Here is a 121,896-nt window from a genome sequence, read left to right as displayed (position 1 = left end):
ATTCCCTCTTAGCCAGAGGAGCCAGAGCACATCGGGAGGGAATAGAGAGAGACAGGCATGTTACATTTATGTGCAATGTGTGTGTGTGTGTGTGTGATGATGATGATGTTGCCTCATGATCCCTCATCTCTATTCGACCCTTCTGCAGACCTCACGGCTCTGGCTTGGTGTTGTAGGAACACAGCCAACATTGGCACCTGGAGGCTAACTAGGGTATGACGAGGTAGAAAAACTGCTGAGGAAAGATGTTCTCCGTGGGCAGCAGAGGGCAGCATGTCTTCATGGATACAGCATCCTGGCTTTCTCCAGTGTTCTCAGAATGTCAATCAGAGAGCAGAGGACTCAGTTTGAATCCTTTAAAATTCCCCACTTAAAGTAATTCATGATCTAAACATGATTTGGACAGGTGACTGACTCTACTACAGAGCTTTGCTTTGATAAACCAACTGTTAGATCCGTGAATACTTCACGGAAGGGTTAAAGTATTCACTCGTCTAACAGTTTGTTTACATTTGAGTCATTTGGCAGACACTCTTGTCCAGAGCAACTTACAGTCATTGCACTCAGCCAAGTTAATTAAGTAGCGGAAAACAAACGGAAATCACAGTCACTGCAAGTAGATCCATCTTCGAAATAGCCGCTATCGGAATTGGTTTCAGGAAGAGAATAAGTACAATGTTTTAAAGTATTCGAACAGGGCCAGTGTGTTTGACTGTCGGATGTTTTTATTGCTCTGTCTGTTATATAATAATGGCTTCCACAAGATTGACCAAACATCAGAGAGGACAGGACAGCTCGATTTTGGCAAATAAATGTACCTTTTTATTGAATATTGTTATGGGTATTATTACCAAGGCGGCACGCCCCAGACTTCATATTAACAAAACATTTTCACTACTACAGGGTTTGACCCCAAAAAATGTTTTTCCTGAAGGGAGATCCTTTCACAGAAAGGACTATGGATACTTAGTGCAGACATACAGACACTTACTCGGTGTCAGTATGGCCGTGTATATACAGTGCATATCATAAGCATTCACCCCCACCACCCCCTTGGATTTTTTTTCACATTTTGTTGAGTTAACAAAGTGGGATTGAACTGGATATAATTGTGATTTGTTGGTACATTTTTATCACTACCCCACACACACAATTATGTGTAAGGTCTCTCAGTCGAGTAGTGTATTTCAAGCACAGATTCAAACACAAAGACAAGGGGGCTTTTCCAATGACTCACAAAGAATGACACAGATTGGTAGATGGGTAAAAAGCAGACACAGAATATCCCTTTGAGCATGGTAAAGTTATTAATTAAGCTTTAGATGGTGAACCAATACACCCAAGACACAGGTGTCCTTCCTAATAACGGAGTTGCCAGCAGAGGAAGGAAACAGCTCAGGGATTTCACCATGAGGCCATTTAAAAAAAAGTAACAACGTTTAAAGGCTGTGATGGGAGAAAACTGAAGCTAGATCAACAATATTGTAGTAACTCCACAATACTACCCTAAATGACAGAGTGAAAAGGCTCTAAACAATTCATACTGCAACAAATGTGCCAAAGGACTTTTTGCTCTGAATAAGTTTTATGTTTGGGGCAAATTCAATGCAACACATCGCCAAGTACTATGCTCCATATTTTCAAGCATGGTGGTGGCTGCATCATGTTATGGGTATTCTTGTCATTGGCAAGGATTAGGGAGTTTTTCCAGGATAAAAATAAACAGAATGGAGTTAGCCACAGGCAAAATCCTAGAGAGGAACCTGGTTCAGTCTTCTTTCCACCAGACACTGAGAGACAAATGCATCTTTCAGCAGGAAAATAACCTAAAACACAAGGCCAAATCTACACTGCAGTTACTTACCAAGATGTTCCTGAGTGGCCTAGTTACAGTTTTGACTTAAACCTGCTTGAAAAGCTAATGGCAAGACTTGAAAATGGCTGTCTAGCAATGATCAACAACCAACTTGACAGAGCTTGAAGAAGTTTGAAAGAATAATGTGAAAATATTGCACAATCCAGGTGTGCAAAGGTCTAAGAGACTTACCCAAAAAGTCTCACAGCTGCAATCGCTGCCAAAGGTGTTTCTAACATGTATTGTTAGAAGTTACATATTTATCTAATCAAGACACACTGTCCATGACATAGACTGACCAGTTGAAAGCTATGATCCCTTAGTGATGTTGCCTGGTAAACCCACATCAATCAGTGTAGATGAAGGGGAGGAGACATGTTAAAGAACGATTTGAGACAATTGAGTCATGGATTGTGAACTTGTGCAATTCAGAGGGTGAATGGGCAAGACAAAAGAGCCTTTGAATGGGGCATGGTAGTAGGTGCCAGGCGCACTGGTTTGAGTGTGTCATCATGAACTGCAACGCTGCCGAGTTTTTCACACAACAGTTTCCCATGTGTATCAAGAATGGTCCACAACCCAAAGGACATCCAGCCAACTTGACAGCACTATGGGAAGCATTGGAGTCAACATGGGCCAACATCCCTGTGGAACGCTTTTGACACCTTGTAGAGTCCATGCCCAAAAAATTGAGGCTGTTCTGAAGGGGAAAAAACAGGGTGAAACTCAATTTTAGGAAGGTGCTCTGTTTTGTACACTCAGCGTATATGTGTGTCCTATTTTCCATGAATTCAAATGTACATGAGTATTTTGTGTAGATCATTGACAACAATAAATTTTGAAGAAATCCATGGGGGCTGAATACTTATGATATGCACTGAAGCCTAAGTCACCAGAGTAGAGAGTTTATCCGAATGCAAAAGTTTTCAGGTTGTGATTCTGTTTTTATGGCTATGTACCTGGACACACACTGGGTTAATATATCACCAATAATCTACCAGAAAACGATTCATTTCAACATGTGAACAACCTTCTTTCTGTTTCTCAGATACCCAATATTAATGAGTTGGAATATAAACTGTTACAGCGTTAATTTTTGCTTTGAAATCAGACAATGATATCAAATTCATAAGTGAATTAATTATTACACATTTCTTTCCAACAATTGTTTCTTGCTGCCTTGGCCTGATCTGTGTTTCTAGGCCAAGATGCTTTGCTCTGTGGTTCTAGGCCAAGATGCCATGCTCAGTATTCTAGGCCAACGTGTCCAGCTGATGAGACCAGCTGTGAAGAGAAGTGAAAATGTCAGGTCTCTCCACTGTACCACAGCAGAGCTGCTTCTGAAACATTCTAAAGGTTCCAGAAGTGTTTTAGAGGGCTCTAGAATGTTCTAGAATAAAGATCTCTGGAGCAGCAATGGAAAAGCTCAGCTAGAATGTTGATCCACACTGACAAATTATTGCTTAACTGAGGCACACAGTAGTTTTGAATTCCAAGTACATATTGAAGTAGTAATTTTTTGTTCATTACTCTAGCGATATTAAACCATGTGAATGAGGTTTGGAATTCAACTGTACATGCCTACTGTACTATCACTACACATAAAACGAGGAGGTCACTGAAACGGTCTTCTCAATAAGGTTTACTGACTGGGGTAGAAATGCAAAAGTACTGAATGTAAAACAAATTTGGAAGACAAACGCTAGATTCAATTTACATTGAGTAGGTACGGTTCGGAGATTTAAGAGTAAGAAATCTCTATGACGATAGCGAATAAAAGAGGCAAGAGAGGGCAGTCTTGTCTGTTTCTACACTTTAACAGAAAGTAATGTATAAGAAATCTAACTTTATATTTGTGAAGTGTTGGGTTTCACACCTTGCCTCTTGGCCAATTAAACGGATTGTTATCAATGTTCTTCAGCTACTGTACGTTGAAATCACGACTATACCTGGGTAAAAAAGGGCCCAATATTGAAAATAAGTGAATTTGGTGTCACAGGGTTGTAACACTGTCACATACACTCCTCGGACAGTTCATTAGGTACATCACAGCGTCTAGGGTTTACATCCAGTCAGCGGAGGTCCTGTGGGCGAAAACAGCTCGGTGACGACGGAGGTCAAAGGAGAAAGAAGAATCGTGCAAGCTAACAGGCGGGCCACAAACAGATAAATAACAGTACAACAACAGTGGTGTGCAGACCGGCACAACGGAATGCACAACTCGTCGATCCTTGTCACGGATGAGTTGGAACGGGCTGTTTGCAGCATAAATGTACCACCATCCGATCTGCAGCAACAGGCGTGATGCCATTGCGAGGACCAACATCCCTGTGGAATGTTTCCGACACCCAAAGTATTTGGGCTCTTCTGGAGGCAAAGGGGGGGGTCTGACCCGGTATTAGATGGGTGTACCTAATAAACTCTCCGGTGAGTGTACTTTGCTTATAATACTGACACACACCAACTGCACACAAAGAATACCTTTTCAACATATACAACGAATCTCACTGTTCTAAAACACCCCATACAAAAAATATTACACTTTCTACTTCCAATCAGCTAAAATGATCAAATGAAAGAAACAAATGTAACAAGTTCCAATTTAAAATAGTTATCGAGACAAAACAAACAAAAGACAGTTTTAAGGACTAACAAAGACAGCCGAGTGAAAAAAACAATAAACTACCAACATATAGAAAGAACAAAGTGAAAATGTCAGTTTCATAGCTGGCCTAAAGCCAACCCAGCTCCATTGTGTGTGTGTGTGTGTGTGTGTGTGTGTGTGTGTGTGTGTGTGTGTGTGTGTGTGTGTGTGTGTGTGTGTGTGTGTGTGTGTGTGTGTGTGATTACATCTTACAGCTTTCCTCAGCTCTGTACACAGACAGACAGGTGAGGGCATGTAGAAACTCATCCTGCCCCAAGCATCAGACCTGGCACAGCCAATGATGTAGTCAGGAAGTCTTGAACCAGCCCATGACGTCATCTGGGCTACTTTTCACATGACAGGAACCTAACTACCACAGATTTAAATAAGTGCCACGTTTAACATAAAGCTAGGCTAGGGATGGTAGATGACATTAGGGTAATCCCCTTCATTGATTATTGGTTAATCTGCTAAAACTGTTTGAATAATGATGTTTAAACTCTGAAGTCAATGATTAAAAGTCCAATGTATTTTTATCTCAATATCAAATCATTTCTGGGTAACAGTTAAGTAGCTTACTGTTTTCAGTTAAAATGGTGAAAAATAAACAAAAATAGCTTCTTAGTGAAAAACAATAACTTTGCTAGGACTGTCTGTGAGTGTTCTGAGTGGGGAGGGGAAAACTAACTGTTATTGGCAGAGGTTTGGTACTCTTTCTTATTGGTCTGTTAACTAATTTACCGCCTGGTGATGTCACCAGGCAGGCTAAAACTCCATCACACCAAAACAGGCTAAAATATCAGGCATTCATTTCAAACAGCTTACACTAAAAGGGCATTTTTACAGTATTTCATCAGTATATCATCAGTATATCATCATAGTGTGGCAATGTATAGAAAAACACAGAACAATCATGTTTTTTTGACTGCACTGGGCCTTTAAATACCAATGTACTGCTGACCAAGAATAAAGTTACAGATGAAGAGCTTAAAATTGACCTTATGACTTAAAACTGATCTCTGTGACTCATGTGGGAGTGTTGCATTGCTTAGTGAGAAGCTGTGATTGATTGTCAAGGCATGGTTGTGGTTCAGGGCCTGCATAGGTGATGAAGGCACGTTGGGTGTATTCATAATATCAGTCTAGTCGCTACACTAGGACACAACTCTACAGGGGAACTGTTGACACATTGCACTTCCTTGTAAAGAGAGGAGCGGAGGCGCGTCACTTCTAATCTCTTGTGACAGACTAGCGCACGCTGGATTTGGTTCTGGGCTCCCAGATTATGTCACATCATACATACTTCATACTAGAGACAGAGGGATGGAAGGGAGAAACGTGAGAACAAGGACATCATTAGCGTTCCTTGTTCTAAAAATACTCTGAGACCAATCCAAATTCCCTCCTCTGGATCAACCTCTAGATTCTGAAACGATACAGAACCTGCGCATGGTGATATCATATCCTGTCATGGATTCAGGAGGCTGTATCATTTCATTGGTTGGTTGGATGCACACTAAAATAATAATCATGTGGACATGAGGGCTTGGAGCCAAGTGGCTTTTCTTTTCGTGCTTAGTGTAACTTGTCTTTGGTTCATTGCACATCTAGCTTGACTATCAATGAGAGTTCCCTTCTTTCTGTAGGGAAAGGAGAGTGGGATCTACTCTCCATGGTAGAATATTTTGATATCTTCGCTGTGTGTGTGTTTGTTTGTTTGCACTGCATTAGTAAAGTCGAAGTAGGCACACGCAAGTGTGTTAACATCAGAACGTTTGTTTTTGTTTTCTGTGCGAATTAAGTATTATTTATCTTCGCAAGCACAAGAATCAGATCCAGAAAACATCTGGAGAGAATACATGCTTTGGAAACGCAGACAGTCAGAGGTTGTTTGAATAAAAAAGTGATGGTGAGATATTTCGACATTCCCTTACTTTTCCTTTTACACTCCATTCCCAACCAGCATCGGTCCAATTAAAAGGCGCAGATAGGTTTTCTTGAAACCCAGCAAATGTTGATCCTTTTTTATTTATTGCCATTTTGGCAACACAAAAAATACCTCAAAGGGCTTTCACTGTCAGTTATTTGTCTCTGTAGTGTGTTACATATGTCATCTCAGGTGGTTACATGGTTATGTTGACTGGTGATGTCAGTCTGGTGGATGTAGGGCTTTTACAGTCCATCTGACTCTTCACAAGTCTGGTGCTGACAGGTTATGGCTGACAGGTTATGGCTGACAGGTTATGGCTGAAAGGTTAGGGCAATAGAAAGACAACCAAGTATCACCTCTCCAAAACTCCAACCCTCTTCTCTCGTCCCATTCAGTTTCCTGAGGCCCCTCCAAATCTGAGATGTGGAGGCAGGGGAGCAGGGGTCTCCTCATCCCCGTCTCCCCCTGATCAGCCATCACACCACGAACTCTGGGACCTCTTCGCTGGTCAGGTCCAGGGAAAAGTACTTGCTGGTCCTCTTGATGGGGAAGCAGTCAAGCTGGTCACCGCGGATACCAGCGCACTGCTCGGCCAGGTTGCCCTGGTAACCGCTGCTGTCGCTCAGCTCCTGGGCGCAGCCGAAGGTGTAGCTGTGGGCGGTGTCCTGGCATAGCTCCGCCCAATGGAGACAGCCCTTCTGGTAGAGACGCACGTCATCAAGGGATTGGCTGTGGCGGTCAGTTGACGTCTGAGGCTTCCTGCACATGGAGGTCTGGGGAATGGAACAGAAGCAGAACAATCAGTAAAATTATTGACTTAAATGACGTAAAAACTGCTGTTCTGTTCTGCTGTACCTTTTCCTTTATTCTTACTAGCAAAGATTATGCAGATTTTCAGTTCTGCCCACTAATTTGCTATAGGATTGAGGTCAGGGCTTTGTGATGGCCACTCCGATACCTTGAATTTGTTGTCCTTAAGCCATTTTGCCACAACTTTGGAAGTATGCTTGGGGTCATTGTCCATTTGTAAGACCCATTTGCGACCAATCTTTAACTTCCTGACTGATGTCTTGAGATGTTGCTTCAATATATCCACATAATTTTCCTACCTCATGATGCCATCTATTTTGCGAAGTGCACCAGTCCTTCCTGCAGCAACATGATGCTGCCACCCCCGTGCTTGACGGTTGGGATGGTGATCTTCGGCTTGCAAGCCTCCCCCTTTTCCCTCCAAACATAATGGTCATTATGGCCAAACAGTTCTATTTTTGTTTCATCAGACCAGAGGACATTCCTCCCAAAAGTTTGATCTTTGTCCCCATGTGCAGTTGCAAACCGTAGTCTGGCTTTTTTATGGCGGTTTTGGAGCAGTGGCTTCTTCCTTGCTGAGCAGCCTTTCAGGTTATGTCAATATAGGACTCGTTTTTACTGTGGATACAGATACTTTTGTACCTGTTTCCTCCAGCATCTTCACAAGGTTCTTTGCTGTTGTTCTGGGATTGATTTGCACTTTACTACACCAAAGTATGTTAATCTCTAGGAGACAGAACGTGTCTCCTTCCTGAGCGGTATGACAGCTGCGTGGTCCCATGGTGTTTATACTTATGTACTATTTTTTGTACAGGCGTTTGGAAATTGCTCCCAAGGATGAACCAGACTTGTGGAGGTCTACGTTTTCTTTTCTGAGGTCTTGGCTGATTTATTTTGATGTCAAGCAAAGAGGCACTGAGTTTGAAGGTAGGCCTTGGAATACATCTACAGGTACACCTCCAATTGACTCAAATTATGTAAATTAGCCTATCAGAAGCTTCTAAAGCCATGACATCGTTTTCTGGAATTTTCCAAGCTCCAGGCACAGTCAGTTTAGTTTAGTTTATGTAAACTTCTGACCCACTAGAATTGTGATACAGTGAATTACAAGTGAAATAATCTGTCTGTAAACAATTGTTGGAAAAATGACTTGTGTCATTCACAAAGTAGATGTCCTAACCGACTTGCCAAAACTATAGTTTGTTTAACAAGACATTTGTGGAGAGGTTGAAAAACAAGTTTTAATGACTCCAAGCTAAGTGTATGTAAACTTCTGACTTCAACTGTATGTTTTATGAAGGTTTTACTTGATGAATCAATGATCATGATTGTTTTATCTACTTTAGTTGAATGCACTCATTGTAAGTTGTTCTGGATAAGAGTATCTACTAAATAACTAAAACGTAAGTGCCAAACAGGAAATGCCGTCACTGTCACTGACCTGAGGGAGAGACACAATGCTCTGGCCTCTCATCTTGACCACGGTCTCAGAGGAACTGGAGGTGGATGAGCCGACGTCCTTCACTATGAGCCCTACGGTACAGACAGAGAGGATGACATTTAGTACTACTACTTCTTACTACTATTTCTTACTACTACTTTTTCTTATTACTACTACTACTACTACTTCTTACTACTACTACTTACCACTACTACTACTTCTTACTACTACTTCTTCTTACTACTACTACTACTTCTTACTACTACTACTACTACTTCTTACTACTACTACTACTTCTTACTACTACTACTACTACTACTTCTTACTACCACTACTACTTTTTACTACCAGCCAAATTACAATTCAACCAGTCTCAACGCACTGAGATAGGAGGCTAAGACAGGCGGAATGAATACAGTGAGGAAGTGATTGTATACCTGAGTATCCATTGGTCTGGTCAGGGGTCATGGTCAGCATGTCCTCAGTGATGTGGATGCACAGGTCCTGGTTCAACTCTAGGGCCAGCTCATGGAGCTCCTCATAGTCTTTAGGGTCGTCCACTAACATCTCAATCTCTGGAGAGAGAGAGAGAGAGAGAGAGAGAGAGAGAGAGAGAGAGAGAGAGAGAGAGAGAGAGAGACAGACAGACAGACAGACAGACAGACAGACAGACAGACAGACAGACAGACAGACAGACAGACACTACTATTATTCTCTGGAGGGACAGACACCTAGAGGGTCAGTGATGACCACTAGTTGAGCAGGCGAGCAGGCATGACCAACAGAAGAACAATGCCATGAACAAGAGCAGAATATACTTTTCTAAAGGGAGGAGATAGATTCAGTCTTGCTCTCAGTGTGTGTCTGCATGTGTTTGTGTTCAATGTGTAATTGTGAAATAGTTTGCCTTACCATCATCGTCCAACATGCGCTCCTTTCCCCCACTCTCCACCCCTGAGGTGTGTGAGCTCCCATGGCTAATCGTTGAGGAGCTGCAAGTCCTTAGGGCTCGGTGTGGGGTCCCTCCGGGGGCCCGGAAACTGTCTGTCTCGATGCCCGAGGTGTGTGAGCTACCGTGGCTGGCGGTAGAGTGGCGAGACAGGTGTTTGAGGTGAGACACAGTGCTGCCGGCACTGCTACCGCTGGCCCGGGAACGCTTGTCCAGCCCGTCCATATCCAGCTCCAACGCATCGCTGATGTACGACTCACGGTACTGCTTCTTCTCTGGAGAGGAGGGATAGACACACACAGAGGGTTAGATACAGCAGTACCAAAGCTGTTGTTGGTCAGAGAGACCCACACATAACACATACACCATTACAATCGGCAAAGTTGAGGTAAGCTGAAAAACACAGAGAAGCAGAGAGACAGGATATAAGAGCCAGTCTGATCTAGTATGGAAGCATGGCCACGTAGGTAGCCAGAATGCTCCAGTATGAAGGATGGCCAGGTAGGTAGGTACTAGGTACAGGTTATGCCCAGGTATGACGAGGCAGGTGAGTACCAGGTGTGTCCAGGTAGTTTACCTTCGTTTTCCTCCAGCCTGCGGACCTGTTTGAGGACAGGCTGCAGGTTCATGTAGAGGCGATGGCTGTTACTGAGCAGCTGCAGGAGGTGGCGGGAACGCAGGGGACAACCGGTGTAGTAGATCAGCTTACGGGCCGACGGAAGACCATCAGGCAGGATCTCAAACTTCTTCCCCTGAAACACAGACAGACAGACAGACAGACAGACAGACAGACAGACAGACAGACAGACAGACAGACAGACATTATAGGATATATTCATGCTTTATGTCATCCAGATGACGTTCATCCAGCCGTTTTAACTCTGCAACAAATTGATTGCTTTATTTATTGAAATCATTGATTGATTGATGTTTAACTTTATGATTATAGAATATTTTTGAGCCTGAGAAACAACCCTGTCTGATTCCAGTGTGAGTGTTGCATCTTTGTTAATTTTCATAGTCTTTGTTCATTTTCTGAATCTTTGTTCATTTGCAGAGGGGATGCATGAGAAGATTCAGACACTTTGCTAGAGTGCCAGATACTTAGCCCACACGCAAACCACACAATAGGAGGGAGAGCAATGAGAGAATGGTCTCTTCTTGAAAACTACTTCTGTTGTACTTCTTTACAACCAAAACACGCTCTGGAGAAGTATTTATAATATAGATAAGAGCGTAGTCTACTGATTGAGGGACACAAACAAAACTGCATTAACATTTCAACATTTTCTTATTTTATAACCAGAGAGCAAATTCCAAAGGCTATGTCCCAATGGCACCGTATTCCCGAAATAGTGCACTACAACATAGAGCCCTATGGGCCATGGTCAAAAGTAGTGCACTATATAGGGGACTAGGGTGCTATTTTGGCAAAACCAAAGAGTCAGAGCTTTGAGAAACCCTGACTAAAACAGTGGCCAAATAATTTCTCTAAGGACCTTGGCAGAAGTTTAACACAATAACAGCAGTCTGTAGTGTCAGCAACAGTTGTATTTTCTATACCACCATATAAAATATTTCTGCTGGGGTTTGTACTTCGAAAATACAAGAGGTGGTTTGAAGCAGTGTACGAATGCACAAGAGTTGCAGAATTTTTCAATCTAGAATTTAATTTCCATCTACACTGAGTGTACAAAACATTAGGAACACCTGCTATTTTCATGACATAGACTGACTAGGTGAATCCAGGTGAAAGCTACAATATGATCCCTTATTGATGTCACCTATTAAATCTACTTTAATCAATGTAGATGAAGGGGAGAAGGCAGGTTAAATAAGTATTTTTACTTATGAGACAATTGAGACATGGATTGTGTATGTCAGAGAGTGAATGGGCAAGACACATGTTTTAAGTGCCTTTGAACGAGGTATGGTAGTAGGTGCCAGGCACACCGCTTTGAGTGTGTCAAGAACTGCCACGCTGCTGGGTTTCTCATGCTCAACAGTTTCCCGTGTGTATCAACAATTGTCCATCACCCAAATGACATCCAGCCAACAGCAGGCCAGTGGTCGAAAACGGGTCATTGATGAAAGAGGATAAAGGAGGCTGACACAATTTGGGCAGCGCAACAAACGGGCTACAGTTAGTCAACTGACAGTCCAGTACAACATTGGTGCCCAAAGACCAATAAAAGATTGCACAACTCATCGTACTTTGACACGAATGGGGTATGGCAGCCGATAACCTTACAGAGTTCCACTTCTTTCAGCAAAAAAATAAGAAACTGCGATTGCAGTGGGCTAAGGAACGAAGACACTGGACGCTGGAGAATTGGAAAAACATTGCCTGGTCTGATGAATCCTGGTTCCTGCTGTTTCACTCTGATAGGACGACTAGGGTATGGAGAAAACCACATGAGTACATCCATCCATCATGCCTCATCTCAACATTGCAGGCTAGTGATGATGGTGTGGGGTGTGTTTTCCTTCCATACATTGCGTCTCTTGATAAAAGCGGAGTAACGTTTACCACAGGATATCTGAACATCATTGACAATCAGGTGCATACCTTCATGGCAGTGTACCTATCTGCAAATTGAGTTTTTCAGCAGGATAATGTCCCATGGCACAAGGCTAGGATTGTCCAGGGATGGTTCCACGGACATGACAGTGAATTCAGCTTACTGCAGTGGCCTACCTAGCCACCAGATCTCAATCTGATTGAGCATCTGTGGGATGAGACGGAACGACCTATTTGGAGTAGAGATCCACTACCAGCCAACTTGTCACAACTGTGAGAAGCATTGGAGTCAACATAGGCCAGCATCCTTGTTGAACGCTTTTGACACCTTGTAGAGTCCATGCCCTGACGAATTGAGGCTGTCCCGAGGGCAACAGTGGGCGCAACTCAATATTAGGAAGGTGTTCATAATGTTTTGTACACTCAGTGTATGGCGGTCTAGCTACCCATAGAGAGAAAAGGAAAAGCACAGTGGTTGCATAACCAAGCATGGAAAAGCTAAATTAGGACCTTCTGGATAGTAAACGGATGACGACGATCCCACATGAATACACTCTGGGGCTGTAAAGTCGAAGCCGGTATTTTGTGAAGTGCACCAGTCTCTCCTGCAGCTAAGTACACCCACAACATGATGCTTCCACCTCCGTGCTTCATCGTTGGGATGGTGATCTTCGGCTTGCGAGCCTCCCCCCTTTTCCAACAAACATAATGATGGTCATTATGGCTAAACAGTTCTATTTTTGTTTCATCAGACCAGAGGACATTTCTCCAAAAAGTACGATCTTTGTCCCCATGTTCAGTTGCAAACCGTAGTCTGGCTTTTTTATGGCGGTGTTGGAGCAGTGGAATCTTCCTCGCTGAGCGGCCTTTCAGGTTATGTCAATATAGGACTCGTTTTACTGTGGATATAGATACTTTTGTACCTGTTCCCTCCAGCATCTTCACAAGGTCCTTTGCTGTTGTTCTGGGATTGATTCACACTTTTTTGCACCAAAGTACGTTCATCTCTAGAAGACAGAACACGTCTCCTTCCTGAGCGGTATGACGGCTGCGTAGTCCCATGGTGTTTATACTTGCGTACTATTGTTTGTACAGATGAACGGGGTACCTTCAGGCGTTTGGAAATTGCTCCCAAGGCTGAACCAGACTTGTGGAGGTCAATATTTTTTTTCTGAGGTCTTGATTGATTTCTTTTCATTTTTCCAAGATGTCAAGCAAAGAGGCACTGAGTTTGAAGGTAGGCCTTGAAATACACACACAGGTACACCTCCAATTTACTAAAATTATGTCAATTAGCCTATCAAGAGCTTCTACAGCCATGACATCATTTTCTGGAATTTTCCAAGCTGTTTAACGGCAAAGTCAACTTTGTGTATGTAACCTTCTGACCCACTGGAATTGTGATACAGTGAATTACAAGTGTCTTTAAACAATTGTTGGAAAAAATGATTTGTGTCATTCACAAAGTAGATGTCCTAACCGACTTGCAAAAACTGTAAACTTCCGACTTCAACTGTAGGTAGTTGGATGGGCTATTTACAGATGGGCTATGTACAGCTGCAGCGATCGGTAAGCTGCTCAGATAGCTGATGCATAAAGTTAGTGAGGGAGATATAAGGCTCCAAATTCAGCGATTTTTGCAATTTGTTCCAGTAATTGGCAGCAGAGAACTGTAAGGAAAGGCAGCCAAATGAGGTGTTGGCTTTGGGGATGACCAGTGCGATATACCTACTGGAGCACGTTGTTATCGTGACCAGTGAGCTGAGATAAGGCAGAGCTTTACCTAGCATAGACTTATAGATGACATGGAGCCAGTGGGTCTGGCGACGAATATGTAGCAACGGCCAGCCAACGAGAGCATTCAGTGGTGGGTAGTATATGGGGCTTTGGTGACAAAACGGATAGCACTGTGATAGACTGCATCCAGTTTGCTTAGTAGAGTGTTGGAGGCTATTTTGTAAATGGCATCGCCGAAGTCGAGGATCGGTAGGATGGTCAGTTTTACGAGGGTATGTTTGGAAGGAGGCTTTGTTGTGAAATAGGAAGCCAAATCTAGATTTAAATTTGGATTGGAGATGCTTAATATGAGTCTGTAAGGAGAGTTTACAGTCTAGCCAGACACGTAGGTGTTTGTAGTTGTCCACATATTTTAAGTTAGAACCATCCAGAATAGTGATGCTAGTCGGGCGGGTGCGGGCAGCGATCGGTTGAAGAGCATGCATTTCGTTTTACTAGCGTTTAAGAGCAATTGGAGGCCACGTAAGGAGTGTTGTATGGCATTGAAGCTTGTTTGTAGGTTTGTCAACACAGTGTCCAAAGAAGGGCCAGATGTATACAGAACGGTGTCGTCTGCTTAGAGGTGGATCAAGGAATCACCCGCAGCATTGATACAGAGAAAAGAGTCGGCCCGAGAATTGAACCCTGTGGTACCCCCATTGATCTATCATTCTGACCAGCTCATTTGAGATAAATAACTATAACAGTTCCCTGGTCCAAACCAAAGCCACACAAAGAGTGGAGCAGTGTCAGATATCAGTTTATTAAAAGGTTAGCCTGGCACTCCTTAAGTGGCTCTCTCTCATGCTGTCCATCTGCACGATCAAGACCATTTGATCTCTCAAGAGTCTGACAGTTGTCAGAAAAAATGTCTTCCTCTCCCCTTTCTGGACCTCCCAGACTGAGCCCACACACAGTGGAGCAGGACATACCCTGCTAATGACTGTAGGGCCATACCCCCGAGGCTCTGCCCTAGCCTGAGCCTGTCCCGTCCTATTCTACTCGGACACCTTGTCCATCCAACCCTGGGATCTCCAGAGACCAGACCTGGGGCCAGGCCCAGAAACCTCCTCTCTGTCCATCAGATTCATACCCCCTGCCAATGGAACAAGCCCTGGCCCCCCTTAACCATCAAAACTCAGACCCTGCCAATAAAACAAAGCTTATCCACCCGCTAACCATGACAACATCTGGTGGTATTTATTGACACATCCCTCCACCCTTCCCTCCCTCCGCTCCCGCCCACTGCTGCGCTGGGCCGGCTGACGTGCTCAGGGTGGAGCAGCAGTGGAGTGAGAGAGAGAGTCTGTTATTCAGAAGAAGGGTGTGACTGACGGTCCCTGCTGTAAGAGGCCCCTCTAGTCCCTATACAAACCACATCCACCACTACTCCATGCTTTCGTAAGTCTTACTATATGAATAGAAAGGCTATACAGGGACATAGACAGAACAAAACAGGGTCTCTTATCGTAAGTGGCAAAGCATTGCGGCGGCATTGATGACTGTACCACTAGATAAAATGATAGGGTATAATTCATAATTACACAAAGCTTTACTAGAGGAACCAATTCACTGAGACATCCTGACATTTACAGTGTGATAGTTGTAAGAAGGGGGCTGTTACATTTTGGACACACCGCATCAACGAACAGTTCAAATATTGTTATAATAACTTGGTGGGTGCGTATATTTGTCCTATTTCACACATGTACAAGTGTGTATTGGGAATGTGTTTTTTTGCATATCCCAACTCCCCCTGAGACACCCTCAGTGGCTGCGATCAAGGCCAGGGTCTGCCATTATCAACGGCGATCCTGGAGCAATTAGGGTTAGATGCCTTGCTCAATTGCACTTTAACAAACTTTTCATCTTGTCGGCTGGGGGATTCAAACTAGCAAACTTTCGATAACAGGCCCTACGCTCTAATCGCTACGCTACTTGTCGCCACGCTAAAAGCCGCGGCGTTCGGTTGGACCTGAACGCGTGTTTGGATTTGTTTACCAAACGCCCTAACAAAAGAAGCTATTTGGACATAAATGATGGACTTTATCGAACAAATCAAACATTTATTGTCAAACTGGGATTCCTGGGAGTGCATTCTGATGAAGATCATTAAAGGTAAGTGAATATTTATAATGCTATTTCTGACTAATGTTGACTGCGCAACTTGGCGGATATTTCTTTTGGCTGTTTTGGGCTCTGAGCGCCGTACTCAGATTATGCTTTTTCTGTAAAGTTTAAAAAAAATCTGACACAGCGGTTGCATTAAGGAGAGGTTTATCTATATTTCCATGTATAACACATGTATTTTCATCAACATTTATAATGTATTTCTGTAAATTGATGTGGCTCTCTGCAAAATCACTGCATGTTTTGGAACTACTGAACATAACACACCAATGTAAAATGAGATTTTTGGATATAAATATGAACTTTACCGAACAAAACATACATGTATTGTGTAACATGAAGTCCTATGAGTGTCATCTGATGAATATCATTAAAGGTTAGTGATTCATTTTATCTCTATTTGTGCTTTTTGTGTCTCCTCTCTTTGGCTGGAAAAATGGCTGGGTTTTTCTTAACGAGAATTTTATCTTTAAAATGGTGCCTAATACTTGTATGTTTGAGAAATTTGATTTATGAGATTTCTGTTGATTTGTATTTGGCGCCCTGCAATTTCATTGGCTGTTGGTGAGGGATTCCCCGTTCCCAGACAGGTTAAGAATTAAACGGAGAAAAGAGAGAAGACTAAACGAGACAGAAAAAGGAATTGAGATAATGCTACTGATTTTGTGTGTGTGTGTTTCCTGGCCAAGGGGAGTTTTCCTAAAGCCCTAATTAGTTCCAGGGGGCCATGGTAGCATGCCGAATGGCACCCTATACCCTTTGTAGTGCACTACTTTTGACCAGGGCCCATAGGGGACGCATTCCTAGCTGTAGCTGTTGAAGGGGTAAGAAGACCCAACTGTAATACGGACAAGAGGAGATCTGCGTCACTATTTCCACAATTGTAGTCTGCGTAAGAGCTGAACTAACCACTGCCATAAGCCAGAACTGGCTCCAAGCTCCAAAGACGTCACCAACTCTGGAATCACGAGTGAAAAAACAACAGATCTTCCAGAGAGAGGGATTCCCCTGAGCCTTCTAAGTGCCAAATGACATCCAACATCCAACATCTGACATTTCTGAACAAGGGACACAGGGAATGAGAAGATGTTCTACTTATAGAAAAATTATTAAAACACTATATATCAGTGTTGTAGGACTTGAACTCGAATCTGACTCAAGTCACAATTTTCATGACTCATATATTCAATATGTATTATCTCTATGGCTCTACTCACCACAAATACCAGTTTGCCCACGTTGCTCCAGGGAAAATCATACAAGAGCTGTCTCACTGTCCCCATGTTCTAAAAGAAACACAGAAACATACAGTACGTGATATTAATCACCATCTAAACCATATACATGAACTGTGTATTCCAAGACACAAGCCATCACAACCACTTCATTCTTACTCTCGTACCTGGAATATTTGGATTCCACGCAGGGTCAGTCCTAAGGTAAGAGAAGCCTCCACTTCCTTTTTGTCCTGTGGAAGAGATAGAAGTTTACTGGTAAGTTTATCATGTGTGTGTGTGTGTGTGTGTGTGTGTGTGTGTGTGTGTGTGTGTGTGTGTGTGTTTGCGTGTGTCGAGGTTGACTGCTGACCTTATAGAGTCTGTAGTAGTGGACTGTGACATCATCCAGAAGGGAACACTCCTTGATGTATTTGAGATAAGCCTCGGAGGCGGTGAGGGCAAACTGGTCTTTATGCATGTTGGGGATGTGTCTCAGGATGTAGTCCCGGCCTCGCTTGGCTATCACCTGGAAGAGAGCGGCAGAGACAGAGGCTGAAAATAAATTCTCTCTTAAAAGCATCTCGGTGGAGTGTGATTACTGGCTAATGGCTCTAATTTCAGTTCAATGACAGAAGACAGGAAGGAAGGCTTGCCAGCGGGGTTAATGGAGGTAGATGAAGCCCCCCACCCAGGGGAGGAAAGATGTCTCACATACTGAGATGACGTCCCAAAAGGCATCATCCAGCTGGGCACGAAAGGCATCGTCCACCCTATTCCCTATATAGTGCACCACTTTTGACCCAAGCCCTATCGTCAAAATTGTGCACTATATAGAGAATGGGGTGCAATTAGGGAGGGGCCCCCAATCCCACTGGAATCTAGAAAGCGGTCAGTGTCAGGTCTGGATTTGGGGTGCTTCTCCTGAACCAGTCACTCATTCAGATCCAGTTAGAGAACATCCTAAGAGGAGGTATTTATGTACCATTCGTGATCGTACAACTATTTCCGTCCCTGTGGCTTCAAAATGGAGATTGGATGGCAACAGGCTAATCACAGGACGTGGTTGGTAAACAGAGGGGTGGACCACCGTTGTGTCTGGGAGGGGGGGGGTCAAGTCGAGCAGGGGAGTAGCCGGATCGCATTCAGATCCTTTCTCAAAAGAGTAAATCGTGCTGCGTGCCACTTCCAGGGACCAACATAAAACTAGTGTTCTAGATCCAGCTATCCCAGCATGCTCCAATGAGGGAGCATGTCAAAGTGTTGGAGCACAGTGATTAATAAAACAGGCTACAGACCTACATTTGGGCTGTGTGTTAGACTACACTCAGTTTGTCCTAATTCGCACCCTACTCCTTCCTCTCGGCCCTAACCCTTCCATGTTTGCAGATCTGTAGCAATATGTTGGATACTTCACCACTACTCTGATTATACCTATCCCGCCAAGGGGCAGGGGAAGGGGGGGAGAGTGAATTGGAACGGTCTGAATACTGCCTGGGAAACCACGTGGTACCAGTTAGGTTAGAACAGTGTTTCCAGTATAATTTATTGCGACCCCACCGCACCCCAAATCTAATGACACAACCTTAAATTCGGCACATTTCGATTTTTACATCAACAAATAACCTTCAATTCTTTGCATTTTCATCTCATCAAAATAAAAAGAAACCAATAAACACATTTGATCAATAAAATTGAATTGTTCTAATTATCTTTCATTTTATTTTGGCGACAACACCGCAGTTCCCTAAGGGTCGCGACCCCGACTACGAATACCACTGGGTTAAAAGGTTAGATCTACTCACCCATGGGGGGAAGTAGGCCTCAGGTTCAAAGTACTTCCCAAAGTGCTTGTTGCGTTTGAAGTTGCCCATATCGGCTTGGAGGGCGAAGGCTGCCAGCAGAAAGTAAGCCTCCTCTCTCTGGATACACTGAGACAGCAACACCTGCTTCCTCAGGTGCCAGTAGTAGTAGTACCTGGCTGAGCGGTCACTATGGGGGAGAGAGGAGAATAACCTTTAGACACATATAGCTATGTAGTAGTAGATCTACATAACTAACGTAGTAGTAGTACCAGGTGCCAGTAGTAGTACCTAGTAAACCTGGGACGATAAACCCAAAAATTATCGACACCGACTATACCAATCACTTATCGCAGGCATTTTGCTGATATACTAGAGAAAGGTCAAGTTTGAAACAAGGTAAATGGGCTAATATGGATGAAGGGACAATTGATGGCTACAACCATCTACAGTGCCTTGCGAAAGTATTCGGCCCCCTTGAACTTTGCGACCTTTTGCCACATTTCAAGCTTCAAACATAAAGATATAAAACTGTATTTTTTTGTGAAGAATCAACAACAAGTGGGACACAATCATGAAGTGGAACGACATTTATTGGATATTTCAAACTTTTTTAACAAATCAAAAACTGAAAAATTGGGCGTGCAAAATTCTTCAGCCCCTTTACTTTCAGTGCAGCAAACTCTCTCCAGAAGTTCAGTGAGGATCTCTGAATGATCCAATGTTGACCTAAATGACTAATGATGATAAATACAATCCACCTGTGTGTAATCAAGTCTCCGTATAAATGCACCTGCACTGTGATAGTCTCAGAGGTCCGTTAAAAGCGCAAAGAGCATCATGAAGAACAAGGAACACACCAGGCAGGTCCGAGATACTGTTGTGAAGAAGTTTAAAGCCGGATTTGGATACAAAAAGATTTCCCAAGCTTTAAACATCCCAAGGAGCACTGTGCAAGCGATAATATTGAAATGGAAGGAGTATCAGACCACTGCAAATCTACCAAGACCTGGCCGTCCCTCTAAACTTTCAGCTCATACAAGGAGAAGACTGATCAGAGATGCAGCCAAGAGGCCCATGATCACTCTGGATGAACTGCAGAGATCTACAGCTGAGGTGGGAGACTCTGTCCATAGGACAACAATCAGTCGTATATTGCACAAATCTGGCCTTTATGGAAGAGTGGCAAGAAAGCCATTTCTTAAAGATATCCATAAAAAGTGTTGTTTAAAGTTTGCCACAAGCCACCTGGGAGACACACCAAACATGTGGAAGAAGGTGCTCTGGTCAGATGAAACCAAAATTGAACTTTTTGGCAACAATGCAAGACGTTATGTTTGGCGTAAAAGCAACACAGCTGAACACACCATCCCCACTGTCAAACATGGTGGTGGCAGCATCATGGTTTGGGCCTGCTTTTCTTCAGCAGGGACAGGGAAGATGGTTAAAATTGATGGGAAGATGGATGGAGCCAAATACAGGACCATTCTGGAAGAAAACCTGGTGGAGTCTGCAAAAGACCTGAGACTGGGATGGAGATTTGTCTTCCAACAAGACAATGATCCAAAACATAAAGCAAAATCTACAATGGAATGGTTCAAAAATAAACATATCCAGGTGTTAGAATGGCCAAGTCAAAGTCCAGACCTGAATCCAATTGAGAATCTGTGGAAAGAACTGAAAACTGCTGTTCACAAATGCTCTCCATCCAACCTCACTGAGCTCGAGCTGTTTTGGAAGGAGGAATGGGAAAAAATGTCAGTCTCTCGATGTGCAAAACTGATAGAGACATACCCCAAGCGACTTACAGCTGTAATCGCAGCAAAAGGTGGCGCTACAAAGTATTAACTTAAGGGGGCTGAATAATTTTGCACGCCCAATTTTTCAGTTTTTGATTTGTTAAAAAAGTTTGAAATATCCAATAAATGTTGTTCCACTTCATGATTGTGTCCCACTTGTTGTTGATTCTTCACAAAAAAATACAGTTTTATATCTTTATGTTTGAAGCCTGAAATGTGGCAAAAGGTCGCAAAGTTCAAGGGGGCCGAATACTTTCGCAAGGCACTGCAACTAGTAGTAGTAGTTTAAAGGATCATAAAATAAAACTTTTTTTTTTAAAGTAAAGCTGTGGCGCACATTCATGTTATAAACTTATGTTCTATTTATTGTTATTGCATCAACTCAGGAAATTTATTGCAATGTGGATTTTCATCCACATTGCCCAGCTCTAGTACCTAGCAGAGGCTCTAGTACCTAGCAGAGCAGTCACTAATGGGGAGTAGAGAGAATATTATGCTACTGATCTTTATACTGTATTAAAGTAGTAGTAATACCTGGCAGAACAGTCACTGTGGGGTGCAACATAATGGACATTATATTAGTACTACTATTTATATACTACAGTAGTGGAGGTACTAGTACCTGGCTGAATGGTCACTGATAACAACCTTTAGAGACACAGTCCAGCATACTAGGGCTGGGATTCAATCCGTAGAGAGCTGTTTAAATGAGATGGCATTCACGGTGAACGCTGCAGATGTCGGCTCAATCGGAAATGACCTTTAAATGACAAGCCCTGCTACAACAGTCTTGGATTGAATCCCGGCTTAGGTCTTCACTCTATTCGTGTTACAGTCTCAGCATCTATCAGAATCAAATAGTACATTTCTATTGCTAATAGTAATTTCTAGGACCTCTGTCGGATTACTTGCCTTATTAATCTCCCATTCTCAACGTAATACTGAGCCCTGAAGTGGATAATCATGGGAGGCCCAAACTGGTCGATGCCCTGAAAAAATCAAGATACCTTGGTTATTTTCAAGCCAATCAAACCATCAAGACAGTGTATTCATTCTATCAATATAATATCAAAACTACCATCCTGACAGTGAAATCAAAAGCAGATGCTGACATCAAATTTAATTGTACTATGTATGTTGCGTTAATCTTGGAAACCTTGAAACCCTGATGAAGACAGCTTAGCTGTCGACATGTTGGTTAAATCAATTATTGCATCGAAGCCCTTAGTGTGCGGCTTTTCCTTTTCTTTTCTAAAGGGCTAATCTTGCAAGCCATATTCCACGTCTCTAGAGAGATATTACTGTTGTCTTGTACTGTAGACCAGTGCTTTACAACCTTTTTGGTTACTGTACCGCAAACTGATTTTTGCTCTGCCCGGAGTACCCCTGAAGTGTGCATTCTCAAGTACCCCCTGTGGATAGGCCAAGTATCCCCAGGGGTCCTAGTATCCCTGGTTGGGAACCACTGCTGTAGATTGACTCACCTTGCTGGCCTCTCTCTTCCACTCCTTGGGACAGTACTTGGACAGCTTCTGGCCCAGCTCCATGTAGATATGCTCATTGTCTGGAGGGGGAAACAAACAAACCAGAGTTACATACAGAAAGCAGCTGTGTTAGAGAGCATTAAATATGCGATGCATTGGTGCGTAAATTGCGACTGACTAATCTATAAAAAATAATGAGTAGTGAGTATGATGCAAGGTAATTTGTAGATCAGTCTGTTGGCAGTCGACTGTAACGTCTAACAATGGGTGCGTTCCTCTGCCCAGGTGTTGCTGACCCATGCCAGATCTTACAACACCTGGATAGATATTATACGTATCGGCAAACCACATGTGGATCAAGCCCATGGACGTTTAATGATCTACAAATCACTTGGCATCATGAATAACTACTCAATATTATTTGTAGATTAGTCAGTCACAAGCCACCCATAATACATCACGGTTTTGATGTTTTCGATCATGGCCCAAGATTAGTCTAAGTTGCTTTTGATGACACAGAGAAGGGTTAGATGGAGATATCACAGAGATAGATAAATAAGATTTACTTTATATATACAGTGGGGCAAAAAAGTATTTAGTCAGCCACCAATTGTGCAAGTTCTCCCACTTAAAAAGATGAGAGAGGTCTGTAATTTTCATCATAGGTACACTTCAACTATGACAGACAAAATGAGAGAAAAAAAATCAAGAAAATCACATTGTAGGATTTTTTATGAATTTATTTGCAAATTAGGGTGGAAAATAAGTATTTGGTCACCTACAAACAAGCAAGATTTCTGGCTCTCACAGACCTGTAACTTCTTCTTTAAGAGGCTCCTCTGTCCTCCACTCTTTACCTGTATTAATGGCACCTGTTTGAACTTGTTATCAGTATAAAAGACACCTGTCCACAACCTCAAACAGTCACACTCCAAACTCCACTATGGCCAAGACCAAAGAGCTGTCAAAGGACACCAGAAACAAAGACCTGCACCAGGCTGGGAAGACTGAATCTGCAATAGGTAAGCAGCCTGGTTTGAAGAAATCAACTGTGGGAGCAATTATTAGGAAATGGAAGACATACAAGACCACTGATAATCTCCCTCGATCTGGGGCTCCACGCAAGATCTCACCCCGTGGGGTCAAAATGATCACAAGAACGGTGAGCAAAAATCCCAGAACAACACAGGGGGACCTAGTGAATGACCTGCAGAGATCTGGGACCAAAGTAACAAAGCCTACCATCAGTAACACACTGCAGTGCCAGATGTGTCCCCCTGCTAAGCCAGTACATGTCCAGGCCCGTCTGAAGTTAGCTAGAGAGCATTTGGATGATCCAGAAGAAGATTGGGAGAATGTCATATGGTCAGATGAAACCAAAATATAACTTTTTGGTAAAAACTCAACTCGTCGTGTTTGGAGAACAAAGAATGCTGAGTTGCATCCAAAGAACACCATACCTACTGTGAAGCATGGGGGTGGAAACATCATGCTTTGGGGCTGTTTTTCTGCAAAGGGACCAGGACGACTGATCCGTGTAAAGGAAAGAATGAATGGGGCCATGTATCGTGATATTTTGAGTGAAAACCTCCTTCTATCAGCAAGGGCATTGAAGATGAAACGTGGCTGGGTCTTTCAGCATGACAATGATCCCAAACACACTGCTCAGGCAACAAAGGAGTGGAGGGAGTTGAAAGTCCGTGTTGCCCAGCAACAGCCCCAAAACATCACTGCTCTAGAGGAGATCTGCATGGAAGAATGGGCCAAAATACCAGCAACAGTGTGTGAAAACCTTGTGAAGACTTACAGAAAACGTTTGACCTCTGTCATTGCCAACAAAGGGTATATAACAAAGTATTGAGATAAACTTTTGTTATTGACTAAATACTTATTTTCCACCATATTTTGCAAATAAATTCATTAAAAATCTTACAATGTGATTTTCTGGATTTATTTTCTAATTTTGTCTGTCATAGTTGAAGTGTACCTATGATGAAAATTACAGGCCTCTCTCATCTTTTTAAGTGGAACAACTTGCACAATTGGTGGCTGACTAAATACTTTTTTGCCAAACTGTATGTCCCATTAAGGTGTATGTGAGTGCACAGGCAGCGCCACTGAGACAATCTCCATTTTGATGTAGTCAATTTTCTTCTTCTACTACTTTGATGAGTTGGAAAACAAACTGAAAGGGTGCATACTGTCACCTAGTGTTTGCTCACAAATATAATTAATTGGCTGATCCCTCCTGATGACCCAGATGGAATCACGTGATCCTTATTTAACCCATAGGATGTCCCACCGAGTTGACTACTTTAAAATGTTGTAAGCCCTCAATGGCAATGTCCATGCCAAAATGGGTTTACTCCATCTAGAGTCCTCTATATAACTCTATGGGGTTAATGATTTTATGATGACAGAGTGGTCGTCGTTGATGAGATGGTCACCATTTAGTTACAATATTGTAACCAGTTAATGTGAAAGTCTTACGTAAAGAAGGTGTTTGGAGTCATTATTTCATGTTATGGAACCAACTTCATATCTTGATTAACAGGAAATGTATTTAACTGCTTTTAATACAATTGAACAAATGGGTTGTGTATATATATTTATTTGTTTGTATTTATGTTACTTATTAGGTTTAATCAAAGGGGAAAAGTAAGTTGACTGTTGAAAGAAGTCAGCTGCAACTTGAAATATAGGGTTGTTCATAATAACCAAATATAACAGCTGGCATTGAATCATGTATTTGTTTTCAACAAATGTAGTTTATTTTTTTCAATTAAGAAAACTTAACTTATTTACTTGTAACAATGCAATTGTTTTAGGTTGATCCAAAGAGTAATATTTTTATAGTGTGGAAACAACTACAAAGGAAAGCACATCGCAGCAGTGCCAGTCAGACAGATGGCCACCAGATGAGATGAGCCACCAGATGACATGAGCCAATGTTAAGTCTACAGGACAGGTCTCTGAGCCAATGGCATGCCTGCATGTCTTCAGTATGAGCCAATCACGTGCCCTGCAGGACAAGTCTATTGACCAGTCTAGTGGGGCTGATTTAGGGACATTCCTGAGCTGCTTGTCTGAACAGCATGAAATCACAAGGCAAACAGTGACTATCCATCCCCACTCTAACCCATACCCCGACCCCGACCCCCAGCCCTACCAACCACCCCCAGCCCCAGCTCCAACCCCCTCAGCCTCTGTGTCCCTCGCACTGACCAATCATCACTCCGTCCCCATGCCTCTGTCACCCCACTCCAACTCTCTCCAGCACAACTAGGGAGCAGACCAGTCAGTTAGCTAAGCTCTGATTTACCAGTCATCATCATTCCTTTTTCTCCCTCCCTCTCTCTCTCTCTAGTCAGTCTGCCTGGTGAAATGTGCAGTTAATCATCTGTCATCTGTACTGCGGGGCTTAGAGTCAGTAGAGTCTCTATACTGGCAGACTCGCCTGTCAGACCTTTTCCTCCTTTCTTTTCTGATCCTTGACTTTTCCACTCCAATGGCTTTTAAAGAAGAGCCAAACCTGTTGGTTCAGCAGGGAAATGCTCAGCTCATAACACGTACGACTAACAGAGAAGATTAAGATGACAGAGAGAGAGAGAGAGAGAGTGAGAGAGTGATAAAGAGAAAAAGAAAGAGACAGAGAGAGGCGCGCACCAGAGGGACTGGTTCAGCCCAGTCAGTAGAATGTCTGACATAATGATTGCTCAAAGGCTGCCTCAGAGAGTCTAACTCTCTGTTCTAATTATTCATCCTTCTGTCCCAAGTGTGCACTTGTTCACTTGCCTTAATTGATTTATAAGGAAAGGACTGGTATGAGACAGACGGAAACCACAGGAGGCTGCTGGGGGGAGGACGGCTCATAATAATGGCTGGAATGGAGAGAATGGCATCAAACCCCTGGAAACCGTGGGTTTGATGTGATTCGATACCATTCCATTTATTCTGCTCCAGCTATTACTAAGAGCCCGTCTTCCCTAATTAAGGTGCCACCGGCGCCTGTGGTGGAAACTCCCACTAGCCCATGTATACACACCAATCCAATGCTTTTAAATGTGTGGGGTGAAGTACACAAGTGCATAACTCCGGAGAATTGAGGCGTAACTCATTGGGACCTTACTGTACAGAGGAAGGCTCATGCCTTTGATATGACACACACTAAGCTATGCGGCTACTTTAACCACATAGACAAATGGGCTGATCTGGGCGAGATATGTCACATAGCCATGGACGATGGACACGTGAAAACACACACACAGACAGACATGCACACAGCGACAACGGTAAACCATTCTTACTCTGAATGACACTGAGTCCAAACAGGTGACAGTCCTTCAGTCGGAGCAGGTCACACACCTGGATGAGCAGCTCCTGGCACAAAGTCTTCACCTGAGCAGAGAGAGAGAACACATAGCAAGAGGTTTAATGTCAGGATGTGCAGGGGGAGATCAGAGGTATTTAGACTAGGTCTGACCCCGGTTATTCAACTGGTCAATTGTTTGGTCGTTAGGCTGTTGGCCGACCTAAATGGTTTTAGTCCATTTACGTCTTCACTGTTGACGTTGAGACTGGTGTTTTGCGTGTACTATTTAATGAAGCTGCAAGTTGAGGACTTTGTCTGTTTCTCAAACTAGATATTCTATGTCCTCTTGCTCAGTTGTGCACCGGGGCCTCCCACTTCTCTTTCTATTCTGGTTAGGGCCAGTTTGCGCTGTTCTGTGAAGGGAGTAGTACACAGCGTTGTACGAGATCTTCAGTTTCTTGGCAATTTTCCGTATGGAATAGCCTTCATTTCTCAGAACAGGAATAGACTGACGAGTTTCAGAAGAAAGGTATTTGTTTCTGGTCATTTTGAGCCTGTAATCAAACCCACAAATTGCTGATGCTCCAGATACTCAACTAGTCTAAAGAAGGACAGTTTTATTGCTTCTTTAATCAGAACAACAGTTTTCAGCTGTGCAAACATAATTGCAAAATGGTTTTCTAATGATTAATTAGCCTTTTAAAATTATAAACTTGGATTGGCTAACACAAAGTGCCATTGGAACACAAGAGTGATGGTTGCTGATAATGGGCCTCTGTACTCCTATGTAGATATTCCATTCAAAATCAGCCATTTCCAGCTACAATAGTCATTTAAAACATTAACAATGTCTACACTGTATTTCTGATCACCATGCGCCTCCCAAATGTTTTAACAATGCGGAGGGCTCTGTATAGCTGTATAGCTGATCGTTGACGGTAGTTGGGGGCAGTGCATCCTGTATAAACACAAATTCACTTCCTTGACAACAGCTCTACACTGCTCTGTGAAGTATGAATGTCCTGACTTCTGAGGGCATATAAATGTAAATTCTGCATGGCCAATGCAGCGGTCGGATTGACCATTCACCCAGATGCACAATGCACTTTCTCCCGCCAATTCGTGCACATTCATTGTTTCTTAACTTCATTGTGTGAATTGTTTGCGTTTGATTGTTAGTATATCAATCCCAATTACATATATCACCAGTACTACATTTACTGTTAATTCCTATAATGTCTCATCTACAATGTTTGTTCCTTTGGTTATGGTAATTATTTTAATGCATTCAATATTATTATTCCAGTCGTTCCGTTGTCATTGTCTTGTCACGACTTCCGCCGAAGTCGGCTCCTCTCCTTGTTCGGTGGTCGACGTCGCCGGCATTCTAGCCATCGCTGCTCCATTTTTTCATCCCTGCACACCTAGTTCACATTCCCTAATCACACTGCATGCATTTATTCCTCTGTCCCCCCCCCCCCCCCCCCCCCCCCCCATGTCTTTGAGTGGAATTGTTTTTGTTACGTGTTTCATGTTACGCAGCAGGTTTTTCCCCTGTATTCCCCTGTAATTCCGTGGTATTTCACGAGGGATGTTTAATTGTTAAACATTTGCTTATTTTTGTGGCTGTTTCGCGCCTTGCACTTTTTACCTTTGGCTGGAGGTTTTGACGCAGTGGCGTCTGTCTGTTTTAATGCCTCTTCATAAATAAAGTGTGCGCCTATTTACAACTCTCTGCTCTCCTGCACCTGACTTCTCCACCAGTAGCGCACAACCCTGACATGTCTGAGTGGACACATTGTTTGCAGAGTGCACAACCTATGCTACACTTGTGACAAACACATTTGGGTTAATTTCATTCCTTTTACAAGTTGTAAATGTAGTTATTGTCTTTTGTTTGGAGCGCTCCAGTCAATGTTGAGTAAGGATGCACACACACAGAAGTAGGCCTATAGGCTACCTGAAAAAATCTTCCATCTCTCTCCCTTTCTATAACCACTCAGTGTGAAAGCAAAAAATGTCATGCTTTGATCCAGTGGAAACGCCATAAAATAGGCCTGATTACTGCTTATTACTGCTGACTTGGACGGAAATAGGTTCCAGTACTCATTTTTGGGTGGTGGTACTGTTTATATTTAGGTGCAGGAGCTCCACAATACTTTTGAGCTAATATTCTATAAGAAGAACAGGAGCTCAAGCAGTAGAACATTTGAGGTGCAGGTACTTCGCTCCAGTGAGCTCCTGCCCAAGTCATACACTGCTTCTTTTTCCTTTGCGCAAATAGCCCACAGCTGTGTCTGTCCCGAGCTCACTGGCTAAACTCTGAGGGCCTAGAATATTTTCGCTAGCACTAACTTTGGGGCTGGACCCAACTTAATAGTTGATATAATGTTTTAAATTCGTTGCAGACAGGCCATGTGTAGCCAATGGGATTTTTTTTTATCAGGATATTTTCGACTTCCTGGCTGCAATGTTTTTATTTGTTAGCTTTATGTAGGATATTTGTACATAGTTGGCAATGGCAATAGAAGTTCATTTTTAGGTTTGTATAATTTTCATCTAGATTTGGATAGAATATTTTGATTATAACCACATGACAATGATTTTGAGATACAAATACGTTATTATAAATGAAATTAAACTGTTTCACGAAAATATGCAAATGAAACCCATAACTGGCACGCAGATCGGTATAAATGTTAAGATAAATTGGCATTCGACATGAGAAAGGTTGCTGACTCCTCGTGTAGCCTATTGTCAGCAACTTCAGGAGAGTAATGGCAGAATCTGCGAAAGCCAGCGAGAGCGGGAGGAGGATGGCCGGGTCAGGTAAAAAAAAAATGCTCTGGTTATCTTGATCTCTGGCGCTCTCGTGAGGCATTTGTCTTATTTCCTCAAAGCTTTAAGCATCAGACAAGCGCAATGCATACAGTTTATTTTATTAAAACACATAGGGTGTGTCTATATACAGAAAGATACACGCTTAATATTTATGAGCAATCGATTTGTCGAAAGAACAGATGACTTTCGGTCAGCGACAGCCCTAAATAAGATACACTGTGATACAAGGATGAATGGAATTGCCAGTTTGAAAGTAAAATACAACAATTACTGCAATTCCTGACCCTTGCTTTTCGATAATACACTTTGTCTTAATCACAAATATAATCCCAATTTAGTGAGAACAGTTCCACTACACTCTTGATACCAGTAGTCTCACCTTATATACACCTGAATAGTACTGAGATCCTATATACATGTATATTTATATTATAATCAATCATCTGATGCTCTTATCCAGAGCAACTTACAGTTAGAGCATTCATTTTAAGGTAGCTAGGTGAGACGCAGTACTCACATTGACGATGACGTTAAGCGTGTCGTCGTTGGGGAGAAAGACACAGACACAGCGGCGGTCCTGCATAGCTTTGTTATTGTGGAAGCCGGTCAGTTTGTTCATCTTCGTGTGGCTGGGAGGTCGACAGGGCTCCTCCAGGCCCCCGGGTTGGGACACCCACCACCACCAGTACAAGTAGCGGTACCAGTACCAGCAGCAGTAGTACCAGCAGCAGCCCTGGTTCAGCTATTGCCCAGGCCCAGTGAGGAGACACGAGGCTTAGCAGGCCAGGACATGGGAGGCACCAGAACACAGTGCGGGGCCACACACTGTAGAGGACAGACAGAGGAAGGGACATCACATTAGCACTGTTGCATGGACACACTGTAGAGGACAGATAGACAGAGGAGGGGACATAATATTAGAGCTGCTGCATGGAAATACTGTAGACAACAGACTGGAGTGATCTTCGTTGGCTATACCCAGCCTCGTCTCAGGGTAGTACATTGGTGGTGTGTTGATATAGTAGTGGTGTGGGGGCTGTGCTTTGGCAAAGTGGGTGGGGTTATATCCTCCCTGTTTGGCCCAGTCCGGGGGCATCGTCGGACGGGGCCACAGTGTCCCCCCGTCTCAGTCTTCAGTATCTATGCTGCAATAGTCTATGTGCCTGGGGGCTAGGGTCAGTTTGTCCTATCTGGTGTAATACTTCTGTCTTCTCTGGTGTCCTGTGTGGTCCCCCCCCCCCCCCCCCCCACTGTTCTGCCTGTGGCTATGGAACCCTGACCTGTTCACACGATGTCCTACCTTTTCCCATATCTGCTGTTTGACCTGCTCTCTCTCTCACTCTCATCCGCACCTGCTGTCTCGACCTCTGAATGCTCAGCTATAAAAAGACAACTGACATTTACTCCTGAGGTACTGAGCTGTTGCACCCTCGACCACCACTGTGATTATTTTTTGATCCTGCTGGTCATCTGTGAATGTTTGAACATCTTGAAGAACGATCTGGCCTTAATGGCCATGTACTCTCTACCCGGCACAGCCAGAAGAGGACTAGCCAGCCCTCAGAGCCTGGTCGCTCTCTAGGTTTCTTCCTAGATTCCTGCCTTTCTAGGGAGTTTTTCCTAGCCACTGTGCTTCTACACCTGAATTGCTTGCTGTTTGGGCTTTTAGGCTGGGTTTCTGTATAAGCACTTTGTGACATCTTCTGATGTAAAAGGGCTTTATAAATACATTTGATTGATTGAACTGAAGGCAACTGAAGACAGACTTAAAAATATGTGATCTCACGTCAGGAGAATGTCATCATGTTGCCATAGTAGTCCCTGGATGATTTCTGGGTAACATCTGAACATCTGTTTGCCTGTTTCTGTCTGGAGAGGTACTGAAGGAATGTGGTGGTGTTGATTGTGTGACTGGGAGGGAGTGAGATGGGGATGGGCGTGTAACTAACTAACTGATTCCCCTTCTCAGCGCAACGATGCAGCGATAACACAACTGTGCTTGGTGATCTATTTCATGTGCATGCACGCACACCTAACACCTAACACCACACACCTAACAGCTCTCTGCTGTATCAGGCTCTCATCACAACAAGATGGGAAAGCAAGATTAGAATCACACAAAACAAAGTTGGATGATTGATAACATTTTACAATGAGGGAGGAAACTCCTGAGAGCGAGTGCGCGAGAGAGTGAATAACAACAGTGTTAAAACATAAGATTGATTATCCATCATGTCTTTCCTCTTCTCTTCCTACTCTTATGATTAAGATTATGCCTCTATAGCACGACATAATTAAATTAACTCAAATCAATGGCTTATGTAATCAAAAAAAAATGTTGGTGCCCAACTGTGTATATAAATGTATCTGTATCATTAGAAATTATCTTAGCTCTTAAGATGTTTCTCTGTTTTGTTCTCTATTGAAATCATATCCCATTACACTTTCAAGCAGGAATATAATCCTCACTCCCAAATTAGTAATAACACTGCTCAGCACACTTGAGCTAAATGGTGAAACAGGATGCCTGTGTTGGGCGGGGTGAGGAGGGATAGGGGAGGGGAGAGAGGGACAAGGTGAGCCATTTTTTGCATTCAGCATCACCGTGCCAAGGGAAATATAGTATTCTTTCTAACAAAGACATTTACATGTATTTCAGGATGTTTTGTATCCCTGGAAATAATCAGAATTCATGTAAAAATGACAGTTTTGAAAATATAGCTCGTCTCCCAAAAAAGTGGCATCTTGGCACAACTTGGGATAAGTGAAGCTGCCCACAAATGTTTGTACTGAATTAAATATCACTACCTTTTTAAAACCATATATATCTTTATTTTCCCAAACACAATTCAACACAATGCTGTAGCCTAGCAGTTAAGTGTTGGGGCAGTAACCAAAAGTTTGCTGGTTCGAATCCCCAAGCCCCATGGCCATTGGCTCAACTTACCCAAGGGAAAACATGTTGACTATATTAGCCTACACAGCTACAAGGATGCACTTTCATGCTAGGTTAAGGACTTCATTTTAAAGCTTAAAGAGACCCCAACTGATGGCAATTTGTCTAAATAATCTTAAAATGGTTTACTTTGGTTTAAATACAAGCATCATGAAAACTCTAACACAAATTAATTTGACTTGGTGAAAATCTTTTCTTTTTTTTACTGAACTTCCTTACCTAATTTTCCATGTGGTTTCTTCCTTCACAGACTCCATGAAATAATGACCTCTTCCTAAATATTTGGTCAAAGGATTCATTTGGTGTATGTATGGTGGCTCAACCTACTCCTTTGGTTCACCTTACCCCACCTCTCCCCTACTGTAATTTAGCAGTCAGACTGAGTGAGAGAGTAGTCATCAGATCACTAATGGTTTAGACCCTATAGTGTCATGTCTAGTGAGACATCATGACTACTATACGAGACATCAATGTTCCATAGACTATTCTAGCTCTTGACATATACCCCTCTCTTCTTCCATCTAGCCTGGGATCCACAGTGATATGCTCCTTTTTTCCATGGCTTCAACTTGGCTTCCAGGCTGGGGATCATCCATCCCCGGTATGAAGGCTTTGTGTGAGGGAGAGGCCTGGATAATAACATTACTGCTGCCTTCCATCCCCTATTCATCCACAGCCCAGTAGAATAGTGATGCAACACCAAAGCTGTGTCCACAGCAGTCCAACCGCCAGACAGAGATAGACCCACTTCCTGCCTTCAGCCCGGGATAGCGGCAGGAACGAAGAAATTCTGTCAACGTGGCAAGTTAGCCTCAGAGGCAGGCAGTCTCATGACACAGAAAAACCACCCGAAATACAAACAGAAAGAAAGACAGAAAGTGAGAGAGAGAATTCGAGAATGCCTCTGAGTCTGAACGTCTCTCTGTCTCTCCCTCCCATCTAATGTAACACCACAGGGGTGGGGTGCTCCTATGTGAACCTTTCCAGAACTAAAGACAGAGGCTGCACCAGACCAAAAACTCCCCTGGAACACGTAGAGAGAGAGAGAGATACTGGAACCAGGGGGAGGTGAGAGATGGGGGGTGGGAAAAACATTATGGGAAAGTGGGGTAAGTTGAGCCACCCCTTGTTTCGAGAAAACCATACACTAAATTAATCATTTGACAAGATATTTACGCTGTCATTTCATGGAGTCTGTGAAGGACTAACCACATGGAAACAGTGGTAAACAAATTACATCCCAAAAACTGATTTTCACCAAGTCAAAATCATTTAATGTGTTAGAGGTTTCATGATGCTTGTATCTATACCAAAGTAAATCATTTAAAGATAGTTCAATACATCAGTTGGGGTCTCTATAAGCTTCAAGATGAGGTCCTAAACCTGGCATGAAAGTGCATCCGTGAAGTTGTGTGGGCTAATATAAACTAAAAAAATAAAAAAATGTCCCTTTTTCAGGACCCTGTCTTTCAAAGATAATTCGTAAAAATCCAAATAACTTAAATTTTCATTGTAAAGGGTTTTAACGCTGTTTCCCATACTATAGTTCAATGAACCATAAACAATTAATGAACATGCACATGTGGAACGGTCGTTAAAACACTAACAGCTTACAGATGGTAGGCAATTATGGTCACAGTTATGAAAGCTTAGGACACTAAAGAGACCTTTCTACTGACTCTGAAAAACACCAAAAGAAAGATGCCCAGGGTCCCTGCTCATCTGTGTGAAAGTGCCTTCGGCATAATGCAAGGAGGCATGAGGACTGCAGATGTGGCCAGGGCAATAAATTGCAATGTCCGTACCGTGAAAAGCCTAAGACAGAACAACAGGGAGACAGGACAGACAAGCTGATCATCCTCGCAGTGGCAGACCACATGTAACAACACCTGCACAGGATCGGTACATCCGAACATCACACCTGTCGGACAGGTACAGGATGGCAACAACAACAGCCATCAATAATCCCTCCATCAGTGTTCAGACTGTCCTCAATAGGCTAAGAGATGCTGGACTGAGGGCTTGTAGGCCTGTTGTAAGGCAGGTCCTCACCAGACATCACAGGCAACAACGTCGCCTATGGGCACAAACCCAACGTCGCTGGACCAGACAGGACTGGCAAAAAGTGGTCTTCATTGACGAGTCATGATTTTGTCTCACCAGAGGTGATGGTCGGATTCACGTTTATCGTCGAAGGAATGAGCGTTACACTGAGGCCTGTACTCTGGAGTGGGATTGATTTGGAGGTGGAGGGTCCGTCATGGTCTGGGGCGGTGTGTCACAGCATCATCGGACTGAGCTTGTTGTCAGGGAAGACATCCTCCTCCCTCATGTGGTACCCTTCCTGCAGGCTCATTCTGACATGACCCTCCAGCATGACAATGCCACCAGCCATACTGCTCGTTCTGTGCGTGATTTCCTGCAAAACAGGAATGTCAGTGTTCTGCCATGACCAGCGAAGAGCCCGTATTTCAATCCCATTGAGCACGTCTGGGACCTGTTGGATCGGAGGGTGAGGGCTAGGGCCATCCGGGAACTTGCAGGTGCCTTGGTGGAAGAGTGGGGTAATATCTCACAGCAAGAACTTGCAAATCGGGTGTAGTCCATGAGGAGGAGATGCACTGCAGTACTTACTGCAGCTGGTGGCCACACCAGATACTGCCTGTTACTTTTGATTTTGACCCCCCCTTTGTTCAGGAACACATTATTACATTTATGTTAGTCACATGTCTGTGGAACTTGTTCAGTTCATGTCTCAGTTGTTGAATCTTCATACAAATATTTACACATGTTAAGTTTGCTAAAAGGTGTTTAAGATGCAAGTGATTGTGTTGAATTGTCTTTGGGAATTAAAAATAGACATGGTTTTAAAAAGGTAGTGGTAATACTTCATTCAGTACACAAATGCGTAGGCTCCTCAACTTGTACCCTGCCCCTATGAATAACTTACCCCATCTACGGGGTAAGTTGTGCCAAAAGAGCACTTTTTTTGGACAAGCTATGATTTCAAAACTGTGATGTTTATATGAATTCTGATTATATTCAGGGATACACAACATTCTGAAATATATGTAGATAATAATACTATATTTCCTTTGACGGAGTGATGCTGAATGTAAGAAATGGCCCCATTCAACCCCAATCTCCCCTAAAATATTAGAGAGAGGAAAAGGGAATGACTCACAACAGGCCAGACTGGAGAAATAGAAACATTTCAGATTAAATACATTTATAGAATGAGAATGAGATGGAGAATGAGAGAGAGAGAGTGAGAGAGCAAGAAAGCGAGGGAGCACTCAAAGCACAGCCGTTTAAAAAACTGCTGCAGTCAGGAGAATTCCACACTAACATCTGCTTCTCATTCCAACAATGGAGGCCTTTGATTCCTGGCTCACACACACACACACACACACACACACACACACACACACACACACACACACACACGGTTGGAGAGAAACGGACTACCACAAAAAATTAAGTTTAATCTGTTACGTTATCAGCAAAAAATATTGTAGTCAGAACTAGATTACTTCTAGGATTACTTTTTAATTCAGAAAGGATGTTTGTGAAAAAAAATCGGACACCTTTCTGTTTCTCAATGACATTCAGTAATGTCATCGAGGTCGCAAGTTTAAGTTTGCTCCGCCTGAGCGAGTCTGACCACAAGTCAGAGACCCCTATGATGACACATCAAATGTGTTTGATGGATCGCGGGAAAAGAGCAGGAATATGCTTTTGTAGGCTACAGTCCATGCTATGTCTTCCAATGGTGCGACTGCTGTCGGCATCCAAAGATTATCTAACTTGAATAAACGCTTGTTACAATTACCGTAAAAAGATTACAGTGATATTATTGGTACTGTAAAAATGATTACAGTAACATGCTGTATAGGCTTACTGTAAATGTACAGCATTATACTGACAGCGGTTGCCAGCACATTATTGTCGTTATATAACATAGCTGTATTGCTGTAATGATTACAGTAGGCACATTTACAGTATAATGCTTTATTGCATAATACTGCATAGTTTTACTGTAAACACTTTTACAACATCCCTGCTGTAAAGCAACATTTTTTTACATACTGTAGCTTGAAACTCTGCTGCCAGTATAATGCTGTAAATGTACAGCGAAAGGTTTTACAGTTCATCATATGAGCCATTGTGATGCAACACTTTGTAATAAGGGAACTAGGGTGGGAGAATAATGTCAAGCTTTGTCGTATCGTGATTACGTACCCATAAAACATTGATATACGACGGTATCAGTCCCTATTTGCCAATCCAAATAGGGGGCTATGGCGTGAAAATCGAATGCTACAACTGGACGAATTATAACGAAAGATAATGTTGTTGAAAGCCTGGGCAGAAGCTACAGTAAGTGAAATTTCAGCATGGAACAAGTTACTTTTGAAAAACTTTATGATTACTTCGAGGATTACTTTTAAATGCAGAAAGGATGTTTGTGTTCTCAACGACATTCAAATCAGCATTGAAAAAAGGCGCAAGTTGAAGTTTGTTCTGCCTGAGCGAGTCTGACCAAGTCAGAGACCACTATGATGACACACCAAATGCGTTTGATGGATCGCGGGAAGAAAAGCAGGAATATGCTTTTGTAGGCTACAGTCCAAGCTATGTCTTCCAATGGTGTGACTGCTGATTATCCAACATGAATAAACGCTTTGAGGTAAGGAAGACAGCAGTGGTATAGCCTACGAGCGATCCGGATATAACTTATTATTGATATCTACATAGCGCATTGATGTGAATTACACTGCTGCTCTCTCATTTAGCTATTTGCGCCTTACGGATTGTGGTTGTTGTGGATGGCTGTTCACAAATGTATATGAGTATTTTTATCAAATAATGCTTGAATTGAAGTTTAAGTTTCCTAGCAATCATTGTTTATGTGACCAGTGGATAGCCAATGAAAAATGCACTCTTGCAACAGCTGCATAGTAGTGTGGATCCCAGCCTATGGAATACAAAATCTAGACTCGTCTCTGGTATTGTGCTCCACACTGTCAAAAACAAGTTATTTTTTACGAGTTTATTTCTCAAACTAATTTGTACTGCTTAAAAAAAATATCCATAGGGCTAACAGACACATGCTCAAACTCGCCCACTTTTGATAGACTTACTGTAAACAGCTGCAAATCATCGAGATATCAGTTATCAGTGACACCAACAAAAACTTAAACAATAGGCCTATAAGAAATGCAGCATATGGCATACATTTTTCACATGCAAATAGCATTTTTTGGTAGTTCTCCAAAGCATGCCATTGCATTTATGTTTCAACCGTGTTTTGAAGCAATGAGCCCAATCAGTCCCCCATGACAACTAAATCATCATTCATGAATTCATAAACAGAGTAGGCTAATAAATCCTTAGTTTTGTGGTTATGTTCAGATTTAACAATTTGGCTAATCTATATTTCCATATTTCCGAGTCATATTCTTGCAGATCAAGGGGTATTAAATTAATTGGAATGACGGAATCTGATAGACGTTTTGGTTTTTAATTCAAAGATATAGCCTAATCTTGTCATTATCTGTAGTAGATAGCAATGGGATAGAATAAGCCTACATAACCAACCCATAATGTAAAATGCAACTTCCATTTATGGCCAGCTATGTAAACTCTAACATTGATTTATCTTGTAATAGATGTCGTTCAATTCGTAATATTCATTTTTGTCTTCTTCTAATGTCTCTTAAGGGGAAATTACCCATAAAAGTAACTGAAAGTAATCAGATTACATTACTGAGTTTGGGTAACCCAAAAATGATGTATTGATTACATTTTTGGACAGGTAACCTACACACACACACACACACACACACACACACACACACACACACACACACACACACATACACACACACACACACACACCTCCATCTCCATACCTCCAACTCCAGCACACAAAGGCTACTTGCTAGAATTCCTTACAGCTCCACGCGATAGAGAATGGTATATTAGGACTCAAACAGCAATGTTAGGGATCTAAAGGCAAACGAACACTGGGGGGGAGCTAGCTAGCGGGAAAGGCAGACCAGAATGTGCGCAATGATGGATGCACATCATGTTTCTACTATCCCTCGTCAGTGCATTCAGAAAATATTACATATTTTGTTACATTGCAGCCTTATTCTAAAATTGATTAAATTGTTTTTTTTCCCCTCATCAATCTACACACAATACCTAATTTACTGACAAAGCAAAACAGGTTTTTAGAACATTTGGCTAATTTATTAAAAATAAAAAACTTAAATATCACATTTACATAAGTATTCAGACCCTTTACTCAGTACTTTATTGAAGAATTTTGGCAGCGATTACAGCCTCTGCCTCTATTCTTCTTTGGTATGACACTGCAAGCTTGGCACATCTTAAATTTTTGGGAGTTTCTCCCATTCTTCTCTGCAAATCCTTTTAAGCTCTGTCAGGTTAGATGGGGAGCCTCGCTGCACAGCTATTTTCAGGTCTCTCCAGAGATGTTTGATGGGGTTCAAGTCCGGGCTCTGGCTGGGCCACTCGAGGACATTCAGAGACTAGTCCCGAAGCCACTCCTGCATTGTCTTGGCTGTGTGCTTCGGGTCGTTGTCCTGTCGGAAGGTGAACAGTCATCCCAGTCTGAGGTCCTGACCTCTCTGGAGGTGGTTTTCATCAAGGAGCTCTCTGTACTTTTCTCTGTTCATCTTTCCCTTGATCCTGACTAGTATCCCAGTCCCTGCCACGGAAATAAATCCCCACAGCATGATGCTGCCACCACCATGCTATCATAAAGGCCTCCACAGAGGAACTTTGGAGCTCTGTCAGAGTGACCATCGTGTTCTTGGTAACCTCCCTGACGAAGGCCCTTCTCCCCCAATTGCTCAGTTTGGCCAGGCGGCCAGCTCTAGGAAGAGTCTTGGTTGTTCCAAACTTTTTCCATCTAAGACTGATGGAGGCCACTGTGCTCTTGGGAACCTTCAATGCTGTAGACATTTTTTGGTACCCTTCCCAGATCTCTGCCTCGACACAATCCAGTCTCGAGTTTCTTTACGGACAATTTCTTCAACCTCATGGCTTGGTTTTTGCTCTGACATCAAATCAAATTTTATTGGTCACATACACATGGTTAGCAGATGTTATTGCGAGTGTAGTGAAATTCTTGTGCTTCTAGTTCAGACAGTGCAGCAACATCTAACAAGTATCATCTAACATCTAACAACATCTAACAATTCCACAACAACTACCTAATACACACAAATCTAAGTAAAGGAATGGAATAAGAATATATACATATAAATATATGGATGAGCAATGACAGAGTGGCATAGGCAAGATGCAATAGATGGTATAAAATATGGTATATACGTATGAAATGAGTAATGCAACATATGTAAACATGATTAAAGTGGCATTATTAAAGTGACTAGTGATCCATTTATTAAAGTGGGCTATAATTTCAAGTCTGTATGTAGGTAGCAGCCTCTCTGTGTTAGTGATTGCTGTTTAACAGTCTGATGGCCTTGCGATATAAAGTGTTTTTCAGTCTCTTGGTCCCAGCTTTGATGCAGGCTGAACAGGGAGTGGCTCGGGTGGTTGTTGTCCTTGATGATCTTTTTGGCCTTCCTGTGACATTGGGTGCTGTAGGTGTCCTGGAGGGCAGGTAGTTTGCCCCCGGTGATGTGTTGTACAGACCGCACCACCCTCTGGAGAGCCTTGCAGTTGTGCATCTGTAAAAGTTTGTTAGGGTTTTAGGTGACAAGCCAAATTTCTTCAGCCTCCTGAGGTTGAAGAGGCGCTGTTGCGCCTTCTTCACCATACTGTCTGTGTGGGTGGGCCATTTCAGTTTGTCCGTGATGTGTACGCAGAGGAACTTAAAACTTTCCACCTTCTCCATGCACTGTCAACTGTGGGACCTTATATTGATAGGTGTGTGCCTTTCCAAATCATGTCCAATAAATTGATTTTACCACAGGTGGACTCCAATCAAGTTGTAGAAACGTCTCAAGGATGATCAATGGAAACAGGACGCACCTCAGCTCAATTTCGTGTCTCATAGCAAAGGGTCGGAATACTTATGTAAATAATGTATCTGTTTTTTATTTTTAATACATTTGCAAAAAATTCTACAACCCTGTTTTCGCATAGATTAAAATTCAACAATTTATTTTAGAATAAGGCTGTAACATACCAAAATGTGGATTCTGAATACTTTCCGAATGCACTAAATACTGTAGGTCAATGGTAACAGAGGTTTATAGCAATACAGTACATAATGCTAACTCACAGACATCTCTGACAGGAAAAGTACGGCTGGACAGAAATCTCTAGCCTGGTCCCAGATCTGTTTAGCTTTTGCCAACTCCATTGCTGTCATCAATAGATGTGGCACAAACAGACTGGCACTCAGGTTAGAAATTGCTTCTGGACCCCCAAAACCACTTCCTACTCCTTCCTAGTTTCTATCTTAAAATATATATATATTTTTTAAAACAACTGGCAGAAGTGGAAATGATCTTTGTGTCCCAAATGGCACACTATTCCCTACATAGTGCCCTATGGACCCTGGTCAAAAACAGGGCAGGGTTACCCAACTGGCAGCCTGTAGACCGAGTTTGACCTGCTGGTGGTTGTATTTGGCACCCCATGTTTTCTGAATAAAAATAATAATAATTAACACATTTGTGGGAATTTTCATTGTTAGACATAAAAAAAAAAAGCTAAAAACACCATGAAATCAGCTCCAAGTGATTTTAATTAGGGAAATCTGTATTTCCACACATAATACAGAGAGAGACCTGTGATCATATACAAATGTAAGCAAGGTTTGAAAGTATTATGTTTTAGTCAAATATTATATCTGTTTGGGCTTCTTGCGGTCCATTTTCAGTCTACAAATGATTTGCAATTATGCCATTTGAAAAATACTTTATGACTATGCTATTTATTGACTGCTGTCTTCTAGCCCACTCTGGTTAATCAGCTGAATACAGTGTGAAGTAGGTCTGGTTGGCTGGCAGCGCTCCACTGAAACAGGGGGAGAAGGAGAGCGAGAGAGTACTTGAGAATGAGAGACAAATAGATATAACAATGAAATAGATTGTAGTATATGTGATCTGCATCTGTCTATATTAGTTACTATGCTATTAGTTCATTTGAGTTGCTTCTTCATTAATTATCCTAATTATCCTAAAAAAGGAGATTTTCAGCCCAGGCCTAATAGTTGAGAGTTGATTTGGGTTGTGCCGGCACGGGTTTATGGTTTGCGCAACATTGCAACCTATGTTTGAGAACAACCCGTGGCCGTGGCTGTGTAAGAAGCGCGCCAGTATCTCACATAACTACAATGAGATTCACTTTCTAGGATCTCTCTCCCTCTCCGCTCTGATAGACATGAGCCTGCAACTCTCATCTCTCCAGTATTGCACTTCATCATTTATTTCCTTATAGAATCATAGCCGCACGAAGGGTTCTGAAGGAAATGCAGCACCTCTGATACATTTGCCAAAGTTCTAGAATTACTGCTGTCTGTTCAGAAACAAATTAAATCATTCAGGATAGCCTACTACAACATGAGAGGGCCTATAATTTAGTCACAGGGGATCAATAGCTTCTTTTAGCAGTGGATTGTTGCCCAATAACAAGAAAGAGCCAACACTCGGGAACGTGTGGCAAATCTGTCAGTGAAAAAAAACTGCCTGCAGACAAAACAGGCCTTTCGCAATATTTCCAATACAAACCGAGGGGAAACACAGCATTGGAAAGCAAATGGCTCCTACCGAAAAGAGAAGACTATGCTGTAGGCTATCAAAATATTTGATCAACTACCAAATATTGTTTTACAAAAGAGAGAGAGAGAAAGAGATACGAAAGAGGTACGAGCGCATCGGCCATCACCAGCTGGTGAGTTGTGCATCATTGGGTGAGTCAGTGAAACTGGAGAGGATATTTAGGACCATCATTTCCTCCTCATATTGTAGCCTACACACCTAGGCCCAGGATATTGATGGACTCAAGACAAGGTCGTTTTTATTGATCTCTGATTCTCAGTTTGTCAGTGTCAAAGTATCCTGCCGTTATTAAAAAATATTCTGCCAAAAGTAGAATTGCATGAAATGCATTTATAAAAAGGCCACATTTTCCCGGACCCTAGGCTATTAAAAATGTGCAACTTCTGTAAGTGCCTCTACTCTTATGCTCTATGCCACTACTCAAATGTGATGATATGAATGAATGCTTTATTATAAAAGGGATTTTCAGAACTCTATTTTTCTCCATTTCCGCCTGACTTACGTGCCCAAAGTAAACTGCCTGTTACTTAGGCCCAGAAGCCAGGATATACATATAATTAGTAGCATTGGATAGAAAACACTTTGATGTTTGTAGAAATGTTAAAAAATAATGTATGAGACAAAAACACAATTGATATGGCAGGTGAATATCCAAAGAAAAACCAACAGGATTTTTTGTTGTTGTTGAGCTCCCTGGTTCTTATAATGGAAAGCTATGGGTTATATGTAATTCCAGCTCCCAGATTGCAATTCCTATGGCTTGCACTAGATGTCAACCGTCTTTGTTCATTGTTTCAGGCTTGTTTCTTCAAAAACAAGCAAGAATTTGGAGTCTGTTGTCACGCGAGGAAGAGAATGTGCGCTTACTCATTTAACTTTTTTATTGAACATACTTCTTTCCATATGAAATATTATAGTTTATTTACATTTTAGGATACCTGTGTATTAAATAAAAACGTAGTTTGACTTGTTTGAACAAAGTTTAGCTTTTTGGACTCCTTTGTCTGCATGTTGAACGAGTCGATTATTGAAATTGATGGCGCCAACTAAACTGACTTTTTGGGATCTAAAGAAGGATTTTATTTTAAAAAACGACCATTCCTGTTGTAGCTGGGACCCTTGGGATTGCAAACAGAGGAAGATCTTCATAAGCAAGGGATGTATTTAATTGCTATTTGTGATTTAATGAAGCCTGTGCTGGTTGAAAAATATATTGATGTGGGGTGCTGTCCTCAAACAATCGCATGGTATGCTTTCGCTGTAAAGCCTGTAAATCGGGCAATGCAGTTAGATTAACAAGAATTTGAGCTTTTAAACGATATAAGATACTGTATGTTCATAAATGTTTAATATTACGATTATTTATTTGAATTGCGCGCCCTCCAATTTCACCAGATGTTGTCGACAGGTGTCCCGCTATCGGGACGCTTAGCCGTAAGAAGTAGATTTAAAAGGAATAGTGCCAAGACAGGTGCAAAAAATATGGTAGAAGGAAACTCTCTCGCCCATGTTTACATAAATACAATGCTTTTTAACTTTAGTAGTACATGTAAGATACCCCAGCAGATAGTGATCACATACAGAGATGATAATCATGTCTTTCGCTAACTAAGTACCAATAACTGCAGATTACCCTATGCATGCTGTAATGAATACCAATAGAAAACCCAGCCTCATTTGAATGCTCATTGTGGTCTATCGCCCTCCTAAACCAAATTCCTGCTTTTTGAGTGACCTTGCAGAACTACTCACTCAGCTAAGCTCTGTATCTACTTCTATTCTTCTCATGGGGGATTTTAACATGCACATTGATTACTCCCATAGCAAAATTGCAGATTACTTTTTGTCTGTACTGGACTGTTGTGATTTTCCAACATTATCGGGTGCACATTATGGATCTAGTATGCTGTTCTGGAGTGGGAACTGGGCATCAGCAATCTGACCTCAAGGGCAAGGGCTTATCTGATCGCAAGGCCATTATCATGACTGCCTCCATCTCAATACCAGGACCTTGTAAAAACAGACTGATAACCTTCCGGAATCTGAAATCTTTCACCCCCAGAAACATTATCTGATGTGCAATTACTCAATCTCACTTTAAATGGAAGTTGAACAATATAAAACAATATAAACAATATAAAACAATAAAATAAAACAATATATTCCCTTTAAAAACCTGGGAGATCTCATTCAAACACTCTGCACCATGGTTTAACAAGTACAGTATGTACGTTCTATGAAAGCTGCTGGGCGCAAACTGGAGAGAAGATGGAGGAAAACAAACCTAAAGGTGCATGCCCAGGCCCTGGCATATCCTCAGACTGCTTACAAAGAGGCACTGAACACTGCACGTAAGGAACCCAGGATGCTATTTTCTGTTGTATCGAAATTTGTTCAACCCCCAGATAAATCCTCCTTTCCGTTGAGCAATTTAACAATTTTTCCAATCAAAAATCAAGGGCATCTACTGCACTATACAATCTAGACCTTGCTTTGGATCCGCCCCTCTGCTTTATACAGAGCCTCCCAGCTGCAGTTTCACCAAATTTTAAATTGACAACCTCAACATCTGTCAACTACCTGCCCCTTGGACTCTATTCCCTCAGGACTCATAAAATCCAGCCTCATTCTCAGGCCAACCAACTATAACCAAGATCATAAATGACTCTCTTAATTCAGGCACTGTGCCTTATTCCCTGAAAACTGCCTCCATTACACCGACCTTAATTGCCCTAAGCAATTACAGACCCATTTCCAACCTGCCCTTTCTATCAAAGGTCCTTGAACGTGTGGGCTCAACACAGCTACAGAAATTATTTGATTTACCTCTCAAACAACAATCTGCATGAACCCTTCCACTAGAGCTGGGCGATATGACGATATATATCGTGTGACGATAGAAAAACGTCTATCGTTTCATATGATGCTCTATCGTTTATTTCGTTGTGTTGCAAATCACACTCTTTACGGAAATACCTTTTGTCATTTGGACGACACTTTGCGCTCTTCATTGAATTTACAGAAAATGTGCTATATCATGATATGTATCGTTATCGGGATATGAAATTACCTATAATTGGGATATGAAATGACCTATAAATCGGGATATGAGATTTTGGCCATATCACCCAGCCCTACCTTCCACCAGTCTGACTTCTGTGCACGCTACAGAATAGAAACAGCCCTGGGCCCGGTTTCCCAAAAGCATCTTAAGGCTAAGTTCATCATTAGAACCTTCGTATGAGCATCGTTAATTCTCTGAGTCGTTTCCAAAAGCATTGTTATTAATATTGCACTTGAAAACGCTTGTATTCTAACGCCTGCCTCAGACCACTCGTAGAACAGCAAAGTGTGTTGTTAGATACTTTTTTGCCCTCCCGCATCACTTTATACACAGATCTCTGCTAAACATAAGATCACATGGTTTATCGTCTCTCTGTGAACGCTGATAACTTCAGAACAAAGTTGAAAACAAACACAATGTTTCCAATGTCTTGCCAATTGACACTAACAAGCAACGTATAAAATATGCTTCAAATTAAAGCAGAGATAAATTCATTAAAATATAAATACAGTAAGCTATAGGTCTATTTCAATCATATTGAAATACATGTTCAACAAACTGAGTTCTAGTTTGCTACTTGTAGGCGACGGTCTGTAATTTGTCTCAATATATTTTATGATGTGTGCACAATAATGTGCCAAATCTGTGATTTAGGCCATTTTTATTGGGTAAGCGTTAGAATAAGCCGCCTCAATATTTGCAGCCGTACGTGGCGATATCTCTCTAGGAGCTGATCCGTCGTCAGTATTGTAAAATAATTATAATGTAAAGGTAACATTTTATTTGCGAAAGCTGACTCGAGAGCAGCGTTGCCTTTCTTTTGACCGCATCAGGAACTGGTTTAGGGAACAGAACCAAAAATAACAAAATTATTTGAGGAACAGAAGCCGAAACTAAAGTGATCGATACTGTTCCGGAACCGTTATTTTAAAAGCATGGGAACCGGTTAATAATGTTTTATACAACGGGTGGGTTTAATCCTGAATGCTGATTGGTTAAGACCACATTGGTTAAGACCACATTCCAGCCAGTGTCTATTCCACAAGTTACCACTGGCTAAATCTGTTCCATCTGACTGTGCAATTCACAGTCAGCCCAGCCAGGCAATTTATAAACTTGATCTCCACTATAAAAATAATCTAGACATTATTTCACATTTATTTTAGACTAACATTTAGTTTTCAACAGCGGAGATTTGTATAAACCTTCCTGTCTGTCTCTCTGACATTTGCAACATTGTTTCAATGTTCTAATTCGACCTCCAGCTGTCCCATAGTAAGGAACTTGTCGGGAGTCGAGACAGACAGGCAGGCAGCGTTTCTCAGCCAGTCGAAGTCATGAATCAGCTGGCATAATTTTTATGGATATATAAAAGTGCAGCGAGTTTGCAGTCTTTCTAACTTCAATTTGAAGTGATTGTGTTCACTGTATTGTTGACTAGCTCCTCTGACCAACAGTGTCCTGGCGCGTGAGCACATTCTTTATGACAGGCGAAATCACTTCTCATTAGCTCATTGTTAAGGATGTTTCCAAATAAATCACTAGAAAACAGCTTAAACAAATAAAAATGCTTCTGTTTTGCTGTTATTCTGGTTGCACTTTTTGATTTGATTAAGTCAGCCATAGTCGGCTAGCTAGCAAGCAAGGGATAAGAATGTTGCCAGCAACTAAAAGACTGAGTGACTGGGTCACATCTCTAGCAACCGAACCGATAGAACGACCAGCCGGCTTGGATAGCAACCCTAGATATGTGTCCATCTTGTGGATGGATGAAATAGTATGAATAGTATGTTTGGAGGATATACTGGCACGGTTTGTCGCCCCTCGCCTTTGTCCCGGGGATAACAACACCGGTGGCAATATATCCTCCAAACACAGGCTTCTCTGGCATTATCACTTAATTACGTTCCGGCCATTTTTTTCTAGTCCCACAAAAATCGCAACAAAGGGTTGCTTTGCAAAGTTCTCACTGTCATTCATAAACCTATTCCATTGTCTGCATGCCAGCTGGAAATCTTCTCCAGTGGGTGTGCATGTGTGTAAGTTATCTGCACCTTCCCTCTGAAGTATAGGTTATTGTAGCCTACTGTGGTTCATAAATTAGGGAGAGCTGTTTAATTAGAGAAGAATGGATTTGTTTTTCAATGCTTGTTAAGGATACTATAGTTAACACATTTCACATTGGATTTATTCAACTACAAAAAAAGTAAGATGTTTTTAATTCTAGTGCCGCTCTGCACACACAAGCTTGTTAGTTTTCTTGTTTGCTCTGGTCCAACGTTAAACCAACTCGGAAGTTTGAAGATTCACCGTTCCTCCATAGAAGCCGCTCCTCTGTCGGTATAATTTAGATAAAGCATGTCATAAGATGCCCAGAGCTTCAAGGCAAGCTTCCTCCATCCTCTCTCACACTCTCCTCAACCGCAAAATTTCAGTTGCATCTCACGCCCTACACTGTGACTGGCAGCACAGTGTGTGTATTTGTCTTTCATTTCAAAATACAACTTGCTCTTAACGACTTTCCTGTGCAGATTAAATTGCTTACCCGCTCCATAGCAAGCTGCTCTACCCGCACTGATTGGTGAGGTCATTTAATGCTGAGCTAAACTTTTTTTTTAAAATGTGGTTTCAGAGGTTTAAAAACAAACAGTAAGGAACAATATAAACCGCTACTTTTTTGGGGTTCGAACCGGTTCAGAACTTTATTTTGTTGATCGGAACAGTGGAACGGAACAAAATAAATGGTTCTGTTCAGAACAAACGATAGGAAAATGATTTTGTTTCCAACCCCTAGCTAACGCACTCGTAAGCCTAAGTTCCATGGCTACCAGGAAACCAGGTCCAGGTAAGAGTAATAAATGACATGTTGATGGCAGCAGATGAAGGTGACACCAGCATCTTTTCACTATTAGACATGTTAGCAGCGTTTGGCACAGTGAATCATGAGACTCTCATCAGCAGACTGAAGAACTTGCATGGATTCTCTGGCAAAGTATCTCCAGTGGTTTTGCTCCTTTCTGACTGACAGACAAGAATTTGTGAAACTTGGCTATTACAAATCCAACCCTGCCACAGTCACTCAAGGGTTGCCACAGGGCTGTTTTTCCCTGGGACCACTCCTGTTTTCTATATACACGCTGCCACTTAGTATACTAACCCGAAAATTTGGACTGAACTTTCATTTTGATGCTGATGACACAGAAATATATGTGAGGACAAAGGGGAACTCAGACTGTAACAACCAAACTGACAGACTGTCTAGATGCATTCAAGAGACTGATGCAGTTGATCTTCCTTAGACTTCATTGTAACAAAACAGAGCTTGTGCTTAGATGAACACTTTCTCCCTTTCTCTGGACGATGACAGCATCAAAGCTTCCCCCACAGCCAATAACCTTGGTGTCCTTTTTTACTCTAGCTTCTCATTTGAAGCACACATCCGCAACATCAAGAAAGTGTCATTTTTCCAACTGGGTAACGTCACTCAAATCAAGTCGTTCTTGTCCCCTGGATGCTGAGAAGCTTGTGAATGCCCTGGTAACATCTCAACAAACCATCAAACAGGCAAAGCGTCAATACTGGACTGAAACAAGCATGAGAGCATCAGCTGTTCAGGACGACTGCGTGTTCACGCTCTCCGTAGCCGATGTGAGTAAGACCTTTAAACAGGTCAACATTCACAAGGCCGCAGGGCCACACGGATTACCAGGATGTGCACTCCGAGCTGCGCTGACCAACTGGCAAGTGTCTTCACTGACATTTTCAACCTCCCTCTGTCAGAGTCTGTAATACCAACATGTTTCAAGCAGACCACCATAGTCCCTGTGCCCAAGAACACTAAGGTAACCTGCCTAAAAGACGACCGACCCGTAGCACTCACGTCTGTAGCCATGAAGTGCTTTGAAAGGCGGGTCATGGCTCACATCAACACCATTATCCCAGAAACCCTAGACCCACTCCAATTTGCATACCACCCCAACTGATCCACAGATGATGCGATCTCTATTGCACTCCACACTGCCTTTTCACACCTGGACAAAAGGACACCTATGTGAGAATGCTGTTCATTTGACTACAGCTCAGCTTTCAACACCATAGTGCCTTCAAAGCTCATCACTAAGCTAAGGACACTGGGACTAAACACCTCCCTCTGCAACTGGATCCTGAACTTCCTGATGGGCCACCCCCAGGTGGCAGGTGTAGGTAACAACACATCTGCCATGCTGACCCTCAACAAGGCGCCCCTCAGGGGTGCGTACTCAGCCCCATCCTGTACTCCCTGTTCACTCATGACTGCCTGGCCAGGCACGACTCCAACAACATCATCAAGATTGCCGATGACACAACGGTGGTAGGCCTGATCACCGACAACGACGAGACAGCCTATAGGGAGGTCAGAGACCTGGCCGTGTGGTGGCAGGACAACAACCTCTCCCTCAACATGATCAAGGCAAAGGAGATGATTGTGGATTACAGGAAAAAGAGGACCGAGCACGTCTCCATTCTCATCGATGGGACTGTAGTGGAGCAGGATGAGAGCTTCAAGTTCCTTGGTTTCCACATCACCAACAAACTAACATGGTCCAAGCACACCAAGACAGTCGTGAAGAGGGCACGACAAAACCTATTCCCCCTCAGGAGACTAAAAAGATGTCATGGGTCCTCAGATCCTCAAAAGGTTTTACAGCTGCACCATCGAGAGCATCCTGACTGGTTGCATCACTGCCTGGTATGGCAACTGCTCGGCCTCCGACCGCAAGGCGAAGTGCGTACGGCGAAGTGCGTACGGCCCAGTACATCACTGGGGCCAAGCTTCCTGCCATCCAGGACCTCTATACCAGGCGGTGTCAGAGGAAGGCAAGTGGTACCGGAGCGCCAAGTCTAGGTTCAAGAGGCTTCTAAACAGCTTCTACCCCCAAGCCATAAGACTCCTGAACATCTAATCAAATGGCTACCCAGACTATTTGCATTGCCCCCCCCCCCCTCCCCTCTTTTTTACGCTGCTGCTACTCTGTTTATTATCTATGCATAGTCACTCTAATTCTCCCTACATGTACAGTGGGGCAAAAAAAGTATTTAGTCAGCCACCAATTGTGCAAGTTCTCCCACTTAAAAAGATGAGAGAGGCCTGTAATTTTCATCATTGGTACACTTCAACTATGACAGACAAAATGAGAAAAAGAAATCCAGAAAATCACATTGTAGGATTTTGTATGAATTTATTTGCAAATTATGGTGGAAAATAAATATTGACTAAATACTTTTTTACCCCACTGTACATATTACCTCAATTTTCTCGACCAACCGGTGCCCCAGCACATTGACTCTGTACCGGTACACCCTGTATATAGCGTCATTATTGTTATTTTACTGCTGCTATTAAATTATTTGTTACTTTTTTTTCTTACAACTGCATTGTTGGTTACGGGCTTGTAAGTAAACGTTTCACTTTAAGGTCTACCTGCACCTGTTGTATTCGGCGCATGTGACAAATTCAATTAGATTTTGATTTGACTTAACTATTGTAATGCACTGCTGATAAGCATAACAGTAAAGCTCGTCTGAACTTCAACTCTCACAAGATTCACACAAAACCCACATTAACCCTGTTCTATTCAACCTCCATTGGCTTCCTGTTCAATACAGGATAAAATGTAAGGTTCTGCTGCTCACCTTTAAGGCTCTCCAGGGTAATGCACCAATATAAATATTCCAACTTCTAGAGAACTGCTGGCTTGCCTCTAAAGCTAAGCACGGTCAATCCCTGGATGGGAGACCAGATGCTGCTGGAAGTGGTATTGGGGGGGGGGGGGGGGGGGGGGGGCAGTTGGAGGCATTCTTTCCTCTGGTCTAAAAAAATATCCCAATGCCCCATGTTAGTGATTGGGGAAATTGCCCTGTATAGGGTGCCATCTTTTGTTGTTGTAAATGAGAAATGTGTTCTCAGTCAACTTACCTTGTTAAATAAAATAACTACTCCCCAGGATCCACACACATGATTGTCAGACTTAAAACAGCCTGGTCACAACAGTCACAAACCTGTGCCACATGGGCGACATGACCATCTCACATGTGGCCCCTGAGCTCTGGAATACTCTACCTGCACATGTCAAGGAGGCAGCTTCAATTTCCTTGTTTAAAAAAACAAAAACATGTTCAAGCTAGCGTTTGATGGCTTAATCTGCTTACAGTCTATCTTTTGCATTAGTAGGTTGTTTTGTCGACTGTGATAGTTATGTATTGTTGCCGTTTTGTTTTGTTTTGTTTTCTACCTTGTGCGCATTAAGAGTTGGATTCAATATTATTATTATAAGAAGAAATAAGTTAGCTACCTAGATGAAAACTAAAACAGAATTGATGATGGATTTTATTTTTTGTTTATTTTGGAGTCAAAGATAGTTTCAGTATAGTTTTAGTTTTTCAAACTAATTTGTGAATTATTTTATTTCAGTTTACTGAATTGTTTTTTCATGATTAGTTTTCATTTTAGTTTCAGTTTCATTTACTATAATAACTTTCGTAGGCAGGTCATTGGGCAGGCTGTATCATACACTAATACTTTTCTGTACCTTCAACAGTAAAACACTCTAGAATGCACAGTAAACCACCTTAAATGTGTTTAACAGAATCAATGCTGTAGATTTTATGGGTAAATTATTTTATTAACTGTAATTTTGAGACTCCTGTAAAAATAACTAACATACAGTATTTCTTTACAGTAATAGCTTATGCCTACTGTAGATTAAAATGTCCAGTTTCAGGCGCCAACCATGCTGTCGGATGAGACCCGACGCTCAGACTATTTAAGTTTTAAAAAATTGTATCAAAACATCTCCCAAATAATAACTGTTGTAATGATTAGGCTTAGCTGTACCGCAGCCTCTGGGTGCCATAATGAATAAATTGAGTGCCGTTATGTTTGCACCATTACCACAGAGAAAACTAGCCCAAACAGTTCAAAAGATACACTACATGACCAAAAGTATGTGGACACCTGCTTGTCGAACATCTCATTCCAAAATCATGGGTATTAATGAGGAGTTGGTCCCACCTTTGCTGCTATAACAGCCTCCACTCTTCTGGGAAGGCTTTCCACTAGATGTTGGAACATTGTTGCGGGGATTTCCATTCAGCCACAAGAGCATTAGTGAGGTCGGGCACTGATTTTGGGCGTTTTTACTGCCAGATGGTGAAGCTTGATTCATCACTCCAGAGAATGTGTTTCCACTGCTCCAGAGTCCTATGGTGGCGAGCTTTACACCACTGCAGCCGATGTGTCGCATTGCGCATGGTGATTTTAGGCTTGTGTGCAGCTGCTCGGCCATGGAAACCCATTTCATGAAGCTCCCGACGAACCGTTCTTGTGGAACTCGGTAGTGAGTGTTGCAACCGTAGTCCTGTTCTGTGAGCTTGTGTGGCCTACAACTTCTCATCTGAGTTGTTGTTGCTTCTAGACGGTTCCACTTCACAATAACAGCACTTACAGTTGATCGGGACAGCTCAAGCAGGGCAGAGATGTGACACACTTACGTACTTGTTGAACGGTTGCATCCTATGACGGTGCCATGTTTAAAGTCACTGAGCTATACAATACAGGCCAGTATACTGCCATTGTTTGTCTATGGAGATTGCATGGCTGTGTGCTCGATTTTATACACCTGTCAGTAACAGATCCACTCATTTGAAGGAGTGTCCACATACATTTGGCAATTTAATGACCCATATTATCGGCACAGGTCTACAAAATCTTAAATTGCCATAAATTGCTATGCACTCTGGGTGATTGTAGGTATAACTGGTGAATTGAACTGTAAATGCCACTGAAAAGTTTATTTTTTTACCTTTTATTTAACTAGGCAAGTCAGTTAAGAACAAATTCTCTAACAGCCTTGTTCAGGGTCAGAATGAAAGATTTGTACCTTGTCAGCTCAGGGATTTGATCTTGCGCAACCTTTCAGTTCAACGCTCTAACCACTAGGCTACCTGCCGCCCCAGAAGTACTCTATTTCAAATGTTAATGTAATGCCACTCCACAATAGAGTACCCCCACCATATTTTGAGTGCAAGGTATTGTTTTCTCTGGTTCATTAACATAAACCTTTTTCAGGACCCTGTCTTTCATAGATAATTCGTAAAAATCCAAATAACTTCACAGATCTTCATTGTAAAGGGTTTAAACACTGTTTCCCATGCTTGTTCAATGAACTATAAACAATTAATGAACATGCACATGTGGAACGGTCGTTAAGACACGAACAGCTTACAGACGGTAGGCAATTAAGGTCACAGTTATGAAAACTTAGGACATTAAAGAGGCCTTTCTACTGACTCTGAAAAACACCAAAAGAAAGACGACCAGGGTCCCTGCTCATCTGCGTGAACGTGCCTTAGGCATGCTGCAAGGAGGCATGAGGACTGCAGATATGGCCAGGGCAATAAGTTGCCATGTTCGTGCTGTGAGACGCCTAAGACAGCGCTACAGGGAGGACAAGACGGACAGCTGATTGTCCTCGCAGTGGCAGTCCACGTGTAACAACACCTGCACAGGATCGGTAAATCCGAACATCACACCTGCGGGACAGGTACAGGATGGCAACAACTACCCGAGTTACACCAGGAACACATAATCCCTACATCAGTGCTCAGACTGTCCGCAATAGGCTGAGAGAGGCTGAACTGAGAGCTTGTAGGCCTGTTGTAAGGCAGGTCCTCACCAGACATCACCGGCAGCAACGTTGGACCAGACAGGACTGGCAAAAAGTGCTCTTCACTGATGAGCCGCAGTTTTGTCTCACCAGGGGTGATGGTCGGATTCGCGTCTATCCTCGAAGGAATGAGCGTTACACTTAGGCCTGTACTCTGGAGCGGGATCGATTTGGAGGTGGAGGGTCCGTCATGGTCTGGGGCGGTGTGTCACAGCATCATCGGACTGAGCTTGTTGTCATTGCAGGCAATCTCAATGCGGTGTGTTACATGGAAGACATCCTCCTCCCTCATGTGGTACCCTTCCTGCAGACACATTGACAATGCCACCAGCCATACTGCTCGTTCTGTGAGTGATTTCCTGCAAGACAGGAATGTAAGTGTTCTGCCATGGCCAGCGAAGAGCCCGGATCTCAATCCCATTGAGCACGTCTGGGACCTGTTGGATCGAAGGGTGAGGGCTAGGGCCATCCCCCCCAGAAATGTCTGGGAACTTGCAGGTGCCTTGAGTGGGGTAACATCTCACAGCAAGAACTGGCAAATCTGGTGCAGTCCATGAGGAGGAGATGCACTGCAGTACTTAATGCAGCTGGTGGCCACACCAGATTCTGACTGTTAGTTTTGATTTTGACCCCCCCCCCTTTGTTCAGGGACACACTATTCCATTTCTGTTAGTCACATGTCTGTGGAACTTGTTCAGTTTATGTCTCAGTTGTTGAATCTTGTTATGTTCATACAAATATTTATACATGTTAAGTTTGCTGAAAACAAACACAGCTGACAGTGAGAGGACCTTTCTTTTTTTGCTGAGTTTATTTTGAGATGTGCCTTGTAAGAGGCTACATTTGTTTCACCCGTGAATGAAAGTGTTGTACCAATTTAACTGGTATGTGGTAATAGTGCCCCAAGCATTTGTTTAGGCTTCTATATACAAATACATACTATATACACACACACTCACACTCACACTCACACACGGCATGCACTAATCCCATGCAATTACAGTACAATACAAATTCTGCCTCCCCTTAATACATGTAATAAATTAATTCATTAATTTATTACAATTACTGTAAAAAGATTACAGTAAAAGTATTAGTACCATAAAACTGATTACGTTAACATGCTGTAGGCCTACAGTAAATTTACAGCATTATCCTAGCAGCAGAGATGTCAGCAAATTACTGTAATTATATAATACTCCCGAGTGGGTCAGCGGTCTAAGGCACTGCATCTCAGTGGTAGAGGCGTCACTACAGACCTTGGCTCAATTCCAGGCTGTATCACAACCGGCCGTGATTGGGAGTCCCAATCACACAATTGGCCCAGCGTCATCCGGGTTAGGGTTTGGCCGTAACTGTAAATAAGAATTTGTTCTTAACTGACTTGCCTAGTTAAATAAAAGGTTAAATAAATAAATAAAATACAGCTGTGTTGCTGTAATGATTACAGTAGGCTCATTTAGAGTATAATACTGTATTGCAGTGGTTCCCAAACCACTGCAAACATGTACCCCTTCAAACATTCAACCTCCAGCTGCGTACTCTCAAATTTTGTTTTTTGCCATTATTGTAAGCCTGCCACACACCATATGATACATTTATTAAACATAAGAATGAGTGTGAGTTACCACAACCCGGCTCGTGGGAAGTGACAAAGAGCCCTAATCAATAATTTTGCTCTTTATTTAGCCATCTTACATATAGAATCTTATTTGTTAATCGAAAGATGTGAATAACTCACCACAGGATAATGAGAAGGATGTGCTTGAAAGGATGCACATAACTCTGCAATGTTTGGTTGTATTGGAGAGAGTCTCAGTCTTAAATCATTTTCCACACACAGTCTGAGCCTGTATTTAGTTGTCATGCTAGTGAGGGCCGAGAATCCACTCTCACATAGGTACGTGGTTGCAAAGGGCACCAGTGTCTTAACAGCGAGTTTTGCCAAGGCAGGATACTCTGAGCGCATCTCAATCCAGAAATTTGGCATTGGCTTCTGATTAAATTCAATTTTCACAGAACCGCTTGTTGCAATTTTGATGAGGTTCTCTTCAGATATCGGTAAGTGGACTGGAGGCAGGGCATGAAAGGGATACCGAATCCAGCTGTTTGCGTCATCCATTTCGGGAAAGTACCTGCATAATTGCGCACCCAACTCACTCAGGTGCTTCGCTATATCATATTTGACATTGTCCGTAAGATTGAGTTCAATTGCACCCAAAAAAAATCATACAATGATGTGTTGTCCTTCTTAATGCAGACAGAGAGGAGCTCCAACCTTTTAATCAAAGCCTCAATTTTATCCCGCACATTGATATATAGTTAGGGAGAGTCTCTGTAATCCTAGATTCTGATTATTCAGGCGAGAAAAAACATCACCTAGATCGACCAGTTGTGTGAGAAACTGAAAAATGATGGTCAGTAAAGAGAACTTTAAGCTCGTCTCTCAATTTAAAAAAACGTGTCAATACTTGTCAAAGCCACTTGATAACCAGCACACTTCTTTCTGTATGTTGTAAAAGCGTTACATGGTCGCTGCCCACGCGCATTACCACTCCCCTATGTCTCCCTGTCATGGCTTTTGCACGATCAGTACAGATACCAACACATCTTGACCACCAAAGTCCATTTGATGTCACAAAGCTGTCCAAAACTTTAAAAATATCATTTCCTGTTGTCCTGGTTTCCAGTGGTTTGCAAAAGAGGGTGTCTTCCTTAATTGACCCCCCATAAACATAACGGACATATACCAGGAGCTGTGCCAGACCCGCCACATTTGTTGACTCATCCAGCTGTAGCACATAGAATTCACTGGCTTGTATGCAAAGCAGCAATTGTTTCAAAACATCTCCTGCCATGTCACTGATGCGTCATGAAACAGTGTTGTTTGATGGAGGCATTGTCTGTATAGTTTTTTGGGCCTTTTCCCCCAGCATTGTCCCAGCCATATCCGCGGCAGACTCTTCTAGCCTCTTCTTATTAATGGTATCTGTTGCTTTGGTACGTCTTACTACTCGAAAGTAGTCTTAATCCTCGCTCAAAAAACTGCCGTGGCTTATTTTTCAAAATGGCATGTTTTGTTTCTAAATTGATCCATTTTCAAGCAAACGGAATGAGCAGCAGCTTTGTTTGGCTACATACGGACCGTTAGTGGAATTCCCGCGAGAGAGTAACGGTTAATGTTAATTATTTGACTAGGCTACCTGTATTTGACATTGTGTTGTTATTTCGCTAACCACTACATGGTTTCATTTTATTTTTGGCAGTGAAACGAGGCTACTCAGTCAAGAAAAAAGCCTCACCCAAATGTATAGCCCCGTTGGAAAATATAAATGGACTGTTTGAAAATGTGAGGAATTAAAATGTTTATTTCTTAAGATAAAATAAATGTTAAAAAAATGTGAATCACATTTTTATTTGGCGTACCCCCGACGGCATTGCACGTACCCCAGTTTGGGAATACCTGCTGTATTGTATAATACCGCACAGTTTTTCTTACCATAAAACCTCTTACAGCATCCCTGCTGTAAAGCAAAAAATAGTTTTTAGCTCTGAAACCCTGCTGCCAGTATAATGCTGTAAATGCACAGGGGAAAGTTTTTGCATGCATCAATTGATCCAACGTGATGCCACACTTTGTAACAAGGGAACTAGGGTGGGACAATTTTAACCTTTGTCCTATCGTGATTACGTATCCATAGAACATTGTGATATATGACGTTATCAGTCCCAATTGGCCAACCCAAATAGGGGGCTATGGCGCGAAATCGAATGCTACAACTGGACGAATTATGAGGAAAGATAACGTTGTTGAAAGCCTGGGTGGAGGTTAAGTGCAGGCAAATCCTTTCTAATATCCATTTCTGTTGGAAGAGCTTTAGCATGGAACAGGTTTGTGTGTGTGTGTGTGCATGATGAAGCAGTGACAGAGTTAGGTTATAGAGCATGGTCTGGATTGAAGCACTCTACCATCTTGAGAACTGGATAATAATTACTTTATTTGCGACATAAAACACTAGTAAATAAATCATTTTGTTTGTTACTTCTCTAATACAGTTGTGATTGAGAATAGCTTAGGCTATAGCTTAGGCTATAGACGTTCATTCTTATTTTTGATAGTGGCAACTTTAGGACAACCCTTTCTTAGACTAGAATTTTTGGGAAATAAGCTACTCTTCATAACTTTAACTTGTCTTAAAACATTTATGATAGGCCTAGTACGGTGATAGGTTATTGGCCATTTGGCATTCAACTTTGCATGGAGAGATTTTCCAGGCCCACAAGGATTATTTTTCTTAATAAGCTTAAACTTGATTAAACTTGTCATTTGATTTTTCTATAGGCTATTTTGTTCTCTTATTATTAGTCCTCTGGCTACTTTTTAGGCAACTTTTTGAGATGGAACTCAGTTACATTCATTGTTTGATCAGGAGAAAGCCATGCATAAAACAATGAAAGGGTAGCTTATAGCCCAAAGTCATATTCATAGCCTATTGAATGGAGAGAAATGTGCATTCCTCTCTTGCTGTAGCGAATAGGAATAGGCAAATTATTCAGAATATCACTTGTGTGCCGTCCTGCTGTGCGCTGCGAGACTCCGTCCTGTACTGCGCGGGGCCAGTCAAGTTCAAATAAGCTAAACCATCGTCTGTCACATCACAATGTCATCACCATTTGACGATGGATGTCAATCATTGTCGATAAGACTACGCCATTGTAATATCACCCAACCCTAAAGGGAACACTACATTACTCATTCCCTATGCCAGCCTGCAGGCATGGTCATGAGAGTATGCACTTCAGGTTGTCCTCTCCTCTTCTTGTCTTACTGATATTGATCTTCTACACCTCAGACAATCAAGATAGACACTGTATCTTATAAGCCTCAGACAAATAATTGTAGACATGAAAATAGTTGTTATAGGGCTCCCGAGTGGTGCAGAGGTCTATGGTACTGCATCGCAGTGCTAGAGGCGTTACTACAGACCCGGGTTCATTCCCGGGCTGTGCCACAACCAGCTGTGGCCGGGAGTCCCATAGGTCAGTGCACAATTGGCTCAGCGTTGTCCGGGGTAGGGGAGGGTTTGGCTGGTGGGGCTTTACTTGGCTCATCATGCTCTAGCGACTTCTTGTGGTGGGCCAGGTGCCTGCAGGCTGACACCGGTCGCCAGTTGAACGGTGTTTCCTCCTACACATTGGTGCGGCTGGCTTCCGGGTAAAGCTGTTAAGGAGCATGGTTTGGCGGGTAATGTTCCGGAGGAAGCATGACTCCACCTTCGCCTCTCCCGAGCCCGATGGGGAGTTGCAGCGATGAGACAAGATAAAAAATTTGAGAAAACGGAGGTAAAATACAAAAAAAAAAAAAAAAAAAAGTGTTAAAAATGTTGATAGAAAGTTAGTTGGTAATCAAATAGGGCTGACCCCAATTAGTCGACTCGTCGATAGGCTGTCGGTTGACCAAGATTTTTTTTTATATATACACACACACACACACACGAGACACCTGTCTGATCCATTGCAGAGGCCAAGACTAATCCATTGCGGATGCCTAGACTAATCCATTGCGGAGGCCGAGACTAATCCATTGCGGAGGCCGAGGCTAATCCATTGCGGAGGCCGAGACTAATCCATTGCGGAGGCCGAGACTAATCCATTGCGGAGGCCTAGACTAATCCATTGCGGAGGCCTAGACTAATCCATTGCGGAGGCCGAGACTAATCCATTGCGGAGGCCGAGACTAATCCATTGCGGAGGCCGAGACTAATCCATTGCAGAGGCCGTGGGGATGGCACAGTCCAAGAAGAAGGGGAGTGTGGATAAGATGCACATCTCTCTCCAGAATACGCTCTCTCCCAACAATTTGTGCACATTCATTGTTTCATAACTGCATTGTGTGAATTGTTTCCAGTTGATTGTTAGTGTATATCAATTCCCCAGTACATATATCACCAGTAATACATTTACCGTTAATTCCTATAATTTCTAATCTACAATGTTTGTGTGGTTATAGTCATTTCTTACCGTTTTCATTGTCGGAATGGACAAGTTGTTTGCAGAGTGCACAACATATGCTACACTTGTGAGAAAAAGTTTTGGTTTGCAATTTTGTCATTGTCTTTTGTTTGGAGCGCTCCTATCAATGTTGAGTAAGGACGTGCACCTGATTACGCCTAGAAGTAGGCCTATAGGCTATCTGGCCTGTGCACAAATGTAGGCATGTAAATGTGCTCATTTGGGGATCTGATAGCATTTCTGATTGGCTAAGCACACCACCACTAATGAGCTGAAGAGCTTCTCAAAGTAATGTCTTCTTCACCTCAAACTGCAAGCAAATGAAGTCTGTTTTTCATCCATTGGGAATGACAATGGTTCCTCAATGTATTTCAAAAATCTTTCAAACTCGATAACCACTCAGGGTGAAAGGAAAAAATGTCATGCTCTGATCCAGCAGAAACATCATAAAATAGGCCTACCTGTATAGAGCTCTTATCCCTTGTGCAAAATAGCCTACAGCTGTGTCTGTCCCGAGTTCACTGGTGCTGGAAACTCTGAGGGCCCAGAATATTTTATACAAAGTTGCAAGTTCAGACTCAAGATGATAATTGATAAAAATGATTCAAGTTCATTGCAGACAGGCCATGCGTAGCCAATGTGATTTCTAGGATATTTATTTTTAGCAGGATATTTTCTACCTGCAGGCTGCAATGTTCTTATTTGTTGACTTTATGTAGGCAATTTTTGTACATAGTTGGCAATGGTAATAAAGTTATTTTTTAGGTTTGTATCGTTTAGATTTGGATAGAAATTTGATTAAGCACAGGACAATGATGTTGAGATACGAAGACATTTTTAGAAATTAAATTAAACTGTCCCACAAAAATGAACAAATAAAAACCATAACTGGCACGCAGATTGGTAGAAATGTTAAGATAAATTGGCATTTAACATGAGAAAGGTTACCGACTCCTCGTGTAGCCTATTACCAGCAACTTCAGGAGAGTAATGGCAGAATCTGCGAAAGCCAGCGAGAGCGGGAGGAGGATGGCCGGGTCAGGTTAAGTTTTTCTTCTTCTGGTTGTCTTGATCTCTGGTCATTTGTGTATTATTTCATCAAACAGTGCACTCAAAGCATCAGACTGCATATAGCTGATTTATTAAAACACATAGGGTGTGTCTATATATGGAAAAATACACGTTTTAACATTTTAACCAATCAATTGGTCAAAAGAACAGCCGAATTTCAGTCGGTCAAGATTCTTTATCTTCAACACCTAACAATCTGCTCAATCTTCCATGATTCAGAGTGGAGGTGGAGGGGCATCTCTGCCTTTGCAAAGCATGTTTTGAATGATGTTCAATATAAAACTTTGTAACTGTACTATTACCATGTTATTACCACTTTATTTTGTGCTGTAATATAAAGTGCTAGCCTGCTGGTATAAAGACATTCAGGTCAACATAAGAGTAAAATGCCATTACATTCCACATCCCACTCCATAATATCAGCCTCCAGAAATATCCATGTTGACTGTTACATATCCTCCTCCACTTAAACTATGCTCAGACAGGAGCGAGTCAACAGTCTGTTCTGCACTGATTCAGACTGGAGAATAAAAGCCTCAGGCTGTATCCCAAATAGTCCCTATAATAGTGCACTACTTTTGACCAAGTTGCAGTCTGTTTTGGAATGGGTGGCCAACAATAAACTGGTCCTGAACATCTTTAAGAGTTGAGGAGAGACTGACTGCATCACTTTTTTTTATAAGAAACATTAATGTGATGAAAATCCCAAATTGTTTGCAAAGTCAACTTACACACAGCTCTGACACACACACACTTACCCCATCAGACATGCCACCAGGGGTCTTTTCACAGTCCCCAAATACAGAACAATTTCAATAAAGCATACAGTATTTTATATAGTCGTGGCCAAACGTTTTGAGTTCAAATAACAGACTGGAAGCTTCAAAAGGAGGGTGGTGCTTAGAATCATTGTTCTTCCTCTGTCAAACATGGTTACCTGCAAGGAAACATGTGCCGTCATCATTGCTTTGCACAAAAAGGGCTTCACAGGCAAGGATACTGCCGCCAGTAAGATTGCACCTCAATCAACCATTTATCGGATCATCAAGAACTCAAGGAGAGCGGTTCAAATGTTGTGAAGAAAGCTTCAGGGCGCCCAAGAAAGTCCAGCAAGCGCCAGGACCGTCTCCTAAAGTTGATTCAGCTGTGGGACCGGGGCACCACCAGTACAGAGCTTGCTCTGGCGGCAGGCAGGTGTGAGTGCGGCAGGCAGGTGTGAGTGCATCTGCACGCACAGTGAGGCGAATGCTTTTTTTGAGGATGGCCTGGTGTCAAGAAGGGCAGCAAAGAAGCCACTTCTCTCCAGGAAAAACATCAGGGACAGACTGATATTCTGCAAAAGGTACAGGGACTGGACTGCTGAGGACATGCCAACAGTAAAGCATCCTGAGACCATTCATGTGTGGGGTTGCTTCTCAGCCAAGGGAGTGGGCTCACTCACAATTTTGCCTAAGAACACATCCATGAATAAAGAATGGTACCAACACATCCTCTGAGAGCAACTTCGAACAGTTTGGTGAGGAACAATGCCTTTTCCAGCACGATGGAGCACCTTGCCATAAGGCAAAAGTGATAACTAAATGGCTCGGGGAACAAAACATCAATATTTTGGGTCCATGGCCAGGAAACTCCCCAGACCTTAATCCAATTGAGAACTTGTGGTCAATCCTCAAGAGGCGGGTGGACAAACAAAAACCCACAAATTCTGACAAACTCCAAGCATTGATTATGCAAGAATGGGCTGCCATCAGTCAGGATGTGGCCCAGAAGTTAATTGACAGCATGCCAGGGCGGATTGCACAGGTCTTGAAAAAGAAGGGTCAACACTGCAAATATTGACTTTTTGCATCAACTTCATGTAATTGTCAATGAAAAGCCTTTGACACTTATTAAATGCTTGTAATTATACTTCAGTATTCCATAGTAACATCTGACAAAAATATATAAAGACACTGAAGCAGCAAACTTTGTGGAAATTAATATTTGTGTCATTCTCAAAACTTTTGGCCACGACTGTACAGCCATTATTGCATGCAACTCCGTTGCTTAAACCTAAAGCAAAGCTCTGTGGTTCAGTCCCTATGAACGTTCTCTCCAAGCTGCGCAGTTCCTCCAGGACTGCCACGCAGAAGAAATGCCATGCCGCGCAGAGACGCAAGAGATTGAGACTTCACGGAGTTCGCCCCATTAGTTTGCAGTATATAGATCAACGTTTTTTCTGTGATAGAATCAACATTATATCAGCCCCTTTCCAATGCAACAAACCAAAACAAATCTAACTTTGCAAGATCGAGTCTGTGATTTTGTTGTAAGCAGAGCCAGAGCGCAATGGAGTAGAATTCTATTGGCGGTATAGCCCAGGTGGGGTCTTTCAATGACACGCAAGTGAATATGCTTTTCAGATCTGACGATCAGAGCGCAGAGAAACACACGTGTGCATATTTGTTGATATTATTTGCTAGTTAGCGAGTTATTAGCCCAGTTATAGATAAGCATAGGTCATCAATGTGAAGTTACTGCTTTCTACAACAGCACAAAATGTGTAGGATACATTTCACACTGTCTTTGAAAAGCCAGGCAGCTGAAAAGCTTAGGTCTTAATTAAAGGGGCATTTTGTATTTTGAGACAGGCATGAATATGCAAATAAGCCAATAAGGAGAGGGGTAGTCTACATAGTCTAATTCTCTATGATAATAATAATTCATTTTATGTTGTAAAGTGGTTTCTTGTATCATACAACCCAATACAATGCAATTTACAGTCATCGATTTGGCTCATGGTGTGACAGACCAAGTAAAAAATCCTTAATTCATGTTAAGCCCTTCATAATGTAAAATCTTTGTTTTTTTTAAGTCTCATGCAATGTAGGCCTGCACTGAACACCACATATAGGCTACCGTAAGATATATCATATAAACCAAAATGTTATGGGATTCGGTGCATTGGTTTTGTTGGTAGGCCTACATTATGCTCAAATAGCTACGATAGCCTATTGGCTACAGTCTAAAACTGTAACGTTACGGCTTCCGTGTTTACTGTAAACATTCGCACAATGTTCAAGTGTCCGCTTACAAGGCCAGTGCCCCCGCGAAAATGTGAGGGAACACTGGTCCCTATGCAGCATAAGCGACAGTGGGGCTCAGACAGAGCTGCTTTGTCTCCACAATACTGATCTGAGAAGATTGAAAGCGTAAACGCTTAGCTACGAGTCTTATTGGATCAAATGTCATGTCCCATTACAAAAGCTCAAGTCTGTACACGACAAAGCCACAACATCATTGCTTTAGTACGACCACATCTGCGACAACATGCACATCTGCGATAAGCAGTTGGCGGAATGGTTAAAAACAACCACTAACACTTATATTAAATGATAGGCCTAAACTAATCCAGCATAGCGTTAGCCTATAGGCAACACAAAGTTTCAAGTGTCTGACAACATCATAAGCCAACAGGTATTTTAATCTCATCTGGATATTCATGGTGGTGTCACTATGCTTGATATACTTGATAATGATGTGTGTTATTCAAATACATAGCCAGTTAAACAGGTTAAGGAAACCGGCCAGGGAATCGACAGTCAAACGTCTGTGGCAGCACCTGGGCTGTGTCCCATATGACACCCTATCCCCTATATAAATGCACAGCAAGGTTTACTTTCAGATTTTTTTTGTAAAGTACTGACTAGCGCGCACACACACAAATTACTATACACACACACCTCAAAGTACTATACACACACACCTCAAAAAACTATACACACACACCTCAAAACACACCTCAAACCGCCAGTCGCCAGACATGTTTGAACCGTCAGCAGCAGTCTCTCTCTCTCTCCTCTCGCTCCCTCCCCTTCCCCCTCGCTCCTCCCTTACTCCAGGCCCAAGGAGCTCTGCACTCAGCCCTGTGACACGCATGAGTAATCCGCTCAACTATCACTGGTAGCTCTGAGAAAAAAAACCCACAGCCACCCTGACCATTATATATGCTCAAAACAGAAGAGGATGTGGCTGCAAAGAAAATGGCTGGGAAAAACAGACTAGTGTTATTCATACACACCCAATGCCTGACGTTTTACATTTTAAATTTTAGAACACAACAGAATATGCAGAGGCATATCAATAGCAACACTAAACTGGGATACTCCCCTGGTTATAAAGATCATGTTCACAGCTACAGCGAGTTGCACGTGTGCTGGATAAAGAATAGACTAGTTACTGTTACTGTTGGTGAAAGGGGAGCCAGCCAGCAGCATCTTTCTGCAATACAACTTTACCGTGAGAGGGAGGTTGGAGTGTGTGAGTGAGCGTGTGTTGGAACCCAACACAGACAGGCGGAAGGGGAAAGATATTATTTCTACATGTCAATAACAGTAACCCCATCCTTTCTCATGGTTGCTGTGCAATATTGTCCTCAGACACTAATATGATTCCCTCAGACACTTTATACTCCAATAACACAGTTCACTGATATGATTTGTACATAAAAGGGTAAAGTAGACTCATGGGGCTGTGTTCCAAATGATACCCTATTCCCTATATAGTGCAGTGGGCCCTGATCAAAATGTGTGCACTACATAGGGAATGTACTGGCATTTGGCATGCAACTATGGTCATGGAACTGGTCCCAGATCAAAATACCTTTACATACAGTTGAAGTTGGAAGTTTACATATACTTAGGTCATTAAAGTCATTAAAACTTGTTTTTCAACCACTCCACAAATGTCTTGTTAACAAACTATAGTTTTGGCAAGTCGGTTAGAACATCTACTTTGTGCATGACACAAGTCATTTTTCCAACAATTATTAACAGACAGATCAGGGGGTCAGAAGTTTACATACACTAAGTTGACTGGGCCGTTAAACAGCTTGGAAAATTCCAGAAAATGGCTTTAGAAGTTTCTGATAGGCTAATTGACATCATTTAAGTCAATTGGAGGTGTACCTGTGGATGTATTTCAAGGCCCACCTTAAAATTCAGTGCCTCTTTGCATGACATCATGGTAAAAACAAAAGAAGTCAGCCAAGACATCAGAAAAAAAATTGTAGACCTCCACAAGTCTGTTTCATCCTTGGGAGCAATTTCCAAACACCTGAAGGTAACACGTTCATCTGTACAAACAATAGTACGCAGGTATAATCATCATGGGACCACGCAGCCATCATACCGCTTAGGAAGGAGACGCGTTCTGTCTCCTAGAGATGAACGTACTTTGGTGCGAAATATGCAAATCAATCCTAGAACAACAGCAAAGGACCTTGTGAAGATGCTGGAGTTTTATATCTTTATGTTTGAAGCCTGAAATGCGGCAAAAGGTCGCAAAGTTCAAGGGGGCTGAATACTTTCGCAAGGCACTGTATATTGACATAACCTGAAAGGCTGCTCAGCAAGGAAGAAGCCACTACTTCAAAACCGCCATTAAAAAGCCAGACTACGGTTTGCAACAGCACATGGGGATGAAGATCATACTTTTTGGAGAAATGTCATCTGATCTGATGAAACAAAAATAGAACTGTCTGGCCATAATGACCATCGTTATGTTTGGAGGAAAAAGGGGGAAGCTTGCAAGCCAATGCACTTCACAAAATAGATGGCATAATGAGGATGGAAAATTATGTGGATATATTGACATTATGTGGATAAGACATCAGTCAGGAAGTTAAAGCTTGGTCGCAAATGGGTCTTCCAAATGGACAATGACCCCAAGCATACTTCCAAAGTTGTGTCAAAATGGCTTAAGGACAACAAAGTCAAGGTATTGGAGAGGCCATTACAAGGCCCTAACCTAAATCCTATAGAAAATTAGTGGGCAGAACTTAAAAAGCCTGTGCGAGCAAGGAGGCCTACAAACCTGACTCAGTTACACCAGCTCTGTTAGGAGGAATGGGCCAAATTCACCCAACTTATTGTGGGAAGCTTGTGGAAGGCTACCCGACACGTTTGACCCAGGTTAAACAATTTAAAGGCAATGCCACCAAATATTAATTGAGTGTATGTAAACTTCTGACCCACTGGGAATGTAATGAAAGAAATAAAAGCTGAAATAAACCATTCTCTCTACTATTATTCTGACATTTCACATTCTTAAAAGTGGTGATAAAGTGGTGATCCTAACTGACCTAAGACAGGGAATTTTTACTAGGATTAAATGTCAGGAAATGTGAAAAACTGAGTTTAAATGTATTTGGCTAAGGTGTATGTAAACCTCCGACTTCAACTGTGAATATGAGATGGCAGTAATTGATAATAAGACAGTTCTGGGCCTATCTGTCGTTAAATTGTGCATCATTCAAAACCAGCTGATGCTTCGAGTCAGTCTAAATGATGACATTGTTTTATCTGAGATTACATGATTAATAAACCATTTTAAAACAGGTTATTCCTCAAGGGGGGACACTACTTGTCATTGTATAAACAAAGTGTATGAAAATGCAGTGAGTCTCTCCGCATCTATGCACTGTCTGTGTCACATGGATGGAACTAAAGATAACACCGAGTTAGAGAGATGAGGGAGAGGTACAAAACAAAAACAAAAAGACTTGAGGGGGAGGTCGAGAGATAGAGTGAAATAGAGAGAGGGGGACAGCGAGAAAGGAGAGAGAATAAAGAAGAGATAAGAGAAGACAGAGAGTGACATAGTGTGAAAGAGGAGATAAAGAGAGAGGGGACAGAGGTGTGAGGGAGAGAGAGAGAGACACTCCATAACACATTGCAAGAGTCTGTCGGTCAGGCAGCTTAGCTAGCTACAGAAGCAGCATACAGAACTATTTGTCTACGGTAATCACTGCAGAATGGATTATGACAACAGTAGTGGAAGAGAGAGGGCCCTGAGGCTATGGTCTTTGGGTGAGGCAGTAGAGGTGAGGAGGGGATCAGCGAATCAGTCAGGTTTTACACACAAAACCAAACAACAAGAGTAAGTCTGGACTGAAGATCCTCAAGAGGACATTAGAGAGAAAGCCAGAGACAAGACTTAGGAGAAGAACAAATAGAATAAAATCACAAGGCAGGTAGGTTGCTTCCTCCCACAGATCGTCACCAAACTAGGTAGGATGACATGGGCATAGGAAAAAACAAATTGTTTCTCAAGCGAAACAGCACAAACAGCTGCTCAGAGGAAAAAAAGGTCTGTCCCAGAAAGACCTACTTAATAGTTTTACCAGCTTGACTGACAGTGATGTTTTGTTTTGTTTCCTGCTCAGGCAGGGGACACTTCCTTCCTGTCCAGACAGAGACAGCACCTGCACCATTTACTTTGCTGTGTGTTTCCTGTGTGTCTGAGTCTCTACACACACTGTCTACTCCCTACACTAACTCTACTGTGCCTCTATATGTCTACTTTCTATACTCTTAGAAAAAAGGGTTCCAAAAGGGTTCTTCAGCTGTCCACATAGGAGAACCCTTTTTGGTTCCATGTAGAGCTCTCTGTGGAAAGGGTTCTACATGGAACACAAATGGGTTCTTCAAAGGGTTCTCCTATGGGGACAACCGAAGAACCCTTTTAGGTTCTAGATTGCATCTTTTTTCTAAGAGAGTGTGTCTCTACCGTGTCTCTAGTCTTACCAGAAGACATCAGTATGGAGCACGGAAGCTGCTCTATTTCCTCAATCAACTGGACAAATAAGCACAAAAACAGGCCTTGTTTTTATTCCGCTTTCTTCCGACAGCTGGAGAAGCTAGAGAGGAAAACAAGCATGTACAGTGGCTTGGAAAGTATTCACCCCCTAGGCATTTTCCTATTTTGTTGCCTTTTGGGGGGTTTGTATCATTTGATTTACACAACATGCCTACCACTTTGAAGATGCAAAATATTTTGTATTGTGAAGAAAACAAGAAATAAGACACACAAAAAACAGAACTTGAGCATGCATAACTATTCACACTTTTTCTGGCCACTTTTCCGTAAAGCCCAGCTCTGTGGAGTGTACGGCTTAAAGTGGTCCTATGGACAGATACTCCAATCTCCGCTGTGGAGCTCTGAGGCTCCTTCAATTGGTCTCTTTGTTGCCTCTCTGATTAATGCCCTCCTTTCCTGGTCCGTGAGTTTTGGTTGGCGGTCCCCCTGGTGCCATATTGTTTCCATTATTTAATAATGGATTTAATGGTGCTCCGTGGGATGTTCAAAGTTTCTGATATTTTTTTATAACCTAACCCTGATCTGTACTTCTCCCCAACTTTGTCCCTGACCTGTTTGGAGAGTTCCTTGGTCTTTATGGTTCTGCTTGCTTGGTGGTGCCCCTTGCTTAGTGGTGTTACAGACTCTGGGGCCTTTCAGTACAGATCAGATCATGTGACAGATCATGTGACACTTAGATTGCACACAGGTGGACTTTATTTAACGAATTATGTGACTTCTGAAGGTAATGGGTTGCACCAGATCTTATTTAGGGGCTTCATAGCAACGGGGCGAATACATATGCACGCACCACTTTTCCGTTTTTTTGGGGGGGGGAATCTGGACTATTTTGTGTATGTCCATTACATGAAATCTAAATAAAAATCTATTTAAATTACAGGTTGTAATGCAACAAAATAGGAAAAACGCCAAGGGAGATTAATAGTTTTGCAAGGCACTGTGGAACATCCGTTAGCAGAGGTAGCTGATTGGGTGGCCATGTATTAGGAGGGAGACTGCCTAACCACCAAGCTGCCAGATCCTTGTTATTCTGTAGCATTGCTGTTAAACAAAATAGAGCAACCAATGCAAAATAGAGAAACCAATGCAAAATCTATAGTACTCCTCAATCTGTTAGGAATAATTGTGTGGAGAAAAACAAACATTCTGTTATTGGATTAGCCTACAAAGGAAAACTTCCCATGTAATTCAACGACACATTTATTATACAGTAAGTAAGAAATATGGAAATGAGTTATGTTAAATTGAGTTATATAACATAATGACAATAATATCAGAGCGGGTAACAGGTGCATTCTCGCTTTACTTGCTGGGTGCTCTGCCAGATATGAAAATGACTTGAAATGAAATCCCACGTTCAAGAACATTGGGAAACAGCGGCACTCCAAAATGTTTTTTTTTTTTTAAAGACATCCCCTCATTTCATCTTTTTTACTTTCAGCCGGGCAGGCTAATTCAGCAATTATGCCTTCATCAGAGCATCAGGACATGTGCTAAAGCCATTGTTTTTATGCAAGGGTAGCCTAGTGGTTAGAGCGTTGGACTAGTAACCGGAAGGTTGCAAGTTCAAACCCCCAAGCTGACAAGGTACAAATCTGTCGTTCTGCCCCTGAACAGGCAGTTAACCCACTGTTCCTAGGCCGTCATTGAAAATAAGAATTTGTTCTTTAACTAGTTAAATAAAGGTAAAATAAAACAAAAAAAGTGCTTAGGTGCACAGGGCAGTGCATAGTGGTATTCAAAACATTAGTCAACCAACAATTGTTACAATATACAGTAACAGTCAAAGGTTTCGACACACCTACTCATTCAAGGGTTTTTCTTTATTTTTTACTATTTTCTACATTGTTGAATAAAAATGAAGATTATCAAAACTATGAAATAACACATATGGAATCATGAAGTAACCAAAAATAGTGTTAAACAAATCAAAATATACCCTCTGCTTTGATGACAGCTTTGCACACTCTTGCCATTCTCTCAACCAGCTTCATGAGGTAGCCACCTCGAATGCATTTCAATTAACAGGTGTGCCTTGTTATTAAAAGTTCATTTGTGGAATTTCTTTCCGTCTTAATGCGTTTGAGCCAATCAGTTGTGTTGTGACAAGGTGGTGGTACATCTGTTCTGCCAGTCACATTCTGTTAAAGTTCCCCAAAGCACACACATCCCTGGGTCACTTTCTGTGATGTATTGTTGTCTCTACCTTCTTGCCCTTTGTGCTGTTGTCTGTGCCCAAAATGTCTGTACCCTGTTTTGTGCTGCTGTCATGTTGGGTTGCTACCATGTTGCTGTCGTCATGTGTTGCCGCCATGCTGTTGTTGTCTTAGGTCTCTCTTTATGTAGTGTTGTGTTGTCTCTCTTGTCGTGATGTGTGTTATGTCCTATATTTTTATTTCATTTTTTAAAATTATTATTTAAAAAATGTAATCCCCATGTCCCCGCAGGAGGCCTTTTGCCTTTTTTTTTTTGCTCTCATGAGAACCGCCACAGGAAAGGAAGACCCAGAGTTAGAATTGCAGCCCAAATAAATGCTTCACAGAGTTCAAGTAACAGACATCTCAACATCAAAGAAACCACTACTAAAGGACACAAATAATAAGAAGAGACATGCTTGGGCCAAGAAACACGAGCAATGAACATTAGACTGGTGGAAATCTGTCCATTGGTCTGATGAGTCCAAATTTGAGATTTTTGGGTCCAGCCACTGTGTCTTTGTGAGACGCAGAGTAGGTGAACAGATGATCTCTGCATGTGTGGTTCCCAATGTGAAGCATGGAGGAGGAGGTGTTATGATGTGGGGGTGCTTTGCTAGTGACACTGTCAGGGATTTATTTAGAATTCAAGGCACACTTAACCAGCCTGGCTACAACAGCATTCTGATGCGATATACCATCCCATCTGGTTTGCGCTAAGTGGGACTATCATTTGTTTTTCAACAGGACAATGACCCAAAACACACCTCCAGGCTGTGTAAGGGCTATTTGGCCAAGAAGAAGAGTGATGTAGTACTGCATCAGATGACCTGGCCTCCACAGTCACCTGACCTCAACCCAATTGAGATGGTTTAGGATGAGTTGGACCAAAGAGTGAAAGAAAAGCAGCCAACAAGTGCTCAGTATATGTGGGAACTCCTTCAAGACTGTTGGAAAAGCATTCCAGGTGAAGCTGGTTGAGAGAATGTCAAGAGTGTGCAAAGCTGTCATCAAGGCAAAGGGTGGCTACTTTGAAGAATCTCAAATATATTTTGATTAGTTTAAAATCTTTTTTGGTTACTACATGATTGTATATGTGTTATTTCATAATTTGGATGTCTTCACTATTATTCTACAATGTAGAAAATAGTAAAAAATAAAGAAAAACCCTTGAATGAGTAGGTGTGTCCAAACTTTTGACTGGTACTGTATATGTGACCGACTGCCTTGATTCAGTCTTATGTATCATGTATCGACATTTTAAATTGTGTGTTTTACATTGGATAAAACCAGAGACACAGAGCTACAAAATGGTATATCATAAACTGCATTTGAGGAACAATAGGAAAGTTATTCTGCTTTGAAATTTGAACAACTTGTAACCTGCTGTAGAGCTCTTCTTTGTCTACACCCATTCAGCATCATTCACACCCTCCTAAGCTTTAGCCCCACCCAAACTCTGACCATTTTACTCGCCCTAGCAAAGCTGGTTAGGCTGTTTTCATGTTATCCAGAGTGTTGGTGACTACCTGTGCTGCTGGCAACAAGTTAATTGCACTTTTTTGCCGACGTTTTACTGACACCGACCATATTCAATAACTGTTGAGCGTTCGTAAATTCATCAGTTATTTTGCACTCTGGCACACTCAGATGAGAGTGCTCTGAAATCAGAGTAGATGGCCAGACTGAATTTACGAATGCACCCGAAATGGTTACTTGTAGTCTTTTGTAAAAACATATAGCTAATTATCTAAACAATTAACCATATTCCCAACTCATGACGTTACTACCCTGCATGAATCTGCAGGTAGCTAACCAACCAGGTTCAATGTTAGCTAGCCAAGCAAATGGCTCTGAGATACGAATAATAAGACCATATGCGTAATGTTAGCTAGCGATCGAGCCAGCTAATGTTAGCTAGCAAGCTAACAGTACACTTTAACTTGAAATGAAAAGACTGTCAAAATTAGAAGCGTGTAATATCTGAAAATGTAGCTAGCTAGACTATCTTACCCGTGGCCTGAAACCTGAGTAGATAGCCAGAGCGAATTTACCAGCTACATCTATCAACAGTTGTTGCAGTGACATTCTATTGAAACGGACACTTGCATAGTGGAGTCTTTTGTTAAGACATGTAGCTAGCTAGCTAGCTAAACAATTAACCATAAACCAACTCATGATGTTCCTACCCTGCATGAATCTGCAGGTAGCTAACCAACCAGGTTTAATGTTAGCTAGCTAATATTAAGCTATAACTAGCCAAGCAAAAGCCTCTGAGATACGAATAATAAGATCATACATGTAACGTTAGTGAACCAGCCAGCTAACTAACAGTACACTTTAACATTAAAAAACATTAAAAAAACAACACTTTCTGGCAAAATTAGATATGTGTAATATCTGAAAATGTAGCTAACTAGCTATCTTACCCATATACATCATGGATGGATGCGTCTTCTGTCACAGATGCCATGGTTGCCCTTAGATTGAAGATGTAATCTGGAGATATGTGTTTTCTCCATCTCCTTAACTATCATCCTTGAAATCCACTGATTTCAAAACTCGGTCCTCCAGAAAGTGGAGAACAGCACGTATATATATTTTTTAAAAGCTGCATTAGACATGATTACCTACACATACTGACCAGCTCAAATTGATAGAAGCGTGCTCTATGGCACACTAATCCAAACTCATCTCTCGGCATGTCCAACCCACTCATTATCTCAGCCAATCACGGCTAGCGGAAAGGTTGCTGGCTTTTTTTGTGGCTAAACCAACTAGGCTCGTATTTTTTTTTATTTATTCGTATCTACAGATGGCATACAAGTTTGTTATCAAGGCACATGAAAGATCACATGTTCCAGAAGGCATTTCTGCCAAAAAACACATTTTGATTTAAAAAAAGTTTACGTTAAAATGTAGTGACCCACAACATACGCCTAGTTTCCTGAAACGGGTCACATATACAAATACCCAGATCAGCAGAATAAACTCAAATAACATATCAGTTTAATATCAATTTTTTGAACGGGCCTGAACAAGAAATCATAATTTAGACCTCGAGGGTGCATGGTATTTAATCCATCAGTCCAAAGCATTTTAGAGCGGTTGCCACTTCTGATGGATGTGACCTGTTCCAGAAAGGGATTTTCCGCCAGAGGCTGGAGCATCAGCTCTGTTTGTAGAATTGGCCAGTGTTTTAGGATTTCACTTTTGATTTTGTTTGAACAATGATTGTTACAAAGCACAGTTATGACGTGCTGTCCTTTTAGGGCTTCTGAGCTAGGAGGTGGGAGCGCTGAATGACAGGTCTATAACATCCTCTGTTAGCAAACTTGTGTGTAATTTCCTTTGCCAGAGCGTCAGACTCATTCAGTGTAGAGCAGTTGCGTCTCAGGTGTAGAAACTGGCCAGTCGGGATAGTGGTTTTGAGATATCTCGGATGATAACTATTGAAGTGGAGGACAGTATTCCTCTGTTGGTTTCCAATAGATCGTAGTTTGGATTTTGTTAGCATCATCCTTGAATATTTTGAGATCTAGGAAGTTGATACTGTTGGGGCCACTTTCAACAGTGAATTGAAGGAAAGTCGTTGTGTTGATCAGATAACGGACAAAGTAATTAAGATTCTCTTTAGATGAACCCCAAAATAAAATTGTAGTCAATGTAGCGCTTGGGGAAGAAAAGGTTTAGTCTTTATTTTTAACATAAACTGCCTCCCAATTTCAAGAGCTCCAACAGAAAGTAATCAGGGGGATTTACAGTCGTCACGTGACTTTAGGAATTTGGCAATCGATTGTAGCTCTTCAGCATGGGGAATAAATGTGTACAGACTGGCCACATCTAATGTCACAAGTAGTACATCGTAATCAATTTGACAGTCATTTAAGCAGTTGAGTAGATCTTTTGTGTCTTTTAAAAATGATGGCAACTTGAAAACCAGAACTTTCAGGGGAAAAAAAATCTATGAATTTTGAAAGGGGCTCTGTGACTGATCCTGTCGCTGAAAATAGGTATGGGTGAAGGCTGAGTCAGGTTCTTATGTACTTTCAGAAGGGAATAGATAACTGGGGTGACTGGATAGGTGACATTTAGGAACTCGTATTCACGCTTGGTGATCCAGCTTTGGTGAGACGCATGTTGTAACATGCCATCAATTTCGGATTTTAAAGAAGCAATAGGGTCACTTCGCAAGGGTTGATAGGAACGAGACAGTTTCAGATGCTTTCTATTTTCAGAATTATAATAGCTCATGTCCATAACAACTATTGCTCCACCTTTGTCCTCTGGTTTTATGACCATGTCCTTAATCTCCTGGAGATGTTTTAGTGCTTGTCTTTCGGCTGGAGGAAGATCGTGATATTGGGGTCCCTGGTCATTTTTTTTATTTACAGTTTCCCATTCATTTTCAACCAGTCTGCCAAACAAGGTGACAAGTGGGCTTGTATGGGTAGGGAATACAAACGATGAGGGTTTTGAGAAAGAGCGAGGAATAGGGGAGGGACCGCTGTGTTGGGGTTCCCCTTTCTTTGTAGGGTCTTTCGATATGTTGCTTGTACTGGATCTGTTCAGAGGGGAAAATAAATATTTCAGGTGCAGTTGTTGCATGAATTTGTAGGTATCCACCTTCAATTTGAAGGCTTTCATGTTTTGATTAGTGGATAAAGACTGTCCCTTACTTAGCATAGACTCCTGCGTCAGTGTCAAGAATGTTTTGTAGAGGTTCAGGACAGGAACTTGCCTGTCCTGGGTGACCACCTTAGTGGACCCCATGCCCCATCTGCCCCTCCTGGTCTTCTTCTTCTTGGTGGTTGGTGTCTGGCTGGGTGGATAGCTCGGTCTTCCGCAAAAGGGGGTGCATGGTCTCATTGTCTGTGTCACTTGGAGTGCTCATCTGGTGATCGGTTGAGAAGAGATTGCCACCTGTCTGTCTGCATGTGTATCTTGTGTTTGTTCCCTGGCGGTTGTTGTTATTCCAGTCATAGACTTTGTTGTCTTTGTAGGCCTTTAAGTCCCTCATTTTATCCCCCAATACTGCAGTAATTGTTTTTTTAGCATCTCAATGGAGGTGGTCATTTCTCAAGCAAATTCAGCTGCGTCATCTGATTTAGGGAGTTCTTTGATTTTGCTCTATACCATTTGTATAGCTCTCGAAAGGTTTAAGCGGCATTCTGCCTTTTACATACCGTTTTCAGTAAGATGCACTTACTGCAGCAGTTTTGCATAGATCCATATAGCTATGGGTGCCTCCGTCCGACAAAACTACACTTCCCAAGTTATGCATTCACACAGGTGTTCAGAGCATGCTAGATACACTACATAACCAAAAGTGTGTGGACACCTGCTCGTCAAACATTTAATTCCAAATTCATGCGCATTAATATGGGGTTGGTCGCCCCTTTGCTGATATAACAGCCTCCACTCTTCTGGGAAGGCTTGCCAATACAACATTTCTGCAGGGACTTGCTTCCGTTCAGCCACAAAAACATTTGTGAGGTCGAGCACTATTAGGCATGGCTCGCAGTCGGCGTTCCAATTCATCCCAAAGGTGTTCGATGGAGTTGAGGTCAGGGCTCTGTGCAGGCCAGTCAAGATCTTCTACACCAATCTCGACAAACCATTTCTGTATGGACCTCGCATTGTCATGCTGAAACAGGAAAGGGCCTTCCCTAAACTGTTGCCAGGAAGTTGGAAGTACAGAATCATCTAGAATGTCATTGTATGCTGTAGCGTTAAGATTTCCCTTCACTGGAACTAAGAGGCCTAACCCGAACCATGAAAAACAGCCCCAGCCTTATTCCTCCCCCACCAAACTTTACAGTTGGCACTATGCAGTTAGGCAGGTAGCGTTCTCCTTGCATCTGCCAAACCGAGATTTGTCCATCGGACTGCCAGATGATGAATCATGACTCATCACTCCAGAAAACGCATTTCCACTGCTCCAGAGTCCAATTGCTTTACACCACTCCAGCTGATGCTTGGCATTGCGCATGGTGATCTTAGACTTTTGTGTGGCTGCTTGGCCATGGAAACCCATTTCAGGAATCTCCCGACGAACAGTTATTGTGCTGATGTTGCTTCCAGAGGCAGTTTGGAACTCGGTAGTGAGTGTTGCAACCGAGGATATACGTTTTTTTACGCACTACGCGCTTCAGCCCTCACCTGTCCCGTTCTGTGAGCTTGCGTGGCCTACCACTTCGCGGCTGACATGTTGTTGGCCCAAGACATTTCCACTTCACAATAACAGTACTTACAGTTAACCAGGGCAGCTCTTGCAGGGAAGAAATTTTACGAATGGAATTATTGGAAAGGTGGCATCCTATGACCATGGCACCTTGAGAATCACTGAGCTCTTCAGTAAGGCCATTCTGCTGCCAATGTTTGTCTATGGAGATTGCATGGCTGTGTGCTCGATTTTATACACCTGTCACCAACGTGTTTGGCTGAAATAGCCGAATCCACTAATTTGAAGGGGTGTCCACATACTTTTGTATATATAGTGTAGCTAATTAGCGCAGGTGGACGACTCGTCTTCCGTCTGTTTTCTTTAAACAAGCACTGTAACATGGAGATAAGGCTGTGTGGGAACACTAGCCCAAACAAGGTGTGTATCAATTTAACCTTCTGTTTTTGAAAATTATTTGTTGTTGATATGAAAGATAAGGTCCTTATGCTTCCAAAACAGTATCGCAAGTGACGGGCGTTGATGTTCAGATTGAGCGTCGGGGCTCTTAACAAAATCCCCCCTGTACAGAAGAAGCCTTCATCCAATGACTCTTATGTGTAATTGCTTTAATCAATAATGAGAACCTCAAGGTTAAAAGTGCACTTGTTTAGTATCTGCTCCCATCTGGTATGCCAATAATACCATCAGCATATTTTCAATGTCATCTTATGTTTCTATAGTTCAGTTTCTATAGTTCAGAATAGAACGTGCACAGATTTCACCTGTCTCTTGTCCGTGATAGAATGCTGGCCAGTCTAATAGTAAAAATACTTTTGAGCTATCTGTTCTTCACTATAAAAATTTTTTGACAACTTTTACTTCACTACATTTCTAAAGAAAATAATGTACTTTTTACTCCATACATTTTCCTGACACCCAAAAGTACATTGTGAATACTTAGAAAGACAGGAAATTGTCAAATTCACACACATCAAGAGAACATCCCTGGTCATCCCTACTGCCTCTGACCTGGAGGACTGACTAAACACATGCTTCATTTGTAAATGATATCTGAGTTTTGGAGTGTGCCCCTGGCTATCTGTAAATTTAAAACAAAAACAAGAAAATGGTGCCATCTGGTTTGCTTAATATGAAGAATTTGAAATGATTTTGATACTTAAGTATATTAAAAACGAAATACGTTTACTCCCCTAGTATTTTAGTGGGTGACTTTTACTTGAGTCATTTTCTATTAAGGTATCTTTACTTTTTCTCAAGTATGACAATTGGTTACTTTTTCCACCACTGACCATAGGGAGGAAATTGTTGGCATTCCTCAATACTGAAGCAAACATAGCAGTTTGTCCATAGTGACACAAGAGGGGGGAAAGTCCCCAACAAGCAAACACATACCCCCCCCACACACACACACACACACACACACGATTCACGGGCTATCCTCTTCCACCGCCTAGGTATACTATGCTAGTTATATCTCTCTATATTACTTCTATACAGTCTACCATCCAATAGCCTACTCCGTGCAGAGTCGTTTCATTACAGAGCAGTAATAATAGTATGCCAGATTCCATTCAATAGGAGAAGAAGACTAAAATAATTAGTCCAAAGTAAAGGAGTAAGTGACCCGTTTCAAAATGGAACAGCGATAATGTTATAGGGAAGACATTTAGTAATGCGCAACTTCATCCAAAGTTTTGCATGCCGGCTGATGTTCTTACGTTGATTTGCAAGACATCCACATACTAGGCTACTTCCAGATGCCATTTGATTTGACACGACCATACTATACCACAGGCAGACAGTGACAACATCCTACAGGACACTTGGTGTCAATCTTTTTTTTAACGAAGAGAGCACGACTATAGCCAACTATAACAACAACAATACAGTAGGTACTAGAAGGTGTATGTCATTGCTTTGAACCAAACTGGAAGGGGAGAGACGTAAAACAAAAACCATACGTCGATGTTAATAGATGAGCATTAAATGACATACGAACATATGGTTAAAGGGGTGGTCACAATGTGCAGAATAAACATCACCCATAGTGAGAAAGGAAGATCGATATATTGTCGCAACAAAATGCATCCCGCCTCAAGTATCAGGTCTATAACGCAGCCTAAAGGATAGCAGCTACATTCTGACAGCATCGCTACATTGTAGACACGATACTTATTCGGGTCCGTGTTGTTATGAACAATCAACCAACCGTTGACCAAACATTGAAATGTTTCAATAACTGTTTGAAAACATATTATAACCGTGGAACAAGTGAATACATGTTATAACACTTATGTAAAATACTTTATCAATGACAAATAACTTCGTACGTACGCGCAGAGGAGGTGGATCAATTAAAGGAATTATTAAAGGAATTAGCAGCGAGGGAAATTACAAAGAAGAGAAGATGTGAAATGTACACTTTTTTAATATAACGTACCTTTCATGTGAAAAACAAATCCTAATTCCTTTTCAAAAACAATGAATCCGATCAAGTTGCATCAAAACGCTATAGTACATCCAATTTTGTCGTCAGCAAATGCAGACTAAAGTTTTAAATTTAAACGGGGATTACACGCGTGTGTCGAGCGCCAGACTTCTATCCCTTTGGAACAGTAATAAGTAGGAATACATGTGGAAGGTGGAAGGGTGGCTTCAAACCATGGATAGGGGGGTTAGTACAGATTTGATATACTTTAGTAGTTGTTTTAATACCGATTGTTATTCCGTGAAAATATCCGTAAATGCATGTCTATTTTAATAGTCCAAGTATTCTCCTAGAGATATTTCGTTGCTCTTTTGATATCTATAAAGACTATGTAGATCGCAGGCAACTGCTCCCCCCTCAACGACTACCAGTTGGTATCGCCCACGGCTGCCTGTCATTCCATTCCTCCGGTCCCATGATTCCATACTGTAGCAGTGCAGTAGTATTTTGGAAGCCTGGTGGCACGGAGTGGGTAATACTGTATTTAGTAATCTATTCTTGAAGGGAATGTCCACTCAAAAACTATATTTTGATATTTTTTTCATTAGTACACTGTTGATAGTCCCTAAATGTTTTGTATGTCAGCAGTCAAGTTTTCAAGATGTTTGACTTTCAAGAAGCAAAGTGTCATGGGCCACATCATCACGATGATACAAAATGTATAGGTATAGAGTTTGAAACAGTCAACGTTTCTGCTTGATTTTAGATGTATAAGTCATAGGCTACTGGAATCATAATATGGATGGGGAGAAGATAATAAATACACCAGATTTTTTAAGTAAGGATCATCCAAGAATGTCATCAGAAACTACAGTCTAGACTACTACAGTAGACAATAGGATAGTAGATTATAGGCTGCACATTGCAGAACTGGTTTGGTTTTAGAGAGAAGCTGTTTGTCTGTATTTTCCCATTGTGAAGAAATTACATGTGGTGTGACCCTAAAAAGCTCCTGTTACAATGGACTCTGGAGGACCATAATATTTTATCCTGCTAGTCCAGAGCACCTCCCCTTACAACATGTCAGGAAATGCTCCGGAAAAGAGACAGTCTGCGTCCTTAACGGAACCCTATTCTCTTTATAGCTAGTCCATTATTCTTGACCAGAGCCCTATGGGCCCTGGTTACCCTATGTGTCCAGGTTAAAGTTAGTGCAGTAAATAGGGAATATTGGGTGCCATTTGGGACACAGCCAGAGTTTTGGAAACATATAGCGGGGACAACAAGGACCTAGTTTGAGAAAAGTGCTCCAAAATCCTGCTAATGCACACAGTATATGCTGTAAATAAGACAGCATTTTCTATGTGTCCTAGACTAAGTTTAGTCTTGCGGACCAGACTTTCTCCCCAAGCTCTATGCAACAGCCTCTGGACGGGGTTAGACTGAATTATATGAAAAGGAACCCTCAAGGAATACATTCAGTTTATTAGGTACATCACCCCATTCACAAAAATGGTTCGCTCCTCCAGACAGTGGGTCACGTTGCAGTAGCTTGCTATATAAAGCAGGCAGACAGGCATCGAGGCATTCAGTTGCTGTTCGATTTAATGTTATAATGGGCAAAATGAGTGACCTATGCGACTTTGAGCGTTGTATCATCGTCAGTGCCAGGTGCGCTGGTTCCAGTATCTCAGAAACGGCCGGCCTCCTAGGCTTTTCACGCATGACAGTGTCTAGGGTTTACCGAGAATGATATGACAAACAAAAAACATTGTCAGTGGCAGTCCTGTGGGCGAAAACAGCTCATTGATGAGAGGTTGAAGGAGAATGGCAAGAATCATGCAAGCTAACAGGCGGGCCACAAACAGGCAAATAACGAAGCAGTACAAACAGCAGTGAGCAGAACGGCATCTCAGAACGCACAACTTGTTGGTCCTTGTCACGGATGGGCTATTGCAGCAGATGACCACACACGGGTTCCACTCCTGTCAGCTAAAAACAAGAAGACGCAGCTCCAGTGGGCACGCCATCAACACTGGGAAATTGAGTAGTGGAAAAACATCGCCTGGTCCGACGAATCCCGGGTCCTGTTGCGATATGCTGATGACAGTCAGGATTTGGCGAAAGCAGTATGAGTCCATGACCCCATCCTGCCTCGTGTCAACGGTACAGGCTGGTGGCTGTGGTGAAGTGGTGTGTTTTCCTGGCACACATTAGGTCCCTTGATACCAATTGAGAAACATTTGCATGCCCCAAGGAATTCAGGCTGTTCTGGAGGGTGGTCTGACCTGGCACTAGATGTGTGAACCTAATAAATTGGCCACTGGGTGTATGTCAATGTATGTTTAATACTTCCATCAAAATATGTTTTATTATTTTATGAATCATCTCACAGCCCTGCAACTAGGGCTGTTGCGGTGACCATATTACCGCCACACCAGGAGTCATGAGTCATGACCGCGGTAAAATTCCACCTGACTCTGACTCTGGACATGTGTTGGTAAAACCCAACTTGCTAAATACCTGAGCTAATGGCCTGGTACTTAGTGCTCTGTTGTCCCTCTAACAACTCTGACATCAATGCAAATGCAATCAAAATTCACATCATAAAAACAGCATAAATTTTTTAAAACTCACCTCACTGTGATGATCAATTTGAAGAGATACTTAACATGTGAGACTGGCAGTTTTGACCAGCTGACAAAATGTCATGACCGCCACAGCCCTACCTGCAACACTTTCGTAAGAGAGAGAATGTCTAGTTTACAACCCTCAACCAATCACAAGGCTGGAATACTTTCCTTTGAAGTTTCCTTCCTCGTCTTGCCTTTTCCTGTATAATGTCATCATCAGTAATGGCAACATGGTCAACTTGGAGTAGGCTGCATCCCAAATGGCACCCTATTCCCTATATAGTGTACTACTTTTGACCAGGGCCCATAGTGCAGTAAATAGTGCACTACAGGGGATAGGGTGCCATTTGGAATGTACAGGTGATCTCTGATCTGCCCCTCTTTGTTGCTCTGTTGACATGTAATTAGGGCAACCATAGAAATATAATTACTAGAGAAGAAAAAGCCCCTCAGACAACAATTAATTCATACTTGAATGGGAGTGCTCATTCTAGTAATTTTATTTATATGGACCCAACCCAGTGCAGACTGCCTGCCTGTCAGTGTAGAGAAATGGAGTGGCCAACATGAAAAGGGGCATGGTCGGAAGTGTGCCTACTCAGGCCATGCTAAACCCCCTTGGCCCTGCTCCTAGTGCTTTGATGTGACTGTAGAAAAGCTGGGCCCTGTGAACTACAAAGCCACCGAGACCATTCACCCCAGGACCCATAGACCACAAATCCCCATTCCCTGTCCTGTCTGTCTCCACCGCAGAGCTACTCAGGTTACCAGGCCTACTCTGAGACATAGAAGTAGGGATCGTAGCAATCGAGGAAACACAAGCTAATTTATTAGGACAGGATCCAGTGGAAAGCTGAGTCACCTGTCATTACGGTTGTTTATACCATATTCAACAGACTATTACAACAGGTAGCCTGGCTTATTGTACACACACACACACACACACACACACACACACACACACACACACACACACTAATATACCTGGGCATCACTTATCTTGTGACCTTGTGAGTGATTAAACTCTGTTACTAAACCCATTCTATCCCTGAGCCCCCACTAATGTGATAGTCCTAATGTGTTACAGTCATCACACATCTCCCCCTAAACCACCCTACTCCAACCCACCCCTCCTGTCCGCCTCCCCCACCCTCCTGCCCGTGTCTGAAAGATTTGTCTTGATTTGATTAGTTGTTCCAAGCCGGAGGGAGAGGAGAGAGAGGTGGGCTTTTTGTTGGGGCATAATCACACTAATTGAAATGACTCCCCCCTGCGTCTCTCTCCGGTCCCTTCCCCTTGCCCCCCCCCCACCCCCCCCCCCACCTGTCTGCTTTCCCCTTCTCTACTTTTCCTCCCGCTTTACTCCTTTGTCTCTCCCAGTCTCAGGTTAGGTTGAGTAGACCAGAGGTTCCGTCATTATGGAAAGCCCTTGAAGAGAGCTCTGCCTTTCGCCTTAATGAGCAACATGCTGCTTCACATTGAAATGTGTCCCTAGCCAGTAATGAAACGTCTGTACACATGTATCATTTAGTATTTTGGAAATTATGCGGCATAAGTGTGTACGTGTCTGTTTGTTTGTTTGTGAGAGAGAGAGAGAGAGAGAGAGAGAGAGAGAGAGCGAGAGAGAGAGAGAGAGAGCGCTCATGGTTGGGTGATATGATCTGAATAATTTCACTTGTGGGAAGGCGTTGGTTATACGTCTTTTATTATCTTCCCTTGTTTTAGCTCTTCTCCAAAGATCTAAATACAAGTGCTGTCCATCGCAACACATTCAAAATTCAAAATTCTCAGTACCACAGTTATCATGTGTTCAATATCACATCCTATTCAGTCTTTCCTTTAGAATAACACCATTGTCACCAAGCTACCTGCTTGAAGTCATTCTTCTTTACGTAACACTTTGTGTCATTGCCTTGAGTGGGATGCTTTAGAGAATTCTTCTTTCCTACTTCGACAACAACGGGCATCTGTTTTTCCAAACCCTTGGAGCCTGCTTTGAAATCAGAGAAGGCAAGCAGTATAAAAATGAAAGCCGAGAGCAGATGTTCTCTAATTGCTGGTCTTTGGGGCTGAGTCTTATGTAAGAACGATGTGGATGCTACCATGATTACGGATAATCCACTATAAATTAATGTTAAATCATGTTTTGTGTCATGTTGGAGTCACTTTTATTGTTAATAAGAATAAAAAATGTTTCTAAACACTTATACATTAATGTGGATGCAAACATGATTACGGATCATTCTGAAAGAATCGTGAATAATGATGAGTGAGAAAGTTACAGAGGGTCAAAGATCATAACCCCAAGACATGTTAACCTCTCACCTTTACCAATAACAGGGGAGGTTAGCATGTCTTGGGGGTATGATATTATTGAAGATTCAATCAAGATTATCCATAATCATGGTAGCATCCACATTAATGTAAAAATGTTTAGAAACATATTCTATTCCTCTTCCTAATATTGAGTTGCACCCCCTTTTGCCCTCGAAACAGCCTCAATTCATCGGGGAATGGACTCCACAAGGTTCGAAAGCGTTCCACAAGGATGCTGGTCCATGTTGACTCAAATGCTTCCCACAGTTGTGTCAAGTTGGCTGGATGTCCTTTGGGTGGTGGACCATTCTTGATACACACTGGAAACTGCTGAGAGTGAAAAACCCAGCAGCGTTGCAGTTCTTGACACATTCAAACCGGGGCACCCGGCACCTACTACCAAACATCGTTCTTTCGTCTTGATCATTCACCATCTGATTGGCACACATACACAATCCAATAAAGGCTTAAAAATCCTTATTTGACCTGTCTCCTCCCCTTCATCTACACTGATTGAAGTGGATTTAACAGGTGACATCAATAAGGATTATAGCTTTCACCTGGACTCACCTGGTCAATCTGTCATGGAAAGAGCAGGTGTTCCTAAGGTGTTTCTAACGTTTTGTACACATTCTGTAATATGTGTTGGAATGTATTTAAAATGTATTAAATATAAATATTTTTAAATGCATTATTTTGCCAATCCTAAAATGTTTTATCAAAAAATTTATTTTACATTTTAAAAAATCCATATGGGTACCACCAGAACTTTTATGGGCCTCTTGATCTAGATCTTAAAGTAGTCTCTGAGCTCCAAAAACAAGCCCAATAAAAATTGTCCTTGTTTTGGTTGGGGTTTGCTAATTGATTTGAAAGCTATTTTTTTCTGTGTGTTCCACGACAAGGTCCCCCTGTACTCCAGCCTGCTTTCAAATGGAATGGTTTCATTTCACTTCACAATATTGTGAATGGAAACAGAACAATTATGTCTCAAATCTAAGCTACTTGTACTCACCAAGTAAGTAACGGTCCAACCATTCCAAGTATCTTCTAAAATGGCATCCCTGCATGACCCCAATATAGGATATAATATTGGGATATAATAGGATATAATACAATATAATATTGTGGCAGCAGTACCCATCTATACTCATCTCATCAGGCAAACAAGGGGCAGATGGTCGGTCAGCTGAGAATTCAATCTACCCCATCATCTTACCCCTCTGGGGAGTGATAGGAAGGGTTGAGGGGGAGATGGGGGAGAGGAGGGAGGGTGGAGGCAGAGAGGATGGAGGAAGGTAGGAGAGGTAAGAGGGGGAGGCAGGTAAGAGGGTTGAGGGGGAGGGGGAGGCAAGGAGGGGAGGGGGGAGGTGGGAGGTTAGGCAGGAGAAAGGGAGGAGGGGGAGGTTAAAGAAGGAAGAGAGGGAGACAGCAAACTAAGGGAGGAGGGAGGGGAGGAGGGAGGGGAGGATAGAAGGAGAGGATAAACAGTGTTCAGGGGTGAAAAAAGGGTCATTCAGCTGATTGAATACAACTCCACACTAACTGATCTGCTGTTATTGGGTTTCTTACATGATTATGACATGGTAATGGATTTAGCCATCTGACTGAATTGATCAAAAATGTGTTGAATGGTGGCCATAAGGTGCTTAGAGAGATATGCACTCATGGAGAAGCAGTGTCACTAAGTGATCGAAAGCAGTAGTAGGAGCAACGTAGCGACTTCAAATCTACTCACAATAGTATCTTGTTAAGTTAGCCTTTAGTTGTGTATAAAAATCCTCATCTGATGGAGATAAGAAAAGATGGTGATGATATCTGTGTGCGCAGAGGCCCCGGCGCATTGTAACAGTCTGTCTTACAGAGACACACAGAAGTGGATCCCTGCAGAAAGAAAGAAAGAATGCAGGGATGAGGAGACATTGATTTTAGTCATTGTGCCAAAGCCTTTTTCCTTCCACTGCTGTCGGCAGAATCCATATGTCATTAGTCTTCCTCCACAGCACTGATGCCATAATAATGCTGTAAGTCATTAGGCATACGTTATCTAGCCTAATGATATCTAGCCTCACAAATACAGCCTGTTTTTACTGTGGTTATATTAAATGTATATACCGGTATTTATATTATTATTTGTAAATGTGTGTGCTATTAACATTATGTATATAATACTACACTCTTTTTTGAGTAAGCCCTTTGCCTTAAAAACTGCATCATCACTGGTACAGAGTACTGAGTACAGTACTGTACAGTGCCAGGGACATTGGGCAGAAAAACCATTACATTAGTTAAGTGTAGAATAAAACATTTGAGCTGAAAGACCGATTGTTCACCAATAAAAGACTAATTCAGAAAAACAATAACTACCTTGATGGTGTTATTGTTAGGTTCAGACAATTCCCTCTGTATCGCCAAGACAAAGAGGTCAGGCATCGCTAGTGGAAGCCATGCCATACACACACACACACACACACACACACACACACACACACACACACACACACACACACACACACACACACACACACACACACACACACACACACACACACACACACACACACACACACACACACACACGCGCACACACACACACACACACACGCACACGCACACGCACACGCACACACACAGACTGTCCTCAACATCATTCTATCTCTCCTCTCTGGAGAATGGCACCACAAAGAGCCAGAAAGCCCAGCACCAGACGGTACAGCAACACTGAAGAGAGAATGGACAATGGGCACCTCTGAACCAGTCCTTTCACCACCATCAGAGCCCATGTACGAAGGCCTGAGGCTGTGTCCCAAATGGCACCATATGCCCTATAGTGTACTGCTTTTGACCAGGACCCATAGGGCACGATATAGGGGTATAGGGTGCCATTTGGAATGCACACTGAGTCAGCTCAAACCCTCTACAGTACAGAATGTAGCGTTTTATTGCATCATGAACCAGTCCTTTCTCTTCTCATCAAGCCTAGGAGCAGAGGAAGAAGGCCTGGATAGAGATGATGCCACTGTCTTGTCCTTCTTTATGTCATCCTTGCCTGTGACCATGCACGAATAGGCCTGAGTCAGCCCAGACCCACTAACAAAGAATATAGTGCTAGGCTCCTTGTCATTGCTCCTCGTTATCTGTGGCAGTGACGTCATACCTTTCATCACTTAGTCACAATTAGTCAAACAAAACATTTAGTTCATCTGTGTGTGAGACAGAGTGGCAGGACCAGGAAGGCGACCTTAAGGATAGGAACAGTCACGAATCGGACGCATTCCAGCTAGAATAAAATATAACATCCTCATAACCCGGAAACCCCAACCTCCTTTCTCCTTGAATCGTTGATATATACTTTCTAAGGCTGTCAGAGGTATGATGTGAAACACATTCTCCAAAGATTTGTCATCTACACGGAACAATAATATTAACACAACATGTAAAGTGTTGGTCCCATGTTTCAGGAGCTGAAACCAAAGATCCCAGACGTACTCGCAAAAATCTCTCAAATGTTGTGCACAAATGTATTTACATCCCTGTTAGTGAGCATTTCTCTTTTGCAAAGATAATACATTCACTTGACAGGAGTGGCATATCAAGACGCTGATTAAACAGCATTGTCATTACACAGGTGCACCTTGTGCTGGGGAAAATAAAAGGCCACTCTAAAATGTGCCGTTTTGTCACACAACACAATGCCACAGATGTCTCAAGTTTTGAAGGAGCGTGCAACTGGCATGCTGACTGCAGGAATGTCCACCAAAGCTGTTGCCAGAGAATTTAATATTCATTACTCTACCATAAGCCACCTACAACATAATTTTAGAGAATTTGGCAGTACATCCAACAGACCTCACAACCGCAGACCAGGTGTTTGGCGTTGTATGGGCAAGTGGCTTGCTGATGTCAACGTTGTGAACAGATCATGGTGGTGGTGGGGTTATGGTATGGGCAGGCATAAGCTACGGACAATGAACACAATTGCATTTTATCGATGGTAATTAGAATGCACAGAGTACTGTGACGAGATCCTGAGGCCCATTGTGAGGCCCATTTTTTTTAAAGGTATCTGTGACCAACAGATGCATATCTGTATTTCCAGTCATGTGAAATCCATAGATTAGGGCCTAATTCATTTCTTTCAGTTGACTGATTTCCTCATGTGATTTTGTTTATATTTTTGTTCTGTATATAAAGGAATGGCGAGATGGAAACAGAGTCACACTTTTGAAGACCTGAGTGAATAGGTCATCAGATACTGTAAGTCCTCCACATGAAGGTGTTCTAATGCTACTAGCCTAAAATGTGCATTTTATCAGTATTTATGTTGACTTTGTGTTCTAAAACTGGATAAAGAATCAAGTGTCAAATATGCCCCTCAAGACTCGGTTCCAGGACCTTGAATGTTCTTAACATTTTATGTTACCTTGTGTATAAAAACCCCTACAACCCTTACCCTCCAACTCTACTAGTATTACCCTCTCATGTTAATCACGCTCCCCGCCCCGTCTCCTTCCTCTCCCAGGCACAGGTCCTATCTCAGCCTGTGGAGACACAACACAAGTTGTGAGGAAGCAGGGGGGAAGCTGGGAAACACAGGGGGGTGAAGACCGTGGGAGGAACGTGAGCTTGTTTCTCTCTATGATGACACTGAGAAGACAGGAGAGATTTCCCAGCCATCCCAGCCATTGCCACACATGCCAACGTGACTATTAAGCCTAAGCACAGAGAGACAGAAAGGGGGGAGAAAAAGAGAGAGGGAGGGAAGGAGAGAATCATAGAGCCAGAGATGGAGAGAAAAAGTAAGAGAGAGAGCATCCTATCTGTCATCATCTTATCCCATCAGTAGAGATGACATCACACCTGTGGGAATCCAGGTCACAACAACACCTGCAAGAACACTTTTGTCTTGGGAATACTGACCTTGACACACACACACACACGTGCATGCACACATGCGCACAAGCACAGACGCACAAATTCACAATCACGTGTGTGCGCAGCCACTCACACACAAACACACACGTGAAGTCAAGCAGGGAGTGAAATGCAGTGCATGTTTTCGTTTGTGGTCACTGACATCGTCTATGAAATGTCTGATATAGGGAGGCCAGGCAGTGTAGTGGCAGGACAACAAACTCTCCCTCAAGCTGATCGTGGACTACAGGAAAAGGAGTTCAGAACAGGCCCCCATTAACATCAACAGGGCTGTAGTGGAGAGGGTCGAGAGTTTCAAGTTCCTTGGTGTCCACATCACCAACAAACTATCATGGTCCAAACACACCAAGACAGTCATGACGAGGGCACGACAACACCTTTTCACCCTCAGGAGACTGAAAAGATTTGGCATGGGTCCCCAGATCCTCAAAAAGTTTTACAGCTGCACCAGTGAGAGCATCACCACCTGGTATGGCAACTGCTCGGCATCGGACCGTAAGGTGTTACAGAGGGTAGTGCATACGGCCCAGTCCATCACTGTGGCCAAGCTTCCTGACATCCAGGACCTACAAACTAGGCATTGTCAGAGGAAGGCCCAAAAAATGGTCATACACTCCAGTCACCTAAGTCATATACTGTTCTCTCTGCTACCGCACAGAAAGCAGTACCGGAGCGCCAAGTCTAGGTCCAAAAGGCTCCATAATAGCTTCTACCCCATGCTATAAAACTGCTTACATTGACCCCCCCACCCCTTTGTCTTTACACTGCTGCTTCTCGCTGTTTATTGTCTATGCATAGTCGTTTTACCCCTACCTACATGTACAAATTACCTCGACTAACCTGTACCCCCGCACATTGACTCGATACCGGTACCCCCGTATATCGCCTCGTTATTGTATTGTTTTTATTTTATTTTATATTTTACGTTAGTTTATTTTGTAAATATTTTCTTAACTCTATTTCTTGAACTGCATTGTTGGTTAATGGCTTAAAAGTAAGCTATCCAAGGTAAGGTCTACTACACCTGTTGTATTCGGCTCGTGTGACAAATACAATTTGATTTGATTTGATATATCTTAGAAGAGATCAGAGAAGGGTTCGACCAGTTTCAAACCTGCTCTTTTCATTCTCGTGAGTCCCGTTTGGGCTTCCTCGAACTTTGGACTACAGATGCAGCCGAAACCCAAACACTTGTACAGCAAAAAGGCAAATATTTACTTTAACCTTCTTTTCTATTTCCTTTCTCTACATATAACAGTCACCTCTATAGCCTAAATCTATTTCAGATATAACCTTCCCTTCCCCCTGTATCCTGTCTCCTCTACTGTTAAGGTCATGTGTGTGAATTGTGTTGGTTATGTTTTTAGATTTAGTTGACAGAATCAGTGCAGTAAGCCTGTGTGTGTGTGTGTGTGTGTGTGTGTGTGTGTGTGTGTGTGTGTGTGTGTGTGTGTGTGTGTGTGTGTGTGTGTGTGTGTGTGTGTGTGTGTGTGTGTGTGTGTGTGTGTGTGTGTGTGTGTGTGTGTGCGTGCGTGCGTGCGTGCGTGCGTGCGTGCGTGCGTGCGTGCGTGCGTGCGTGCGTGCGTGCGTGCGTGTGTATTACTATCCTTGTGGGTACCGGAAATCCCCATTTACATGTAGTCGCCACATGGATAGTAAAACAAGGAACGTTTTCCCTCGCGGCGTCATGTCCAAGGTCCCCACGAGGACAAAGATTATTTTAGGGTGACATTAAGGGTTACAATTAGGGTTAGGGGCTAGGGTTAGGGTTAGGTTAAAGGGTTAAGGTTAGAGTTAGAGTTAGGGTAGGGGATGGGTTCGCTAACATGCTAAGTAGTATGCAAAGTATCTAAGAAGTAGTAAGTAGTTATCCACCCATCCATTTCAACCAACTACCCTCCTTGGTTGGTTGAGTAATGTTCTGTCTTATATAACCACACCAATCATAACATATCATACTGATCTGAGTGTCCCGGATTTGAATTTACTATGTTACATCTAGTCTATAAGAGCAGACTGGAGTGTGTGTGTGTGTCCGTGTGTCTGTCTGTGTGTGTCTAACAGTGTGTGCGTGTGCCTTGTGCTGCACACTACGTTCCCCGAGTGAAGCCCTTTCATAGTGATCACACAGCAGGACCAATGGTGCCCCTCTCTTTCAACCTTGAAGGGCTGAAAACTTTTCATCCATGCTGCTATATTTGGCATCTCCTTTGTTAGTGTGAAACGCATTAGAGGAATGCATAAGATGATGAGATTCGGGCTCTCTTTGTAGAGAGACCTAATGGGCTTTACAGAGCAAGCGGAACAGAACAGAACAGGACATACCCGGTATTACCCACAATGCCCTGCAGTGACCAGAGTTCTGACCTCCACTACTACACCAAAAGTTGCTTTCATCCATTTGAAGCAAAGACTTACAGTACAGTGAGTGAATACGTTTTTAGTATGTGTATGTGATCCCTGTGGGAACTGAAACCATGGCCTTAGAGTTGCAATCCCACACTAACAACTGAGCAACTAAGCAACACACAAAAGTCCAACTAGTACCAGTCCCCCGTGCCCTACCTTAGGGAACCGAAAACTCACACTATCTGTGTATAGTGTATAGTGAAATATGCCATGTGAGGCTTCGTTCCTTCACATCCACAGAAACCATATGCTGTGTGTATGTGAAGTGGGCAACAGAGAGTAGAGTGTTTGTGTGCGTATGTGTGTGCGTGTGCGTGTGTGTGTGTGTGTGTGTGTGTGTGTGTGTGTGTGTGTGTGTGTGTGCATGTGTGTTTCATGGAAATTGAAAGGAAGTGTAAATGAACCATCTGTTTTGGCAACAGACAGTTGAGATGTGTTGTTTTGATAACGTGTTAGCGTACAGGCTAATGTAACAACCTGGGGTCACACCATGCTGGTCTGGTGACAGCCTGACTCAGAAATGGACTGGACGATTCTGTGTGTGTGTGTGTGTGTGTGTGTGTGTCTGTGTCTGTGTCTGTGTGTCTGTGTGTCTGTGTCTGTGTGTCTGTGTGTCTGTGTGTGTGTGTGTGTGTGTGTGTGTGTGTGTGTGTGTGTGTGTGTGTGTGTGTGTGTGTGTGTGTGTGTGTGTTTATCATACCAAGTGAGATCAGACAAGATTGACTTCAGTATTCAACGTTTGTCCAAGACCCCAGGACGTCGGGAGATGCCTTCAGTACTTTCCACTAGGGGCAACTTAAGCACGTATTACCATGTAATACACTCACGGCTTGCTATGGTGTTGTGAATGGAGTTAGAGGATGAGCTTAAACCGTACGCTTTGGCTCTGGGAATTGTGGGTTCAGTCCAAGTGTTTTAACATTATCCCAAACCTTAACCAGTCGGAGTGAATGCCTAAACTTAACCGTCAAGTTTGACCTGTTTTGTCAACCTTAACTTCACCCATAGACATGTATCCCCCCTGGACAAAGGTTGAATACTGAAGTGAGACCATGAGGTCATACTTTACCTGGCTTTGTCCCCATTCCTAAGATCTAATATTAGTAATAATTTGGTGGGTGCTTATATTTGTCCTTCACATACAGTCCCAGTCAAAGGTTTGGACACACGTACTCATTCCAGGGTTTTTCATTACTTTGACTATTTTCTACAATGTAGAATAATAGTGAAGACATTAAAACTATTAAATAGCACATATGGAATCATGTAGTAACTGAAAAAGTGTTCAAGGAATCAAAATATATTTTCTATTTGAGATTCTTGAAAGTAGAATCTCAAAAAAGTTTTCCTTGAAGATAGCTTTGCACTCTCTTGGCATTCAACCAGCTTCATGAGGTAGTCACCTGGAATGCACTTCAATTGACAGGTGTGCCTTGTTAAAAGTTCATTTGTGGAATTTATTTCCTTCTTAATGTGTTTGGAGCCAATCAGTTGTGTTGTGACAAGGTAGGGGTGGTATACAGAAGATAGCCCTATATGGTAAAATACCAAATAGAGCTTGCTTGGGCCATGAAACTTGAGCAATGGACAAATTTGAGATGTTTGGTTCCAACCTCTGTATCATGACCTCTGCATGTATGGTTCTCCCCGTGAAGCATGGAGGAGGAGGTGTGATGGTGTGGGGTTGCTTTGTTGGTGACACTGACAGTGATTTATTTAGAATTCAAAGAATTCACACTTAACCTATCACAGCATTCTGATGCGATACGCCATCCCATCTAGTTTGCACTTAGTGGGACTATCATTTGATTTCAAAAGGACAAAACACACCTCCAGGATGTTTAAGGGCTATTTGACCAAGACGTAGAGTGATGGAGTGCTGAATCAGATGACCTGGCCTCCACAATCACCGAACCTCAACCCAATTGAGATTATGTGGGTTGAGTTGGACCGCAGAGTGAAGGAAAAGCAGCCAACAAGTGCTCAGCATATGTGGGAACTCCTTAAGACTGTTGGAAAATCATTCCTCATGAAGCTGGTTGAGAGAATGCCAAGAGTGTGCAAAGCTGTCATCAAAGCAAAGGGTGGCTACTTTGAGGAATAGAAAATATAAAATATACTTTTTTGGTCACTACATGATTCCATATGTGTTATTTCATAGTTTTGATGTATGCACTATTATTCTACAATGTCGAAAATAGTGATAATAATGAAAAACTTAGCTCTAAAACTTTTGACCGGTCGTGTGACTTTGCTCTGTGCTTCTACAAGCATGCACTTCATAGCCTATAGACTATAGACTATGGGTCATTTGATTGAGACCACATTAAATGGTCTATAGGAGCACTTGATATTGCGTGCCCAGCGGAGAATCAGAGATGAGAGGCGGCATCCAGCACACATTGATATATAACATAATGAGCAACTAATTCTAAAACACTGAGAAATATTGAAATGTCATCAATTTCATGACCCTCCCCTGGACTAGATGAACAAATAAACTCAGCAAAAAAAGAAATGCCCCATTTGTGCCGGCTCAGAGGTCCTGGTCTCCAGTACGCCTCCTCGGACCAGGATACCCTGCGCCGGGTCTACGCACTGTGTTTCCAGTGCGCCTTCACAGCCCAGTGCGTCCTGTACCAGCGCCCCGCACTTGTCGGGCTAAAGTGAGCATCCAGCCAGGACGGGTTGTGCCATCTCCACGCTCCAGACCTCCAGTGCGCCTCCACGGCCCAGTATATCCTGTGCCAGCTCCACGCACCCGGCCTCCAGTACGTCTCCCCAGCCTGGTACGCCCTGTGCCGGCTCCACGCACCAGGCCTCCAGTGCGCCTCCGCAGTCCGGAGCCTCCTGTGAGGGTTCCCAGTCTGAAGCCTCCAGTGATGATCCATGGCCCGAAGCCTCCAGTGATGATCCATGGCCCGAAGCATCCAGTGATGATCCATGGCCCGAAGCCTCCAGTGATGATCCATGGCAAGAAGCCTGCAGTGATGACCCAGGGACTCCGGACCGTAGATCGTCGCCGGGGACTCCGGACCGTAGATTGTCGCCGGGGACTGGGAACCCCCACTGGAGGCTCCGGAATGGGGACTGTCGCCAGACTGGAAACCGATGCTGGAGGCTCCGGACCAGAGTGATGCCTCCAACGAGGGTTCCCAGTCCGGAGCCTCCAGCGTCGGTTTCCAGTCCGGAGTCCCCGGCGACGATCCATAGTTCGATTCTTCCAGCGATAAGTCACGGTCCGGAGCTTCCGGCGACGATCTCCACACCAGAGGCGCCACCGAAGTTGGCGGAGCCATGAGCGGAGCGGCGTCTGCGCCGCGCACCGGAGCCGCCACCGAGGGTAGATGCCCACCCGGACCTCCCCTATAGGTTCAAGTTTGCGGCCGGAGTCCGCACCTTTGTCCTTTTAATTTTCTATTTTGGTTAGGTCAGGGTGAGACTAGGGTGGGCAATCTAGTTTTCCTATTTTTTTGTTTGGCCTGGTATGGTTCCCAATCAGAGGCAGCTGTCTATCGTTGTCTCTGATTGGGGATCATACTTAGTCAGCCTTTTTCCCACCTTAGTTTGTGGGATCTTGATTTTGTATAGTTGCTGTGTAGCCTGCAGAACTTTACGTTCGTTTTGCATTTTGTTGTTTTTCGGTGTTCATTTTAATAAAAGTAAGATGTTCGCCTACCACACTGCACCTTGGTCTCCTCATTCAAATGGCGAGCGTAACACTTGCTCAATGAACCATAAACAATTAAGGAACATGCACCTGTGGAACGGTCGTTAAGACACTAACAGCTTACAGACGGTAGGCAATTAAGGTCACAGTTATGAAAACTTAGGACACTAAAGAGGCCTTTCTACTGACTCTGAAAAACACCAAAAGAAAGATGCCCAGGGTCCCTGCTCATCTGCGTAAACGTGCCTTCGGCATGCTGCAAGGAGGCATGAGAACTGCAGATGTGGCCAGGTCAATAAATTGCAATGTCTGTACTGTGAGACGCCAAAGACAGCGCTACAGGGAGACAGGACGGACAACTGATCGTCCTGGGCAGTGGCAGACCCCGTGTAACAACACCTGCACAGGATCGGTACATTCGCACCTGCGGGACAGGTACAGGATGGCAACAACTGCCCGAGTTACACCAGGAACGCACAATCTCTCCATCAGTGCTCAGACTGTCCACAATAGGCTGAGAGAGGCTGGACTGAGGGCTTGTAGGCCTGTTGTAAGGCAGGTCCTCACCAGACATCACCGGCAACAACGTCGCCTATGAGTACAAACCCACCGTTGCTGGACCAGACAGGACTGGCAAAAAGTGCTCTTCACTGACTAGTCGCGTTTTTGTCTCACCAGGGGTGATGGTCGGATTCGCGTTTATCGTCGAAGGAATGAGTGTTACAACGAGGCCTGTACTCTGGAGCGGGATCGATTTGGAGGTGGAGGGTCCATCATGGTCTTGGGCAGTGTGTCACAGCATCATCGGACTGAGCTTGTTGTCATTGCAGGCAATCTCAACGCGGTGTGTTACAGGGAAGACATCCTCCTCCCTTCCTGCAGGCTCATCCTGACATGACCCTCCAGCATGACAATGCCACCAGCCATACTGCTCGTTCTGTGAGTGATTTCCTGCAAGACAGAAATACCAGTGTTCTGCCTTGGCCATCGAAGAGCCCGGATCTCAGACCCATTGAGCACGTCTGGGACCTGTTGGATCGGAGGGTGAGGGCTAGGGCCATTCCCCCCAGAAATGTCCGGGAACTTTCAGGTGCCTTGGTGGAAGAGTGGGGTAACGTCTCACAGCAAGAACTGGCAAATCTGGTGCAGTCGATGAGGAGGAGATGCACTGCAGTACTTAATGCAGCTGGTGGCCACACCAGATACTGACTGTTACTTTGGATTTTGACCCCCCCTTTGTTCAGGGACACATTATCCAATTTCTTATAGTCACATGTCTGTGGAACTTGTTCAGTTTATGTCTCAGTTGTTGAATCTTGTTATGTTCATACAAATATTTACGCATGTTAAGTGTGCTGAAAATAAATGCAGTTGACAGTGACAGGACGTTTCTTTTTTTGCTAAGTTTACTAAGCCCTCCCCTTGACTGAAATTGAAAAAGCATGACCCTCCCCCATTTCCCTCCCGGTAACCATTCTGTAACATTTCAATCCATCCCTTATAGTGTCTTGTCTACCCATGTGAGCTGGGCACTTAATAAATGAAATAAAAAAATCAATCAAATGTAACCACAAAACAACCCAAACCTGGTTCACTGGGGTGGTGCCAGCAGCATGAGTCAGAGCCAGGGTTTAAAAGGTCACACAGAGGTCAAATTGGTCCTGGCAGCTGCCTGGTGCCTGCCCTACTGTGCCTGTTGGCAGCAAGGCTGATGAGAAGGAACGGATGACAGTACAGTTGCCTGGTTAACCATTAAACGCTACATTTAATGATTATTCTCAATAGCTCCAGGCTAGGATAACAGAACAGGCGTCATTGTACCAAATTCAACCCACAACCTCACAACCCCACTATCCAATATATTCACTACTAGATAACAGTATGTCCTTTCTCTGATGAATGTACAGGCATTATAAGAGAGATTGAAAACACATAGAGACGTGTATTGATATCAGTATAACAGTTCTTTGCCAAGAAGAACAGGAACTCCTACCTCAGGTAACCTGAAGTTAACCTCACTGTCCACTAGTAATGGTCTCATTATGGGTAATGTACCTCCCTCTGAATGGCCAGGGTTGAAGGGTTGATTGTCACTCACTTCCCAGTAGCAGGTTCAGGAGCACCACAACATTCGTAAGTCCATCAGCAGGACTAAAGTGAATGGGTTTACTCTGGGTGAGACCTATGTAGCACCTATATAACTCAGTCACCAGGTTATTGTGTGTCCTGATAACATGTCACCACTAGTACAACACAGTTACTAGGTTATTGTATGTCCTGATACAGGTCACTGCTAGTTTCTCACTGAGTCATAAATCAAGAGCATTATGGAACTCTCAAAAGGGACTGTTGATGCACAAGCTCTCTGTAACTTTCATAGGAAACTGAAAACAATGTCAATGTAGCCAGATGCCACGAAGAGAAAGGCTACAGGCTGTCTGCCTTAAAACAACAAACACAAACACCCCTGTACATTTTCTCAAGTCCCCAAACAAACACACGCACATGCACATCCATACACACACATATACACACACGCACACGCAAGCATACATTTCCTCCAGCCCCCACCCGCAACCATGGAATGTGCCTGTTTGTTTCTTCTAGCCTGCATTGTTAGCCATCAACATGTGTCCATGGCTGCCTGTCCCCTGCCACCAATACCACAAAGACCAACATGCTTCTGCAAGGCTTCAAACTCTCTCAAACTCACTCCTGTACATGCATCTTTATATACTCTGAATAGTTGCTCAGTATACTGTATTCATGGAACACTGAGAAGTGAATACTAAGTAATTTGGTAGAGAAGAGGTAGAGCAGGAAGGTAGAGAAGTGGGTCTACCATTGCTCCCTCCCCCATCCCTCCTGCAGTAAAACACATTCCCAGCAGTAATGTAAGGGGGGTGAAGGAGGGAGGAAAGGAGAAGGGGATTTTAAAGAAGGCAAATCCTGATAGATAGAAGTAGGTTTCAGAGTAAATTCGAGCTTTACTTTTCCAGTAAATGGCTCAGTGAATTTTCTCTCTGCTGTGAAAAGTAAGGTAGTATTATACATCAATTCCCCGGGTTTGATCACCGGAATCCCACCCCATATGTAAACTTTCCAACCTCCAGGGAGAATGTGTGGCGACGACACACCCATTTCTAGGTAATAACCTACTCTATATCATGTATTATACTCTATATCATGAGTTACAGAGAGGTGTATCTGAATTTCAGAACAGACTTGCTTGCATAAGTTGTGCTCAATGTTATTCTAGTTTTATGTTTTATATTAGTCTGCTTAGTTTCAGTTACTGGTCAGATCAGATTTACTAGTTTTTACTTAGTTTAAGTTTTTATATTATTTAATTCAGTGGAGGCTCCTCAACATCCATCCTCCTCAAGTGAATTTAATTTTAAAAATAAAAACAGACAAACATACAAAAAGTAATCATTTTTAGATTAAACTATACTAAAAATATTCACGTCACCAAATAATTGATGAAAACACATTATTTTACAATGAAGGTCTGCATTAGCCTCAAAAGCACTCTTTAGGGTAGCACCATAGTGTAGCCGGAGGACAGCTAGCTACCATCCTCCTGACTTTAAAAAAAAACCTTGGAGGAGCATGGTTCTCAACCCCTTCCTTATACTTGCACAATAATTATGACAACTTCCGGAGGACGTCCTCCAACCTATCAGAGCTCTTGCAGCATAAACTGACATGCTGCCCACTGAATCAAAGGATCAGAGAATTAATATAGTACTGAAATAATAAACTACAGTTAGCTAGCACCCCAACTGATGTAAAGCACAATCTTAACATTATTATTGTGTTAGAGGTTTCAAGCATCATGAAACATCATGAAACCTCTAACAAATTAATTTGACATGGGGAGAAAGCAAGTGGTAACTTGCTTACCACTTTTTCCATGCGGTTTCTTCCTTCACAGACTCCATGAAATGATGACCCCATCCTAAATATTGCTAGATATTTGGTGGCATAGCTGGCTGAGGTGTTGCCAAACGTGTTGTTACGCGTGTTTGCAAAACAGAGGAGGTGAGATCAAGCCCAAGATATAGGGGAGACTGGGATTGATTTGGGAAACCATACACAAAATGAATCATTTGAACAGTTCAAATGATTAATTTTGTGTATGGTTTCCTATAAACAATCCCACTCTCCACTATGTCTTGGGCTTGATCTCACCTCCTCTGTTTTGCCAACAGAGGAGGTGCTGATTGAAAAAACAATTATTTGTAATTTGTCTCTGGTAATTACAGCTAATGGCAGTTTAAAATAATTGCATGTGTCCCAAATGGCACGCTATTTACTATATTTTTCACGACTTTCGACCAGAGCCCTGTCGACCCTGATAAAAGGTAGTGCAGTAAATGGCGAATAGTGTGCCATTTCAGTCATGCGGGAGGGACACTGCATTCAACTGAACATTTCAGACTTTCAATGGTCAAAATACCTAAAGCAGTGTCAAAGTAAAAAATCTTCACTTTCTTAATGACTAAGTGTTTCGTTCACTTAAGTGTTTCTTTCACTAATGTCACGGCCGTCTTCCTGGAAGGAATAAGTGGACCAAAGCGCAGCGTGGTGAGCGTACATTACTTTATTTTATATAAAGTGTCGCCAACAAAACAAAGGCACAACCGTGAAGCTTAACAGGGCTATAGTGCCACTAACAAAGATAACTTCCCCCAATTACAACAGGGAAAAAGGCTGCCTAAGTATGATTCCCAATCAGAGACAACGATAGACTGCTGTCCCTGATTGAGAACCATACCCGGCCAAACACAAAGAAATAGAAAACAGAGAAATCAGAACATAGAATGCCCACCCAAATCACACCCTGGCCAAACCAAATAGAGACATAAAAAGGCTCTCTCAGGTCAGGGTGTGACAACTAAAGTGTTTATTCTCTTTGTTTGCTTGTTTGTTTTAATCCAAAAAAGGACTGGACTAACTTGAACAATCAAATACACAGTATATTGTTTAAAACTCTTCTTAATGGCCAATCGAGACAGATAATGGTCCTTGTACCTCTAATCTATGATTTTTGATTAACCATGTGCATGAATGGAATCATCATCTTTTTTCAATGGAACCTTTGGCGAGTCTTCTAACATCACCAGGAACTGCTCCTAATTATTCAGATTGTCATGCATTGTCGTGTTGCCAGGAAGAGTATGTGGTTAGGATTTTCCAATATTTTGGAAAAATCCAAGTTACAAATTCTAGATGACTGGATGGAAAACATTCCAAACACATGAATTAACAACATTCTGATTGACTAGGAGTATGAAATAGTTTCAGACTTGAATGTGCTTGTGAGGCATTTATTAGTCAGCTGGATTTCTAGGCACACGCACACACACCACACACCACACACACACACACACACACACACACACACACACACACACACACACACACACACACACACACACACACACACACACACACACACACACACACACACAGCCTACAGTATGTGCCAGTCAGACATCCTAAAGGAGCATCACTCTGTTCGACCTCTCTGAACAGGACAGGACATGACACGACAGGGAGAGACAACGTTCTCCGTCATCCTGTAATTTCCCCAGAATAATGTGTGTGATTTAGAAATTAAGTTATGATTTTCTTTCTGTAAATCTTGCCCTTGAATCGGTTTCACCTGTACCATTTGGATGGTATTTTGAATCTTCTGGAAAGTGCAATACAACTAACGTTACAGTACAGTACAAAACATGTGTGTTATTCCTACTGGTCTCTGAAATCCCAACACACCATATCATAAACCTAGACTCGGGTTACAATATTTTTGTTTATGGCACCCTGTGCCATAGTTGACAGATTTATGACATGTCACCAGCTGATAAGCATTCACCATTCATCATTTAAAACATTTCCAAAAGTAGAACTTCACTTTAACCATTCACAATCAGTGACAGGGCATAATTAGGGGCATGGTTACTATTTACCGTTTTTATTTTTTATTTTACAGAGCGACTCCTCTCATTGCCACTTTATGGCACCTGGCTGGGTAGTCAATGGTGGAGGGAAAGTGCTCCTAGAGGTTGGACTGCTTCTGTCATCTCTTTATAATGGGCTAATTAAGGAGAACAGTAGCCTGTGGGAACACCACCCACCTTGTGCTGCTTAAAGGCCTACTCCCTAATTCGTAAAATAACAAAATAGCAACCCCGCCCCTTAGTTTGCTATAAAGCTGAAGGATGGGACTGGAGAAGTAACCCGTAGGAACACCACCCGTCTTGTACTCCGTAGTGTTGTAAAATAAGACCAGAAACAGATACAATTCTCCTCGACCAAACCTCACAGCACACTCCATTCATAACACTGAACTAGGGAAAGGAATCATGACACTGCATTCACCAATGAAGACACACTGGGTAATTGGAATATTACAAAGCAGTATTACAAAATGTTTGGGGATGATGACACATTTTAGATTTTTGGGTCATTCGTTATCCTCTTATTTTTGGAAACGTCAAACGAAACCAAAGACCTGTTGAAGTTACTCCTGTTAAAGCACATTGGGGAATGATTAACCAGAGTAGCCTATAACTGGCTCCTCTCTGTGAACAACTAGACCCTCAGCTCTGCATTGTCTGGTCTCCCACTGTGCTGCTCTGTTCAGACCCCAGCCAGCTTAATTACAAATTGACCCCTAGCCCTAAAGGCACTCCTGTTGACTAAAATCCCCCAGCCAGCCCCAGCCCCCAGCCCCTGGCCTCTGTCCCAAACCCTAGCCCCAGCCAAATTCTATCCCTAACCCCATCCTGCTAGTCAGACCTCAGCCCCAACCTTATCCGGCCCCCAACCCCAGCCAGTCAGACCCTAGCCCCAGCCAGCTCAAGCCCCCATCCCCAGCCAGCCCCATTCAAGTTAGCGCCAGAACTAATCAGGAAGTCTGCTTTAAAGTACCTGTGGCACAACTACCTTCCCTGCTCAGTCCTCACGTCCATGCTACAGTAGGTGCGCTCTCTTCCTTTCAAAACACTTACCCTTTGTGGTTGCCATATTTGTTCCAGCACGCTGATGATGTTCATCTGTTAATGATATCCTTTGATGTTGAATGAAACACACTATGGTGCAGAGCCACCTGGGGTTTGAGGCTAGACTAGCTACTGTACCTAGAGGGCTAAGTGCAAACGCACCTCCTTGAAATGAAAATCTGGGAGGTGTTCCTCTTTTTTCCCCCCACAACGATAGGACAGAGAGTGCTCAACATTTAGTCTGATGAAATACATGCTTTGCTGTTGATGACAGGTATAAGAAACTAAAGCCATAATCTGTCACTTCGAAGTACTGAAATGCTGTGTCATATGAGCCTTACTGTATGTTTGGTTTACTGTCACAAAATCTATGCTTCAATTAGAGTTTCCACTTTCACTTTTCAGTTTCAGTTTCAGATGGAGATTAACATGGCAAGTCTGAATTTAGTTGCTTGCTGTAAGTACCGCTGTATACCTACATGCAAATGCTCATAATCTGACATAAAAAGGTTTAGAATTTCTTCTTTCTACCTAAAAAATGTGATGCATAAAGTTGAGCTCTGATAATCTAACTGTCAGCGTGAATCGGACTCCTTCTCACAGAACTGAATTAAAATCAATATGTCAGCTATAGGACTGCACCTTGGTGCCAGTACACTATAATATTATAAAGATTACTTTTGTTCTGGGTGAAGGTTTAACACTATTCCTGACAGTGATGTAACTGCCATTTATCTTGTGTTTACCAAGGCTTAGCCTCAATTCCTGTCTATGACTTTCCCGTTCAGTATGGGAAGTGGAGCATTGTTTTTCCCTCTGTTTTTTTTTAACTTTGCCATTGAAGACCACTAGTCTGGGTGCCAGTGCGTCTCTGCATCAACTAACTTATCAAACTAATACAGAAGCAGACAGGCACCCAGGCCAGATGACCTAAGACTTCCACAAACAATCATTTCAGTCTGTGCAGCTAAAGATATCTGATATGTTTACATGCTTTTCCTGTAAAACATGGGTGATTGTGTCCCTGCAGCTCCTGATACCACAAGCAGCAGGTCACAGTGTCTGGTAAACAACATGAGGTCAGGAGCCAGGGACCCACAGCATGCCAAGGCTGGCTGAAGACACTTCCTGCTACTGATAGTCAGGAGGACTGGTGAGAAAATCCTGATAAAAGAGGATCAGGAACTGGGTGAGAGTGGACTCCACTGGAGTTGACGCTGGTACTGAAGCTAGGGCGTGGACCAGGGTTGACGCTGGGGTTGGTGTTGGAGTTGTTAGTTTGGGCTATGGAAGGTAAGTCAGAATTTACCTCAGGACAATGTGGTGAGCAACAGAGAGTAGAAGTGTGTGTCTTCCCACTTTCTAATTCAGAAGTCAACCTGTGTAATTTCCCCCCCACATAAAACAAATGCCTGTGTTTAAATGACTGCGGATGCTCGTAGCCTGTGCCAGTCAGTTTCTGTTCTCTTGCCAACCCCTGATGGTATTGCCATGCAATGTTTGGCTTGCCAATGACAATAGAGTAGGCTAAATCTGATCTGGAACCAGGCTAGTATGCTTGGGTGAAAGCAACAGATTTCTGTAAATACAGTCAGGGTTTTTTTCTAGGCAAATCAGGGACCCGAGACATTGGAGGATTTGAGCAGAAAGATCCAGTTTTATGGTTAGGGATAAAAAACACGAGCAGTTTTTTTTTAATTCAGAGGATGAGAAGAGCTTTAGACTGACTCAAGGATGGACTCCTGGCCCTGTGATAATAAAAAACTATCATAGCAGGAGTGCTGATCTAGGATCATTTCTGCCTTTTAGATCATAAGGAATAACATAACATGGACAGGGTGGACCTGATCCTAGATCAGCACTCCTACTTTGAGAAGCTTTTTGAGTACAGCCCCTGGCCTGTAATTTTCTTGTCTCTGCAGAGGCAGGGGGAACAAAACGTATTATAGCTAGTCCCTGGAAAAGAGTGGAATAAACACACTGGGACTAACTAGAACCACATGTTCCTCGAACTCCAGCCATGAACTGGGCTTCGTCCCGAATGACACCCTATTCCTTATATAGTGCAAATTCAAAAGTAGTGCACTATATAGGGAATAGAATAGGGTACCATTTTTGGACACAAACCTTGGAGTGCTGAGTGCACTGTGATCCGTCCCTCTCAGGGTTGGGCTTGCTAATCACCATGAACCGTCTCCAAGGCCTACAACAACCCCTGCTTTAAGGCCTTGGCTAAACAACAGTCTTCCTGAAATGATCGGAAATGATCAATGAACAGTGCCTCTTCCTCTGTGGTGTGGTGTTACAACGCCCACTGTGTATTCATACAGCTACATTTCTTTCGCAAGGAACTTTAACATATAAAATGATCCAACTGCTCGGCATGAGCAGTTTACTCTGATGTTGTTCTGGAGTAGTATAATGAGGCCTGTTTCCTGGAGGAAGGGTTCTTAGTAGTGTAATTCAGTCTGACTCAAACCCTCATGGGGTGTACTCATCCAGGGTGTGAACTCAGTCCATGTGGCATCGCCAGGGTTGTGGGTTCGATTCCCATGGTCATTTCTGCCTTTTAGATCATAAGGAATAACATAACATGGACAGGGTGGACCTGATCCTAGATGAGCACTCCTACTTTGAGAAGCTTTTTGAGTACAGTTGTTCTGGGGCAGAATAATGAGGCCTGTTTCCTGGAGGGACCAGTATGAAAATGTCACTACTCACTACTGTAAGTCGCTCTTTTTATAAGTGATGTAAATGTAAACTCTCCATTCAGAGAGTTGGACTTGCTGACACACCCACACACATATTCCAACCGCTGTCCAGAGAGAGTGGGGTAACCATAGAAACAGAAAACCAAAACAGAAAGGTGGAGACAGCAGTATTTTCTCTCTCATTATATAGGGGCCCAGCCCCCCTCACTTACCTTTGTTGGTTTTAATTGAAAGTGTTGGTGCCAGAGGACGTGGATGTTGCTCTTGGGCATAAGCTCCCATTCTGGAAAAGAATCTAGTGGAAACACTGGAAGACAATAGATACAATAGGTGAGAGAGTCAGACAGGAAGAGATTAAGAAAGAGAAAGGGATAGATTAGTTTAGTTTATTAGGATCCCCATTAGCTATTGCACATTGGCTATTGCTATATGCAGCAGCTAATCTTCCTGGGGTCCACATAAAATGTACACATACATGACAAAGTACAGTACAATGATAGACAAGAACAACAATACATTACATTTTACATTTTAAATAAAATAAGAGTTATATCTTGGAAAGACACCAAGAGACAACAAAAAAACGATTTAAACATTATTCAAATATTCATATTCATATATACAGTACAGTTAAATTAGATCTTTAGAAAGAGGAAAGGTGCTGTGATACAGTATGTTTTTTATCATCTGTTTTTAAGGGTAAACTTGCTTTTTGCCTGAGTAACCTCTGGTGGCAGAGCATTCCATGATGACATTGGTCTATACAAAACTGAGCAATGCATTAAATCTGTTTTTGGTTTGGGTACAGTGAAGAAACCCATAGTGGCGTGTCTGGTGGTGCAGGTATATCTGTTTTGAAGTGTATGCAAATAAATTATACAAGTGGTTAGACATTTTCAACACACAACTGTTTCTTAAAAAGACTAGAACAGAAGTAGTCCATTTCTCCTCAACCTTCAACCTTGTTGTTTTTAGTTCTGTGTGTGCAGTTAAGGGCCAGATGTGATGCTTTGTTTTGAGCCAGCTGCAGCTTTACTGGGTCTTCCTTTGCTACACCTGACAATATTACCAGACAGTAATCAAGATGGGGCAAGATCAAAGCCTGAACAACTAGTACAGTTGATCTTTGTGTCAAAAATGCAGAACATCTTTTTATAACAGACATACCTCTCCCCATCTTCACAACAACTTAGTCAATACGACATGACCATGATAACTGACCATCCAATGTTACTCCTAGGATTTAAACTTCTTCAAATTGTTTAATGGTCACACGCTTTATGCACAAGGTGCTGAACTCCAGTTAAGGTTTTGGTGTAAAAGAATGCTTTTACAAAATGTAATGCTTTTGGTTTTAGATTTATTTAAAACCAGTGTATTGTTAATTACCCATTCTGACACTGACTATAACTCCTTGCTAAGAGTCTCAGTTAGATCACTGGCTGTAGGTGCTAATGTGTAGAGTGTGCAATCATAAGCATACATAGTTATTTTAACTTCTTGTAAGACATGTGGCAAATCATTTGTAGAAATAGAGAAGAGTATCGGCCCAAGGCAACTGCCCTGAGGGATATCGCACTGACCATATCTGATGTTAGAGAAGCTTCCACTGATGAACATTCTCTGGGTTCTATTGTATAAGTAACTCTCCAACCATGTAATGGCAGGTGATATAAAGCCACAACAAGTTCCTTTTTTCAATAACAAATTATGGTAAATAACATGGCTGCACTGAAATCGAACAATACAGCTCTAACTATTATCTTATTGTCCATTTATTTTAGCCAATAATCAATCATCTGAGCCAGTGCAGTACAAGTTGAGTGCCCTTCTGTAACGGTTTTCTTCTGGGGAAAGAGAGGCGGACCAAAACGCAGCGTGGTTAGTTGTAAACATCTTTAATAAAGATGAACAATGAACACTCTACAAAACAAGAAATGTGAAAAAACCGAAACAGCCCTATCTGGTGCAACAAACACAGAGACAGGAACAATCACCCACAAAACCCAACACCAAACAGGCTACCTAAATATGGTTCCCAATCAGAGACAATGACTAACACCTGCCTCTGATTGAGAACCATATCAGGCCAAACATAGAAATAGACAAACCACGATGGAGATTAAATTTGTTTTCTGCCCAGAATATCATTTAAGGTGCTCCAAAGTCTTTCACCATTGTTTTTTATGTCATTTATACTTGTTATGGTAATATAATTCCTAATAGTTTTGTTAAGTTCAGTCACAAAATGTCTCAATTGACAGTACATCAACCAATCAGCTGAGCAGCCTGACTTGTTTGCCACCTTTTTTGCATCATTTATTTGAAACATAATATTTCAATTCATCGATCCAGGGGGCGCTAACAATTCTCACTTTCTTAACATGTGCATGTTTTATAATAATTTTACAAATCCTCCAAGTACTGCATCTGAAATCTCTTATAAATATCAGGCCAACACACATGTTTTACATCTTCAACAAAAGAGTCCTGAGAAAGCATTTTGTATGATCTCTTATTGTCACACCCTGATCTGTTTCACATGTCTTTGTGCTTGTCTCGACCCCTTCCCAAGTGTCACCCATCTTCCCCATTATCCCCAGTGTACTTATACCTGTGCACTCTGTTTGTCTGTTGCCAGTTCGTTTTGTTCGTCAAGCCTACAAGCGTTGTTTCTTCCCGTGCTTCTGTCTTTCTCTAGTTCTTGTTTTCTAGTTTTCCCTGTTGTGACCATTCTGCCTGCCCTGACCCTGAGCCTGCTTGCCGTTCTGTACCTTGTCACACCAGGGTTCTTCTTTGTGGGTTATTCTTTGTGGAGAAGAAGGACAAAACCCTCCGCCCGTGCATAGACTACCGGGGCCTCAATAAACATCACGGTGAAGAACCGCTACCTGCTACCACTCACCACCTTGGCCTTCGAGCCACTCCAGGGGTCCACCGTTTTCCCCAAGTTGGACCTGCGGAACGCCTACCACCTGGTGCGGATACGGGAAGGGGATGAGTGGAAGACTGCCTTCAACATGGCCAGCGGTCGCTATGAATACCTGGTCATGCCATTTGGTCTTACCAATGCCCCAGTTGTGTTCCAAACCCTGGTCAATGGCGTTCTCCATAACATGTTGAAGCGGTTCGTCTTCGTCTACCTCGATGACATCCTCGCTTTCTCCCACTCAGCCCAAGAGTGTGTGTGTGGGGGGAGGGGGGGGGGGGGGGTTCGCATGTCTTTGTGCATGTCTCGACCCCTTTCCAAGTGTCACCCATCTTCCCCATTATCCCCAGTGTACTTATACCTGTGTTCTCTGTTTGTCTGTTGCCAGTTTGTTTTGTTTCGTCAAGCCTACAAGCGTTGTTTCTTCCCATGCTCCTGTCTTTCTCTAGTACCTGTTTTCTAGGTTTCCTGGTTGTGACCATTCTGCAAGCCCTGACTATGAGCCTGCCTGCCGTTCTGTACCTTGTCACACTACTCTGGATTACTGCCCTCTGCCTGCCCTGACCCTGAGCCTGCCTGCTATTCTGTACCTTTCGGACTCTGCTCTGGATTACTGACCTCTGCTGCCCTTGACCAGGCATTTGCCTGCCCCACTGTTTTTGTAATAAACTTTTGTTACTTCAAAACTGTCTGCATCTGGGTCTTCTGCTGAGCCTTGACACTTATAAATCACTTTAGGCCCTGCCTTTGGTACTTTGGCTTTCCTTGTTATTGCCACAATGTTGTGATCACTACATGCAATTGGAATTTATATTTCTTTGGAGCAAAGCTCTGCAGCGTTAGTGAAGATATGATCAATACAAGTGGATTTCACAAATCAAACACTATTGGTATACACTCTACCTGGTTGATAACCTGGGTCATGTTACAGGCATTAGTCACAGTATGAAGCTTCCTCTCGAGAGGAAAACTATACTGAACAAAAATATAAAGGCAACATGCAACAATTTCTAAGTTACAGATCATTTAAGGAAATCAGTCAATTGAAATTGAATTAGGCCCTAATCTATGGATTCCACATGACTGGACATGACCCAGGTTATCAACCAGGTAGAGTGTATACCAATAGTGTTTGATTTGTGAAATCCTCTTGTATTGATCATATCTTCACTAACGCTGCAGTGCTGCCCACTGGGGATCCAAGCCCAGCCAATCAGAATTAGTTTTTCCCCACAAAAGGGCTTTATTACAGACAGAAATACTCCTCAACACCCCCCTCCCCCTCAGACAATCCCGCAGGTGAAGAAGCCAGATGTCGAGGTCCTGGGCTGGCGTGGTTGCACGTGATCTGCAGTTGTGAGGCCGGTCGGATGTACTGCCAAATTCTCTAAAACGATGTTGGACATGGCTTATGGTAGAGAAATTAACATTAAATTCTCTGACAACAGCTCTGTTGGATATTCCTGCAGTCAGCATGCCATTGCACGCTCCCTCAAAGATTGGTACATCTGTCGCATTGTGCTGTATGACAAAACTGCACATTTTAGAGTGGCCTTATATTGTCCCAGCACAAGGGGCATTGTGTAATGATCATACTGTTTACAGTTTTTTACGATTGCTTACACACTAAAATTGAACTTTTCCCACAATTAGCAAAACCTTACACTCAAGGAGCAAAACACAAGGCTAGATTTGCACAACTGTAAGCACATTGTCAGCTTCACACTATTTGCAAAACATTACACACAGTGATTTGCAAAACACTAAACACACTTGTATACATCAGACACAGAAGTATATCATATCCTTGCAATTCCAAAGCACTGACTGTCAAATTACCACACCTATGAGCCAATCTGTTAAACACAGCCATCAGGTGCACAAACACATGATTGCTAAATTGTAGACACACCAATCAGGTTTAAGCACTATAAAAATGCAGCAGGTAGGTTCACCTGCCTTCAACCAAAATGGAAGGAGTCAGAAGAAGAGTGAGGGTGAGACGAGGAGTACACAGAGGAGGAGGAGGAGGAGGATGAGGAGGAGGAGGAGGAGGTAAAGGAAGTAGAGGAAGTAGAGGAGGTAGAGGAGGTAGAGGAGGTAGAGGAAGAGGCAGAGGCCAAGCCAGAGGTCGAGGAAGACCTGAAGCAGGAGGAGAACGTGTACAAAGAAGAAGAGGACCAAACTTATCAAATGACATTTGTGCAACACGAGTGGACCATGTTGTGAACCACGGATTGACGCTGAGGGAGGCTGGACTGAGAGTTCAGTCAAATCTGAGCAGATATACAGTGGCATCTGTCATAAGGACTTTTCGACAGGAAAACAGGTAAAAGAAGATCTGTCTACAGTTTCGGTAATCAGCTGCTTATTGTCAGCACCATATCAGCACTTGTGATACCCCTTCCTGTGACATTGTACATTAAGTTACATGTATTATTCTCTACATAGGATTGAGGGTCGGGAACGACAAGGAGGAAGGGGGCCCATATTCACGCAAGAACAAGAGAGGGAGATAATAAACATGGTTTTGGCCAATAATGCTATCAGGCTCAGGGAACTACAAGCCAACATTATCGGTGACCATGCCATTTTCAATAATGTCCATCGGGTCTCTCAGTCAACACTGGCACGCATCCTGAAAAGACATCAGGTTCAAATGAAACAACTTTATCGAGTGCCTTTTGAGCGGAATTCAGAGAGGGTCAAACGGCTGCGGCATGAGTATGTGGAGGTTTGTATTGTTCACTTTAGCACTGTGATGTTGCATACTGCACACATTACTTTTTACATTGACTGTATACTAGTTCTATCCTGAACTACACAATCTTGTATTTCACTGTATTTCAGGGAGTTTTGCAGATGGATGCTGAGGATTCAGCATTCATTCCACCGCTCTGCTTTGGTCCAGAACTGGTTTCAACACCATCCACAGTTGACAGTACTATACCTTCCACCATACTCTCCGTTTCTAAACCCTATCGAAGAGTTGTTCTCTGCATGGCGGTGGAAGGTTTACGATCTCCAGGCTCAGCTACCCCTCATTCAGGCCATGGAGGACGCCTGTGACCAAGTCGACACCGCAGCTGTGCAAGGATGGATTCGTCATTCAAGACGGTTCTTCCCGCGTTGTCTCGCGAATGACGATATTACTTGTGATGTTGATGAAATTCTCTGGCCAGATCCAGCTAGGCGATGAGATAATGTGTAGTATGTTTACTGTAGTATTTTCCGTACAATATTGTCCGTTTTTTTTTCAGATTCTTTTTTATGTTTGTTGTTATTTACTGTGATTGTAACCTGTACTGGATACAGTGTTTTACGTTTGTCTGTTTGCTGAGCTAAGTGTTATGCACACTACTGTAGTAGCATGAGAACTGGGACATGTTTTGTTGTGATTCTCCATGTTGACTGATTTGGGTACATGGAGAGAAATAAATGATAATTTCCTCCATCTGCAGCATTGGTCTTGTACAGTGTTTGTATAGTTGCACTTTCTCTGTGTACTTCATTTACAGTACTCTAATCACTGACAATTAGACTTGCTGAAAAGTGTTTTAGGTTGGCAACAGCAGTGTGTAACTGGTTCAAAAAGATTGAAGTCATATGAAATGTGTGTGTTTCGTATGGTAACAAAATGTGATTTTTATGAAGTCGTGTATAGTTTTGACTAGTGTTCCATTTTGCAAATGATCTGAAGTGGTGTGCTACTTTGGTGTAGGGTTGTGCTAATTGTGTGTAGTGTTTTGACAAACCGGGCCCTGTTTTCAAAATGTAAACAATTGAAAAACGAATCAGCTTCTTGATATGCCACACCTGTCAGGTGGACGGATTATCTTGGCAAAGGAGAAATGCTCACTAACAGGGATGTAAACAAATTTGTGCACAAAATTTGAGAGAAATAATGGAAAACATTTTCAATCTTTTATTTCAGCTCATGAAACACAGGACCAACACTTTACATGTTGCATTCATATTTTTATTCAGTATAGATAACAATGTTCAGTTCACCAATAAAATAATCTGTCAGCATCAGAGATCTTATCTAACATCACACACATATTCTCCAGAAACTAAGAGGTTGGTTGGCTGTGGAAACATACTTATGTTGTAACTGAACCCTAAGTTTGGAAGTTTGGAGGAGCAGCAGTGCTGTGGGAGCAATCTCTATGGTCCGTGTGTACTTACACAGAAAAACAACATATTTAGTCTCCCTCCCAAATTGCACCATATTCGCTATATAGTGCACAGCTTTTAACCAGAGACCTACGGACCCTGGTCAAAGTAGTGCACTAAATAGGGAATGTGGAGTCATTTTGGACATATTTCTCACATTCCGCTGCAGCACTTATTCATCTGACTAGCGTTATGGTTAAAATGACTTGCATTGTTGGATGAGGAAACGGACGCCATGTCCCTCTCTCTCATTGGGTGGAATGTGTTGTGTTCCTGTCGTGTGTGTGTATGTTTTCCTGTGTGTGTGTGTGTGTGTGTGCCTGTGGTGTGTATGGAAATAAAAAGAACATTCATATCATGAGGACTTAGACTCAACCCTTCCTCTCTCCCCTCAGAGGAACCACATCCATTTCATCCCAGCAGAGACTCTGGACCACAACTCTGGTCTGGCCTGGGCCAACAACGTTGTTGCATAACTCAGTGGGTTGGAGATAGAGCACTAGCTAGCCTGGATTTAAATGGTATTGTGAAGTGAAACGTAACAATTCACTTTAGATCAAGGCTATTGTGATGCAGCCTTCTCCTGCTGCCGTACAGAGCACATTTAACCTGGTCCCAGATCTGTCAAGGAGTTGGCTATACAGCAAAACAGATCTGCTCCACAGCCACAGACAACCTTTGACAGTCACTCTCTGGTCTCTAGGTCTGCGACCCAAATGGCACCCTATTCCCTACACAGCACTACGTTTGACCAGAGCCCTATGAGCCACGGTCAACAGTAGTGGGCTATATAGGGAATGGGATGCTATTTGGGACACAGACTACCATTCTTACAGCACAGGCAGGATGGTGCTGGGTGGTGCTTATTACAAAGAAGTGGGCACCGTGCTATGCTGGGCTGAACCACTCTGCCTTGCCATCATGGTGGCCCCAGTCACAGGGAATGGACTATATGTACTTTTCTGACGCGCAAACCAATAAATAATTACAGAATTTGTTATAATTAGGTTAGGGTTAAGGTTAGTAGTCAGTTTGCAAGTCAGAAAAGCCTGTATAGCCCTTCCCCATTTACAGAGCCAGCCCTCTCACCTTCGAATTAAAGCGACAATCTGGGATTCAAACAACAACAAAGAAGACACCCAACACTTGTTGGATGTACCAATCCCAGATTGCCCCTTTAACTGCTTTTGTGATGTTTGTTTAATACATACTGTTGTGTACTGATGTATATTTTGATTGGGAAGGAAAACAATTCAATGACTTTCTAAATGTCCTGTGTACCAAACAATCTTTGAAAAAGAAAAAAGGAGAGTGAGTAAGAGAGAGTTGGAGAGACATATTGAAGAGCGAGAGTGTGTTTTGTAGCATAAACATGAAAGGGAAAATGTCATCTGTGTAGGCCCAAAAAAAGATCTCCCTTTACAGTTCAGCCAATTGATGAGTGCCATGCTCTCTCTCTCTCTCTCTCTCTCACTTTCGCTCTCTCTGTCAAACACAACTGTGAAGTTAATGCCGAGTAATTAGGCCACATGTAGGCCTTTACAGCCCAGCATTATACTCAATGCATTGTCAATTGGCATTCATCAAAAGTGCATTACAGTGGTTTGGAAATACAGTTCCATTTCTAAAGGAGGCAGATAATTAGTAGGAAAACCTTTTGTCATCATTGTGATGTCGTCCAACTGAATTTAGATGGAGTATAACGTTAGCTAGATTGATGGGAGACAGGTTTTAGCTAGCTTACGTTAGCATTGCTAAAAAAAAAGGCACTTTTCTAGTTAATGACAACATTACCATATGTCTAAAGTACATTTGATGGAAAAGTTGTTTCCTGCGAAATCTTTGCCTACATTAGCAATGTGATCTTATTTCCAGGCCACTATAGTGTAATTTAGATGAAACAGTCATTATCCCCCGTTCAGAATGACTGGGCATTAGTCAACTTTTGGCCTGACGCGACAGAGTGACGGACGTGCAACCCATGAATAGAGCAAGCCAAAACCCCATGACTGGACTGGCAGACACGCAAGCTTGGGCTACATCCCAAATGAAACCCTATTCCCTTTATAGTGCACTACTTTATAGGCAATTGGGTGCCATTTGGGACGTACACTTGGAATAATACACCGTTCATCCTTCCACAGTGTTGGCATGTACCACAACGCAACAAAAATAACAAACAAAAACAATTAGGCTGAGACGTCTCATGCATCGTTCCAAGCATGCTGTGACTCTAATAGCGTTTGGACCTCTCACAGAGAAAACACACAATCCATTTGTTTAAATAGCTGGATGTAAAAATATATGATCTGTTTAAAAGCCTTGTTTTTAAACTCTTTTGTGGATTGAAAAGTGGGACTTTCCCCAACTGTGTGAAACTAGACCACATTGGAACAAACGGTAACAATCAAACTAATGTAACGGAACACATAGAGAATATTAACCCCTCACAACACCGCTCAACCAATGCTCTGGGGCGCATCCGATCACTAGGCCACATTTTTTCAGGAGTTAATAGATCAGCAATTGAATCCTAAACAGATGACCTCATCGAGGCCCAGCAGCATGGAGTAAACACTTATTTTCTTATTGTGGTGTAGAGTTAGGATATATGTATTTCTCATTCTCTTGTACTGTAATGGATTGTTAAGTCTGTTTCACATCTTGTTTTATTATTACTGAGCTCAGATGTGCAAGTCAAATCCCCTTCAGCCCAGTAAAGGTTTCAACACACACACACACACACACACACACAAACACACACACACACACACACACACACACACACACACACACACACACACACACACACACACACACACACACACACACACACACACACACACACACACACACACACACACACACACACACACACACACACAATTTCCTTTCCTTGAGCCCTAAACCCTTTTTTTTTAGTCTGGTATTGTTATTGTTTTTGTTTTATACAATGGTAAAGCGCTTTTGGGTCCTTGAAAAGTGCTTTATAATACCATGTATTATTAATTCATTCAGGATTAAGGTACGGGGATTGACAAGACCATGACAATGCAGTGCTGCTGAGTTCATCTCTCTCCACCCCTCTCCCTTCTATGTGTGCTGGCTCTGCATGTCTACACCTGCCCTGGACGCTTCCCAAAGACATAAACACTATGGTCCCATCCCAAATGGTACTCTATTCCCTATATAATGCACTACTTTTGACCAGATCCCATAGGTAGTACACTAAATAGGAAATAGGGTGCCATTTGGGATGCAAGCGACACCTCCTCTAGCGCCCTCCACAGACAGTTAGTTTAGCCACTTTCAAGTACATTCTTAAAAGTGAAAACAGGGAGAAAAAAGGAAATGGTACCAGGGTGTCAAAATAAAGGACTTCTTGTATACTGTACATGCCCGGCTGTGGCTTTTTGTGGAACAAAGCAACGTTAATGTGTGTCAAAGAAAAAAAGAAAAAATCATCGCTGCCTGGTTGGATTACAAGGGAGGGAGGGAGGGAGGGAGGGAGGGAGGGAGGGAGGGAGGGAGGGAGTGGGAGAGCAGGCGGAGACCTGTCCTCTCCTGTTGTAATCTGATGGGTAGGAATGTGGCCATATATAGTACATGAATTCTCTGCCTCATCTGCCTCATCAGAAACACTGTGCACTCAAAAAGCATGGTCAATATTCAAAGCAGAGTGCATGTGTTGTACTGAAACATATTCAAATGTTTTTTTCATTTTCAATGTAATTTACCTTAACATAACATTTATCTTAAAAGGAAAAAACGATTGATTTTATTAATAAATGTGTCCTGTGTCCAAGTTGCAATAGGCAGTAGTCAATGACTGGCTGCACAGTGCACAAGCCTAGCTCAGTCTACTTGAGAAGTGCAAGGGTAAGGGGAGAAAAACGGTGGTATTCCTTAAGCCTTTGGACTGACCCAGGGAGTCCCTGAGTGGCTGTGGTACATAACCTCTGACCTCTCTCTACCCTGTTGCCTTTTACTGCTCAGTTCTCTGGTCCGGAACTGGTCGGGTCCTGGGCTGCTCGTATACTAAATCATCTGGTCGTCTGGGGTCCACGGGAGCAAAAGTGGGTTTTTCAGAGCTGCCTGTTCTCCATTTCAGACGTAATGTCCTCCTCCTCCTCTACCGCCAGTGTCGCTCCTGAGTTGGTCCATACACGTGATCTCCGGCCTGCCTCTTCTGCAGGTAACGTGCTGTAGTTGCCAGAAGATCAGTTCAGTAGCAGGGGTGTCCTTCTGCCTATAGACATGACCAGGGTTGGTGTGGAATTCATTGCAAGATCAGAGGGGTGATCAGTGGGGTGAAAGTTGAGGGGTGAGCCCCTTTAGTCCCGGGACATGAATCTTCCATATGCGGCCGAGGAGGAATCTTAGAATCCCTGCAGCAGACACTCCGGAGTTCCATTCTGGGAGTTCTGGAATGCCAGAATCCCCTCTGATTTTCCTCTTCTTTTTAGTGTGAGCTGTAATCCTTGAACAGCACTGAGTCTGAGGTGCGTCGAAGGAAGAGGGAATGGGTGAAAATATTGTATGCTAACAACACTCCAGTCATGTATTCCTAAACACAATCCTCATTCCACACTGCCTGACTAACTGCTGTTGAGAGCAAAGCTTGATGTTTGTAGGCTTTGCGTTTATGGCCACATTGGTTTGTCCTCCATGCTCTGCCTGCTCGAAAGCAGGATGAATCTCATTTGGGATTGTAGGAGTTATGTGAATAAGATCTGTCTTCGTGGACTGCAGCCTTGAGTGTCTGCTTGGTGAGCCGTGTTGCCACCACAAATAAGTCATGTTAGCATGTTAGCACACATAAAGCTTTAGATTGGAGTTGGAATTCAGTGGTATGCACCTCTGAAACACTGAAAAGAGTTTCATGCATGTAGATGAAGAGAATTGCATGTGTTCCATATGAGAGAAGATGAAAGGAGCGGATCCCATAAAGCTGGTCCTGAATTGTAAAGCACACAATGGATCTTCCCAGAACACTACCCCCTGAACACCAGGGCTGCGTCCAAAATGGCACCCTATTCCCTTTATAACGCACTACTTTTGACCAGGGCCCATTTGGGCTCTAGTCAAAAGTAGTACACAATATATTGTGAATAGGGTGCCATTTGGAACGCATACCAGGCTTTAACTGAAACCAGAGGCTAGGAAACCTTGGAGAGTCTGAGGACTACAGAGACAGAGAGGACTCCTGCTTTTCATATAGCGCACACAGACACGCCAATGTCAACAGTCAGAGCCTGCAGCCCAGACTCTGCAGCATCAGGTTCACATGTAATTGTATGTTCTCTCTGTAGGTTGAACCTTTGAATGAGCGGGAATGTGGTTTACGAATGTCAACAGGGAAGAAAAGGTTGAGGTTCTGTCGGGGATGGAGACCAGAAGTCACTATGACAGTCAGTCTGGTGAGTCAGTTCTACAGCATGACTGCATCATGACTACCCTTCACACTGAATGACGACATTAAAAAGTCAAGGGCTGAAGCATGCATGTTTTTGCCCTTCACAAGAATATCATGCATGAATGATTTTCTGGTTCACACCTTATAAATAGTGGAGATGTGATATTGAACCATTAGGTGACAGCATGCCTGAGATAAGTGACATCTGTGTGAACGTGCCTATGTGACATAAGCAGAATAAGTCTCAATTAAATTACAAATTCAATTCAAATTAGCTTTGATGGCATGAATGGGAGTACAGATTTTGCCAAAGCAATGCAATTATAGCAGTATAACAATTCAATGATTAAATTAGGTTCATACATTCAATTCAATGATTAAATTGGGTTCATACATTCAATTCAATGATTAAATTGGGTTCACACATTCAATTCAATGACTAAATTAGGTTCATACATTCAATTCAATGATTAAACTAGGTTTATTCATACATTCAATTCCCTCTACCTCTGACTATCTATCTATTCTGTACACACTGATTTGATGTATCAAGTTTGTGCTGCCTGCCAGTCACCTTACATGATCTATGCTCTCGTTGCTCTCACATGCATTTCCCTCTCTGCAGACTGAGGTGAAGTCAATGTGAATACGTCCCAAATGGAACCCTATTCATTACATGGTGCATTACATTTAACAAGGGAATAGGGTGCCATTTTGGGAGGTGCAATTGTGACTGCACAGGACAGGCCAAAAGGCATAACAACCTGTCACTACCGGTATCACACAATTCATTCTTGTATGGAGAGAAATAATGAGCGTGTTAAAAGTAGTACAACGTATGCAGCATCTGATCATTTTCATATCGGTCTGAATGATGTCAGATGCTGTGTTCCAAATAGCATCCTATTCCCTATGGTCCTGGTTAAAAATGGGCCCTGGTCATATCAGTGCACTATATAGGGAATAGCATGCCATTTGAGAGGCAAAGACGCTGGAGGCAGCAGCAGGAGGGTGGGAGGCAGTGTTAATAGAAGTAATGGGATGAAGAGAGCATGATACATGAGCACAGTCTATCTGATGAGTCCATTACTGCAGTGAATTAGCAGACGTGTCCTCTTCTGCAGTTTAATCAGCAGAGGCGTAAAATCTCCCTCCCCGGCGCCACCTTTTCCTCAGTACATTTGCACACTGCATATCTTCACATTGTTCATTTAATTATTTTCTCAAATGTGTTTGTTTTGTTCCACTGACGGCCTGGGAAACACATTCCCGACCGAATGCAACTGACAAGGATGTAGAGACAAAGAGGATACAGAAAAAGAATGTCCCCATGAGTCTATCCATACTCCCATATTATTCTAAAGCCGTACCCCCAAAATACATGTTGATTAATGCCACAGACCTGCAATTAAAAGGACAGGCTCTGCCTGGGACACAGAGGAACACAGATAGATGCTGGTGACACAGAGGCAGTAAGTGTCCCTTAGTTATCTAAACCTTGTAATTAACCCTTACTATAGTAATCATGGCATCTTCTTCCCGCTCAGATGTCAGGTTAGTACTGAAATAGGCCAAACTCTCTCTCTCCCTCCTTCCCCTCTCCCTGACAAGGCCACAGAGATTATGCCCTGAGAGAGAGAGAGAGAGAGAGAGAGAGAGAGAGAGAGAGAGAGAGAGAGAGAGAGAGAGAGAGAGAGAGAGAGAAAGAGAAAGAGTACAACAGGAAGTGGGGACTGTGGCAGGACATTTTAAGATTGTGACAGGACATCTGTTTCAAATAGCAGGGAAGTATAGCGTTGGGATTCTACAATGTGTGTGGAGTTTGACTTGTATCCAATACAACTTTCATATTATATATTATTATTATAATACTTTATTAATAGTGGAGATGTGATATTGAACCATTAGGTGACAGCATGTCTGAGATAAGTGACATCAGTGTGAAAGTGCCTATGTGACAAGTCTCAATTAAATCACAAATTCAATTCAAATTAGCTATGATGGCATGAATGGGAGTACAGATTTTATCAAAGCAATGCAATTAGTAGTATAACAATTCAATGATTATATTAGGTTCATACATTCAATTCCCTCTACCTCTGACTATCTATCTATTCTGTACACACTGATTTGATGTATCAAGTTTGTGCTGCCTGCCAGTCACCTTACATGATCTATGCTCTCGTTGCTCTCACATGCATTTCCCTCTCTGCAGACTGAGGTGAAGTCAAGGTGAATACGTCCCAAATGGAACCCTATTCCTTACACGGTGCATTACATTTAACAAGGGAATAGGGTGTCATTTGGGAGGTGCAATTGTGACTGCACAGGACAGGCCAAAAGGCATAACAACCTGTCACTACAGGTTATAGGGAGCACTTTGATGCCACATCTCACTGAGGGTGCGTCCCATTATTGGCACCCTAATACAGTATATTCCCTATATAGTGCACTACTTTTGACCAGAGCCCTATGGCTCGCCCTGTGGGCCCAAGTCAATTGTCGTGCACTATAATTGGAATAGGGTGTCACCTGGGACGCAAATAGAGCACTAGGCTAACCATAATAACAGCAATAGAAATAACAACAGAGTGCTGCGAGGCATCTATCGTGTCACCACTGTTATCTGGTTACATAACATAACCACACAGCATCAACTGGAAACACACCTTACTGTCGCTGAAAGATGCACATGACATGAATATAGTATACCATTTATAGATTCATTTTTACATTGTGCTCGTCACAATTTATTCAAGGGTCCAAGATTGGGGTGATATGCACATGGGTGGTCGTTATAGGTTTAATATATTTTTTTAGAGATACAGTCCCCTATGTATTCATTTGGACAGTGAAGCTAAAACTTGAAATTTGGCTCTATACTCCAGCATTTTGGATTTGAGATCAGAAATGAAAGCACTTTATGTCTCTAGTCCCCCCATTTGATGTTGTCATATGTATTTGGACAAATTCACGTGTACATTTTGTCAAAAGTTTATTACTAGCTCCCATATGCCTAGCGCTCAGTGACTACATCATGCTTGCATTTGCAGTTTGTTTTGGTTGTGTTTTCTATTATGTTGTGCAAATTGAAATAAATGGTAAATAATGTATCGTGTCATTTTGGAGTCACTTTGTTGTGGATAAGAATAGAATACGTTTCTGAACACTACATTTATTTGGACGCTATCATGATTACGGATAATCATTCATTAATTGTGAATAATGATGATTGAGAGACGGAGGCATAAATACAGATGAAAAACCTTTTGGAACATGCACTCGCCATTTCCATGGCATTAGGTAGATGCGGAAGGGGGATGATCTTGGAGAACCGGTCCACTACAACTAAAATAGTTGTGAAGCCCGAAGAGTCCAGCAGATCATTGAGGAAATCCATGGCGATGTGGGACTGTGTGGTGTAGGTAAAGGCTTGAGCTTACCTGTAGGTAGTTGACGAGGACACTTTGCTCAAGCACAGACGGGACAGGAAAGAACGTAATCTCGGACGTTGGCTTTTAGGGATGACCACCAGAACTTGCGTGTCAGTAGCTCCGTGGTCCAGGTGATGGCCAGAACTCAGCGAGGTGTGGCCCCACTGTATTAGTTGGGTTCTGACGGATCCAGGAACGTAGGTCTTGCCTGCAGGGTTGTCGGGAGGTGCTGGGTCTGGGCATATTTCCTCTTGGACAGCTGATTGGATTTCCCACTGTATGAGTCCCACGACTCATGCAGGGTTTTTTGACCGGTGAGAGCTGAGAGAGGAGCGGTTGTGCTGCTGCAGTTTCGGATGAACCGGCGGTAGTAGTTGGAGAATTCTAGGAAACGTTGTAGTTCCTTTACGGTGGTAGGTTTGGGCCAGTTAAGCACAGATGTGACTTTGCCTTCGTCCATGTTGACCCCTCCTGGTGTCAGCACGAACCCTAGGAAGTTACCATAGTAATGTGAAAAGTGATCTTCTCAGCCTTGACATAAAGATGGTGGTCCTGTAGCCGTTGGAGGACCTGTTGCACATGCGTGAGTGAGAGTAAATCAAGATATCGTCAATGTACACAATGAAGAACTGGTTGATCATGTCCTGGAAAACTTCATGAAGGACTGGAAGACTGCGTGAGCATTGGTGAGACCGTAGA

At 42.6% G+C, this 121,896-nt stretch overlaps 1 protein-coding gene across 1 annotated transcript; it reads right to left on the bottom strand.

Moving 5' to 3' along the window:
• Positions 1 to 799: 799 nt before the first annotated feature.
• LOC110497566 (FERM domain-containing protein 6) lies at positions 800 to 79,749 on the bottom strand. Its single transcript, XM_021573728.3, has 14 exons — positions 79,568 to 79,749; positions 30,026 to 30,333; positions 26,663 to 26,753; positions 22,356 to 22,435; positions 21,784 to 21,860; positions 19,076 to 19,262; positions 17,644 to 17,799; positions 17,459 to 17,524; positions 17,274 to 17,342; positions 10,207 to 10,381; positions 9,593 to 9,904; positions 9,118 to 9,255; positions 8,681 to 8,772; positions 800 to 7,202 (listed from the first exon to the last, which is right to left on the bottom strand). The coding sequence occupies exons 2-14, from the start codon at positions 30,125 to 30,127 to the stop codon at positions 6,906 to 6,908; spliced, it is 1,842 nt and encodes a 613-aa protein (XP_021429403.1). The 5' UTR covers positions 30,128 to 30,333; positions 79,568 to 79,749; the 3' UTR covers positions 800 to 6,905.
• Positions 79,750 to 121,896: the final 42,147 nt, after the last annotated feature.

Source organism: Oncorhynchus mykiss, chromosome 19, assembly GCF_057628025.1.
Source record: "Oncorhynchus mykiss isolate SJ-2025 chromosome 19, ASM5762802v1, whole genome shotgun sequence".
NCBI classification, from domain to species: Eukaryota; Metazoa; Chordata; class Actinopteri; order Salmoniformes; family Salmonidae; genus Oncorhynchus; species Oncorhynchus mykiss.
This window is presented reverse-complemented; position numbering and strand designations above follow the sequence as displayed.

What these genes read in the sequence shown, in the direction of transcription:
- LOC110497566 (XM_021573728.3), bottom strand. Translation starts at nt 30,127, where the DNA reads ATGAACAAACTGACCGGCTTCCACAATAACAAAGCTATGCAGGACCGC. An exon ending in GGAAGAGAGAGGCCAGCAAG is followed by an intron (nt 21,861 to 22,355) that starts GTGAGTCAATCT and finishes TGATTTTTTCAG; the next exon opens with GGCATCGACCAGTTTGGGCC. An exon ending in GCGCATGTTGGACGATGATG is followed by an intron (nt 9,256 to 9,592) that starts GTAAGGCAAACT and finishes CTCTCTCTCCAG; the next exon opens with AGATTGAGATGTTAGTGGAC.